The sequence below is a fragment of the Suncus etruscus genome, chromosome 1 (assembly GCF_024139225.1).
Source record: "Suncus etruscus isolate mSunEtr1 chromosome 1, mSunEtr1.pri.cur, whole genome shotgun sequence".
NCBI lineage: Eukaryota > Metazoa > Chordata > Mammalia > Eulipotyphla > Soricidae > Suncus > Suncus etruscus.
Window position 1 is genome coordinate 132363465 of NC_064848.1, and position 144179 is coordinate 132507643.

The 144179-nt window shown below is 36.5% G+C and overlaps 2 protein-coding genes across 2 annotated transcripts in view; one reads left to right on the top strand and one right to left on the bottom strand.

Moving 5' to 3' along the window:
• LMOD2 (leiomodin 2) overlaps positions 1 to 2908 on the top strand; it is an 8211-nt gene extending 5303 nt beyond the window's left edge. The window contains exons 2-3 of the mRNA XM_049771065.1: positions 988 to 2315; positions 2882 to 2908. Of these exons, the coding sequence (XP_049627022.1) occupies positions 988 to 2315; positions 2882 to 2908 (1355 nt within the window). The remainder of the gene's footprint in view (positions 1 to 987; positions 2316 to 2881) is intronic.
• Positions 2909 to 18635: 15727 nt separating this feature from the next.
• On the bottom strand, positions 18636 to 87267 carry WASL (WASP like actin nucleation promoting factor). Its single transcript, XM_049771066.1, has 11 exons — positions 87086 to 87267; positions 56369 to 56503; positions 54335 to 54421; positions 52244 to 52340; positions 50109 to 50132; positions 39857 to 40025; positions 36775 to 36817; positions 35199 to 35352; positions 26503 to 27005; positions 24535 to 24643; positions 18636 to 21223 (listed from the first exon to the last, which is right to left on the bottom strand). The coding sequence occupies exons 1-11, from the start codon at positions 87212 to 87214 to the stop codon at positions 21162 to 21164; spliced, it is 1512 nt and encodes a 503-aa protein (XP_049627023.1). The 5' UTR covers positions 87215 to 87267; the 3' UTR covers positions 18636 to 21161.
• Between the last annotated feature and the right edge of the window lie 56912 nt (positions 87268 to 144179).

Sequence of the window (144179 nt, forward strand, 5' to 3'; positions counted from 1 at the left end):
TGGGAGGAGGAAATAAGAAAGAACATAGTACTGATTATAAGAGAGGTTTTGATTTACTAAATTACAGGTAGTCTAGGAGTCAAGGAATTCAAAACAGAGAATGATAATATAGTAAAGTTTCCATAAAGCTGAAGTTCTTCCCTGCTCAAATAGACAAAATGATAGTATATAATTTATTCAGTGATATTTATTCAATGAACTCAATTTTAGTTATTCTGCCAAAAACAAAAGAAATGCATGTGGAGTTTCTGAAATGTAAAGGTAAACCTTGGCCATCTACAATAGAGATTAGAAACAGAAAATTAACTTTCTTTCTTTTTAAATTTAAACACCATGGTTTACAAGTTTTTTTTTTTTTTTTTTTTTTGGTTTTTGGGCCACACCTGTTTGATGCTCAGGGGTTACTCCTGGCTATGTGCTCAGAAATCGCTCCTGGCTTGGGGGGGGGGGGCATGTGGGACACCGGGGGATCGAATCGTGGTCCATTCCTTGGCTAGCGCTTGCAAGGAAGACACCTTACCTCTAGCGTCACCTTCCCGGCCGGTTTACAAGTTTAATAATAGTTTTGTTTTTCTTTTTCAAAGTTATTCATGACTGAGTTTCAGTCGCCCCAGCTATATTTATTTTGTATTCCTGTTTTGATTCTGTGTTTGGAGGGCCGCACCCAGAAGTGTTTAGGGCTTACTCCCATCTCTGTGCTCAGGATCCTGGCGTGGAATCATAAGGGGTTCCTGGTAGCAAACCCTAGTCAGGCTTGTGTAAGGCAAAATTCTACCTCTGTACTATCTGTACTATTGCACCAGGCTTCTTATATTTCTTTTCGTATGTTACTTTTTCATTTATTAAGATGTAATGGACAAACCACAGGGAGCTAGTTTCAGATTGATTGCGATTTTCATATACCTACTGGGAAATCATCAGTTTTGCACGATTGAAAACTGAGCTTATAAATGATTTGATGGTGGTATGTTCCCTTTTAGGTTGCAGAAGAAGACAAAGAGGAAAGCGAGGAAGAGCTTATCTTTACAGAAAGCAACAGTGAGGTTTCTGAAGAGGTGTACACAGAGGAGGAACAGGAGGAAGAAGAGGAAGAGGAGGAAGAAGAGGAAGAGGAAGAAGAGGACAGTGATGAAGAGGAAAGCGACACCGAAAACAAGATAACCGTGAATGGAACTGCAGTCAACCACTCTGGGCCAAAGACTTTTAAGAGTCAAATTGAGAACATCAATTTAACCAATGGCCACAGCGGAAGGTCCACAGAGGGGTCGGGGGCAGCCATCCACCCGTGCGGAAATCCTACTGTCATCGAAGATGCGTTGGAAAGGGTTCGAAACAACGACCCGAACACCACCGAAGTGAACCTGAACAACATCGAGAACATCACCTCGCAGACCCTTACCCGCTTTGCAGAGGCCCTCAAGGACAACACGGTGGTGAAAACTCTCAGCCTGGCCAACACTCACGCAGACGATAGTGTGGCCTTGGCCATCGCCGACCTGCTGCAGGTCAACCAGCACATCACCAATGTCAACGTGGAGTCCAACTTCATCACCGGCAAAGGCATCCTGGCCATCATGAGGGCGCTGCAGCACAACACCGTGCTCACCGAGCTGCGCTTCCACAACCAAAGGCACATCATGGGCAGCCAGGTGGAGATGGAGATTGTCAAGCTGTTGCGGGACAACACCACGCTGCTGCGGCTGGGCTACCACTTCGAGCTCCCTGGACCAAGGATGAGCATGACCAGCCTCCTGACCCGAAATATGGATAAGCAGAGGCAGAAGCGCATGCAGGAGCAAAAGCAGCAAGAGGGACATGAAGGCGGAGCCCAGCTGAGGACCAAAGTCTGGCAAAGAGGCACCCCGGGCTCTTCGCCCTGTGCATCTCCCAAGCATTCGCCCTGGTCATCCCCCAAAGTCTCCAAAAAAGTGCTCACCGTGAAGAGCCGACCCCTTTCTCCCGTGGTCCCGCCGCCACCACCACCTCCTCCTCCTCCCCCTCCCCAGAAATTGCCACCACCCCCTCCCCCGCCACCCCCCCCACTGCCAGAGAAAAAACTTATTACCAGGAACATTGCAGAAGTCATCAAACAGCAGGAAACGGCCCAACGGGCCTTGCAAAACGGACAGAAAAAGAAAAAGGGCAAAAAGGTTAAGAAACAGCCCAACACAGTCCTAAAGGAGATAAAGAATTCCCTGAGGTCAGTGCAAGAGAAGAAAGGGGAAGACAGCTCTCGACCTTCCACGCCCCAGAGATCAGTTCATGAGAATCTCATGGAAGCCATTCGGGGAAGCAGCCTGAGACAGCTGAGGAGGGTGAGTAACCCAAGAAAACACAGTGGGGTGCAAGAGTGGTAAAGCAAGAGGGCATCCAAGTTAGTCTCCAACTAAGTACTCAGGCAAGCCAAAGCAAACAAGCCCAGGGCTTCAAGCAATAAAACTGGGTGTGTACCTCAGTGGGTAGAGTACCTGCCTTGAAAGTATGAGGCCATGAGAAGGTCCTCCCTCATCCCAGGCAGCAAAAATCCGTTTTGAAACATTAAAGAAGCCATTTTTCTTGAGAATGTATGAATTTTACTTGAGAAGTATGCTCAGTTTATCTTAGTCTTGTATGGGCCAGATCCTTTATAAGATCCTCCAGTTCATAAAAGTGCAAATTTTGCATAAGTAAATCAGAGTATAAACTACATAAAAAATGCATTATTTCAAAATCTTGCCAGCGTTGCAGTGATTTGAAACCTAACTTACAATATAAAACTTGAATGCCAATAATCCATCTAAATATGAATTCTCCAAGAATCCTGCTGGGACACCCCCTGCAGATATTTTTCACTTTACTATTTGTACTGTTTTATTGAAAAAAAAAATCCTTATTTTTGTAGGTGGAAGTTCCAGAAGCCCTGCGATAGGAACAGGATCGTTAGAAGAGGATGCAAAATGATTCAGTGGTAGTACATAGAATGCATTGTGAGAGGTTTCTAAAATGCCTCCAATTTAAAATGTTCCATAACTTTTCATATAGCCTCATTTATCAGTTCCAAAGAGAATTTTAAACAATCGGCATGTTTCATTTGTAAATATGAAAATAAATGTTTTTTTTTTTAAATGTCATGAGCTTTGTATTGGCAGAAAGCAACTTATTTAAATATAATCTTCATAGTTCTGGATATGATGGTAAATCTGAGCTGTAATGAGTTCATCAACAGGCTGTTATTTTTGTAATCCTAATAAATTTGCATTGAATTTTTTTTGATTTTTAAAACAAACTAATTTTTTGTATGTGTGTGAGTTGATACATCTGTGAGGTGTGTCTGTTAACATTACTTAATATTAAAATATTACATTCTTGCCCCAAAAGGGCCTAGGTTCTTAGCATTTGCCTTTTTTTTTTGTTTGTTTCCTTATGTCCAGAAAAATCTGAATTGAGCTCTTTCTAAAGTTCTGATATCAAGATTGTTCTTTATAGACTTTTGGGTAGTGAAACAAAGGGTTTGAAAGAGAATCCATGTGGCTAAACCTGAATGTGTTGAGGTGAAAGCCAGAATATCTGCTGGGAGAAAACATTTCTGTATATCTGATAGGTCTCCAAAAGTCAAATATTTATATTTCATATCAATTATTTCAAGATAAAAAAGAAAGTTTCTTGATAAAGAAAAAATACATGTAAAGAGAACACATGGAAGATGAATCCCCTTAATCCAGGACTGTTTTAAGATTGGTGTAAAGATTCATGGTTCTAATCTAACTTTGAAATTCTCCTTGGAAAAACTTGGCCATGTGGGTCTCAGCCTTTCTGCCCTTAAAAGCTAGTTATGATGTAAAAAGCCATAGCAAAGCCCTCTGCACTCATATGTTCATTGTGTGCTATTTACAACAGTCAGAATCTGGAAACAACCTAGATGCCTGACAACAGATGACTGACTAAAGAACAGTGGTACTAAGCAGCTATCATGAAAAATGAAGACATGAAATTTGCCTATACATGGATGAACATGCTGAGTGAAATGAGTCAAAGGGAGAGAAATAGACATAGATTTTTACCTGCAGGATTTAAGAAAAATAAAATTATGTTAATAATACTCAAAAAGAATAGAAATGCAGGCTGGAAGGACCAGCTCACAAACAGTGGTGTGCATAGTTAGAAAAATAACTGCACTAACAACTACATAACAACGATAGTGAGAGTAATAGAATGCCTGTCCTGAAGACAGGCAGGATGTGGGGGAGGAGGGAAAAGAGGGACATTGATGGCAGGAAAAAGTTACACGGTGGTGTTCCTTCAATGACTGAAACCCAACTACGAACATTTTTGTAAGCAGGTGATTAAATTATTATTATAAACAAGAAAATGATTAGAATGAGAACATAATATCCATAGCAAGGAGTCCATATTCAGGGACAAGGGCCCATGAAATAACAAACTCTAAGGGTTATTCTGCTCCATCTTCTTTCACTCAAGAAATACCTATGATATTTTACCTTCAAGCTATTGTATATCCTCTCCCATGTAGAAAATCTATTTATCTCTCCAAATTCCTTTGTATTATCTACAATTAGCAATGCTTTCTTTGTGTCCTTCCTGGAACACAGTAACTTTGGCAAGCTCGGGGCCACCCATTTAATAATAGTGTGCTTCATATCCAAAGTTTAGGATTGTCTCTTATCAAAAGGACTGTGTTTCATTAAAGTTCTTTTGTACTTTAGGGGATTTCTTTTCCCCCCCTTTTTTTTTCTCTATGGTTCAGCCACTCTCATATTTAATAAGAATTAGGATTTCTAAGGCTCATTTGGTGAGTTAGTGTCTTGAATCTTTGTGGGGAACAGCAATATATTCTGAACTCTGCTATATCATGTTGGATTAGAGACAGGATGTTTGTATACAGTTGATCAGGATTCTATGCCTGGCCCTACACAGAGCCTCATGAGCATTGTCAAGAAAGATAGTGCTTCAAACTTCAACCCATGAACACAGATCCAGGAGGAAGTCCTGAGTATGGCATAGTAAGATCCAAAAAAATACAAAGTTATCTCGGGTATTTTCACAAAAGCATTGACAGGTGCTCTACCCATTTTATAGATGAAGAAATCATCAGAGAAGTTGCCAGTGAAACTTCTTAGAAAGTCCTCGTCTTCTTTCTTATTGCAGCTCTCTGCTTCCCTCTGGACTCAATCCTTCCAAAGGTTGTTTTTTGTTTTGTTTTGTTTTAAATTCCCTTTTCTTAGAATTAAGTGAAGATTTGTTTCCTTTGGGTAACTACTATTTTCAGTTTTTTTTTCCATAATGTTTGCAAACATATTCATTATTGTTCAAATAAAAAAGGCTAAATGTTAGAATGTTAGACTTTTGGAAATAATGGTGTGTTTCTGTGTGTGTGTTTCTGTGTGTATGAGGACTCTAGTGTGTGTGTGTGTGTGTATGTGTGTGTGTTGTGATGGCAGATTTACTGTCAGGACCATATTCTTCTACATTGGTATGGCTAGCAATACCATTAGGTAAAAAGAGCTTTCTGATAACTAGGTTGTTTATAAAGTCATACACAAATTCCAGAAAGGTGGTGTGTAGAAGCTCTCCCCAGTGAGGAATTGCCACTACCTGAATTTTAAAGTACCTTTACATTGTTGAAAGGCTGTCTTATTTGGGACTTCAAGAGAAAATGACATAGGCTTCTCAAAATGTATATAAAGAACCTTAAAGTCAAGCCACATGATCGCATAAAGCCCACCAAAAACAAATCTAAAATGACTGAACTGCAAAGGATCTGCTTTTCCCTCAGTTTATCATTCAGGAAAAACATTTCTAGAGTGTTATTTTATAACTCAATCTGAACATACAAAGTTATGGTTCTTTGTTCAGCACAAAGCAATGATTCTTAGTTCATCCTGCCAACTCATAGAGCTGGTATGAAAACTAACTAGTTCATCAACTATAAAGAGCTTTCAGCTCAGTGAGTCAGAGACTGTCTAAGACCCAATGAAGTGTTTAGGCTATGATTTATATTGGCATGATAATCTCTTAAAGTACACATCATCCAGATTTGAAGTTGGGCGAGGGTGCCAAGTCTCACTCTGCTGCCACAGGTATTTAATAACTCAGCATCAGCAGAATCTTGATTTAATGCTTTTCTGTGATAGTTGCTGTGTGCAGAAGAGTAATAACAAGCTGCAATGCCTCTATTGAGACACACTGGAATTGGTTCAATCGATATGACCTTGAAAAGTTCTCATCGCCACTAAGTTTCAGGACAAAGTTAACTCTGTTCTCTGTTTCCCTGGCACTCAGAAGGTCATGTTTAATTACTGCTAATCACCAAACAGCATGAAAGAAGAGACCAATAATCGACCTAAAAAGTTTGTAATTACAAAACTATAAACTTGATAACATGACATCAACTTTTTTTCTGAGTGCCTACCAACTATATTCCATATATTCTTACAGAAGCTAGAAATACCCAGAAAACAATGAAGATTAAAAAAGTCCTTGTCCATATGTAATTTATGGTTTAAAAGGGCAAGCTTACACATTCCTTCAAGCATTTAGTACTGATTTATTTAAGTGCCTCCTATCTCTGCTCAGACTAGGAAGACAAACTTGAATTAGCAAGCGTTCTCTTCCTTAGAGCAGAAACAAAACAAAACACCAAACACCCTTTTGGAATATGCTAATAACAGAATGACAGTCTCTGGAAAGAAGCCTATGTGGACAATGAGAAGCGTAGTCACCCAGACTGGTGCTAACAAACTTTTCTTGTGGGGTAGTAGTTTGAGTCACATACAACTAGGCTTATCCTGGATTTATCCTGCTCTGTGCTGAGGAATCACTCTTGGCAGTATTTCAGGGGATCATATGCCATGCTGAGGATCAAACCAGTATCCATTACTGTCTTAACCTCAGAGTTCTATCTCTCCAACCCCCAAATGTTTCTTTTTCTATAAGCTAAGAATTAATAGCTTTTGTGGGCCACTTGGTCTCAACAGCTGTTCAACTGTCATCATAGGGTGAAAACAACCAGACAATATGTATGCAAATGAGCATCGCTAAGTTCTAATTCTACTTTACTTTTTTGACATTAAAATTTAAATTACATGTAATTTTTCACATGCTGTCAATTCTTTACTTTTTCAATCATTTAAATCATAAATGATTTAAAATCATTTCAATCATCAATCATTAAAAATATGAAATTTATTCTAAGTTCATAGGTTTAACACAGATTTGAATTCTGAGTTAGAATTTACTGTAGACCTTTCTCCAAAGGCAAAAAAGGCAGCAAGAAAAGTTTGTGAATTTTAAAGAATAGAAAATAGAATGGGCTAAAAAGCAAAGCGAAATGAGACATATGGAGAATAAAGAATTTCAGTTTGAGTAAATACTATTAGAGAAAATAATTTTTAAAAAAATCACAGCTTGGGGCTGGAGCGGTGGTGCTAGAGATAAGGCACCTGCCTTGCAAGCGTTAGGCTAGAACGGACCATGGTTCAATCCCCTGGCATCCCATATAGTCCCCCAAGGCAGGAGCGATTTCTGAGCCCATACTCAGGAGTTACCCCTAAGTGTCAACAGGTGTGGCCCAAAACAAAAAAATCACAGCTTTACATACATAAGTTTGCAAAAACAACAATTTGGTAAAAATTTAGTATTTTGTATTGTTTTCTAGTGTTGATCATTTTGGTGGGTTAATAATACGATTTATTTATAATAAGGGATCATTTTGGTGGACTACTATATAATTTCTCTATGATCTTCTCTTTTTACCAGAGTAGACACAATTATTAAGAAAATGGTTTGATTCCCCGGAGTCCCATATGGTGCCCCAAGCCAGGAGCGATTTCTGAGTGCATAGCCAAGAGCAACCTCTGAGCATCACCGGGTATGGCCCAACACCCCCCCCCCCCCACAGAAAGATTACACAAATAAGCTAAAATAATTCCTAAAACTCATGCCACACAATACTAATAACCCTTTCTAGAAGGAATTTTCCATCCAGTGTTTTAATTGTTATGTTTTGGGGCCAACTCAGGATATACTCCTGGTTCTTTGCTAAGGATGGTTTCTGACAATGCTTAGGAAATTATGTGATTCTGGGATTCTATCTAGGCCTCTAATATGCCAAGCATATGCTCAGTTCAATGAGCTATCCTTTATTTAAATTTATTTTTTGATCTTTGAACCACACCAATGGAACTCAGAGGTTACTTCCTAGCTCTGTGCTAGGAATAAACTCCTGGCATACTTTCAGGATATGGGATATGGGACGCTGGGGCTCAAAGCCAGGTCAGCTGTGTGCAAGGCAATCACCTTACCTGCTATACCTCCTGCCCGAGATACCAACCTTTTGACCTTTGAAACAAGACTAACCCAACACCATTTTGTGGGATAGCAGTTTTAAAAAAAATGCTGCTTTAGGGGCCGGTGTGGTGGCACTAGAGGTAAGGTGTCTGCCTTGCCAGCGCTAGCCAAGGATGGACCGCGGTTCGATACCCCGGCGTCCCATGTGGTCCCCCAAGCCAGGGGCGACTTCTGAGCACATAGCCAGGAGTAACCCCTGAGCGTCACCGGGTGTGGCCCAAAAATCAAAGAAAAATAATTAAATAAAATGCTGCTTTAGTGTATATCCTTCCTTTCTATCATTCTTCATGATTAAACACATAAAGTTTATACAATAATTAGAACGTAGCATCAATACTATAACACACAGCATATTTAAAGCATTTTCAACAACCTGAATATTTAGCATACTTTCTTCTGATGTTGGTTGTTTGTTCCACCTAATCTTTGACTATATGTTATTGTAACTTAACTTTCTCAAAACTGTAAAAAAGAAATAATTGAAAAGAATGACTAAAAAGCCATATTTCAAAAAACTAGAGTTCTGAAGCTCCTTGTGGTATATCCAAATTGGAAATTAGGTCTCAACTAGATTGTTTGCCAACATTCAGCCAAATTACATGCCCATCTGGACCTCCGAGAAATGCATTAGCAAGATGCATTTCCTAAAATACATGCATTTTCTGTCCGTATAGAAAGGTTGGGATGGACTAAGAGGCACAGAGCTTATCCCAGCCCACTTAGTGTAAGCTAAGGAATATGAACTTAATAATAAAAAACATGGGAAGCATCAAAAAATTTTTAAAGGAATGTCATTCTGTTTATCCAGTGCAAACTCTGGATAGGGAAACTAAGACAGTTCGCTACGTAGTATTGGTTAGAAGACCTAAAATAATCTAAGAATCTGTGATACAGACTTGAACTATGAATGCTACATAAAGAAGTCAAAATAGAAGAGACAAAGGGCAATTTAAATGAGGAATCTATGTTAATATTTAAAATCCTAGGATTATTTGAGTGGAAGCAAAAAAATGGGCTATAGAATACAAAAAGAGTAGGATTGGGTGGAAGAAAATAAGCTATTTTAAATATGTGTTCGAGGTAACTGTTTATTTGAATGTATCACGGAGCTGGGTCTGGTGCAAGAAGGATTTGCAGGGTGGGAAATATTTTAGTGTGAGTGTGAATTGCTACTTAAAATTAGGATAATGTTATCCAGGGAGAGTAGAGAGGAGCAGAGACTGAAAATAAGCAGAACACATACAGGAAAAAAAAAAAAAAAGAACCATGCAGCAAAGGGGAGTGTTACCCTAAAGAGCAGTCAGCAAATTCAAATGCCTCCAATTTCTCTAGCTTAAATATATTCACCATGTGATCTGGATGAGAGCAGAACAGGGATACAGGAATCAGACTGTAATTGTGGAATGACATGAGTCATCAAAATCAAGGAGGTAGCCCAAGGTTCATCTATCACTTGCCTCATCCTAATATGTATATTAAAATATGATTTAATAGTTCTATTTTCAAACTAAATTGACCTGATGTGGAGGCCATCACTCTGTTTCTTTAATTCCAGATCCCACAATACATGAAAATTTGGGAGATAGGGTTGAGATTTTAGCAACACAAATGACTTCACAACAAAATCTAACTCAACATTAGAGACTATTTCCCCACTTATTACTTAGTACCGTGTAATAGAAGGTATTTTCTTCATACTTTATCAATTCTATATTCTCACTATTCTTGCCTCATTGCTATCTGTCTAGACTTTGAATCTTTACACTGTTACAAAGAACAAATTCAACTTTCTCTAGACCTATTTCTAAGGGGCAGATCCAAGTTACATTTGACTATCTAAACTGGTGAGTGGTATAAATCAAGAGAAATTTTTTTAATCACCGTGTTTACAAAAATGTTCATATCGGGGTTTCAGTCACTGAATGTATACCACCCTGCACTCATGCAATCTTCCCATCACTAATGTTCCCCCACTACAGCCCCTGCCTCTCTCAGACAGGCATTCTGCCTTTCTCCCTATCATTAACCTGGTAGTTGTCAGTGTGGTTAGTGCTCTGGTTTGAATTCATTGCTCTTTGTGGCAAGCTTCATGACATGAGCTGAGCCTCCTGGTGTACAGCTCTATTGTCTCTGGATATTTGCCATACTGTCTTTTATTTTTCTAATATCCCACAGATCAGTGATACTATTCTGTCTATCCCTCTCCCTCTGGTTTATTTCACTCATAAGTCTTCACGGAAATTATGTATAAGCAAATTCTATGACTTCATTTTTCCTAATAGCTGCATAGTATTCCACTGTGCAAATGTATGTTGCTTTAACCACTCACCTATTGTTGGACATCTGGGTTGTTTCCAGACTTTAGCTATTGTAAATAGTGCTGCAATGAACATAGGAATGCAGAGGCATTTTTGTATTGTGTGTGTGTGTGTTCCTAGAGTATATTCCTAGGAGTGGTATTGCTGGAGTACATGGGAGCTGAATTTCCAGCTTTTATGAGGAATATTCATATTGTTTTCCAAAAATGTTGAACTAGTCAATATTCTCATCAGCAGCGAATCAAAGTCTCCACATCCCCATCAACACTGGTTGGTTGTTCTTGTTCTTCATGATATATTCCAGTCTCTGTGTTCTGACTCTGAAGCACTGTTTTGTAGTTTTCTTTATATAGTTTTTAGTTGATACCAATGTGTGGTACTATTGAGAATAGGAATTTTAATGTCTATTTCTTCTCTATCATTATTTATAGATAATGGATTTTGGTGTTAATTTTGAAGTCTGCCATTCTGCTATACAAATCTATTATTTTTAGAAGCATTTTTTGTAGTCTTTAGGGTTTTCTAAATATAGTATGTCATCTGCAAATAGTGAGGTATCGTTGATATCTTTCTCTTACCTAGTTACTATGGCAAGTACTTCTAGTACTGTTGAATAGGAGTGGCTAGAGGGAGGCAATCTTATCTTGTGCCGGATTTTAGAGGAAAGGCATTGATTATATTTGCCATGGGTTTGAGATAAATGACCTTGCTATATTGAGAAAAGTTCCTTCTATTCCTATCTTGTTGAGTTTCTATTATGGACGAGTGTTGGATCTTATCAAATGCTTTCCCTGCATCTATTATGATTATATGATTTTTATTTTTCCTTTTGTTGATCTGGTGCATTACATTGATTGACTCGCATAGGTTAAACCACCCTTGCATCTTTCGAATGAGTCCTACTTGGCCATACTATAGTAAGTCATCTTCCTGATTAATTGCATAAACTCTTGTTATTAAACTCATAAATATATTTTCTTGAGAGGAAGCACATGCAACAGTGCTCTGGGTTTACTCTTGGCTCTGTGCTTATAATTTCATGGTGCTTAGGGACCATATGCAAAGTTAGGGATTGAACATGGGTCAACAGCTTGTAAGGCAAATGCTTTACTTTCTGTACTATCTCTCTAGCTCCAATAACTCATCTTTCAAGGTGCACTTCTCTTATGTGACTAATCTATTCTTCCCAGTTCTCACTATAATTTAGTTATATTTATTTCTATTTTGATACCCAATACATTTTCCTTGTACTATTCTGTTTGTGTCCATTTTCACCTTCTTACTTACTGTCCTAAAGAATTGTATGTATTGGAAGCAGGTATTGTATATTATTTTTGTGCCAAAAAAATTAGCCACTATTAAAAAAATCTAAATAAATGTAGAGAATTTTTGACAGTGGGGTTGTTTTGGGTTTTTAGGCCACAATGGCAGAGCTTAAGCTCACAAATCATGCCTGGGTATTATAAAGGATATCAGAAATCAAACTTGGGTCAGTTGCATGCAAAGTGACTTACCTACAGTACTATCACTCTGGCTCCATATTTAGATAATTCCTTATTAGCCAACAATTAAAGCTATTCTGACAATACCCTTTCATCTCTCCCATTGAAATGAGCAATAGTGATATGGGATCTTTTTCATTTGTGTAGAAAGAAATCTGTCACTCATTTGCTTTGCACATGGCAGACTGGGTTTGATGTCCAGCACCCCAAATCCTGAGCACCACCAAGAGTAATTCCTGAGTACAGAACCAGGAGTAACCCCTGAGGCTGGGTTATGGCTCCAAACTAAAAAAATAAAAACTAAATAAAATTTAACTTGTTTCATTTGCCTTGGTTTAAATTTAATTTAGCTCCTGTGATTCACAGTACTGTAATGTTACGGTATCATCGTGCATACAGCACCCTACCCTTCACAGGTGTCTGTTTCTTCCCACCAGTCTGAGGGTCCTCTCTATAGACATTCTTCCCCTGTTGTATCCCTGACATGTTAAGACTTGTTTTCAGATGCACTGCCTTTGGCTATTTGGTAATAATTTCTTTACTTACAACATCTTACTCAGGGTCAGAGAGATAGTACAGACGGAAGGGCGCTTGTTTTACATGCCTATGCATATAAGGACCCAGGATCTATCCCCAGAATCCCATAAAATTCCCTGAGCCACCAGCAGTGATTAAAGACTGCAAAGCCAGGAGTAACCCCTAAGCATGGCCGAGAGTGGCCCAAAATGAAAAAACAAAACAACAACAAAAAAACACACACACACACCCCCAAACACACACAGAAAAAAACACATTAAGTAACCAACATATACTGCATGATTCTTATTTGAGCCTGACTTTTCTCAAACAATAAAATCAGCAATAATGTTCTGCAATTCCAGTGAGCAATGGACACTGAATTTTAAGAAGTCAATAACTTCATCATTATCAATGTTACTTCATCTGAAATTACATGACTGCCTACACTCCATACCCTCTACAGAAAGATAGAGCCACAGATGTCACCTCCTCACCCTCAGGAAGTCAGGCAGTTTACAATGTTAATTGCAAAATTAGTAAGAAATGCAATGGCTGGGGAAATTGCTTATTATTAAAATTTTCTTAATGTCTATATACATCTTATAAATATGAAGCAGGAAAGTAATTGATGGTGCTTTTCCTTTTACAGGAAGTCTATGCAGTTTTCAGTGGGATTCTTATGCCCCAGTAACAACTTACGTTTCAAGAACTTACCCATGAAATAATATCCTCTTCCATATATTTTTATACCCACTAGGCCTCTTAATTACCTGGCAATTACTTAGTCTCTATGACAGGAAAAGCAGAAATTGGTAGACACTAAAGGAAAAATGGTATTTAGTTCGAGTACACTGAGAAAGAATGAAAATATAGAAATATGACTTAGGGGCAGTCCTTTCAAGACAAATAGAAAAATGACAAGTAACTAGCAAGATCTTAATAAAATAGGTGGTTTCTTCTGATTTCTAATTCGGCACTGTGCAGTAAGTTCTATATTTTGGGGAGATTAAAAAAAAAAAGCCAAGGGAATTTGTCTGGAATCAAACATTTAGAATTTCTTTTTCTACCAGAAGACTTAGTTCTGGTAAATTAAGACCACTTGCCATAAAAGGGCACATTACAGGCCAAGTTTCTATGAGAAATATATAATCGTATCAATGTCGCATCTACATTTCACTAACAAGAGTATTGAATACTAAGATTTGTGCATGTTTAAAAATCCTGTACGTAATCTTTCTTTTTCCAAACTATATCAGATAACCAGCCATGGAGAGAAAGTATTTGACAAAATCTTATGCTTTTCTTATGTCAGTGATTTAAACTCTCATATTTATGCAAGTATCATACCACAATTTATTATTAAATAAATTCTGCATTGAAGTCAGTAATCTCCAAATCTTAGTAAACTTAAAAATCATGACCTGAAGTTAAGCACATTATTTCTCAATCTAAATGAAACTGGCCTTAAATTTGTCACCAATTTCTCCTTATTGCACCTGGACAAGTTGTATTTAATTTCCACAAATAAGGTGATTCCATAAATATACTATATATATATATATCTCAACACTCCACACCTCCTTGCCCCCACCCAACCCACAGGGATTTAACCTAGGCACAGAGATAACACCTTAACACCAAGCAGCTACAGGCTGGCATATCCAGTGACTTCCAGGAGCCAATCTGTTTTTACACAGGTTTGGTGTAGTTCATTTGGCTTCAAACACTGGGACCCACACTCATTTTTTTCAGTCCTTTTCTTTGTCACCAATGCCTTCCTTCAGCCATTCTTTAATAATTATAGTACACACCTTTTATTTCTTTCTATTAAGTATAAAATTTGTTCAAACACTAGGGATAGATGAAGGAGGCTGACTTCTTACAGGGTCTTGACAATATGTGGTCACATGCATTCCACAAATATTCTGATCTCACAGATGTATTAGTTATGGAATGAGAAATGATCTATCTTGAGGTTAACAGAAATAATTTTAAAAAGTTTGGTTTAGGAAAGTATGGTAGGACAGCACTAACATGCCAGTGCATTAACCTAGTAACTGAAAACATAGCTGGGGGTTTCAAAGACTTGAGAAAAAAGTGAGAAAATTTTCTCATATTTGTTTCATCTTCTTTTAGCAATCCCTATCATACTTAAGGAAATCTATGCATGTGAAAGCCTTTTTGGCAAGACTTTCTAAGGAATTCTACGATAGTTTTTTATAATGGCTAGCACAAGTGGGAAATATTAGCAACAAGATACAACAATGATTTGCACATACCTTTTGGATAATACATGTACAATCATCAACACAACTTTAACAGAAAATTCCACAAACCAAGCATAAAGGTTATGCTCCAAGAGTTAACCAGTCAGGGAGTGAAAAATAATCATACATGTCCCCCTACAAATTATCTTTTAACAATCCAAAAAATCGCATCTATATATAACAGCTAGAGCAGGTTTACAGAATTGAACTGAACTCAAATGCAGAATGTATTTCTTTCTCAAACAGACTAACATAAAATTTAGATAACTGAAAATACTGTTTAATTAAAAATAATCAAAAGTGTGAATTTAAAATATCATGCAAGGATTCATATGATACACAGAATTTGTCTTGTCATGAGTTCTGATCAGATCAATCTACATTTGAAGGCTATAACATGTAAAATCTCAAGATGTTCCCATAAGATCTTTAGCAGAGTGAAGATAGGAAGCAGCAGATGAAATGAAATTTGCTAGTTGTTTATTTAGCAAGGAAGTAAATGTGAAAAGTCAACATATTTTTAGCCATATCAGTTAACACAGTATATAGTGGTCCATTCAAGTGGAAATGACTTCTACGTTAGCTGAACATCAGTATGAATAATTGTCAAACAATTTGAGTTATTATTGAAGAGTCTAATATGGTCCTAGAATTGAAAGCACTTTTTCCAAACAGGCACCTAAAGATTCCAGTGGCCTTACTTTGTCTCACTCTTCTTCCAAAGTGAAAATTCCAATACATCTCATTTTACTTATTTTCCAAGTCACAAATCTTAAGATCACTTTTTATTCCTGCCTTAGATCTCTCACTGTAGAGGGAAAACGGCAGAGCTGTCCTAAATGTCTAGACCTGAGGTTTGAACAGCTTTGTTTTCCCATGGTTAACTGAACATAATGCCTTTTCCTCTCAACACCACAAATACTAAATTCAAATTTGATTTTCATGCCTCTTGTCAACTGTGTGAAATACATGGAGTCAAATTAGAATCTCCCTGCACTCCAACAGGAAAACCAGGAAATTGAGTTAATCGCGGTTTGTTCTTATGCTCCCTAAAAGAATTTCTGGTCTTTAAACTGACAGTGCAGCTGCTGACTGTAAGTTATTAAAAAAGAATGATCATTTCAAGCTACTTTTTTGTCAGAAAAACTGATAACGGGTTTACAGATTATGTATGTTTGAAGGCAATGCCAGTTTATACAAATAATAAACTGAAATAAAGTAAAAACATTTACTTTCAACCCAGTACTAATGATGAGTGTCTTGTGATGACTGGATGATGGACAATGCAGATGACTGTCAAAATATGATCACATGCTTCTGTCAGAAATCAGTTCCTTAAGCAGGCCAGCTTTGCTGGATATAGAAGGGCAGAAGATGCTGATGGCTTCAGCCAACAGTTTGAAAAAAGGTATAATCTGTAGTCACAAATCAAAGTAAATCTGCAATTTATTCCTGATGTAAGAAAAATAGAGAATACAGGAATAGGCCAGTATTATGGTACATGAAAATTAACTTCTTCAGCTCTTTCAAGGAAGGAACTGAAATTCTGAAATGCAAGCACACTTGCAAGTTAGAGAAAGCCAGATGGACCTAATAGTCTGACATTTTAGATTTAAAAATGGAGGAGACCTACCTATCTTACCTTAATATTTCAAATATTTTAATGCCTATCAAACTTTCCTTTACTTTTTTTTTTTTTTGTTTTTAGGCCACACCCAGCAGTCAGCAGTGCTCAAGGTTCTTTTTGGCTCTGCACTCAGAAATTGCTCATGTGCTATTATTTCTCCTACCCCTTATCACACATTTCAGTAACAGCTTAAATTAGATGATGCTTAAAAATTCTTAGATATAGGTCCTTAAGAAAATTCCCACACATTTGGCAAGAAGATAAAACAGAATTTAGGTCAATAGGACAACAAATTCATACAGAAAATAATGTCAATATGAAACTTAAGAATTGAAGCTCCGTAGTACAATCTGATACTACTCACATTCCTCTGAAATGTTTTGACTGTTAAAAAACTGAGACTTCAAAATTACTAGAAAAATTTTCCAAACAAATATCCAACTAGATTAATAGCTACTTATAAGGTACTGTTGTATTTTCCTAAGTTCTGTGTGCTAGTACACAAGAACAGTGTTAATCTACAGTAATTATGAGAGATTATCATATCATAGATGATGTATTGTAATGATATATGCTGAACTCAAGATTGAAAAAAAAATTCAAGCAATGTCAGATTTATCTGGATATCTTGTTATCAAGTAGTATTTGTAACAGGATTACTTACTTGCTCATGACAAAGATATTAAATATATGTAAGAAGTTAAGACAGGCGGGGGAAATAATACTGTGAATAAGGTATTTGACTTGCAAGTGGCTGACCTGGTTCAAACCCCATCATCCATTTTGGTCCCCCATGCCTGCCAGGAGTGATACCTGAGTAGACAGGAGTAAGTCCTGAGCACCACTCTGTGCATATCCCCAAAACAGAACAAAAAAAATGAAGACAATCTTCATTATCTGCAAAGTATGTTTCCCATTATCGTCTTAATGGCCAGCTTATTAATAAACTTTCCCCCATAATTTCCCTAGAAAGCAAAAAGTTTTAATCTATTACTACAGACATGAGATTGCATATTTGATCCCCAGTATCACTTCACATACCAAGTAAGTATTGATTCACAGTGCCAAAATAAGTGTTCAATCTCAGGCCAAAATAACCAAGTGTGTGAGCACATAATTGGTGTGCAATCCCCAGACATTTCAAAAGGAAAGAAAAGGGAAAATTCATCAATATAAACCAAGACCTATTAGTTCATGCCGTGTTTTAGAGGTAAGATGTGATAATTTCACTAACTATGTAAGGTAAAATTTCTCGGGTTTATTATGAAAAATTTTCATCATATTACACAATGCAATATTTCTATATTTGTCCTTTAAAGAACTACATTCTGAAAACAAAGCAAACCAAAACAACGATTCTTGAAATGCTGGTAGAATATTGCTAAAGTTCATAGAAAACAAAAAACTGGACTTTATAGGTCAGTCTTCAGATACCCACTGAAGCATAGGACAGAACAAAAACTTTTCATCAAAAATAAGAGTTTTCTACTTAAATAAGAACAATCTTTAATAATGTTTACCAAGAGCTATTTAAGTTCCCCAGGAACTGCTAATATCTGGCTTTTACTGAAGCTACCAATAAACTTCAATACTATTCTTATTCAAGCAAATTCAACATGCTTGATCTGTGAAAGAGTTCCAATTTGACCTTGCAGTGAGATATACTCTACTCAACAGCAATGTCTTCCAGGGGAGCTGCTGAGCAGCTGATTTAATTTCCTGCAGAACAGAGTGTGACATTCTTCTTCTTCTTCTTCTTTTTTTTTTTTTTTTTTGGTTTTTGGGTCACACACAGCAGCGCTCAGGAATCCCTCCTGGCAGGCTTGGGGGACCATATGAGATGCTGGGTTTCAAACCGCTGTCCTTCTGCATGCAAGGCAAACTCACTACCTCTATGCTATCTCTCCGGCCCCAACATTCTGTTGCTTATATTTATTTAATAGTGAACTCTCAGGGCAGTAGTATGCAGAAACCTTCAACCTATGAAACTCTTGCTTACAAGTTACAGCTTTTTAAATTCATTTTAATTTTAATCTAACAACAAATGAAACCGCAATTTTTTTGCTATTTGGGTCAAATTAATTTTATTATGCTTCATGATGAATTGCCACCAGTGCAACATCCTATTCACTATACATTTCAAAAAAATTTCACATACTAAACAAAATTTCAGTTGATAAATGAAAATGAATGATTGAAAGTCTTTATGAATCTCATACATACAATATGTGGCTAGCTGAAATTGTCTATCACGTAGCATTTAAAGATATAAAAAGCCTCATGCTAGTTTGTTAAAAGCGAAGGCTATCAGACAATCATTTAGCTGTAGCATACATGGGAGGCTTTCAGACAATGTACAATTACAGTGCTGCCCATGGAGCAAGGTGGTGGTGTGGGCCAAAACATGCAACCTTTACATTTAAAATGGATTTTCATCTTCATGCCTGGACTCAACTCCATAGCTGCTTGTAAACCAATAGTAATTATTAGACTTCGTGCAGCAACAATAAAGTTTTTTTGTTTCCCTTTAAGGCTTATTTCTTTAAGAAAATAAAGTCAATTACCTTTGGCAAATTTTATTATCCAACTTATGTGTTTAAAACTTTTATTTCTCATGGAAAAAAATGGATATTCCTTTTTATAGCAGTTTCTGTTATATCGTACCAAAGTTAGCAAAAAACCCTGAATTCCTTAGCCAACAATTAATAGCTCTTAAATTGACATTACCTCAAAGAGATACTTAGAATATTTTTATAATGTCTAGAAAATGAAAAAATGTTTAACATTACATGAAATTACAATGTTCTATTTTACCAAACTGCACAAATTTCTAATTTTACTGATAACTAGTTGTCCAGCCTCATCCATACCCAACTCACTGAGCTCAAAAGTCTCAATAAAAATGGTACTAAGAAGAAAATTTCCAGCAGCAAAGGGCACTTTTAAGAAACAAAGTCTAAATTCTTTCCCATGTATTTAAATTACTCTCCCACAGAAGGTAACATCTTTGAATAACTTAACCATTTTACTGCACCAGTTACTGCTTCCTGCAAAAAACCTTTTAAATTATTTCTTATGATAGCTACATGCATGATCACTACGGATTATAATAAATGGTTAAAATTCAAGTTACATCTTGCAGGTCCAGCCTGTCAAGATCATGCCAATACTAGATTTTGGTTGGTAAAATTCTAGAGCTTAATTTTAAGTTGGATATGGTAACTACAATAATGAAATACGCTTTATAACTACATTCTGCATATGACTCAATGTAAGAAAAAAGTATTTAAATCAGATAATCTTTTTCTACCCCAAATTTAAAGTAGGCAGATTTAATAATTAGCGCTATAAATATGACCACCTTTAAGGAGATTAGTATATTGTAGAGAGGCAAGGAAACCCTAATTTTAACTTTTTTTATATTATCCATAACAAATGTGCAGATTGTAAAGTTTCATTGTTTTTCATCTGTAATTCAGTTATGAATTTATAATTTTTTGACACAGGATCACAAATGTTTACAATTTTTTTTACCTTTCATCTACATTGACAAGAACTTGAGAAATTATCAAAAATTAAAAAGTAAAGCATAATAAGCTTAGAACCCAACTAGATCAACTTTTATTTGTATATCTGAATACCTCAATTCATACAAACTGAAAATTCCATATCACTGTTATTTTGTGAATTTAATTAGAATTTAACTAAATATTGAAGTAACTATAATGTATAGCCCTCCTTCAGTTAATGCACATAAATAAAACAGTTTCTGTAAATGCTCCTCCCAACCAACAACTTAAATGACTTTTCTTTTTCATTATACCACCAAAGTGGCTTTTTTAAATATTTCCAAAAAGCATCTGTCACATTTGCTATACAGCATAAAAGTAATGCAGAAAAACCACAGGTATTTTAAGGGCTCCTTATGCTTTCAGCCTCCGAATAACACTGCTGTAGTAACAGGCAACGTTGCTATAGGAGATGTGATACTGGTTTTCCAGACTAGCATTTCTGTGTACAATATGTGTAGCATATTGTTAAAATTGGAGAAACCGCATCAGTGTAGTGATGTCTCAAGAACTGTGCAATGTGTCAGCTTCAACATTCATTTAGCACTGTGTTCAAAATGAAGGGGCTAGGTAAACTAAAGTTTCTATCACTTAAAAAAGAATGTAGCCCTATACTAGATTTTAATAAGAAAATTTAGGTACAGAAAAGTAGGATATGAAAATAGTGTTTTCCTTCTGGCATTGTAACTAAATTACATTAAGGTTTTTGTCTGACTCACATAAAATACTTCAACTCCCATGTTGATGGAATGAAAAATATTCACAAAGTAAGTGAGCATTCTGGTGTAAACTTGCACACAGTAAGTAACAGGGAGTAGCTTTGAGAGGATTATGACAAACCTTTACAGATTAAATGAGGTATTGCACAGATTAATAAAAAAAAAAGCAAAAAAGGCAAAAAAATATACAGCAAATTGGTAGAACATTTACATGATAATTACAGAATCCATAGACAGAAAGTAGTGTTTAGTATTTCACCTTAAAAATATATATATGTATATATAATATAAAGATCAGTCTTCCCATTCATCATCATCCTCAAAATCTTCCTCCTCATCTTCATCCTCATCTTCATCTAGAACAAAATCATTAAGAAAAAAACTCACGTAAATAAAATTGTTATTTCTAAGGTAATTTTTCTAATAAACTTAAGAAATAAAAAATCATTTGATTCTTTTTTTGAGGGAGACTGGGTCTTAAAGGAATCTAGTTACTAAGGTCATTTTACATAAATCTAATAAAATACATTTAGAAAGTATGTAACTACTTCCCATCTGTGTTACCATATGTGTAAATTTACATTTATATTGGTGTTCTTGAAATTTAGAGTTTCACAGAATAAATCAGGCACTGTTGTAATCTTAACCTTTATTTTCAAACTCCACATTTTGTTGCTTTATCTCCTTAACTAATTCAATTCTCCCCTAACACTGCAGTCTGCCTTCACATAATTAAACACCATTTTCAGGTGTTAAAATTAATAGTGATTCTTAACCTATTCACTCTCCCAACTACATCAAATCCATCCTGTTTCTTTTCAGCACTGTCTTGCTACTCCTAACCCTCAACATCTCCTTGGATTACCATGACTTAAATGACTTTATGGTGCTATTTAAGTTCTAAGTTTAAAAAATGTTATGAAAATCTTCCAGAGGCTGTCCATCATTATTTCATTTGTTGGGGGGTTGTTTTGTTTTTGTGCTTGTTTTGTTTTGTGCTTATTTGGGACACGCCTGGGGGTGTCCAGGACTTACTACTGTCTCTGCTCTCAGGGCTCACTGCTGGCAGAGCTATGGGGTGCTGAGGGATTGAGAACCTGGGTTGGCTGAGTGCAAGACGAGCACCCTACCTGCTATCTCTCTGTCCCTGCTACTTGAAAATAGCATTAGCTTACTTTACAACATTCCCACTCACTAAAACTTTGGTCATGTCTTCTTTCAGATTACTGTATCCAGTAGTATGGGCCTATCTATTCCTCAGACATAAAAAGCTTATTCTTGCTTTTGGATTCCTTTAGTAGTTAAATCAATTTGGTAGCTTTCGCATTATTTAGGATCACTCAAAAGCCACTTCCACAGAGGCCTTTCCTGATCATTCTATGTAAAATATGTACTACAAAACTCACAAAATCTATGAAGAGCAAATATGAAGCTAGACATCAGCCTAATAAATGTACTAACAGGTTGCCTGAGAACAATAAGATTCCACCTCACACCAGTGACAATGGCACTCATCAAAAAATAGCAGAAACAATGAGTACAAGTATGGATGTGGGAAGAGGGGGGAAAACTCTTAATTCACTGTTATTGATGAGTACGCCCTCTCGTTCAGAGTATGGAAAGCAGTATAGAGATTTCTCAAAGATTTAGGAACTGAGCTCTCATATCAATCAGTAATTCCACTACCTGGCATCCATTCTTTTTTTTTTTTTTTTTTGATTTTCGGGCCATGCCCCTGGCTTGGGGGGACCATATGGGACACCAGGGGATTGAACCGTGGTCCTTCCTTGGCTAGTGCTTGCAAGGAGCCACCTCGCCAACCCCCCTGGCATCTATTCTAAGAGACCCAAAATGATATTTCAAAAAGTTATTTGCATGTCCTTGGTTCATATAAGTGCTATTCACAGTAGCCAAGATTTGAAAACAAACCAAGTGGCTAAGGTTAAATGTGAAGATAAGGAAACTAAGATAGCTATACACAATGGAATACTACTCAGTTCTAAGAAAAGGTGAAATCATGCAATCTGTGGCTATGTGGATAAAACTAAGACGGTATCATGCAGGTGAAGGAAGTGAGGGAGAGAAAGAGTACCATATATACTATATATGGTACTGAACTTGGCTTATACTCGGGTCATACAGGCTGGAAGGGGGCATGGGGGTGCTTCAGCTCAGTCTACAAGTCTTGGCTGAGCTGAAGAGGTAGGCGGCTAAACTGAACTGGATGTCACTGAACTATTTAACCACAATAGTCTGCACTTTGTATGAGTCCGACACCAATGATGATGATATCTGCAAACTCAGTGATGATGACAATGTCTATGCTGATACCATCACATCAGATACAGCTGAAGCTCTATTTGATGAGGAAAGGAATCCAGTTTTGAAGGATTTTAACCTTTGTGATTTAGCTTGATTACCTATTAAGCTATGGTTTTTCTGCACTTTATTTAAAGTTTTAAAGTTATTGTTGCTAGTTTACAGTTTTTCTTTAGCAATAAATATTGAAAAACATTTAACCTACTGATTCCTCAATTATTGTAATTGTTTGGGGTACGGTATGTATTTTTATTTTTGAAGTTTACCAGTGGCTGCTGCATTTTCCACCTCAATTTATACTCGAGTCACTAAATTTTCCCAGTTTTTAGGGTAAAATTATGGGGAGGAAGTTAACTTTTACTGGAGTATATACTGTAATAGGAAATGGTTATCTTTCATATTAGGATATAATGAAACACAGTAAGAAATGATCAACAGTAATAAGATCCTGAGAGTTGATATTTAGAACTAAGTCTGCCAAGGGCCTGGGTAGGAAGGTGGGAGAGAAGAGGACTCAAGACTTTGGGGGAGGAGTGATGGCACTCTGGCAGAGGTGTGGTACTCAATCTTTGAATGACAGGAACATTATTAATGGTATTGTATCAAATGTCAATATTAAAATGGAAGAATATTAAAATAGGTTGTTTGAAAATTACTTCTTAAAGGTTTTTGAGGTGTGATGGTAGTATAATTTGGAAATTAACCAAAGCCAGAGGCACAATGACATCTCTTGGCCTCAAAGGGGTTTTACCTTTAGAAAAGGAATAAAAAAGAATTTGTACTAATTAAAGTATTTTAGTTCCTCTAATTTATTTTTGTTTGTTTGTTTTTAGGCCAGACCTAGGGGTGCTGAGGGGTTATTTATTGCTCAGATATCAGAAATCATTCTGGCAGGCTCAGGGGACTATATGGAATGCTGGGGGATCGAACCTGGGTCAGCTGAATGCAAGGCAAATCTACCGGCTATGCTATCACTCCAGCCAACAAGTTCCTCTAATTTCTTATAGAATTTATTTGGAAAGTAGTTCAATTAATTTCAAATTAAAATCTGCTTTTCTAAAAAGACCATTTGCTATGAAAACTTTCATTTAATGACCAGCTTTCGAGAATTCACCTGTAGGAATAGCATTAGCATACTCAGCTATGCTGGCAATTACAGAATGACAAAGATAGAAGAGATTTCTTAGCATCTATGATGAGGGAAAAACAACTAAAAAGTGTCTTATCACATACGAATTTTTAAAATATGCCCTAAAATTCACACCAAATTATTCAGTAGGAGGGAGGAAGCTAAAAAAAAAAAATTAAATTCTACCATTCAAAATCAGAGATATAAATGCAACTATACCTGAAGAATGAATGGCTTTGCTCCTTTTCTGCATCACTTCCATTAATGCACCTACAATTCCTGAAGTGGGTGCTGGTGTCGGTGGTGCAGACTCTTGGCCATCAGACACCTAGGGGAAAAAAAGCAAAATTTAGAAAAAAATCATTAGCAAATTTTCGTGAATAAGTCTTACTTCTTAACTTAAAACAAAAAGAAAAACTCTCCCACCCCAGGCAAACAAAACCAAACCCTGAAGAAAATAAAGTGCCAACTTAAACAAATAATATTTGTTTGAATATTCTTTTTTTTTTTTTTTTTTGGTTTTTGGGCCACACCCGGTGACGCTCAGGGGTTACTCCTGGCTATGCGCTCAGAAGTCGCTCCTGGCTTGGGGGACCATATGGGACGCCGGGGGATCGAACCGCGGTCCGTCCTAGGCTAGCGCAAGTAAGGCAGGCACCTTACCTCCAGCGCCACCGCCCGGCCCCTGTTTGAATATTCTTGTTGAATATTCTTCTGCTTATTTAACATTCTTCTTTTTTTTTTTTTTTTGTTTTTTCGCCCACAACAGTGACGTTCAAGGCTTACTCCTGGCTATGTGCTCAGAAATTGCTCCTGGCTTGGGGGACAATATGGGACATGGGAATTGAACTGAGGTCCATTCTCGGCTAGCGCGTGCAAGGCAGGTGCCTGACTACTTGCACCACCACTCTGACTCCTGCTTACTTAACATTATTACATCACTAAAAAAATGTGGGTTTTGGTGACAAGTAAAAATTAATAAAATTTAAATTTCCCTGCCTACAGATAAAGTTTTATAAAATATACTACTCATTTATTTATATATTATCTGTAGTCCTGCAGATTTGTGATACAATATAAGTACTGAATAACGTATTTGCCGGCGCATAAGATGACCATTCAACCCATGAAAAACTTCCTAAAAGTCTTAAAAGTAAGTTACTTCTTAAAAGTAAGAGGGGTGCAGATCACTTGTCCCTGAAGCTGGAACAAGTTTCAGCATGCCGTATACCAGCATATAATATGACTCCCGACTTTTAGGAAGTTTTTCATGGGTTGAAGGGTCGTCTTATACGCCGGCAAATACGGTAGTTATGACCAAGATATGAACAAGTCTAAAATATTTACTACTTGGTTTCTTATACAGAAAACAGTCTTGGGGCTGAAGCGATAGCACAGTGAAAAGGTGTTTGCCTTGCATGCAGTCAACAAAGAACGGATGGTGGTTTGAATTCTGGCATCCCATATGGTCCCCGGAGCCTGCCAGGAATAATTTCTGTGCAGAGCCAGGAGTAACCCCTGAGTACTGCCAGGTGTGACCCAAAAACCAAAGACCAAAAAAAAAGTCTAGCAGGTTTTTCTTTAGAGAACTAAATGATGACCACAACCAATTCAGAAAAAAAAAATTATCATCATTAACAAAATTCCTATTAGACTATTTCAATTTTCTGAGATACATTTTTTCCTATTAATCTGAATTTTACATAGTAGCTTTAGAATAAAGTTTTTAAAATATACAAAAAAAATTTACCAGTTTAAATTTATCAAGGTGCCTGCAATTCAAGTATGGCTATTTTCAATTTTCTGTAAATAAATAGTTTCTTCAAAATACCTCTAATTTAAAGGTAAAGTGTGGAATAATAAAGAACAAACCTTACTCCTAGCTTTGCGCTCAGGGATTATTCCTGAAGAGGTCGTGGAATGAACCTAGTCAGCTGCATACAAGGCAAGCACCTTACCCAATAGACTACATCTCTGGACCACCATGGTGATATTTCGGAAATAAATATGGGTTACATGGGTAGGGATGTAAAGCTGTACATTTTATGGCATGCAAAACCGTCAAACTTTCAAAGGATTAAAATATAAATACCAAAGAGAAAAAGTAAAACAAATAAAATCCCTTAAAGACATTGAAATGTCATCTTACAAATTCCACCAGGAGAATCTGAAATGTGTATTACTTACAGATTTCAGCTGTATACCCTGTCGTATCTGGTCTAAAAGTGCATCCCTTCCAGAGCAGGATACTGGTCGACTGTTCTGTTCCACTTTTTTGAGCTGAGCACCCTCTCTAATTTGATCTAAAAGAGCTGCTTTGTTTCCTGTAGGAGTTGGAATGTGATGTTCATCATCAGGAGGAGGCGGTGGTCCCGGGGGAGGTGGCGGCGGAGGCGGAGGGGGTGGTGCCACTACTCCTGGCATCGTCACAAGTGGAGGAGGTGGTGGAGGCCCCGAAGGTGCGGAGGAGGGAAGGGCTGGAGGTGGAGGGTACATTCTATTTGGTGGAGGAGGTGGAATTACTACACCAGGCCTCAATGGAGGTGGCGGTGGAGGTGCAACTATGGGAGCTCTTGAAGGTGGAGGAGGAGGAGCACCTCTTCCTCTAGCAGGAGGAGGAGGAGGACCTGAGCTATGTGGAGGAGGGGGGGGAGGTATCCCTCCCCTCGATGGTGGTGGAGGAGGTGGTGCTGAAAAACACAAAGGGGAAAAAAAGTATGTTCTTTTTTTTTTTTTTTAATTTAAACACCTTGATTACATACATGATTGTGTTTGGGTTTCAGTCATGCAAAGAACACCACCCATCACCAGTGTATGTTCTTTTCCTTACAAACATACTGAAACCTAAAAGGCCTCATCCTTTATAAAGATAGCTGAGCAAGCATGCTATCTTCCAGTATTATGTGAAAATACTCAGTATAAAAATCATCTTCTTGTTACTTATTACCTAAAACAACATAATTTTTAAGGAATCAAACAAGACCACTTTCAAATGAAAGAAATACTTCCCCATAGCATTAAATATTCTGTTCCCTTCCCATTCCCTGCAAATCATTTTTACTTTGTGGTCACACCCGGCAATGCTCAGGGTTAATTCCTGGTGGGCTTGGGGATTCCTATGGGATGCCAGTAATTGAACCTAGGTCCATTCCATGAAAAGCAAGCACCCTATCCACAGTACTCTCTCCAGCACCACACCTTAGAATTCACATGACCTATTCTAATTAATTTGAGCTTAATAACATACAGCACTGCATATGCTCCCCTGCCTATTGCCAGAGAACATATCTGAGCACAGAATCAAAGAGCCCCTGCCTGTGTACTGCTGGATATTTTCCAAACCCCAAACCCTCAACATAAAATGTGAACCTCTGTTGCCTAATTATATTTTATAATACCTTTACAATATTTATTATATAACAATAAAATTTTATTATGACTTTATGATGTGCTATTTAACGTGCTATTATCATACTGCACAGGCAATATACTATAATATCACATAGCATTATATGCATTGTGTAATTTGTTTTTTAAATCAACAATTGTGGCATGAATATTAAAAAAGAATGGCTAGTCAGCTGAAATATTCACTACTGTTTTCTAAAATATGGACTATTAAAAAATCAACAGAATTTCAACACATTATAAAAGTTATCAATTAAATACTAATATCTCTTTTGATAGTATTATATTTTTGTTCTTAAGTAACCTGTAAAAGCTAATAGGGAAACAACTTTTTTTGTTTGTTTGTTTTTGGGCCACACCTGGTGACGCTCAGGGGTTACTCCTGGCTATGCTCTCAGAAGTCACTCCTGGCTTGGGGGACCATATGGGATGCCGGGGGATCAAATTGAGGTCCGTCCTAGGCTAGCAGCGCAGGCAAGGCAGGCACCTTACCTCTAGCGCCACCGCCCGGCCCCAGGGAAACAACTTTAAAGTTCAAATTTATCACATTTCTGAAAGCATTTTTACTAATAACACATGTGCTGATATACTGAAAATGATGAAGGGCTCTTTTTTTTTTTGTTTTTTGTTTGTTTGTTTGTTTGTTTTGCCTTTTTGGTATTTTAGTGATGCTCAAGGATTACTCTTGGCTCTGTGCTCAGAATTACTACTACTGGCAGTGCTCAACAGACCTATGGGATGTCAGAAATCAAAAGCAGATGATTCATGTGCAAGGCAAGCACCCTACCCATTGTACTACCTCGTCAGCTTCTCTTTAAAGACAAAATGACACTATTTTTAGGAGTACAGAAATATGTATTTACTGACAAAAATGATTATATTTATGGATGCTTCTTTAAAGAGCTACCTTATTTCCAAATAACAATGGGTTAAGAAACTAAAGCATAGTAGCACTATACCACTGAAGAAAAACAAAATCCTCTTGGAACAATCATGAAAAACATGCTATAAATATATCAAATATACTGATAACTATGATGAAATATGCAGAAAGGTAAATATACAAAGTTATCTTCTCCTCCTAGTATATACAATTTAAAACCCAAGAAATGATATATAGCTACAAACAGGAACATTTCTTTTTAATATAGGCCAGCAGAAATATAATGGAATTCTTCTATTTCCACTCAAAGCATAATGCAGGTTTGGATGAAAAAGGCTGATGCCAGTTTTCACCATATTAAAAGCAAGGAGACTCAAACTTGCTAAAATATGCCTATTTTTTCTATTATGTATTAAAATAAAAGGGGGAAACCAAGAGACCAGTATATTTTTAAAAATCTGAAAGACAGTACTGAGTTAGACATTCTTGAATATAACAAATTGCATAATAAACATTTTATCATTTAATCTGCAGCTACGTGAATGGACCTGGAGTGAAGCTTGTCAAAAGGAGAGATATATATAAAGATTGATCTCTGTTTTGTGGTATATAAAGTAACATTAAGGAAACAAATGTTCAAAATCAAGAAAAGCTGACAAGTGAATTTTTAGTAGGAAGTATATTACTACAGGAATGATAGGGGACAAAATGAAACATGATGGAGAGAAGTTGGCGCATTGTTGGAAGGTTTGGTGCTGGTACCTTTTTGCACAAAACCCTACTAATAAATAGTAAATCATGGTGCCTAAACTAAAATAAACAAACCCACTTCATTTTAATCAGTTTAAGGGTTATATTTCAAATTACACATTTTTTATATCAGTAGTTTATTGAATGGATCCTAGATCCATAATCTTCAGCATACAAAATAGTTTATTTTTCTAGAAATTAAAGTGCATTGAACCTGGAATAAGAGCTATTGGAATCACTTGGGGTTCAGTCAATAGGTATTGTTATTAAATTTTGTATTAAGATACAAACTCATTGTTCAGGGAATGGGAGAACAGTAATTTAGAGTGAATAAGTTATCAGCTAAATCTCATGCTGTCCAAATATCTTCATGCAGGTCAAACCATAGTACAGTGGATAAGGCACTTGTTTCCCCATGTGCCCAATCTCAGTGTGACCTCTGGCACTATACATGGCTCCCAGAGTCTCACCAGGAAACAGAGTCAGGACTATGCTCTGAGCAACCACCCCGATGTGGACAGAAAACAAAAAACAAAATAACTGACTTCATGCTGTCAGATTGCTACCTGTTAAGTCCCTCTACAGTACTTTCCTCCAATGGTAACTGCCATATTTTCAGTCTAAAACTTAGTTTTTGCAAACTCTGTTCTTTGTAGTTTATATTTATATCTACACAGAAAGAAAATCATGCAAAAGACATGCATATTCCAAGGTAAAAATGTGAAGGAATTAAAAAGAGTGAAAAAGATAAGCACATAGGTTTTAACATGCAAAGATTCTGCTAAACACACACCCAAAAGCCATAATAAGAAAGTCTCATAATCCATATTTTTAAATCTCTGAAGTTACTACATAGCTACTGAATTGATGCCAAGTCAAAAGTTATAACTAAAAGTAGTACATTACAGAAAAAAAAAAAAAAAACAACAACCACTTGGTGGAAGTGTTATCTTTTTTATAACCACAAAACAAATTATCTAAATTACAGCTAAACTATGAGTTCTGACTCAAATATAAATAGTTTCTATGCTTTAGAATCATTATACCCAAAGCACTGATTTGAATATAGGACAAAACCACATCACTCTGGTTAGAGTTGGAGGCAGGGTAAGTAAGCTCTAGTTTCTTTGAAAATAAATATCATCACAACATGCACTGTTTAGGGCACTGGGCCAAGTTACAGCCCACATACATACCACTCCATTGTGGTGGACCTACAGAACAGATTATTATGAGATAGTGAATTTAAAACTATTATAAAATAGTGGAAATCAAAAGCCTAAAAATTTTTTATAAACCTAATTTTATGACTTTCATAATAAGTTCAAAAGCCTTGATTCACATGTTTTATAATACATATTTTTAAAACTTCATAATCTGCTTCCTTTATATCATACATATTAATCTACAAAACATTTCTTTAATTAAAAGATTGTTTTCTATCCTTTCTTTAAGTGTTACTTCAATAAAATCATTCTTCATTATCTTAAAAGGGTCTGTATTGTGAGTTTAGGTTCTTATATATGAGAATATAATTGACTCCCTGGAGTTGCTCAGGAACCTCCATAGGCCACCCTGGCTGTACTTAAGACTCTCTGGGGACTACACCTACAGGTGCTAAGGATGGGAAAGAGGATGTGTAGAGCCCAAGTTTGAATTCTGGTTCCAAAGCATTTTGCCATTGTGGCTCTGACTGTGGAATTTTTGCTTGTTCTCCAGTGTGAATTTAATGTTCATGCCTCCTGTTTCAACAGAAGAAAGACACCAGCATGCTTTGATCAAGTTAGTAAAATCAACTCTAGGAAACAAATAATCAAGGCTGCAGACAGCTCGCACATACTTTATTTGAGAGGACTGTCTGATAATAGACACCTTGTAGTTCTCTGGGAATTCCAAGAACAAATCCAGAGCACTTTTTTTTTGGGGGGGGGGGTCATACCCGGTAGCGCTCAGGGGTTACTCCTGGCTCTATGCTCAGAAATCGCTCCTGGCAGGCTCAGGGGACCATATGGGATGCCGGGATTCGAAACAACATCCTTCTGGATGCAAGGCAAATGCCTTACCTCCATGCTATCTTGCCAGCCCCCAAGTCCAGAGTTTAATATTCCCCTAGCTTCATTCCCCCTCAATTCAGGCAAAGAAAAGTATGGATGGTGTAATAAATGCCAAGGGTAACTTATAAATTTATTGAGTGCTCAGGCAAATCTTGAAAATCATTTAATAGTACTGCATGAAGATGGGTAATAACAGCAGAGAAAAAGAGTCAAAGAACAGGCTAGGGTTGGCAAGGTCTCCCATGATTCAGAAATTAACCTTTAAGTTAACTGTGAGCTTAAAACAAAACAAAACAAAACAATGGGGCTGGAGCAGTGCCACAAGTGGTAGGGCGTTTGCCTCGCAAGTGCTCACCCTAGGATGGACCTCCGTTCAATCCCCCAGTGTCCCATGTGGTCCCCCAAGCCAGGAGCAATTTCTGAGGTCAAAGCCAGGAGTAACCCCTGAGCTTCACCGGATGTGGCCCCAAAACAAAACAAAGAAATAATAAAACAAAACAAAATCCAGTACTATGCCCCAGATGTGTCAAAAGTTCTACAGAAGTTATAAATGCTTTTTGTATTAAAAAAAATGAGAAAAATAAGTATCATAATTTTAGTGGAATTAGCATGTGTTTCCACAATATAAAGTATGATAGAGTATCTGTTTCCATGCTATTCTGTACGATTTCTCAAGGCAGAAACCAACTCTCTTTATACCTGAATATACTGAATATAGGAGTGATGGCATAATGTTTATTAAATAAAAAGTAAATGAGTAAAAGATTAAGTAAATATCTACAATAAGATATAGGTAATTCAAAACATTTAATTTTAAAAGGCAGTTAAAAGCTCTCCAGAATAAATTACTGATTAATTGTGAGTCTCTGTTCTGCTCCATTGTTGATTCTGAATATGCAACTACAAAGAAAAACAATGTCAAATAAAGTAGCTAAGAAATGATCATATTAGAAAATTAATTTCCATTTATATTCTATGATAATAAAGTCAACCATAATTAACTTTAAATAAATGATCGGAACACATACAAATATTTTTTATGAAGCTAACATCACCTTGATACCAAAACCAGAGAGAGCTGCTGCCAAAAAAGAAAAATAACAGACCAATATCTTTGATGAACAAAGATGCAAAGATCCTCAACAAAATTCTGGCAAATAGGATTCAATGCATCATCAAGAAGGTCATTCAGCATGAGCAAGTAGGTTTCATCCCAGGAATGCAGAATGGGTTAATATCCGTAAATCAATCAACATAATACACCATATCAACAAAAATAAAAATAAAATCATGATCATATCAAAAGATGATGAAAAGTATTTGATAAGGTCCAACACTCATTCTTGATTAAAAATTCTCATCAAGATGGGAATGAAAGGAACTTTTCTCAATATAGTCAAGACCATCTACCTCAAGCCAATGGCAAATATTATCCTCAATGAAGACAAAATTAAAAAGCCTTTCCTCTAAAATCTGGTATAAATTAAGGCTGCCCTCTCATTACTCCTATAAACAGAGTACTAGAAGTACTTGCTATAGCGATTAGGCATGAAAAAGTTATCAAGGACATCTAGAGAGGAAAATAAGAAGTCAGGCTCTCACAGTTTACAGATGATATGATGCTATATTTAGAAAACCCTAAAGACTCAGCCAAAAAGCTTCTAGAAACTATAGATTCATATAGTAAAGTGGCAGGCTACAAAATTAACAAGCAAAAATCAATGGCCTTCTTATACACTAATAATGATAGAGAAGAAATGGACACTGTACAGATTTAATGCAATCACTCTAAAGATATCCATGACATTCATCAAAGAAGTGGATCAAATACTCCTGAAATTCATTTGGAACAGCAACCCCCCACAATTAGCTAAAGCAGTCCTTGGGAAAAGGAATATGGGAGGCATTACTTTCCCTAAATTTAAATTGTATTACAAGGCAATAGTTATTAAAACAGCATGGTATTGGAATAGAGATCCTCAGATCAGTGGAATAGATTTGAGTATTTATAGGATGTTCCCCAGGCAAAAAATTAACTAATCTTTGATAAAGGAGCAAGAAATCCAAAATGGAACAAGGAAAGCCTCTTCAACAAGTGGTTTTGGCACAACTGGTTAGCCACTTGCAAAAAAAGTGAACTCAGATCCCCATCTAACACCACGCACAAAGGTCAAATCCAAATGGATTAAAGACACTGATATCAGGCCTGCAACCATAAAGTATATAGAACAACACGTAGGTAAAATACACCATGACAATGAGGCTAAAGGCATTTTCAAGGAGGAAACAGCACTCTCCAAACAAGTGGAAGAAGAGATAAACAGATGGGACTATATTAAGCTAAGAAGCTTCTGTAACTCAAAGGAAGTAGTGCCTAGGATACAAAAGCCACCCACAGAATGAGAGAAACTATTCACCCAATATCCATCAGATAAGGGGCCAATATCCAAAATATACAAGTTACTGACAGAACTTAACAAGACAAAAACAGATAAATTCATCAAAAAATAGAAAAAACGAACACACACTTCCTCAAAGAAAAAATACAAATGGCCAAAAGACACATGAAAAATTGTTCCACATCACTAATCATCAGAGAGATGAAAATTAAAATCAACAATGAGGTACTATCTCACACCACAGAGACTGACACACATCACAAAAAACAAGAACTATCAGTACTGGTGGGGATGTGGAGGGAAAGGGACTCTAATTCATTGCAGGTGGAAATGCTGTCTAGTCCAGCCTTTATGGAAAACAATATGGAGATTCTTCACAAAACTGGAAATTGAGCTCCCATATGATCCAGCTATTCCACTCTCAGGGATATGCCCTAGGAACATAAAAATACAATTCAAAAATCCCTTCCTCACACCTATATTCATTGCAGCACTATTTACAATAGCCAGACCCTGGAAAAAAACCACCAAGATGCCCTTCAACAGATGAATGGCTAAAGAAACTATGGTATATTTATATATATGTATATATATACACACTAGAATATTATGCAGCCGTCAGGAGAGATGAAGTCATAAAATTTTCCTATATATGGATGTACATGGAATTTATTAGTCTGAGTGAAATAAGTCAGAGGGACAGAGATAGACACAGAATAGTCCCACTCATCTATAGATTTAAAAAAAAAAAAATTGGGCCTGGAGAGATAGCACAGCGGTGTTTGCCTTGCAAGCAGCCAATCCAGGACCAAAGGTGGTTGGTTCGAATCCCGGTGTCCCATATGATCCCCCATGCCTGCCAGGAGCTATTTCTGAGCAGACAGCCAGGAGTAACCCCTGAGCACCGCCGGGTGTGGCCCAAAAACCAAAAACCAAAAAAAAAAAAAAAAATTAATGTTATTGTTGTAATAATCCTCCGAGACAACAGAGATGAGGGCTGAAAGGACCATCTCACAATATGATGCCTTCCATAAAGAGTAGTGGTGCAGTTAGGGAAATAACTACACTAAGAACTATCATGACAATCTAAGATTCACTAAGTAAATATTAGACAACTATAATTTTTACCTCTAAGATAAAATAGCCAGGAAATTTTCTATTTTCATTAAGACTTCTTTTTGTACCCCAAACTCAGGACTTCTATTTTGAAATCCATCTTTTCATGTTTTACCAAAGTAACATAAAACATAGTATACTAGATTAATTCAGTTATCTATAAAAATTGAATATCCTTAAAGAAGGTTCACATGAGCATAATGTGTGCAGTTTCCTTCCATGATAAAAACTAGAAGGAGAAAGTAAATTAAAAAGGTTTAAACAGAAAGTTACCTTGTCTTCGGAGTTCATTTTTAACAGCTTCAACACCTCCAGTTTTTTCAATGAAGTCATATATAGCTTTTGAGGTTTCTCTGTCTTTAAGTTGTGCCTCTGATATTCCACACATATCAAAAAGTTTTTTCAATTCTGGATCCAGATTATTCACCTACAACAGATAAAATACATTCTACTATAAAGCCAGCCCTAGTTTTTAAAAAGCACATAAATTTATTTCCTTTTTAACATAAAATAATTTTGAGTTTATAAACATCATAACCTTTCTATACAAAACTAAAACAACAAAAAACAGAACTGAAATTTTATCTCATATACCTTTTGTTCCCCAACTTTAAAAAAGAGAGCATTGTCTTATTTAGATTTTAAAGCATTATCGTTTAGATTTTAAGAGCATTATCTCATTTAGATTGGGGGGGGGGGTGTTCACATAGAATCATGCTCAGGATCAATTTTTCAGTACTCGTGGGCCATATAGAGTGGAGGGAATCAAATCTAAATGAACTCAGTTGCATGCAAGGCAAGCAAGCACATTAACCCCTGTATTTTCTTTGACTCCCTTACTTAAACTTTTAATAACAAATTAATGATTTAGGCATCTCTGAGGCATTTCTATTTTATCATGTCTAAATAAAATTCAGAACTAAATAATAATTAAAACCAATAAAATGACAATAGATACGACATCCTACAGTGACCAAGAATACAAAAAGGCATACTTTGTGGAACACTGCTATAGTAACAAAAATTAGCCATGAAATGGGGCCAGATCAGTAATACAGTGGGCTGAGCCTTGCATGCAGCTGACACAAGTTCAATCCCTGTCATCAAGTCCACCAGGAATGATTTCTGAGTGCAGAGCCAAGAATAAACTTTGAGCACCACTGGGTGTGACCCCAAAACAAAACAATACAAACAAAAAGTAAGCGAGGAATTGATACCAACCACAAGTAGTTATTTCTCTGAAAATAATTTTCCCAAATTCTGATTCAATCTGTTAAATGCTTAATGTGAAATTAAAGAATACAGACATCTTATCAATACTTATTTTGGCACCATACACTGCCAGGAGCAAATCCTGAGCATCCCCAAGCATAACCTCAAAACCAAACCAAGCCAAATCATACGTGCACGCGCACGTGACATACACACACACACACACACACACACTTACACACACACACACACTTTTACCAATTTGCTCAGTGTTAAAAATAAAACTGGCATAAAAAGTCAGAATGCAAAGAATGAAAATATTTAGATTCTGACTACAGTATTTTCCAATTATTTGTCTTGTATTTCACTTCAGCAGAAAAGATTTTTCTTCTAAATATTTCAAATGCAAGGTTTTATTTATACTGTTTATAAAGAAAAGGCATAAAAATATTTTGTCCTTAGTAAAAACAGTCAATTTAAATAAATTACAGTTTCAAGACTCAGTGGTCAATGTATATAGATATAAATATATTGAAATGAACATTAACATTCCCAAGAATAAATTACAAAAATAAGTTAGCCCGAAATAGTCCATATAATTAATAGAACAATGTTTATGGGATGAAAAGGCACTTACATCAAAGCCAGTGTTCGGATCCCAACCAACATGTCCAATGTGTCTAAGGCAGAAGATCAAGACAAAAGAAAACAAAAAGAAGCATTACAGTGGGTAGGGAAGGACTTAAGTCATATCCAACAGTGTTCAACGATTACTCTTGGTACTGTGCTCAAGGATCACTCTTGGTGTTCCTTGGGGAACCATATGAAGGGCTGAGATTAACCTAAAGAGCCAGCTGCACACAACACAAGCACGTTAACCTCTGTACTATTATTTCTCTGGGACAGAAAAAATATATATATGAAATTCAATCTGTCCATTGAATTTCTAGCCTGAACACAAAAGCACAGTCTGAAAAACACTTATACAAATAGAAGAACAAGATTTTTTAGCCCTCATTCCGTGACTCATATATTTTTAGATGATCTACCTAAGCATCCATATTTCCTTAAAAACTGTATAACATAAGTATTAAATACACGACGATAATTTGCTAGGGAAATGTCCCAAAGGACTGGATCATTTATTTTTGAATGTAGAAGTGTGGTGGAGCCAGGGCACTGCCTGGTTACCCCAAGCATCTTGCAAACACTGAACCCAGTGCAGACCTTAGCATTGCTGGATGTTGTGCAAAAAACAAAACATGGGAAAAGGAGTTTAATAATAAACTAATGAATCAATACATGTAATAAGTTTACAATGTGTTAAGTGTTAAGATTTGATGTATGAAAATGTTTTCAGAATACAGTGTTCCTTGCCAAAATCCTATGTTAAAATAGAATCTCTAATGTAGTCCTCAGAGGCTATAGAACACTGAGAGATGAGTAGATCATAAGGGTAGATCCTTCATAAAAAGAATCAGAATCAAAATAAGCTCAACTATAGTACAGAGAGCAGACTGGTGGATTCCAGAGTCGATTCCATAATTGGAGAAAATAGGTGAAGGGGTTCTACAGCTACAAATGTCTAGTTATTAAGTAAACAGTTATGAGGGTGCAATGTATATTAGTGATTATAGTTAATAATTCTGTATGCATATTTCAAAGTTGTTAAAACTAAATCTTAATGTATTTATCACATAAAACAAGACAAAAAAATGTGACTTTCTCTGATGACAAATGGTAGGACTCAGGGGCACATGCCGTGCTGGGACTCAAAGTCAAGGCAACAGACCATCCAGGTGCTCTTATACTTGAGCTGTCTCCATGATTCATCTTTTTAAATTAAAAGATAAAATAAGAATAATCATTTAAAAAAAAAAGAATCAGACTCCAGAGAATTCCTTACTCTCCTCAAAACGTGAGAACATTGAGAAAATGACAATCTAGGAATAAAAACGGAAACTTCTCTGCAGATATAAATATCTCTCATGCTGTATCTTTGACTTGTCCTATCACCTTCAGAAAAAAAAACAACTTTCCTTCTAAGACAAGTTTAAGATATTCTGTAACAGCAGATCAAGGCAATCAGGACAAGGTCTCTAGGTAATTGACAAAGTCAATTTCTAGATAGAGTCTCTAGAGAAAATAAGAAATAATTTCCCTTTCCTTTTTGATTTTGGGATTGAATCCAGGGCTTCATATATAAATAGTCTGCATTCTACCCTGGATTATATCCCTGAGAAATAATTATTTTGTATTCAATTTAATGAACAGCTTAATCTCATTTTTGTTTTTGCTGGGAGTTAAAAAAAACAACAAAGATTCTCAGGAATATGCTAAAAACAAAACAAAAACAACAATCAAAAAGAAAAAACTCATCTGGAAAAGAAAGAGTATAACAGGGGAAACACTTGCCTTAAATGCAGCCAATTCAAATTCAATCCAGGTACCCCATATGCTCACTTAAGCACCACTAAAAGTAAACCCAGGCATAAAAAAGGATATCAAAAAACAAAGTCTGCTGTCTTCCCATTTGTTAATTTTTGGTTCTAAAAGTAGGTCTATAATTCACTCTGAATTAACTACTGTGAATGACGTGAGGTATGGTTTTAGTTGTATTTTTATCCTAACACCAATTGTTGTCCAGTCCTATCTACCTTGCACCTTTGTCATACATATGTTAACTTCCCATAAAACTAAGGGTTTATTTCAGGACTCTCACTTCTGTTCAAGATCTGACTATCTTCAGTGCCATGCAGTTTTGATTACTTTAGCAATAGCAAATTAAAAGGCTTTTGCATAGTAAAAGAAAATCAAGTTAAAATAAAAGCACCGTACTGGAGAAATTATTTCCATACAAGACACCAGATAATGGTCAACATAAAGATTAACAACAAAAAATTCCAACAACCCCACCCAAAACTGAGGAAAAGAGATGAAGACTTCCCTAACAAAAATACTCAGGTGGCAAGCAGGTATCTGAAACAAAGTTCACCATTATTTATTATAAAGGAAATGAAAATCAAAACATTTTACACCAGTGAGAATGGCATTTATTAAAAAGACTAGAAATAACCAATGGTGGTGGGGATATGATGAAATGAATCTTTATTCACTTCTGGTAGCAATGTTATCTGGTTCAATCTCATTGGAAATATAGAAACTTCTCAAAAAAGTAAATTAATCACTTATGTGATTTCACTAGATTTTATCTTCAAAACATAAAAATATTAATATGAAATAATATATGCATAACTCTTTACTGTGGTGCCTGCGTATTATAGGCAGTGTATAGAATCATCTGCAATGTTCAATAACATATGAATGAAATAACAGTGGTATATACATACAATAAAATTTGATGCAGTTTTAAGATGAAATCATTTAATTTGTCACTAGGTGGATGGAACTAGAGAGTGTCATGCTCAGAGGAAAGGCCTAGATACAGAACAATTTCTTTCATGTGCAAAATATAAAGGTATCAACAGATGGCCAAAGGATATAGAACTGGAGTTGGTGTGTACAAAAATGAATTTACCTGGGAAAGGGGAGGAGAGGCACTTGGGAAAATGGTGGAAGAAAATGGGCATTCTGGTGATGTTGGAACAATGTAGTCACACAACTATTACTGTGTGACTATAGTATTATAAATTGCTATTCCTCAATACAGAGACCACCCCCCCCCCCACAACAAATCTGTAGCAAAAAAAATATCTCACTGGAAATTGCTTGGTGTTCCAATATCTGCCTTAGTCAACCTCTTCTTTTTAGCTTTTCCTTTTTTCTTTTCTTTGGTATGAGAGATATTATTGACTTGTGAACCATAAAATCTATTTGTGGTGATTTCTGGATTTTTTATGTCAACTGTTGCCATGGGAAGATTAGGACCTGAAAATGAAAGTGAGGTAATAAAGAGAAAAATTACTATTCAAAATTTATAATAATTTTCCTGAAATGGCTATCTTATCATTGTAAATTACCAAAAACTTTAATTGGGAGAATACTTCTTTATAAAGCACTGTCTATATTTCAAAAATGTAATTTCTAAATATAGTAGCATAGATACATTTCAATGCAGAGCTTAATCATTAAATCTCATAGAGTAAGAAATTTTCATAAGAATTTAAATGGATAAGAATAAGAGCCCTTGGGGCTGGAGCGATAGCACAGGGGTAGGGCATTTGCCTTGCACACAGAAAGACGGTGGTTTGAATCCCAGCATCCCATATGTTCCCCCGAGCCTGCCAGGGGTGATTTCTGAGCATAGAGCCAGGAGTAGCCCCTGTGTGCTGTCAGCTGTGACCCCCTCCCAAAAAAAGAGTAAGAGCCCTTACATTTTGGTTATATAGCCTCAAAAAGTGAATACAACCTACCCTACAACCTACTATTAATCAGACAGACTAGAAAATTAGTTACCACTGCCTCTGTTCTTTGGGGAACATGAAGTTGTTTTTTGTTTGACCACACCCAATGATGCTCAGGGGTTACTCCTGGCTATTGACTTAGAAATCACTCCTGGCTTGGGACGATGGGGATCAAACCGCTGTCTGTCCTAGGTTAGTGCAGGCAAGGCCGCCTGCGCCACCGCTCTGCCCTGGGAACATGGACTTCCATGTTCTTCCATCATTCCTGATAAGTGGGTGCATGATGTGTAACTGTGCTAAAAACAAGGAGATTTTATATAAAGGGCTGCCTTCTTTCTGGCATTTACATCCTTCAGTTGAGCCAAGTGAATGCCTATATGACTGGTCCACAACAAACTCTGGGTACTCAGTTCCTAATGATTTGCTCCTTAGAAAACATTGCACAAGTACTCTCACAATTCCTTACAAGAGAAAATTAAGCACATCTCTGTCACTCCTATGAAAAGACTCTTGGAAACTTTCATGTGGTTTCTCCCACACTTACTTATATGATACTTTCCCTTTGTTACTTTTGTTTCAGATTTTTTTATCATAACAAATCCTTGCCATTGGGGCCTGAGAGATAGCACAGCTGTAAGGCGTTTGCTTGTATGTAGATAGGATGGTGGTTTGAATCCTGGCGGTGGTTTGAATCCTGGCGTCTCATATGGGACTCAAGCCTACCGGGGGTGATTTCTGAGCATAGAGCCAGGAGTAGCCTCTGAGTGCTGCTGGGTGTGACTCAAAAACAAAACACACACACACACACACACACACACACACAAACCAACAACAAATCCTTGCCATTAGCACTAGTCGATGCAAGATTCTGAGTCATACGCATAGAAAGGCAAATAGAAAGCTCCCCAAAATTAAGCTAGTGTATATAAAATGATTTCTAAATGTCAATATGACAATTCCTCAATTGTGCAAAAAATAAAAAATGATTTGTTAAAGCTATCTAAAAGAAAACATCTTCGTAATACAAATAAATTATATACAAGCCATTTCTCTTCTATTATCAAAGATAAAATAGTTAAAATTTATGAAGTAGTTGGCTTATTGAACATATAATTTGGAATGCTTATAGTCAATGCTTCATAAATTTAGCACATAAAAAACCCACCAAAGTAGGGGCCGGAGTGATAGCACAACAGTAGGGCGTTTGCCTTGCATGCTACAGACACCTGACAGAGGTGGGTTCGATCCCCAGCATCCTATATGGTCACCGGAGCCTGCCAGGAGCGATTTCTGAGCAGAGAGCCAGGAGTAACCCCTGAGAATCACTGAATGTAGCCCCAAAACAAACATACAACAACAAAAAAATCAAAATAAACTTAAAAAGTTAGTCTATGTCTAAAAGCCCTAACTTCACATAAAATTCCAAAGTAAGTTGCTCACACTGACAAAAATAACCTTCCTTAGATAAACTGAAACATAAAAAGAGATCAAGTTATTTGGGCAACATGGAATGCTTACTGACTTGGATCTGGAGCCTGGGGAAGAGCTCAGGGTTGAGCATAGACCCTGAATTAAATCTCTATTATCACATGTCTAATCCTATACCACTCACCCCCTCCCACCTCTCCAATATAGCCTCAGTAGCCCAGAGCACTGTTGGACCCAATTATTGAACTGTCTTGTCCAACTGATTGTGTATCTCTAGGAATGGCCTTTAAGATCCCAGAGCATTGCTTTGAGAGTACCACTATTCCTCTAACATATACACACCAAAAAAAGACTTAATATTTTTAAATTTGTTTGGCAAACAAATTTTAGCACTTACTAAATTAAAAAAATAAAAACAGAGCAATTACTGAGAATTAGGAGACTGTAAGTATTAGATGAAATAGGTCTTCCTCATAGACTTCTAGACTCTTCGATTTCTCTTGTAATGCTTCTTACCTTCACTTTTTTTTTTTTTTTGGCTTTTGGGTCACACCCGGCTGTGCTCAGGGGTTACTCCTAGCTGTCTGCTCAGAAATAGCTCCTGGTAGGCACGGGGGACCTTATGGGACACCAGGATTCGAACTAACCACCTTTGGTCCTGGATTGGCTGCTTGCAAGGCAAACGCCGCTGTGCTATGTCTCCAGGCCCACCTTCACTTTTTTTGGTCTTTCCTTTCCTAATTTATCTTTATCAATTAGCATTAGCAATAACATCTACACTAAGCTGCAAATCACTCTATACTTATACTTATATAGTCTTATAATTAAAAATTTAAGAATTAACTTAAGATAGGACTAGGAGTTAAATTAAGCACTCCCTAAACATACATGATTCCTAAAATAACTATAAAGGAGCAAACAGTCACCATTAAAACAAAATTAACATCTATATAAAGTTTTCAAAAAATGTTATGCTGCTAGAACTAATATAAAAGTAATGTATTATACTCTGGGTGCTCTAAATCACAAAAGAATTGTTAAGTTTACCAGTTTAAATGATCTAAGCAAGTAAATTCTTTTCTAGAAAAAAATTAAAATCAGTTATAACTTATATAAGCTATGAGTTATAAGATAAATTATAAATCATTAGCAAAAATGAATTAGCTATCTCTGAAGAAGATGCAAGGATGAAGACTGGAACAAAATAAAGACAGAAGAATGAATAAGAAAACTGAAGTCACAGTTCACCCTCTATCTCTTTCCACAAGCCAGGGTGAGTATCTTTGTTTTATAAGTAGTTGTTCATAACTACTGGCAATAACTATTTAGCATCTTTACATGTGAATTTCACTAGCTATTTTACTAAATAGTTACAACATCTTTAATTATAGCTATTTAGGAAGAAGTTACAGATTTGCAAATATACAGAAAAATCAAAACTGGATATACAATTAAGAATTTTTGAAATCTTTAAATTTATAAATAAAAATGAAAGGCAACTGATGATACTACGCTTATGTCACTGAGCAAACTCATCAATTCTGTTTATAATTCAACAATTCAATGGCCATTGAATATGAAAAAATAACTTTAAAATTCAGAGAAAAACATTTTTTTTTTTAAAAGAGGATTGAGCCAGTGCTTTGGTATTGAAGGGTTTTCCTCTTTCTTTTTTTGTTTTTTTTGTTTTTTTTGGGGGGCCACACCCAGCGCTGCTCAGGGGTTACTCCTGGCTGGCACGGGGGACCATATGGGACACTGGGATTTGAACCAACCACTTTTGGTCTTGGATCGGCTGCTTGCAAGGCAAATGCCACTGTGCTATCTCTCCGGGCCAGAGAAAAACATTTTTTAAATGTATTTAAGAGATTAACTAGGTACTTGTTATTTATTTTTAGGTTTTGGGTCACACCGGTGGCACTCAGGAGTTACTACTGGCTCTGCACTCAGAAATCACTCCTGTCAGGTTGGGGGGATCATATGGGTTACCGGAATTCTAACTACCATCCGTCCAGGGTCGGCTGCAGGGAAAGCAAATGCCCTACCATTGTGCTATCTCTCCAGCCCCAGTACTTGGTTATTCTTATCAAATTCCTATTAACAGACAGGGTACATTTTTTTTGTTCTTTAAACTAATTATTTTGTTTAAACACTAATTACAAGGTTGTTCATAATACAGTTGGGTATCTCACCACCCAATTGCAAAGCTGTTCATGACTGAGTTTCAGTCATATAGTATATAATACCCTTCACCAATGTACATTTTCCACCAATAACCTCAAGTTTTCCTACCCCTGCCGGTATCTGGGGCAGACATTTTTCTTCTCTTTCTCCTTCCCTTTAGACACTGTGGTTTGCACTACTCTTAAAGGAGTATCATGCCTATTACTTAATTTCCTTTCAGCAATCAGTTCTTTTCCAGAGTGATGATTTCAACTATCATTGTCATAGTGGTCCTTTCTCTGCCCTATCTGTACTCCACCACTATTTATGGCAAACTTCCTATTATGGATTGGTCCTCCTGACCCTCATCTCTATTGTCTTGAGATATTATCTACTATCTTTTTTATTTTTTATGTACCTCACAAATGTGTTCATTCGATGTCTGTCCCTCTCCCTCTGACTCATTTTGCTCAACATAATAATCTCCATATCCATACATGTATAAGCAAATTTCATTATTTTTCCCAACAGCTATGTAGTATTCCACTGTGCAGATTACCAGTTTCTTTATCCATTCCTCTGTTCTCAGATACTTGGGTTATATCCAGATTCTGGCTATTGTGAACGGATGGCACTTTTCTTGCATGTATCTGACCCAAGTCCAATACCTGGCACCCTATATGTTTCCCTAAATTCCCACTAGGAATGACCTCCATACCAAACCATGAGTACAGTCAAGTATGGCTGCAAAATACAACCTCCCCCAAATAAAAAGAATAGCAATTCATATTTTGAAAGAAACAGGCATAAGTTTAAAGTGGTATCCTAAAGCCCAATGAAGTTTTTAAAGTGAAACTTAAAAAAGTATTAATTTGTGAATAAAAATGACTTTTTAGTAAAGTTTATGGAAGATTTGTTAATAGGGAAACACTTAATTTCTATGAAAGGGCTGGAACGATAGCACAGTGATAGGGTGTTTGCCTTGCACGGGGCCGAACTGGGTGAGACCTGGGTTTGAACCCAGGTATCCCAGATGGTCCTCTGAGCCTGCCTGCAGCAATTCTGATTTCTGAGCTAGGAGCATCTCTGAGCACACCCCTGAGCATCTCTGGGTGTGGACCCAAAAGAAAAAAAAATAAAAAACCAAAACCACACAAAACAAACACCACTCCCTCAAAAAAATTTTATGAAGTTTAGTTATTTCATTTAGGCAATTATGTTTATTCTAAGAACGCATAGCATATAGATAGAAGTTGTTGCTGTGCAAAACTTAGGAGATCTGGTCTCTGGGTCCAGATCACTGGTGCTTTCTCAGAAGGAAGGAGATGCAGTGCCAACTGTTACAGGGCTCAGAGCTCCACCCACCCACACCCTCTTCTGTTCACATTTAATCGACCCAGCCCCATGATTAATGTCTGAGAGAAGCCACTGCTGTACTGAACCTGGTAGACCCAAGATGCCAATGGTGCTTACTCATTCCAGATACAGATGTGGGCGTATAGTAGCAAATCTCCAAAGTTCACAGTACTGACAGTCTATTTGGAATACAGAAAATGAGATGCAAGAGATGTACAGAAGCCCACTAAATTAGCAAGAAACTATGGCACAGAAGGCCCAACCAACATCTAAATTCTTGGACATTAACTTTTGTCTCACCAATATGAGAAAAATTTTGTAACCAGCAATATAAAGCAAATTATTCTGTACCTACTGAGGGGGCAGGGTAGGGATGGTGGGTAACTGGGACATTGGTAAAGAGGTCACACTGGTGCCTTTGTTATTAACTGTTATTAATGACTGTTATTAACAACTCTGAAAACCATAGCATTTGAAATTTCAAACAGGTGGGGAGCGGAAGAATACATACTATGCAAATATACAATAGAGGAAGCCTAACTACCTTCTTTCCAGTAAAGCAGTCAATGAATTATCTTCCTCTAAGAACGACTATCACATAAAGGCTTTTGAAAATATTCTCACTGAATAATATTTCTAGTTAACTGTAAAGCAGAAGAACCAATTAAAAGTCTTCCTCTTCATCATATAAAAACAGAGAACTCTCACTGAGGAAAAAACAGTTGAAACACAAGGCCTAGAGGCTTCTGATGGCAAGTAGACATGAAGCTGAGAACAAATCACTACAAAGCATCTAAACTAAATGGTGACCCTGACCAACAAAGAGAAAAAAAGATACAGTGACTGGGAGCTACTGAGGAAGACTTGCATTTGAAGAGTGCTATTTTTTAACAAGTAGAATTGGAGAACAGGTGAACTAACAATCTAAATGAGTAACTGAGATAAAACCTCTACTTGGGAAATTAACAGGTGGCTTAATTGTCCACTGCCACCTAGTGGTAATACGCAAAAAGCTGGAAAGTAGTAATGTCTCCAGAAAAGTGGTGTCACATACCAAGACTCTTCAGTGGAAATGAAGTTTCTATTAATTAATTTCATTATTTACTGTGCATTATTTATAAATAAAAGTGAGCAAATTAAATAAGACTATAAACATTGACAATACACCTCTTTAGAATACTATTTTAACTCTATTATTTTAGTGAAAAACAATTTGAAGTGAAAGCACTAAATGGTTACAAATACTGTATATACTAGAAAAAAAGCCGGGATTTTGGGGCACAAAATTTGTGCCGAAAAACTCGAAATAGGCTTATACTCGGGTCATACAGGTCATTAGACTTGGTGCCCCTGCACCAAATCAAATGCATGTAATCTTCAGCCTTCTTTTGCTGTCTGCTGGAGGGGGCAGTGCTTCAGCTCAGTCCACAGCCTCCACTGAGCTGAAGAGGGAGGCGGCTCAACTGAACTGGATGCCACTGAACTATTTAACCCACAATAGTCTGCTCTTTGTATGAGACCAGCAGTAGTAATGATATCTGCGAACTCAGTGATGATGACAATGTCCATGCTGATACCCTCACATCAGATACAGCTGAAGCTGTTTGGACATACAGATGAGGCGAAGGAAGAATCCAGTTTTGAAGGATTTTAACCTTTGTGATTTAGCTTGATTACCTGTTTAGCTATGGTTTTCTATCTTTGAGGGGGAGGGCACACCCGGTGACACTCAGGGGTTACTACTTGCTATGCTCTCAGAAATTGGTCCTGGCTTGGGGGACCATATGGGACACTGGGGGATTGAACCGCGGTCCATCCTAGGCTAGCGGGGACAAGGCAGACACACCTTGCCGCTTCCGCCATTGCTCCGGCCCCTAAGCTACGGTTTTATGCACTTTATTAAGTTTTAAAGTTATTGTTGCTAGTTTATGGTTTTTCTTTAACAATAAATATTGAAAAACATTTAATCTACTGATTCCTCAATTACTGTAATTGTTTTGGGTATATATTTTTATGTTTGAAATTTACCAGTGGCTGCTGCATTTTCCACCTCAGCTTATATTCGAGTCACTAAGTTTTCCCAGTTTTTAGGGTAAAATTGGGCGGGGGTTTGACTTTTACTCGAATATATACGGTAGCTATAGTTTAAAATTTTAAGCCAAGAGCAATCACAGAGAATTGAAATTACATCCAGAGTATCTTTAATAGGGATAAGAAAACTGTGAGACACACTAATGCAAAATAAATTCTATTCACTTATGAAAATATGATTAAGTATTTTAAGCAAAGTATTACACTAATTTTCAATCTACATCTATAATTATTTCTTTAGATATGCTACTTCTGGATGCCTTCCCCAGAGATACTAAATGATAGTGCTAAATAGTAATTTTAGAAAAATATTAAGCAACAAGTTGAAACTTGTACTTTAGTAGAATTTCACAGATGAATACCTTCCAGCTCAGCAGTTCTGCTTCCTTTACCTCCACAATATACTAACTCTGTTAATGAGACAAGCTAATATATCTAAGTCTCAGTTTCTCTTTCAAACTTACCACTGTATACCATAAAGATTAGGAACCTCTGTGCTAGTTTATACAGCTCACAAATATCATATATATGCCCTAGTTTGCTTATATTTAAAATGGGAATAACAGCTACTTCACATGCTGGACAGTACTTGGCATAAGTGATCACAAAACAGCTTTGCTATCACAGCTATTTTATTTTTCATAAAAGAGTATCACCATGCTAATAAGTACTTACTAGTTTCCACAGAAGCCCAATAAAATAGTACTTATCAGTGTAATATTTGGTACATGTTTTATATTAAAAAATAAATTCATTAAGGAAAAAACAGATGATGTATGTTTTAATGTATCTGTTTCTTTTTTATTTACAAGAAACACCTATTCACCAACAGCTATCATACATGAAAAACTGTATGTATTATTTTGTATTTTCCTGAATAAGCATTCTATTTCTGATGAGATCAAAATACTTTTAAAAAGCAGTGGGTTGGGGGCCAGAGAGATAGCATAGTGGTAAGGCATATGCCTTAGACACAGAAGGACAGTGGTTCGAATCCCGGCATCCCATATGCCCCGAGCCTGCCAGAAGCGATTCCTTAGCATAGAGCCAGGAATAAGTGCTGCCGGGTGTGAAACCCCCCCCCCCCCACACACACACACAAATCAGTGGATCTATTTTCCATTATAACAAAAATGCCTGGAGCAATGGTTCTTGTCACTCACTAAAACAGTCATACCATTTAAATGATGTTCATTCTCCAATGAAAAGAAATATACACATAAAATACCATATACAATATTTAGGGATGACTTAACGAAGTTCAGAATGATAACCTATTCTAGAATTATGGGGATTTGTCCTTTATATCTTAGTATATATTTTATATTTTAACAATTCAGTATGCTTATACATTGTAAATTAAACTCAAATTTCCACTGCTAAGTATCAAAATAAGGACATGTACAATTATTACTGATTCTAAAACTAACATCATAGTAAGCACACTTTTTTTTTTTTTTTTTGCTTTTTTGGTAGGCCACAACCAACAATGCTCAAGGCTACTCCTGGCTCTGCACTAGTCATTCCCAGAGGTGCTTGAGGAACCATATGAGATGCTAGAGATCAAACCATAGTTGGTAATGTGCAAGGCAAACACCCTACCCACCGTGCTATCTCTTAGTTCCTAAGTATAATTTTGAAATTGGTAATTTCATGAACAGTAGCAAATATTCTTAAATTAAAAATATTCGAGTTGAAAATGAACAAATATGCTAAACCATATTTACATCTTTTAATAGCTGATTACTCAATTTCTAAACTTAATCATACATACAGAATTTATAGTGATACTTAAGTTCATTCTAGAAAATGTCAATAAAGACCAATTTCTAAGTCTCATCTGCCATTTATTTTAAAGTAAGAACATAGGAGAGATGCAGCAGCAGTAGCACAGGACCAGGTAGGCTTAGTCTCTGGTCCTGGATCACTGGAATCTTTTTATGATGGGGAAGACCCAGTGGCTGCCTTGTTGGTGGGCTCAGAGCTACACTCACCTCGACCTGCTTCTGCTCATATTTAAATGGCTGGCACCACACCATGACAAAGTCAGATGCCACTGTAGCATCAAAGCTGATAGACCTGTGATGCTATGGTGCTTAATCATCCTAGTGATTCACAACACTTCCAAAGTTAACACTATTGACAGTCCAGTAGAAATAAAGAAAATTAGATATGTATAGAATTCCATTAAGCTAAATTAGCAAAAATGATAGCACAGAAGGCACAACGAGAACCTAACAGCTCAGCAAACCCTTGAACACTATTATGAGACATGCACTGTAACAAGCAACAAATTATTTTGTGACTGCTAAGGGGACACCTTGGTCAACACCACTGGAGACATTGGTGGAAGGAAGGTCACAGTGGTGGTGAGACTGGTACTGGAAGACTAAATATATGAAATAACTATTATAAACAAATGTGTAAATCATGGTGTTAAATAAATGCCTGGAAAAAAATAAGAACACAATAACAAAAGTATTTATTTGGTCAGGTATTAAAATACTATATATAAATGTATATGATAAATATAAGACAATTTTTAATACATAATTATGAAAGATCTTACCATTTGGGGGATCTCGTCTTTTCTCTGTTAGAAAGCAAATTAAAAGAATATTAGGCCAACATAGTATGAATAAAGTATAAAACTGAATTCACCTAAACATAGTATAAAGCTGAATTCTTAATGCTAAATTGACATACCTACAGTCAAGAAAGAATTTTTTAAGGGTCTCACATACACACAAGGCATGTTTTTATTGCTAGATCACAATTTTGGCTCTATTACTTCCTTTTAAAAGGAGAAAAAAATAGATTTCTCTGAAGAACTGACATTTGAGTAGATATCTAAAAAAATAAAAAATTAAAAAATGAGAGCAACTATAGAAACTGGAAAGAGCTAAAGAATGGAAGAATTATAAGAAGGAAAACCAGGTTCTGGATTATGTAGGGTTCCAAACAGCATTAAAGACTACAAAGAGTATTCCACATACTAGCTTTATAAACTATGGGCTGCAATTCCATCAAGATTAAAATAAACCAAATAGAAACTATCAAAAAATTGGCAACAGTTCACTCAACAATAAAATTTTAATTCAAAATCAATGATAGAGTGATTCTGAGGATTTCTGGTAATGTTTGCTCATGCTGAATTTCTTGGGTGAAAAGGGATCACAAGAGGAAAATATTTAATAAGTCTGTTTTATGTATGATAACTCTAAAAGAGCTCTGAATAGTGCAAATTACATGGTCTAAACTATTTCTAGAAGCTTACTTTGGCTACCATGGAAAGAGAATAGTAGAGAACAAAAGAAAAGAAGAAAAAGTTCCAATCAATGACATAAAAATTGAAAAACTAGAAAAATTAAACATGTTAACCCAAAAGTAAATTAGATGAGAAATTAAAAATCAGAGAAATCAGTAACACAGAAATCAAGAAAATAAGGACTGTAGAGATAGTACAGAGGGAAAGGCACTTGCTTGCCTTGCATGCAGTCAAGCTGGGTTCGATCACCAGCACCGCATTTGGTACTACTGAGGCAGAATTGTGTGATTCTAGGAGTAAGCTCTAAGCATCAGTGGGCGAGGCTCAAGCCTCCCCCTCAAAAATATACAACAACAACAACAACAACAACAAAAAGCAAGAAAAAAAATCAAAACAATGAATGGTCAATAAAATCAATAGTGGGTTTTTGGACATAAAATTTACAAATTCTTTGCTTGATTCAATTTTTTTAAAAAAATATAAAAACCCAAGCAAACTGTATTAAGAGAGAATAGGGAAAAAATTACAATGGACATTTTAGATATTAAAAAAAAAACCTCAAGAAATTTCTATAAACCTGCTATGCTATGTGATGGGTAATTTAAAAAGAAAATCATGAATTCATATATTCATACTATCTATCTCCCAAGACTGACCCAGGAGGCAGCATAAACCCAGAAATTTAAAATCTTCCAAAAGACAAAAGCCTTGGTCCAGAAAGGTTCTCTAGAAATCTACCAAACCTTCAAAGAAGAATTGCTGCCTATATTCCTTAAGCTTTTCCACAAGATCAGAACAGGAGTCCTTCTGAAAAACTTTCAATATAAGCCTTTATAGCTATGAATATCTCCCTTGGTACTGCTTTGGCTGTGTTCCCTAGGTTCTGACAGTTTCTCCATGATTTTTTTATTTTGAAATCTTTTCAAGTCTTCTTTAATTTCCTCTTTGATGCAGTAGCTTTTTACCAGTATGTTTTTAGTTTCTAAATGTTAAAATTTTTCCCAACTTTCTTTTAATGATTTCTCCTTTATGGCATTACAATAGTCTAAAAAGATACTTATTATCATTTCTATTTTCATGACTTTAACTTGTGTGCCCTCTTTGTTATGATTGGCAAGAAAGAGCTATGAACAATATGTAAATCAATGAGTTAAGGTGCATTTCAATAAAACTTTATTATAAAAGTAGGCAGCAGGCAAGATTTGTCACATGAACTGTAGTTTTTTCAGAACTATCATTTAAAAGAATTGAAAGTGGGAAGGAAGGGAGGGCAATGTGGAAGGAAGGGTAGGAAATGTGAACTGGCAAAGGGTGTTGTACATTGTATGGCAAACTCAATCATAAACAACTTTGTAATTGTGTATCTCATGGTGATTCAATTAATTTATTTATATTAAAAACTAAAAAAATTAAAAAAATTAAAAATAAAAGTTTACCAGATTTCCTTTGTCGTCGACCCAATAAATCTGTAACTGCTTTTCGAAATTTTTTTGCTTCTTCTTCATTGGCAAAATTAAGAGCAACTTGACAAGTCTGAAACATTTCCACCAAAAGATAAACCCCTTAAAATTTAACTTTATAAAAAGAGAACTTATTTTTTATAAACTGAATGACTCAGGAAGACTTAGAAATGAATAAATTCAAGGAAAATACTTAGAAAAGATTCCTACAACATTAAATATTAAATAAGTATTTCATCTTTCACAAAAACAGTGAACTAAATTTGATCCTCAAGCACCACTAGGAGTAAGTCATGACAGCAAGGCGATGTGGTCCAAAAACCAAAGGAAAAAAAAAGAAAGAAAGAAAGAAAGAAAGAAAGAAAGAAAGAAAGAAAGAAAGAAAGAAAGAAAGAAAGAAAGAAAGAAAGAAAGAAAGAAAGAAAGAAAGAAAGAAAGAAGAGAGAGAGAGAGAGAGAGAGAGAGAGAGAGAGAGAGAGAGAAAGAAAGAAAGAAAGAAAGAAAGAAAGAAAGAAAGAAAGAAAGAAAGAAAGAAAGAAAGAAAGAAAGAAAGAGAGAAAGAAAGAGAGAAATAAATAAAGAAAGAAAGAAAGAAAGAAAGAAAGAAAGAAAGAAAGAAAGAAAGAAAGAGAGAAAGAAAGAGAGAAAGAAAGAGAGAAAGAAAGAGAGAAAGAAAGAGAGAAAGAAAGAAAGAGAGAGAAAGAAAGAAAGAAAGAAAGAAAGAAAGAAAGAAAGAAAGAAAGAAAGAAAGAAAGAAAGAAAGAAAGAAAGAAAGAAAGAAAGAAAGAAAGAAAGAAAGAAAGAAAGAAAGAAAGAAAGAAAGAAAGAAAGAAAGAAAGAAAAGGTTAAATTGTAGGTCTATTCTGTCTTTATTAGTTTGATGATATTTTACAATATAATTACAGGTCCCTTCAAAGTTTAACTTTAATTTGGTTAAATTATTGAAAATAAAATGTATATTAGTTAACATTGTAACTACATACTTTCTTTTGTTTTGTTTTGTTTTTGGGCCACACCCGGTGATGCTCAGGGGTTTCTCCTGGCTATGCGGTCAGAAATTGCTCCTGGCGTGGGGGACCATATAGGACACCAGGGATCAAAACAAGGTCCGTCCTGGGTCAGCCGCGTGCAAGGCTAACTCCCCTACCACTGCACTATTGCTCTAGTCCCAGCAACTACATACATATTTATAATAAAGGCTTCCCTAAAGTAACAGCTAAAAAATAATTCCTAAAAAGATGTTGTATCATTTAATCCAACCTTCATTTCTTTTCTACTGGAAAAAATGTAAAAATATAAAAGCACAAAAAATTTAAAATTAACCATAACCCATTACTTCAGACAAGATTCCTATAAAGTAATGATGCCAAAGTCACATTTTCTGCAAGCATATAAAACATTTAAAATACTCGATTTCCTCCAGCTATTGATTTAGAACTCTTTTAGAACACAAATTGCTCTTTCACAAAATAATATGAATAATTAATATTTAATGACCTAACAATATATGCTTAAATATTTAAATTTGTAATATTAAAAAATTAAGTTAAACAAACTAAGATTTCATTTTTATAAACAAAAGTTCAGAAAGTAAACTATTTGCCCAAAGTCACACATGAATAAAAAAAAAAAACACTTTTAGAAAGCAAATTAAATCAAGAGTTTGTTTTTTTTTTAAAGTTCTTGGCCCTTAATATTTTCCTTGGCTAAAATTTATAACCACTCAAGACAGTTTTGCTTATAATGGTTATTCAGTGTATCATTTATTTGAAAGTAAATATTAAGAATAAAATTTCTAATTTTAAAAATATTCATTACTATTAATACCAACATTATATACATAAATTTTAGTTAACAGTATCAAACTTTGTCAGTAACTGTGACGTATACATAAATGACTAAAAACTTATTGTGCCCTTAAAATTCCAGCAATTTTATCATTTGTTGTAAAATCTGCAACAGAGTTAATTTATATCTTACACAATATGTACACACAGGACCCATAAAATGCTTACACAAATGTACAAGCATAAATTAAACAGGGTAATATTGAAAAATAGGACTTACATCTCCAGCGAAGGTATGAAAATATCCTCTAGGACTATTATATACAAAGTTATTGTATAGTTCTTGTTCCCACAATAATCTTCCATCCTAGATAAAAGTTGAAAATAAGAGTTACCCAAAAATAAAATAAAATTGCTAGGAATAAAAGTAGATGGTCTATATTAAGGAAATTGCTTATAATGTCTTTTTGCTTTTATATATGAATAATAGAATGAAATTTAATCAGTAAATTCCTAATTACAAAACAGTATGCTGGTAATGTTTCCTTCCTAAAAACTCTCATGCAAGTGTATTAATTCGGTATGACCACTTACAAATTCTTACCAAGGAATTCCCAACTAGGATTACTTGGTCATACACACAACTAAAACCCTTTCTCACCAGGTTATCAAATAAAGGCTACTTTTGTAAATGTACTGATTATCAATAGATAGTTCTATAAACATTTTCAATTGTGTACAAAACACTTCTTTTCCTCAATTTTCTGAATGCCAGGAAGGTCAGAAATACATTTACTGTACTGCTTATTAATAATCTTTGAACTCCTAACTTTTGCAAAGTGGTTTTCTAATTAACACTGTGATGAATAGCATCAATCATTGCAGAGACTGATTACTAAAGTGACCAAGAGTAAATTCTGGCTAAGTGAGCCATAGATGATTATCATATCTGTGACTGTCATAAAGAAATTACTATTAACTTCAGCATTAAAGGTGACTAAGTCCATATAAACAATGGCTACCACAACTGAAAATTAAGTGAATAGTAAAATATAAACACTGCCTTTTTCTGAAATATGAAGTTTTATCTAAATCACAATTTTAAAGTATTTGAAATAGACTATATACGCACATCATCATGACTCCTATGACAGAATTAACTTTCTCTACTCTCAAGGTGTGTATATATACAAATACATTATATATTCCTTACCTAAGAAGTGTTTCTTACTGGTGATGTTAATAGTCTTAGGAGCTTCTTTCAAACTGTACTTGTTCTTTATTACTCAGAATCAATGACTTTTCATTTCAGCAAAAAGATATCTTACTTATACAGTAACTCATGAATACCTGACAAAGGACATCCAATCTAGATTGGCATTTATAATATGAAAAGTTGAAACTATGAATACGTTCCGAAACCAAAGAAGGAAAAAAATGGGTGTAAATACATTACTAAAAAACTGTATAATGCAGGAGTTGGAGCAACAGGACAGTAGGTAGGGTGTTTGCTTGCAAAAAGCTGACTGGGTTCAATCCCTGGCATCTTATCCCCCCGCCCCCAAAGACTGCCAGGAGTAATTTCTGAGTGCAGTGCCAGAAATCAGCCATGAGGGTTACTAGGTGTGGTCCCAAAACAAAACAAAACAAATTGTATAATGTTAACTAGCCAGAACTGAAGTAAATAACCTACAGTCCAATCCAAAATGTACCCTCACAGTTTCCTGACAGGACAAAGCATTAGAGTCTATAATGAGCAGGATAGAATGAAACTATATGAAAAAAGAATGTGAGGAAAGCCTGAGATCCAATGACATGAAAAATAAGAACAAAAGAATCCCAGCCACCCACCATAATGTGTGGTGAAGAAAGCAGAAAAATAAAATAGGAAGTATTCAAATTCTGGATCAGGGCCTATTTCCTTCTGATCACAATGTCTGTGTTCCAATAGCCAAAAGCAATCTTCACTATTGCAATATTAAGTGCAATTTATTTATTTATTTATTTATTTATTTATTTATTTATTTATTTATTTATTTATTTATTTATTTATTGTGTTTTTTGGGTCACACCCAGCAGTGCTCAGGGAATCCAGGCTCAGAAATTGTTCCTGGCAGGCACAGGGGACCATATGAGATGCCGGGATTCGAACCGATGACCTCCTGCATGAAAGGCAAACGCCTTACCTCCGTGCTATCTCTCCGGCCCCTATTAAGTGCAATTTAAATATCAGAGGATGAACAGTTAAATTGATGTACACTAAATGTGTACAAAATTACAAATGATGGTGTAAAATAGGCAAAACAAAACTCACCTTAATATCAAATATTCTTAAAAAATAAGATCTCTGTGGATTGTCCTTAACAAGACAAGCAACACCACTGCATTTCTTTGACCACATACAGTTCCGATCTGCTGCATATAACTGTACCACTGCTGAAGACATAGTCTGTAAAACAAATATTTATACCCATTAAACTATTGCTGAAGTTCTGACTGCACAGCAATAAGATGACAAACTAGTGTTTGAAATTCTTTTATGTAAATAACTAAAACAATAAACACATTACATATTGAAAGCTAACATCTACTCATTCATGTATCAGAATATGCTAAGCCCTTTAAAAGATAGCCCTATTGAAACTTTTATTTCTATTGTAACCTAATTTTATGCTGGAGAAACCAAAGGTTAGAGGACAAATAATAACACCAAATAGCAGAATTGAATTTCTAATCCAGTAAATATTTAAGAAATATAGTAAGAATAATAGTGTTGGGGCCAGAGAGATAGCATGGAGGTAAGGCGTTTTGCTTTCCATGCAGAAGGACAGCGGTTCGAATCCTGGCATCCCATATGGTCCCCCAAGCCTGCCAGGAGTGATTTCTGAGCATAGAGCCAGAAGTAACCCCTGAGCGCTGCTTGGTGACCCAAAAACCAAAAAAAGAAAAAAAAAATCAAAGTCAAATAAAGGGAGATTGTTTATATATATATTAGGGTTATATGATTTCTTTTCCTTTTTCTTTTTTTGGTTTTTAGGTCACACCTGGTGCTCTGGGGTTACTCTGTCTCTGTGTTCAAAGTTGCTTCTGGCAGGCTCAGGGGACCATGTGGGATGCCGGGATTCGAACCACAGTCTGTCTTGTGCTGGCTGCGTGCAAGGCAAATGCCTTACCAATGTGCTATTGCTCCAGCCCCATTAGTGTTATATGATTTCTATACAGCAGTTGACCACTTTATTATAGGCACTAAATCAAAAACAACTAAAAGAAAGATTTGTGGTTACTAATTAATTCTAGGGCTGGACATTGAACATAGGTTCTGAAATACAAAGCCTGTGAGATAATTCTTGTTTTTCTTTTATTTGGGGGGGGGGGGGCACACTCGGTGATGCTAAGGATTTATCCTGGCTATGAGCTCAGAAGTTGCTCCAGGCTTGAGGGACCATATGAGATGGTGGGGGATGGAACCATGGTCAGTCCTAGGTTAACGCACGTAAGGCAAGTCCCCTACCACTTGCACCACTGCTGTGAGGTAATTCTAGCATCGCCTTCATTAAAGACAGAACAATTTTAAGCTATATCCTTAAAGCTAAAATTCTGGAAGGTAAAGATAAAGAGTACAGGGTATGCCTTTGCCTTGTGCCCTGTTGTCCCATTTCAATCCTCAGTAACACATAATTGGTCTCCTGAACATAGCCAGTTGGTAATCTATGAGTCCAGAGTAAGGACTGAATAGAGTTTGTTACGGTGACCCCCACATATCAATTTTAAATTGATGTAACTGAAAGAAAAACGATAGCAATTTACATGTTGACACAGTATAAAAGTTATACCGATAATACTAAAGAGGATTAGATACAATTTTCACAAGGATCTGAGCTAGATTGGTTCCAATTTCTCCAAGAATATGCTTAACTAGTAGATTCTGAAATATGAGAAGCTAATTCATTTACACACAATAGACTCCTTAGAGCATTACAGTTTTCCAGTATGCTGCTACATTCCCTGATGACTATACAGTAATTTTTTTAAATCCTAAATTGTTTCATGTTTAAGTTATTCTTTACTCAGTCTATAAAAAAGGATGAAAACAAATACTGTGTATTAAAAAAATCCTTCAAAAACAAACCAATAACTTGTTGAAATAGTAAAATATATTATAGTACTGTGATAATTATTCATATACATCAGTTTAACAAAAAATAATTCGGTAAAAATAAGTAAATGTGATTAAGTTAAAAAAAAGGCATATCAGCTCAATGAATGATTGGGCACCAAATTAAGAAAGACCACATTACAATTTTAATTTTTTATTTAAACTACGACTGTAGAATGATAAGACTGCAAAGAACTATTAACAATAAAGTCAGAAATGTCAAACAAGAGCCTTGAGTTTAAAATTTCTAATTTTCCAGCTAATAGTACAAGTTACACTCTACTTTTGCAGACCAAACTTATCTTTGCATTTCAGCATCATAAAGTATCAGGGACATTTTCACAAGACCCTACCACCAACACACATACCACACACAAACACACACACAAAATCCCAGTTTGACTTTTAGTCACTCCAAATAAACCTTTGCTCTACTCCATTCGATAATCTCAATTCCAGACACCCTGACCCCAAACCTACAATGCTGACAGCTTCAGAAAAATAGATTTTTGCATATATTATCTAAAGGTATTGAAAACTAAATTAATTTTAAAAATTATGAGAAAACGTTTTCTAAAAATTGCATATAAATTAGGGCTCATTCTGTATTTATAAAAAAAAGGCAATGAGTACTCTAACATCAAAAAAAAAAAAACCTTGAAAGTCCCCTTATTTTACTTTTTTAAACAGAAATCAAGAATGACTTGTAAAAGAGTATTAAACAGGTTTGATATTTCACTATGAACATCCCTTAGCAAAGAACCAAACTGTTACCTGGATGTATATATAACGTGTCCATAAAACAAAATACTCATTTGCTTGAGAAATAAAGACAAGACTCTGAAATAATTCTATGATTTTTCATATGAAAATGATTGGCAGTATAAAGCTTATTCTAAAATAAATAACTTATAAAAATTGTAATTGTAATGAACCTTGCTAATTCTAAGAAATTTTAGTAACTGAATTTTCAAAATTTTTACAATCCTATTTTAGCCTGAGTGTGCCTATTTCATTTTATAGTCTTATAGTAAAGTTTAAATTATATGTCATAGCACTTTATGAAGCCTTTTCTGATTAAGAATCATAGTGTGGGGCCGATGAGATAGCATGGAGGTAAAGCCTTTGCCTTTCATGCAGGAGGTCATCGGTTCGAATCCCGGCATCCATATGGTCCCCTGTGCCTGCAAGGAGCAATATCTGAGCCTGGAGCCAGGAATAACCCCTGAGCACTGCCGGGTGTGACCCAAAAACCACCAAAAAAAAAAAAAAAAGAATCATAGTGAATAGCAAAGTAGCTTACATATTAGCATTTCATATGCAAAAGTTAGAAATATAGAAAGTTACTATCTCTTACTTTAGATTGACAGTGCCTAATTAGGTTTTCTGAAAACATTCCTTCCATTCCCTTAAAGTAATTACAGCTACCAACTTCATTATTCCCGGTATTTCATAATCAAGAAGATAATATTGAAAAAACATCCAAAGGACAAGTACTTAGGAAATTTATTTCTTATCAGCGCAAAAGGAAGAAATCCTGCAGAAATTGAGCTACTTTATGCAATTTGATATTTCAGTACTGTTATTGGAGTAACACATTCACATTTAGAACTTTCACTATCAAGAGCAAAAATTAAATATAAGATAAATTCCAGGATTAGTCGGGCACTTTCTACTGGGCTGAATCAACAACAAAATATTACCACCAACTACCAATCTCTTTTTCTCTGTAATTCGTAGGAATCTATGAAAATTTTGTTACATCAAAAGATCTTCTATCAAAGAGTGTTGGAGTAACTAATCAGGATATTTCTTCTTTGTTTGTGCTAGTTTCATGTGGGCGGGAAGAACCTCTGGATTGGCCCCCTAACCCCACCTGTTCTCCACCTATGGGGGTGGTCCTTCTCTTCCAAAAAAAGACCTTAGGTCAGTGACTTCCAACTGTTTAGGTTCAACAGCTAGCCTGTCTGCTTAATGATGCCCTTTTGCCAGATTACAGCTAGCTTGTGGTGGAAGTTCTGAACCTGTTTCATCTATCTAACCTGGTGTGGATTATTTCCTAGTATAGGCACTGCTTCCAGACCCATGTCCCCCCAACCCCACTGGGACTTCCTCTAAAAAAGAGCACATTTTTTGGGATTGGTTTATTACCCATTATACAGATTAATTCTCTTAAGCTATTAGAGCTTTACAAACCCTATGCTCCATCTCACCTACACTACATTTATGTAAACAGATTTTTTAAACTAAAAATGACATGCTATCACTTCAATACCATGCTGTAATAGAATAATCTTTAAATTCAAGGCATTTGGTATATAAAGGAACAACTATTAACTTATACAATGATTAAAATTTTTAATATCCATGTATGGAGAATAAGAGGGTAAAGTCTGTTAAAAATGTATAAACCTAAATGATGAACATATAGAAATCTTGTAAATATCAAGTTTTCTATAGGTATGAGATTATTTCTGAAAAACAAAAACAAAACAAGCAAAACTTCTTAGATTAGGACTGGAGACATGGCTCAATGGCGGTAAAATATGTGTGGTACAGGTGTGGCACAGCCCAAAGTTTAAACCCAGAAACAAAATCAGAGATCAGGAAAAAAGGTACTTCATTTTCCTTGGTAGAATGAGCAAAAAGAATGGGAGAGGATTCTGAATTCTTGTTGACAATAAAGTGTTTATAATAAACACTGAGGTTATTTAATGCTGAATAATCACATATTATAATTATTATTGTAATAACCCAAATATGCCAAGGGAAATAAAATTTTAATATTTTCAATAACTAGTTGAATATATTATATAAACTAATACTTAAATATGTAAATGTTTATAATTTTATAAATATAAAATATAATAAAAGTAAACAAGGAAAATTAATAAAACAAGTCTTTTATTATTATTATTATTATTATTATCATGACCTACATTAATAAACAAAACATCCCAGAGTTTTGAGTCTGTGTTTCTCTTTCCAAGTTTCTTTTTTTGTTTATTTTTGGGCCACACCCATGATGCTCAGGAGTTACTCCTGGCTGTGGCTCAGAAATCCCTGTCCCGGGGGACCATATGGGAGACTGGCGATTGAACCCAGGTCGGTCCTGGTTCAGCTGAGTGCCAGGCAAACATCCTACTGCTGTCCTATCACTCTTGCCCCATCTTTCCAAGTTTCTAAAGTCTGAACTACAAAAATCTGTCTCACGTTCTCTAATTCCTAAAACCTAAGCTTTCAATGTTTCAAAATACTATTTAAAGTATTCACATAAAATGTCTTATTTTTATCTTGAATATATAATGCCAATATAAAACATCATAAAAAGAAAAATATGGCTGAGTTTTCATTATTATGCAGTAATCTCAAAGAGTAAACTATGATGGGATGGGGCAGAGTTTAGGACCACACCTGGCAAAGTCTGGGGGCTACTTTACTATAATTAGGGGTTACTCATGGTGGACTTCAGTGGTTAACGTAGTACCAGGATGCATGTAAAACAAATTTGTTGAGCTATCTTTCAAAAGCACACAGAGGATGAAATGATAACACAATCAGTAGGGTATTTGCCTTGCATCTGATCAACTAGGGTTTAATCCCTGGCATCCCATATGGTCCCCAAGTCTGCCAGGAGTAAGTGGAGTGGCACTAGCTGTAGCCAAAAAAAAAAGGAGGAACACAAATACCTTAATCTAAAAAGAAATTTATCTTATATATAGTTACCCCAGTTTTCACAGTACCATTAGTTGAAGAGACTATCTTTACTCCATTTCATGTTCTCAGTTCCTTTATCAAAAGATACAAAAAAAAAAAAAAAAAAACCCACCAAAAAACTAGTTTTGTCATTGGGCATTTGAATCTACCACATTAATTGGAGAGCCTATATTTATCTTTATTCCAGACCCAGGCAGTTTTAATCATTACAGCTTTACAGTACAATTCCAAAATAGGAATACCTCTGAAAGAAATACTTAAATTTTTATTTTATTTTATTTTTGGTTTTTTGGGCCACACTCATTTGATGCTCAGGGGTTACTCCTGGCTAAGCGCTCAGAAATTGCCCCTGGCTTGGGGGGACCATATGGGACGCCGGGGGATCGAACCACGGTCCTCCTTGCTAGCGCTTGCAAGGCAGACACCTTACCTCTAGTGCCACCTCTCTGGCCCCATACTTAAAATTTTAAACAACAACATTAAAGACTGGAAGGAGGTCACCAGGGACTGGGGATGGGGTTGGGGCAAAACAAAGCAACTCTGAATCAGTTAACAAGCAGAATTCCAATAGTAAAGAAAAAAGGGATAAAAACACCTTCAGTCTTACTCTAGCACAAACAAGTCTGGGGTCTTGATAGGTATTTAAGAAGACTCATGTGTCAAGCATATTCATCATTTGTCAAATATTTAAATACCTACTATGTACAAAGACTGTAAAAGAGGGGTGGAGTGGGAGTGGAAAGCAATATTAAATAAAAAAACTAATTAGATATTGCTTCCATGAAATGTATCCTAATAGATATTAGCCATAATTACAAATGCCACAAAAAAATTTTGCAAGAAAAATATGTAACCCAATTTGAGTGGAAAGACTTCACTTTAGGAAAATCACATGCACCCACAAAATGAAAAAAGCTCTAGAAAGGTGATAAAGACTATGGAAAGGCAAGCACATTCTAGGAAGACATGTCAACAAGGTCCTACAATGGCAAATGGTTGGCAAGTTAGGGAGCTTTAAAGTGTAGAGACAAAACAAAATGGGGTAGTATAAAATGAAGCTACAACTATAATATCAGAGTATCACCAAACATGGCTCGACTGCGAGAGAATCGTACACAGGTTAGAAGACTTAGAGAAGTGATTATCATTCCTGTAATGGTTCTTAATTGCTCTTAGTACCCCAATTATTATGCACTATCCTCCTCCACTAACCCCAGATTCATCCAAATTATTTTCTTAACCCCAAAAACCTCAATAAATATAACCGGAAGCTTGAAAAGTAATTGTGGCCTTCCCTTTAGTAACTACTTCTCTAAAACACTGGTTTAAAAAAGCCACATGATGGGGCCAGAGAGATAACACAGTGTTAGGGCATTTGCCTTGCAGGCAGCCAATCCAGAACTGATGGTGGTTGGAATCCCAGCATCCCCTAAAGTCCCCGTGCCTGCTATGAGTGATTCTTAAGCACAGAGCAACCATGGGGTGTGACCCAAAAAACAAAAAACAAACAAAAACAAAAACAAAACAAACCAGAAACATGAAAAGCAAGGTGCCAACTTTCCATCAGATATTCAACATTAGCAAGCCTATGCAATAGAATAAGACTAACTACCCCAATTGAGAAATAAATTGGTTTTACTTTAAATCATGAAGCTTTGTGGTGATTTGTTTGATGTCTCTTACTTTCCTAAGTAAACTTCCTTTATCATGGAGCCAAGAAAATAGTTCAATGGACTAAAGTCTATGTCTACTCGGTTTGATTCCTAGAAATACATGGCCTCAGACCACTGCTAGGTATAACCCTTGTGCCCAGCCCCCAGTGCTGCTCAACAAGCAGCAGTGCATCATTACCAGCCTGGTCCAAGAGTACTGAACTATCTATGACTGCACAATCAAGGAAAGTATAAATGGAAATAGCACCAGGCCAATTAAATACTGCTCTAGAGATTCTGCCCAAACTACTGAGTTTTTATCTTTCATCTATTATTTCCATCCCTACTCCTTGTCTATTTATTCCTCTTGCAACATCAACTGGATCATATAAAAGGTGAAGTGTGGGTTTGGATTTCCAGGGAATGAAAGTGGCAAGGAGATCCACTATTGAACATACCAAAAAAAGTTCATCCAGTTTTATATTTTCTGTACAAAGGCTTGCTTATTTAACAAAGTGGACTACAGACCTTGTACCCACAAGCTTGTCCTATAAATAAGTTTTAGAACACAGGAGACTTAGACATCTCTAAATTATTTATAATTGATATAGCACTAATAAGTGGCAGAGTTGAGAAACCAAATGATCCATGCAGCCTAAAATATTGACTTAATAAGTAAAGTTCAGGAGAATCAAAAAAAATGAACTAGAGTAAAGTTTTAGAAATGAAAAATGAAGAGATTATTGGGAAATTTATCCTAAATCCACCAGTCTTTGACATCTGACAAATAAGTTGAAATCCGCACTTAATTTCTTTCTGAGGACTGCTTTAAAAGTTTGACAAAAATATGGTAAAAATACATCACATGGTACCTGGCTCTGGCTTACAGGAATATCCAATTCTCTTCTCCCCTCCTCTCCCCCCTTCCCCCCGCCCCCACCCCCCCAACCACCCCCCTACCGCTGTGCTATCGCTCCGGCCCCCAGAATCTTTTTTAAAGCTAAGATTTATTTCTATTATTCCTCATTTGACTTAATTTATATTAGTATAAACCTGGATATTAATCACACTAATGAGTCCTAAGTTGCTGTAACTTTCATTTCTATCCCAATCAGCCCTACTCAAAATCTCTTTTTCTTTGTTAGTAATTTATCTAATTAAAGAACCATGATTAAAAGTTATTGACAAGGGCCCAGAGAGATAGCACAGCGGTGTTTGCCTTGCAAGCAGCCAATCCAGGACCAAAGGTGGTTGGTTCGAACCCCGGTGTCCCATATGGTCCCCCGTGCCTGCCAGGAGCTATTTCTGAGCAGACAGCCAGGAGTAACCCCTGACCCAAAAACCAAAAAAAAAAGAAAAAAAGAAAAAAAAAAGTTATTGACAATTTAGATTTATCACTACTGTTCCCAGACTCCATCATCCCCCATACAAAGTTTGGTGGTAATAGCTTTCATCTCATGTTTTCAGTGTGGTCGAATCTGTATGCATTGGATATATACCATATCTACTCGAGTACACCCAAACTTGGCTTATACTCAGATCATAAAGGTTATTTGATTTGATGCATATGCACCGAATCCAGTCCTCTTTCTGTCTTCTGCTGGAGGGGGCGGTGCTTCAGCTCAGTCTACAAGTCTCCACTGAGCTGAAGAGGTAGGCGGCTGAACTGAACTGGTTGACACTGAACTATTTAACCCACAATAGTCTGCGCTTTGCATGAGATTGACAGCAGTGATGATATCTGCGAACTCAGTGATGATGACAATGTATATGCTGATACCCTCACATCAGATACAGCTGATGCTCTGTTTGGACATAGAGACAGTTTTTCTTTAGCAATAAATATTGAAAAACATGTAACCTATTGATTCCTCAATTATTGTAATTGTTTTGGGGTACATATTTTTATTCTTGAAATTCACCATTTTCCACCTTGGCTTATACTTAAGTCACTAAGTTTTCCCAGTTTTTACGGCAAAATTAAGGGGGTCACCTTATACTCAAGTATACACTGTAGTTACACTGCTTTCCCAAATCACTGGTATTATAGAAGCCCAGACTCCTGTTCCCCCATTACTTCCCTTTTCCATCTTCCTTCCTGCCTTAATTTCTTTCCTTCTCTATCCTCCTCTTTCCTAAACTCTGAGGTAAAGGGTGATCAAGGCATCCCTCTAGCTGAATCATAGTAGCTAATCATGGGTCAAATAACTCAACATTGTTGAGGTCTTCTCAGGTCTCTAGTCACTATTCAGGTGTCAGTTGTAAAATTACTCCTCATGATGTGAAATCATCCCACACATCTTATTTTCAACCCCAGATGAATGGGTCTGAAGTGCATAGCCGCAAAGAATAAATAAACCTACCCAGGCAGGAAAGAATCATGGAGTCAGTTTGCATCTCATCTCATGGTCTCTCTGCCTGCCCAGACTGACCTTTATTAAACCAGTACAAATTCACCAGGAAAAAGTACCTATACAGGTGGACATTTACAAGTCTAAGGGTTAGGTGAAAAGGAGAGAGGAAATTGGGGAAATGCCTATGCTTTGGGTAAAGGCAAGGTGTAACCTAACAGATAATATCCTATATGCCCTGTCATTGCAGATTATGAAAATTCTGATGGAAATAATTTGATCCCATATCAAGAGAAATGCATATGCAGCTTTTCTCACACCTGTCAGTCTACACATAAAACAGGAATTAGCTTTCTCTAATTCTTACTTTATGTTCTTGTTTGATATTTCAATTCCATGTTCTGAAAGCTGAAAAATACTTTTGCCCTCCTCCTCTTATTATTTTACTTTTATTTTTAAAATTTTGGGAGCTTCTGGGCCACATCCAGCAATGATCAAGGCTTATTCTTTACTTGGCACTCTGAGTTACTACTGGTCGAATTACTACTGGTGGTGATTGGTAAAACCCTATGGAATGCTGAATTTGGGCCAGCTACATGCCAAACTCCCTACCTGTTGTACTATCCAGCCCTCCTCCTTTTACTTAACTTTCTCACCTTTTAAACTGCAGAGATCACCTATAGGACCCCTTCCCCAACTCCCACACAGCCACAAGTGATAATATGCTGTTAAATTCTACTATTTTCTTGTTTGTTTTGAGGCCATAACCAGCAGTACTCAGGGGTTACTCCTGGCAGGCTCAGGAGACTATATGGGGCGCAGGGGATCAAACCCAGGTTCTTCCTGGGTTAGCTGCATGCAAGGCGAACGGCCTACCACTGTGCTATCGCTCTGGAGGGTCCAAATTCTTACTACTTTTAAGAAAAAAAAAACATGAGTTTGCATAGCAAGAAACGCACATCAACTTCTCTTATCAAAAATCAGAGTGAAGGGACCGGAGAGATAGCATGGAGGTAAAGCGTTTGCCTTGCATGCAGAAGGTCAGTGGTTCGAATCCCGGCATCCCATATGGTCCTCTGAGCCTGCCAGGAACGACTTCTGAGCATAGAGCCAGAAGTAACCCCGAGCATCCAAAAACCAAAAACCAAAAACCAAAAAAAAAAAAAAAAAAAAAAAAATCAGAGTGAAGTAGCAGCTTCTTGAGTCTTGCCAAGAAGATTCTGTTCAAAAACATTGGTTTAATTAATTAGGTCCTCCCTACTACACAAATGGTTAACACTTTTAGTTGACAGAGAATGCTCAAGAGTAATATGAAGTAGATAATTAAAGGTTAAGAGGTGACATACCAACAAATTTAATTCTTATCTGGGAAAAAAATAAATCACTTGGAGCAGGAAATTATCTGATCTCTGATGTAGCAGTGAGGGATTGCCCATTAGAAGGGGCAGATACTAGTAACAATGCTTTAGGAAGGAAGCCCGATTGAATACTACTTCAACAGCAAAGTGTCAGTAAATCCTCTACAGTTTAATTTATGTGCTTATCACAAAAATAATCATTACTCAAACAATCTTGGTTATAGGAAATAGTAAACATATATACAAACCACTACGATAAAATTATCTCTTTTTTTTTGGTTTTTGGGTCACACCCAGCGGCCACTCAGGGATTACTCCTGGTTCTATGCTCAGAAATCACTCCTGGCAGGCTCAGGGGACCATATGGGATGCCAGGGTTCGAACCACCGACCTTCTGCATGCAAGCAAATGCCTTACACCTCTATGCTATCTCTCCGGCTTCTAAGATAAAATTTTCTGATAATTAAAAGAAACTAAAATGCTACATAACCAAAGATAATGTACAGTATGACAATTATTCAAAAAATTCAGTCTCATGAAAATCAAAAAGAATAACTTCACAGGATGCATTATAAAGCAAATTTCATCTTAACAATAGTAAGATTTTGGAGCAAGGAGGCAAATCATAGTAAATTATCACGGGTTAAGTAAAGCTGAGCAATGTATTCTTCACGGTAAAGGAATAACACATCTCAGAAATGTTTCCAGGTAGCAGCAGACTTGGGTTCTGTCCTGGGCACTTCATATAGTCCACCAAGCTTGTCAAGAGTAATCTCTGAGCAGAGCTGGGTTTGACCCAAAAACAAAATAGCAGAAACAGTACCATAAAATTTATTAAATTCTCAAACTTATTACTTAAAATATTAATTAATATTATAAATGCAAATATATAATCAGATTAATTCAAATATATGATCAGAACCTTAATGATTTGATCAATAATTTAAAAAAATGATTTATGAAATGTCTAGATTTATACAGTCTCAGAAAGTTCAATGTAGTCAGTTTCAGAGGTTTACAAAACTTTTTTGGTTATTGTGCCACCCAGCAATGCTCAAGGGTTACTCCTGACTTTGCTTGTAAGGGTTGCTCTAAAGGGGCACATGAGACTATACAGCTACTGGGGATCAAAGTGAGTTGACTTCATCTACAAGCCCCAAACCCTATGCTACCTGTCTGACCATCAAAAATCAATTTTTATTCAAAATACATGAAGCAGAATATATCTAACTCTAGTTCCCAGTAAGGCTTAGTTAACAGACACTAAACAATATTCAACTTCAAATTTTATTTTAAGTCCTATCTCTAAGTGACTAGTGGAAGGGTGCTACAGGATTCTGGACACCATTTCTTCCTGCACTTTGAAGCTGTAGTGAGGCAGCCATTAACCACACATAGCTATTAAATTCTAAGTTGAAAATGTAATTCCTTGAACACAATACTAGTTACATTTCAAATGCTCAACACCTATTTTAAGTAACAACATTATCTGACAATAGATGTAGAATATGTTCCCATGAGAAGGTCAGGTAACACTACTCTGGAATTTTCCATGGAAGAGATTTAATACAAATACTTTCTTCGATGTTCTAAGTAACATGAAAGTAGGATCAAGAATAGGACAGAACAAGATCACTAGGCAAAGGAATATTCATCATAATAAGAATTAAAATATTATTTACTCACAAAATGATGAAATTAAAATTTAAATATTACAAAATTTGATCTAGCAAGTACTTATAATGTACCAAAAACAGGAGAATTAAGGTATACACTCCTTGTTCAAAGAGTTAATAATAACCTAATAAGAGGTCTATTTTTAAGTAATTTTATTAAAGCATGCCACAGCACCAAAATCAAGGCAGAAATATAAATGATCTGAAAAAGTATAAGCTCTTTCTTCTCACTGCAAAGAGAGAGCAGAAAACCAGTAAAATCACACTGGGAAAAAGTCTGAAAACTGGGACAGACTCCATCACTTATTGGTTATATGATTTTATGATTCCCTGATCACTTTCTGATCTGTAAAATGAGATACGGTATTATTTACTTCACTATGGTTATAAAAGTTAAATATGCATAAAATACTACAGATCATTTCTTTATCATAGAAAATTAGAATGACATAATATATAGAAAGTGCTTATTAGAAAATGCTTGGAATTGTTAGTCTCATAATAATGATTATTATATTTAAATGATTAATTTATCAGTTACCATATTCTATTTCCAGTTAGGTAATTTTAAAATTTTACTACTTACTAGTAACTAGCAGAGGACTATTCTTTTCTTTTTCAAAAAGTTGGACAATTAAAGAAACCTAGAAAAACACCAAACTTCTTAAACATAAAAGACATCTTTTGGAGCTGGAGCTATAGCACAGTGACTAAGGTGTTTGTCTTGAGCATGGTCGACCCAGGTTCTATCCCTGGCCCATATGTGGCCCATCTACCCCTGGCCCATATCCATATCCCTATCCATATCCATATCCCACATCAGGAATGACTCTGGAGCAGAGTCAGGAGTAACCTCTAGCACTGCCGGGTGTGACCCAACCACACCACACGCCCAAAAAAAGTATCTCTCACCTTTACTACCTGCAAAAATTGTTAAAAGAATAAATGAAAAGAAATTACAATACAGGCTTTAGCTGAGTATTTACACAAGACATCTGAAGTGTAAGGGTATCTAAAGACATCTAAAGAAAAGAGACCAAATCCTTTACCACACCTTAGCAGAATTTTCACAAGGTCTTGTATCTAAAACTAATTTGCAGGTTGTGTCTACTCCTCTCCGGCATTCTATTCCAATTTTTACAATGTTAGAGACCAGGGGCCTCTCTCCAGGGATCAAGTAACTATGCTTGACTCAATTAAAATTGTAACTCAGGGGCTGGAGTAATAGCACAGTGGTAGGACATTTGTCTTGCATGCAGCCAACCCAGGATGGACCCAGGTTCAATCCCCAGCATCTCATAGGGTCCCCGAAGCTGCCAGGAGCAATTTCTGAGCACAAAAGCCAGGAGTAACCAGAGCGCAGCCAGGTGTGGCCCCAAAACCACCCCCCCCCAAAAAAAAAAACCCACCAAAAATCAACACCTGTAACTCAATTAAAACTGGCTCCCTAAGTATTATGCTGAGTGAAATGAATCAGAAGGAGACAGACATAAAATAATCTAATTCATTTGTGGAGTATAAAGGAAAAAAGAACCAAAGAAATAGAGATGATGACCATGAGGACCAGTCCATCAAGGTAGGGAGCTTGCCACAAACAGTGAAGCAGTGCAGTTAGGGTAGAGAAGACATGTGTTGCATGTCTTAATGCAGGGGTCTCAAACTCAATTTACCTGGGCGCAAAGTCAGGGTGAGGCAGGGCCGCATAAGGGATTTCACACACACACAAAAAAGTCCTCAAACATCGTTATTAACAATCGTGAATACTGTGATATTTGAAGGCCGGCCGCGGGCCACAAAATGTTGTACGGAGGGCTGCAAACAGCCCGCGGGCCGCGAGTTTGAGACCCCTGTCTTAATGGGACTGGAAGGTGATGGGATGGAGGATGAGGTCTTTCTCCTCCAGCTCAGACCACTCCTCTGCCACCCAGTTCAGCTGTGGGTCTGAAAGAAATCAGGTACCGAAGCCTAATACCAAATAAGGAATAATCCAATATACTATCACCAGGTCACACGGTAGGGCAGGGGTCTTAAATTCAATTTACATGGGGGCCACAGGAGTGCAAAGTCAGTAGTAAGCCTTGAACATTGGAGGGTGTGACCCAAACAACTACCGTAAAACAAAACAAAACAAAGATTCCTCTAGGCAGGTTTGAGACCCAAGTCCTAATGTGCACAATTATTGATTAGGGTAGGATCATTAAGACAACACCTCCCCCCCCCCCAGAATATAAATAAAGGGTAATAAGCTTTTGTATTCCTGACTCTGCATTTAGCCGAAGGCGAAAACCTTAATATTCCCATAGCAATGAAGTTTAAAGTGTAAAATTAACAGACAGGTATGACAGTATGACAACGCTAGTTAAAACTGATGACTGGACAAAAACTCCATACTGAAAGGAGATAAAATAATATACATAGTACCCTTTCATTAAAAATAATGCAAAACAGTGTCTAAAAAAAGGGTGGGAGAGGGAGGGGGGCTGGGTAGGAGGGAAAAAACTCAAGACATTGGTTGCAGGAAATTTGCAATGGTCAAGGACTGACACTCAATCATGAGCCATTTTTTAACTATGATGTTTAAATTAAAAACAAGCAAACAAAAAAACTTGACTCCCAGAAACTTAGAAATACAAACCTAGTTATAGAACTGAAGGATTTATGTAAGCAGATGGACTAGAGAAATTCTACTGACTCCTATTTTCAGAGCATCACAGGCAAGTCCCCTCCTGTTCTTGAAGTTTCAACTGTTTCAACTGTTCAATTATTTCAGATTATATGGAATGCTCTGGCAGTCCATAAATTCCTTTTTACTTAAACCAGCCAGAGATGATATTTACAAAAGAAACTTTATCACCAATACCCGTTACAAATATTTATATTAGGCATAGTTTCATTCCTCTGAGGTCTTAATATAAATCAACAAGAACACTTTTACTATATACTTTTTATACAAATCCAAAAATGAAACTAAAATTTACAATGTTCCTTTGGTAAGACTTATTCTAAAAGCTTGTAATACTCTACTTCTATTTTACACTCAAATTCTCCTTGATTAAAATCAAGGTACAAGGGCCTAAGAGGTAGTAGTAGTAGATAAGGTGTAAGCAACTTGCCTTGCACATGACAGACTCTGGTCTAATCCCTGAGACAGCAACCACTGCCAGGAATTATTTCTGAGCACCGAAAGCCCTAAGTACAGTTGTGTGGGGTTCAAATACAAACAAAAAGATAAGATTCAAGGGCTCTTGGTAAGGACTCAAGCTATTTCTTAACCTAATGCAATGATAACATTAATTTTCATATCCTGCTATTCACACTATCTCATATATGTCAAAGATAGCAGTCAAATAATCTGCAGATGCTTAAACATTCCATTCTTCCAAGTATAAAAATGAAAGTTTCATACTATATTTGAAAATTCTGGGACACCATCTACATAATCCAAGTATCATTCTCTTGACCATCTTACCCTATTTTCTCAAAAACACCTTCCTCTCCATATACCCCTTAACATTTCATTTATAAAAAATTGTTATTCTTCACTTAACTAATAAACAATGTTTACTTTCTTAAACATATTCTTTAAATATGAACTACTAGGAACAGTACCACATTTTACATGCATGTTAAATTTGTGCTTTTCTTAGAATCATACTAGGTATTGTCACTTTATCAAGACTATTCTTAAATTCTTTTTCAAAAAGAAAATTGCTAGTCTGTGGTATTTAAAATATTTTTAGAAGAATAACAGTTCTCTTCCTGGCACTAAATTGATCATAAATATCTACATAACATCATTAAAAAACCTCAGTAAATTCATTCCCATTCCTGGTATTTTAAACGCCACAAACCACAGGAACTTACTTCTACCACAAGATCCATTCACTGAGGAGAACAAGAGCCTGGAGACAAAAAGAATAAACCAGAGTCTAAAATACATTTTCAAAGGAATGTACTTGTACCACTTAATCTTCAAGTATACCAAGACTAACAGGAAAGATGAAATAATTTCTAGTGAATTCAGCTAACTAAACAAATAATTTTGTGATTTTCAAGTCATCATAAAAAGTTGTTTTTTTAAATTACTGTATACATTATATAAAAATGTAATTCATTAGTTTATCACTAAGCCAGCATTAGATGTTCCCATCACTACTGTGCTAAGAAAACACATGACCTGGCTTTAAACTCTAGCTGCTAACTGTAGAGCCTAGAGCAAAAGGAACTTCATTTTGTTGATTTAAGACTAGCAAAGCTAAGTTTCCATTTGTAAAAATCTCAAGGCTCTCACAGCTCTCCTCAGGGCTCTTAAGCAGGGTCTTAAACTCCCAAAAGGCCCTCCTACAACATTTTGTGGCCCTGCCCTAGAGGAATCTTTTTTTGTTTTGTTTTGTTTTAGTTGTTTGGGTCACACCCCCCAATGTTCAAGGCTTACTACTGACTTTGCACTCAAGGATCACCCCGACTTTGCCTCCTGCGGCCCCCAGATAAATTGAGTTTGAGACCCATGCTAAAGCTTGTAGAAATCATAAACTCCATCCCAGGATAACTTGCCTCAGGAGATACCTTGTTAGAGTTAAGATAGGAATTGTGAAAAGTCCCCTAGACATTGGCCAATCAGTTTCAAGGATAAGAGCATGAAGTAGCCTTTGTGCAAAACCCTAAAATTGCTTTTAGCCCACAGGGCTTAGGGAGGTGATCGCCTCTCAGGGAGGAGACCTTGGCCGGTCAGCTTGGAACATGCTGGTAGATGCTTTGGTTTGTTTCAATTGTGTGGTCTTGTGCTTTGACTCAGGACTCTAACACTAACCTTAAATTTAGTTAAAAATTATTTGAAAATTATCAATTAGAATACAAGTAATGTTGCAAAGAACATACAACTCCAAAACATCTTAATTTACAGTAATATTTTATTTGAAAAGACTAAGCCATCTTTTTGAAATAATGCCTTTTGTCTCATCAGAACTCCAAATGACATTAATATCATTTTTTTAATTTTTAAAATTTTTTAAATTTTAAAATTAAAGAATTTACTCATACTTTCAAGTAGGAAAGTGAAACAATACAGGCTGAGTAAGTTGCTCATCGTTACAGGGGTAATAACTATTGGCGCTAGGGTATAAATTAAAATGTGCCTTACTATACTGTACTATCTTAGCCCAGAAAACACTTAAGTCATGTGACCACTGATTTCTAAATGGAGAGACAGCATAAAAACTGAAATGAAAAACAAAGCCTACAATCAGAAATGACAAAAATGAAGAACGTAGCAGGAGATAATAAAAAACAAAACTCAATAGAGGCTCTGAATAGCAGAAAAACAAAAGCAGCTGAGCAAAAGATCAAGAATATTCACAATTAGGAGAAAATAACTAGGAAATAGCATAAGGTGAAAAATAATCTGGGAAGAAAAAAATAGCACACCAGAGAACTATGGGACAAGTTAAAGAGAAACAACGTAGGGATCACTGAAGTCCCTGACATACAGGAAGGAAAATGTGATGAAGAAACAATATTTAAAAGAAATTGTAAAAATTTCCAAGTTGAGAATTACAAGCACCGAGATCCAAGTAGAAAGTGTTTTTGGAGTTTTTCTAATTGAAACTAGTTTCCTGCTGGGGCCAAAGCACTCACTCATAAGAGTGATAGAGGTTGGGAAATTCTAACATAGTCCCCACATAATACTGGTGAATCAAACCAAGAACCCTGAATCCTAACCAAGAACCCGGAATCCTGAGCTGTATCTCTAGCCCTGTCAACAATTTTAAGATAGATTCATGATTTCTTAGAATCAGATAGAAGACTATTTAGAAAGGGCACAAAGAAATGTATATTTAAAAATTCAATGTAACACTGTTTCTAAAGGCAAAAGGATGTAAATGAAAATACAGCAAGTTATGGTCTTTCTGAAAGGAACTCCTATGACTTTAGCAAGGAAAAATTTTCTTTGCAGATACAAACAAGTTAAAATGAAATCAATAAATTGATAGTAATCTAAGAGCTGGTGATCTTGTAAGAATAAAAACAGAGAAGTAGCAAATACCTTAGGATTATCATAGGCAGAGATCAGAATGATCAGACAAGCCAAGGAATACTAAGGTCTGTCAGATATCTAAGTTAGTAGGAGGTGAGACAAATAATCCTTGTACTTGCATGAGGAACCAGTTTTGCCAATAACCTCGTTTTGGACTTCTAGTCCCTGAAAATGTTTTTTTTTTCCTAACATATTTGAGTGCATGTGTATGTATGTGTGTTTATTTTTCATTTTGGGGGGTTTGGGGCCACACCTGGTGGTGCTCCTGGCTCTGTACTAAGATATCGCGCCCGACAAGCTCAGGGGACCATATGGGATGCCAGGAATCAAACACAGGTCCATTCTGGGTCAGCCACGGGCAAAGCAAAAGCCCTAAAACTGTGCTTATCCCTTCCTGAATTATTTATTTTAAGGTCCTCCTCCCTCTCCCAAGCAATGTTCAGAGGGTACAAGGGCCACTCTTGTCAATACCAGGACTATTGTGGTCTTGATCCATTGGTACTGGGAGCTCCTGGATCACACCCTATGGTACTTGAGGGAGCCATGCAATGCTAGGGGTGGGGGCTTAGGGGTCACTTGCTTGTACAGTTTCCAACCCTCTGTGCAATTTTCCACCCTATAAATCTTATCAACAAGCAAGTTTCTGTAACTTGCTATGGCAAAAGGAAAAAATATGAATGTTAGTTCAAACTAAAGTTACAAGAAACACAGAATAAAGGAGGTAGAAAATATGGTGCAAGACATACAAATATGATGCAAAACTTTTGAGTTAGAAGTTGATTTTTTGGGGAAGGACTGAAAAAAGTTGAATTGTTGAATTTTTCTTGACTACACCCTACTTATTGCCCCTACAACTACTTTTTGTCAAAATCCAAATTGTTCCCACCAAGGAGAAAGCTCAAAAGAATGGAGTTCAGAGGCCCTATGCGTGAGGCCCACATGCTCATTTCTCATACTGAAATCACCAATCCTGAGTCCCCCAATTTTCAAACCCATACCAGAGTACAGCAATTATAAGTCCCCAGTTCCTGAACACCAATGGGGAGGTCCATCCCCAAATGGAAGTTTTAGAAGTCCACATTTCTCATGAGCAGGCCATTAAAATATGGTCTATTCTGCCTTTTGTTATTTTCAGCCTTACTGATAACATGAGAGTCCTAGTTTCACTCCCAATGTCTCAATAATTAACAATTTAAAGGATTCCAAAAGTGTTATTTCTACCTTCTAACAATGTCCTTTAGGATAGTCTCGTTTGTTTGTTTTTTAGTTTGTACAACCAAAATTACACTGCCAATTTTTTCCTTCATGTTTCTAGAATAGTCTTGAAACAATATTTCATCTAATATACATTTGAACAGATTCCCTGCCTGCAGGAATTTGTTTATTCAGAGATCACATCTGAACAGAGGACAGAAATGGGATTGCCAAGAAGATAGGTGGGATAAAGAGAAGTCTGCTATGAGCCCAAACACCGAAGATTATGGCAAGGCATAACTTTTATTTTTAATTCTTGACTGCTACAAGTCAGGTTTCTTTGTCAGGTTAGGACTCCTGAGATAATGGCTAAGAAAGTGTTAGTAAACCCTAATGTGCAACTAAGTATTTCCCATCATGAAAAATAATTTCCATTTTCTCCAGCTAGGCACTTTTCTTTGTGACCCCTTACTTCTTAGAGACTAAATTTAAACTATAAAAGTTGTATTGCAAAATCTGGTCTTAAATCACCCTTCAAGCTATATGTTCTTCATCTCCTCAAACGAGTATTCTCAATCCTAGGTAAATTAGTCTGTGCAGTATTTGCAAATAGCAAATGCAATGGGATAGAGTGCACTGTGCTTACTGGAAGCCTGGATTCAATCCCTGGCACAACCTGATTCCCCAAGCACAGCAGACCTAGCAATAGCCTCTCCCCTAGCAGCCAAGTGTGTCCAAAAATATTATTTTTAGTTTGAAATTAACATAATTGTGCAATTAACACAATTAACATAATGAAGCTAAAAAGGGGGCTGAAGAGATAGCACAGCAGTAAAGTGTTTGCCTTAGATGCAGAAGGACAGTGGCTCGAATCCCGGCCTCCCATATGGTCCCCCGTGCCTGCCAGGAGTGATTTCTGAGCATAGAGCCAGGAGTAACCCCTGAGCGCTGCCGGGGGTGTGACCCAAAAACAAACAAACAAAAAATGAAGCTAAAAAAATGATTGAACTTTCAGAATTTTACAGTGAAGGTGAATTCTCTTAATATTGCCAGGTTCTTATTTCTTGGATCCAAGTGATGACTCGTAGACATAATAATTTATAATTAAGTTATCTCATCTGCATTTTTAAGAATCAACTTAAGAGTAAGTCTAAATATATCCAAGCCAGTTCATTATAAATCCTGAATTAAATGTTTTAATTTTAAGGGCACTGGGGGAAGGGAACCTTACAATTAAAGACAAACTTTTTTTTTCTTAGAAAATTTGTAATGAAAACTAATTCTCAAAAATAAAATAAAGCCTAATACTTGAAGGCCAGAAAGATAGTACAGCAGGTAGTAAGCATACATGCCTTGCACTTCACTTGGCAGACCTGATTTGATCCCCAATCTCTTCTCTGAAGTGATCCTTGAGCACAGAGCAAGGACTAAGTTGATCCCAAGCACTAATAAGTGTGGCCAAACTTCAGATCAAATAAAAAGACATTTTTCGTTTTCAAAACACTTCAAAACATTTTTTTCAAAAGAGACAGTAGTTCTATGACAGAGTATTCATTACCACTTATTATCAGGAAAATACATATAAAATTGATAGTATGACAGCATCTCACATTGGCAAGAACAGTATATATCAAAAAGGCTGGTGGCTGGAGATGTGTTGAAAATGGAACTCTCATTCACTTTTGGTAAAGATGTTGTCTCATTCAGCCTCAATTAAAAGCAGTGGTGATTTCTCAAAACCAGTAAGATTAGAGTTTTCGTGTCTTCTAATATATCCTCAAAATACACAAGAACACCTGCACACCTATCTATGTACATATGCAGCACTTAGTAAAGGAGCCATACTGTAGAAACCGAAATGTACAACAGATGAATGGATAAAGAAATTGTGGTGTATACACATGTGTGTATGTATTATCTGTGTTGAAATGAAATATTATGCAGCTATAAGAAAAAACAAACGCTTAGCAGGTCTCTGCAACTTTGATGGAACTATAGAGTTTCATATTAAGTGAAACAAATCAAAAGACAAAAGACAAATACAGGATGATCTCACTCATCTGTGGCATACAGAGAAACAAAATAAAGGAGACTGTATCCAAAGATGACACACCCTTAGCCTTGGGATTACAAAACTGAAATTACAGGGGGCCAGAGAGATAATATGAAGTAAGGCATTTGCCTTCCATGCAGAAGGACGGTGATTCAAATCCCGGCATCCCACATGGTCCCTTGTGCCTGCCAGGGGCGATTTCTGAGCATAGAGCCAGGAGTATCCTGAGTGCTGCTGGGTGTGACACAAAAACAAACAAACAAAAAAAATGAAATTACAAAGCAGGGCAGGAGTGACATGGGGAAAGAGGTGAACTAGAGTAATTTAAGAAATGTGATCCTGAGTAGTTCAGTGATACTGGTACATCAAAACCATTCAATGCTAACAATGTTGTAATCATGTTACCAAAACTGCAGATATTTTTAAAAAAGAAAACTGAAAGCAGTAACAAAAAACCAACACCAACAAAAAAACCCATAAAGGACTTCTTGGCCCTTTCTTCGTAAATACAAAACTGTAATAAAGCACAGCACATTAAAGCTGGTAACACTGACATTATTTTGTCCAATCACTCATGTTCTGATTAGGAAAGTGAGGTTATAAGAAAGAAGAGATACTTGTTCACATTCACGACTCCTGGCAGAGGAGGGGCTAAAATGCAGAATAAACTCCTAACTCATACCTATATCCCTTTTATGCCTCTTCAGTCAGAGGTCATAGGTTAAAGCTGCCCAAAAGTTTCAAAGAAAATTATTCAACTCAATTACATTTTAGACATAAGAATTTGCTTATGTCAAAAGAAATATAATAAACAAAAGTTCAAAACTTGACACATTGCCATTTACAGGAAATCTTAACTAAGTAGAAAGTAGTACTGACAACTTTTTCAAATATTCCACCAAACCTCCAGAAGGCAAAAGATTTATATATGTTAACTGTGTTATTCTTTCAAATCCATGAGTAAATCCTTTTGCAAATCTAAACATTAAGGCTCATACAGTTAAGAAACCTGCCTACTTTAAATCTAAGAATAAGAAAGAGGACATTTAACTCAGATATGCTGGAATCTTCTCAACCTCTTCTTTAGCTCCTATCTGCATGGCATGACACATTTTTACAGCAAACCTTTCATTAACATTTCCTTATGTGACCCAAAAACATGCTAAGGCCTCACTCTTGTTACATATCTCTTAACTTAAAAGTTCCAGTTTCCAACAACTCATTTATAAGTGGAGATTTACTTAATCAACTCACATTCCAGATCCAGTGAATTTTAATTCCAGCATTAACTTTCCGTCAATTTTAGCTTAACTCAGATCTTCAAGACAATGATCCTTCTAAGCCTCTCTCTAACTCTACATAAAAATTTAGTACAAAAAGTAGCTGTTGGACAGCAACAGAATAAAATCACTTTATTCTTTTAAATTCAAAGCCCATCTGCTTCAGAAGCTCAGTTTTTGTTTTTTAGCAATTTGATGAAGTAATGAAAAATACTGAATAAACAAGATGAACAATCATGTAATTAAACATAATCTAAACACTTGGTAACCTTTGCTAGGTGTTATACAAACATCTATATTCTATGGCAGGCACAAACTTAATATCCCCAAATTGTATATAGGATGATAAAGAAAAAATTAAAAAATATATACGCAAGTTAAAACAAGTACTCAGGAATTAAAGAAAGTAAGATTAAAGTTGGTAAATAAAAATTATTTCCTGTAGTATTTAATATTAAAATAAGTAATTATGGCAGGAAAAATAGGTGTCAACAATACTAACTCCAATCCCTTTGAACCAAGAAACTAAAAAGGGTTATAGTTTTATTTTTCCCAATCTTTTTTTAATTCCACACAATCATTTAAATATATATACTCCTATTTGGAAAGATAACAATCACACTACATAAAACAAGGCGAAACTACCAAAAATGTTATGATCAATTTTTAATTCTTTTAAGTTTTTCTAAACTATTATATAGATTCAGTGCAATCCCCATCCAAATTCAGACATTTCTCAAGGACCTAGAAAAGTCAATAAAGTTTGTATGAATTAAAAGAGACCATGAATAGCTGAAGCTCTATTAAAAATTAAATGTGGAGGTATCTCATTATCTAATCTGGAACTGTTATAAAACTATAGTGATCAAAACTGCATGATATTAGAATAAAGATAGTCTCTTAGATCAATGGGTCAGAAACAAATATCTAAAGACAAACCACAAAAATATGGACAGTTAATTTTTGATAAAGCAGAGAAATGGTGCTGGAAAACCATTTACATGTAAGAAATTCATATAAGATATTCATGTTGTCTGTGTAACATAGTTATCAACAAATGGTGCTGGAAAAACTGGATAACTACGTGTAAGAAATTAAAGCTCTAATCATATCTCACATCTCACACAAAAGCTAATTCAAAGTGGATCAAAGAATTTGAGATTCAACCAAAAACTATAAAGTACACTAAGGAAAATATAGGCAGAATGCTCCAGGATTTGGACCTTTATTTAAGGTGTTCTTCAATGACATGATATCACTTGAAAAGGTAACATAATAAAAACTGAACAAATGAGACTTTATCAAATTAAAGAGTTTCTGTAAGGCAAAAGAAACATGGTCTGAAACTAAAAGCTTCTTAATGGTAAAAAATATTCACATCCAACACATCAGATAATATAAACTGAACAGAATATATAAAGTACTCACAAAGATCAAAAAATTATTTTGAAAACCCCTATCAAAAAATGGGAAGAGGAAATGTCTTTCTCAGAGAAAGACAAGCAAATTACCAACAGGCACATGAAAAACTGTTCTGCATCACTTTATTATTAGGGAAATCCAAATCAAAGACAATAATGAGAAAACACCTCACACATCAGTGAGAATTGTACATATCAAAAATAGTAGGAACAATCTGTTTGAAAGGAATATGGTAAAAAAAAAAGGAACTCTCCTCCCTTGCTGGTGGGAATACTCTCTGGTTCAACCCCTAGGAAAATGAAATGGAGAGTCCTCAGTAATCTTAGAATTGAGCTGCCATAAGATCCAGCAATTCCACATTTGGACATCTACTCTCAGAACTTGAAAACATTCGTTCAAAAGGATGTGTGCATAACATTATTCATTAATACCCTAGTACAATAGCTAAGATAAAAAATTAACCTAGGTTAATGACAGATGAATGGATTATGAAGACATGGTATATAAACACAATGGCAAGGAACGATGAAATTACTCAATTTGCTATAACCTACTGTACTTGGAACTGGAAGATGCTATATTGAGTGAAGTAAGTCAAAACGAAGACAAACAAAGGATGATCTCATTAATCTGTGGTATGTAGAATAATAATAATGTGGGAACGCCTGGATTACCCTTGATCCCAGATCTTAGGGAGAAGGATACAGCATGAAAGAAATCAATGCAATAAGGAAGATGAAAGGGAATAATTGAGGAAGAGGATTTGGGCCTTCTGTTATATTGGTAATGTGGAAGAGTGGTATAGTATAGCTATATATTCAAAGCACAGGCTTAACAGCAGTAACAACATGAGATCTAAGCTGCAACTACCGAATTTTATAAAGTGCCTATCAAGGTGGCAGGCAGGAGGTGGGAAGTGGGGATGACTGTGTATGGAAAACACTGTGGGATTGGTGTTAAAATATTATATGCTAAAACTTAGTGATTAATAACTTTGTAAATCAGTTAATTAAAAATTATTTTAAAATAAATGTATTCTAATACTACCATCTAATGAATTGCATCAAACCTATTAATTAAACCTGGTCATCTGTCTGTAAGGCAAGTACCTATCCACTGTATTATTTTCCCAGTCCTACCAAAATTATTCTTAAACAAGTACATAATATAGATCTACATAGTAAAAGCAAATCTCACAAAATCAGTTTTTAAAGAAAGTGGAATAGATTCACCTCCAACATAAAACCAATCATTAACCTTAGGTCTTATAAACATCTAGGTATGTCCCATACAGTGGAACATATATGTTTCTATATACTTGCTTTCTCTACAATTTTTGTTTTTGTTTTGTTTTTTTTTTTTGTTTTTTTTTTTTGGTTTTTCGGGCCACACCCGGTAATGCTCAGGGGTTACTCCTGGCTATGCGCTCAGAAGTCGCTCCTGGCTTGGGGACCAGATGGGACACCCGGGGGATTGAACCGTGGTCCGTCCAAGGCTAGCACAGGCAAGGCAGGCACCTTACTTCTAGCGCCACCGCCCGGCCCCCAGCTTTCTCTACAGTTTATAAATACCTTTATTCCAGGTCACTGTCCTTGCTTAAAACAGGACATACATGTTATGTGGGCTTCTATAAACTCATTTTGTCTACATTCTAACTATTCTCATTCATACTTCTATATCTTAGCTTACCTTAGCTTTCTCCCAAACTTTTTTAAAATTTATTTTTTTTTTTTTAATTTTTGGGTCACACCCGGCAGCACTCAGGGGTTACTCCTGGTTCTACACTCAGAAATCGCTCCTGGTAGGCTCGGGGGACCATATGAGATGTCTGGGATTCGAACAATCGTCCTTCTGCATGCAAGGCAAACGTACTACCTCCATGCTATCTCTCGGCCCCTATCCCAAACTTTTTAAAAGTCAGCTCTGATCATCCCATTACCCCTAATGAATTAATGTAAATCTTCTCAATTTTAACTTTCTGGTATGTATGAAACATTACTAATTTAAGAAGAAAAACGCTGCATTTAAAAAATTGTCTTATTGGCTGGATATATATTTTGCAAGTAGAGAGCTTGACTTGAATGAAGCTGACTTAGCCTCAATCCCCAGCACCATAAAAGACTTCCTAAGGGGCCAGAGAGATAGCACAGCGGCATTTGCCTTGCAAGCAGCCGACCCAGGACCTAAGGTGGTTGGTTCAAATCCCGGCGTCCCATATGGTCCCCCGTGCCTGCTAGGAGCTATTTCTGAGCAGATAGCCAGAAGTAAGCCCTGAGCACCGCCGGGTGTGGCCCAAAAACCAAAAAAAAAAAAAAAAAAAAAAAAAGGCTTCCTAAATATGACAAAGAATGAGCCCTAAACACAGAGCTAGGAGTAAAACCCCAAGCACAAACTGTTTTAACTAGCAAACTGTAGACCAAAGAAAATCTACTGACACTCCCAGTAACCTTAAAATTTAAGCTGTCCAGAGTCAAGAGAAAGTGTAGTGGTTAGGACACATGCTATCAGACATCTGACCTGGGCTGGATTTCTTTAGCCACATATAATCTCTTAAACTAGATGTAATGTTGGAGGCTCCCAGGCATTCCTGGGGGTAGCCCCAGAAAGCCCCCCTGCCTGCAAACCAACAAGCAACATATCCTTCAACTCTAGCCCTGAATCACCTCAGGAGCTCTAGCATCCAATCACCCAGGTTGGCGGAGTATCACCAGGAGTGGGCCCAGTACCTGAGAATACAGTGGAAGTCCTGTCTCCCACTGCACACCATATTAATTATTCTATCAGAAATCAGTAGGCTTCTGGGGCTGGAGTGACAGCACAACAGGTAGAGCATTTGCCTTGCACACGGCTGACCCAGGTCTGACCACCGGCCTCCCTTATGGTTCCTTGAACCTGCCAGGAGTGATTTCTGAGCACAAAACCAGGAGTAACCAGAGCACTGCTGAATGTGACCCAAAAACAAAAGAAAAAAAAGAGGAAAAAAGAAACCAGAGGCTTCTGTAGTGGTTCTTAAACTGTATATACTTCAAAGTTGGATTCTTCAACCTTTGAAGCATATACAGTCCAGTCCTTGTACTACATGAAGTGGTAAACTGGTGGTTTTAAACTTTTCTACATCTTCAGACTGGTTTCAGTAAGTAGACTTGTCAGTTGAATAACACTGCTCAAATTCACCCTAGAAACCATGGTGTGATTATTACATTTAAAGGAATCTGACATGGCTTATTTGCATTTGAAAAAATCTCCAGTGATTCCAATGTTTTGAAAAAACATACAGAAAATCTTCTTGCTCTACAGTTAATTGGTAGGCTCCATAATTTTTTAAACTGTTTCAAATCAAACAAAACTCATATCCACAGTTATCACCCATTCTGTTTTACTCATCCTCACCCATCATCCTCTCCTCATCCTCTCCTTTGATCCACTCAACCTTTACTAAAGACCTCCTAATATGTGCAGCCACCTATATCTTTTATAGAAATGAGAAAACAAATTCTAGGACAGGGACCTTAAGAGCCATCTTCAAAGTGACCATATATTTTTCTATTGTGACGTCAACTTCTTACACATCAACCTGTCCTACACATTACTCATCGGTTTACACATTTGTTTCCCTTTCCAGACACACCAACCTACCTGAGGGCTATTGTCAATCCCGAATTTGACCTCAGTATTGTTACTCATTACGTATTTGTCTAGTGAAAGAAGGAATGAAGCTTCTCAGAGGTGGCACTATAACTATTGGTTTCATATCTTGGATTCTTAGATATAACTCTATGCATTTCCTCCCTGAGGAGTTTAGTATATATAAATCTTACTATAAATCTTACTACTAGATATTCTGCAAGACAGTGTATGTCAGCACTGGAAGTCACAAAACTATAGCCAGCAAAGGTAAGAAATTTCCAAAGTATTAAAACATACTTCTTAGCTTATGCCATTAGTAGCAGAGACTTCAATTATTAAAGCTGATCTTCACAACAACCCCATATCTCAAGAGTAGATAACTTTAACAGTATGGTGTTAAGTGACGAAAATGAAAAGGTAAAGCTACTCAAGAATAGATGATACAAAGAAGTTGAACATCAAATACTAGCAGCTTATTTGACAAACTGCTAATGCTGATCAGTTAGCTATATTATTTTTCCTATTTATCACAGTATCATTGCATATTTGTCACTTTTTGAAACTAGTAATTACAGGTAAGCAAAGAATACTTAGTATACTTGCATATAAATACAATATCCTTCCTGCCGGAACCTAATGTGTCTGGTATGTAAAACATAGGACAAGCACTTCCTTTTTAATACAAATTATTACACAGCAAAAACAAAATCAACTATTTTTTCACTTGCAGATAATTTAACATTCAAGTTTATTTTCCCAAAATAAAAATAAAAATAAAAATTGTGCTCTTTCAAGAATCTGACATTTTATAGAGTTGCCTTGCATGCAGATGATCTGTTAATCCAAGGCACAACAAGGGCCAAGCACAGCTAGGAGTGACACATGAGCACAGAAGCAGGAGTAAGCCTGAGCCCCATTGGGTAAGGTCCAAAGTTCACAACAGGCCCCAAAATAAAAACTATTTTAATTTACACTTTGTTTTAAAAAATAAGTAACTATTCCTTAAAAAACCACGTTTATAAATAAATCAGTAAGGAAAAAACCTAAAACACTGATGTAGAGGAAAGTATTATATTTAAGACATCAGGGGACTTGGGTTTCTAGCTTCAATTACAGTACTAAATTGCTTAGTTTCCCCATTTGTTTAAACAAGTGGGGGGTGGGGTGGGGACTGATCATTTCTTTTACCCTGTTCCTCCAAATTCTGTCGCTAAACTACTCCTCTTATCTCTTCATATCAGTAAACCCAGGAAGTTATTCCAAGCCTAACTTCTGAAATATGAAACACAACTGCCTTGAACATGACAAGCCAGTTTAGGTCGGAATGGTTCAGGATACAAATGGAGACAGACGCCTGTAAGTTAACAATTAAGCCGGTAACTTTTCAGAAACCCTCTCATTTGCTTGGACAGTTTGGACAGTCGGAGCAGACAGACTCGGTTGTTAAAAACAGGGCTTTTAGGTCCGTGGCTGTTTCAGGGGGTTGTCCAGAGACACCGACTCCGCAGGTGCTCCCTAGAAAGCCTAAAGGGCAAAGAAAGGTTTCTCCCGGGGCGGGTTTACAGAAACTCCCAACTGCAGCCCGACCACGACCAGGCCTGCGCTGGGAGCTGAACCTCCCCACCCCCAGAAGTGCAGGCAGCCAAAGGCAGGATCGCTTCCGTCAACAACACACATTCCCCCTTCCAACAGCAGAACTGCTCCAGCTAACGAACTGGCCAGCTGGGGTTGGAACAGGCCGCGCCGGCCCAGCCGCAGAGGCATCCTGAAGGCCCCCGAAGCCCAAAGCCCTTGAGACTGAAGGGGGCGGGGGGTTACTCCCAGACAGGGTTATGGGGCGAGCAGATTTCCTTCCAGCGATGCTGGAATAGATGCTGCAATAGAGGGTGGGGAGGAAAAGGGGAAAAGTAAGGGGGTACTTCAGGGAGCCGGACCAGAAGCGGGCCTGGGACCCTAATGTTCCCGACCCCGGAGCAGCAGGAGCGAGTCTCCTGCACCCGGGTCTGAAGCGCTGCATTCGACTTCGTTCCCTCCGGAGAGCCCAGACGGTGCGATCTCAACACCAGCTGGCTGCCCAGACCCGCCTCATTCATTATCTCGGGGCTCCGACCTCCCGGCTCCGGAAACCTCTGGCATTTGTAGAGGAAGGGATCCTCCATTCCCAGACTCAGGGGTGAGGAAGAGAAAAGCAAAGCTAGGGAGCCCGTTTCTAAAGCCCCTCAGGCACTCGGAGCCAGAAGCAAATCAATCCCGTGTGGCCTGGAAAAGTTTGGAGCCCGCAGGAGCTGAGCGCAGCGCAGCGCCGCGCAGAGCCGGGCCCGGCCCGGAGGCCGGAGCCGGGTTGGCGGCGGTGACACTTCCTGGCTGCCCCGACGCAGCTGGGGGGTTGAATGACTGACTTCGGGGGGGGAAGCGGGTCCTGGCCTGGCCCCCCGCGACCCCTCCGGCTCCAGATCCGACTCCCCGCCCCACGCAGTCCCCCCAGGGCCCGTCGGTCCCGGGGCCACTGACCACGCATTTCTTGCCCAGGAAGCCGAAGAGCGACTCGTTCTCCTGCGGGGTGAGCAGCAGGGAGCCCACGTTGGTGACCCTCCGGGGCGGCGGCGGCTGCTGCTGCGGCGGCGGCTGGCCCGAGCTCATGGTGGGGCCGCGCGGGTGGACGGACGTCCAGGGCTCTGGGCTCTAGCGCTCGCCGGACGAGGCCGCGAGGGCGTCAGGGGCGCCGCATCGCGCAGCCGGCCCCTCCGGCGCCGGCGAGTGGAGGCCCGGGGGAAGCCTGCGGCGCCGGGCAACGCGAGGAAGGCGAGCGCCCGGCTCCCGAGGCCCGCCGGAGATGCAGCCGGAAGATGCTTTCCGTGTGGCCAGGGCCGCGACTGCGCTACACTCTCAACTCCTCCTTCAGACCCGCTCCTTCTTCGGCGGCGGCGGCCGTACAATCCAACATGGCAGCGCGCACGGGCGAGACCACTGGACGCACGACGCAGGGGAGAGAGAGAGAGAGACAGGGAGACGGACAGGGAGCGAGAGCGCACCGGAAGCGCACGGCCCCGGGAGTTAACACTCCTGACCTAAGCGCTCGGCCGGGCCGGGCTGGGCTGGGCTGGGCTGCGCCGCGCCGCGCCGGCCGTGGGCACGCCCACTTCCGGCCCGCGCGCTCTCGTTCGGGATGGGATGTCGCCGTCTCGATCTCGCGCGCGCGTTCTCGAGAGATTTGGACTTGTGGCACTTTGGGCCCTGGCTCCCTCCGGGAACTTCGAAGTGAAGAGCTGCCAAGCCTTGTTCCTCTCACCACCATCCCCTGCCATCCTGGAAGTCCCTGCCTTCCTTGGAATCGCTCTGTGTGGCGTCTTGGCCTTCGAAGCCGGAGACTAAGAGGTCTGGAATTTGAAGGCGGAATTTGGGCTGTGATGACGCACTCCTCTGTGTCCCTCTTCTGGCTGTGTCAGAATCGCAGGTGCCTAGGGTGACTCCAGCTTTGTCTGTCCGGACGTTACCAGGAGGACTAGAGGAACCGGCAAACGCGTCCTAGTATTGTGAAATGGACCGTGGTCGATGACAGTGAAGGGAAACAAGAACCAATCTATTCTGCGCCCACCTGGTGTGCTACGTGGTCTAAGTGGGGAGTTAAGGCTTTTAAGGGTCGCGAAGGCTTTGTCCCCTACCTTAGTTTCCTTGTCAGTATGGTGGAAGGGAGACAGTTTAGTTTAGTGAGTTACAAATCAGTCCCTCCTGTCTCCCTTCCTACCCCCCACTCATCATCCTGACAGAAAACTAAGGCCGCCCTGTCTGTAAATCATAGAACACTGAGCCATTGGTCAAAATGAAAATCTGGGGTCTGGAAATCATCATTCTTCCCATTGCAATGTATACCAAAGAGAGCATTTGACAGCCACATTCAACAATTAGTATTTATTGCCTGAGCATTCTCATGTTTGCTCATGACTCCATTTCAGCCAATTACTGTATTCAAAGAGGCATCCGAAAGAAGATGAGTAAAACTAGAATCGATGATAGCTGCCAATACAAATCTCAGAGACAGTAAGCACCTTGAGCAATCGTTAAAAAATGCATTTTGAAAAGACGAGAGTTCAAGTTCAGGTTGTCCTTGTTGAATTGGTTAAGACAAATAAATCTGCAAATGGAACGAGATCAGATGGTCCCTGGAAGAAGTCAAATAAAGATATTTTATGATTAAACGTGATTCATAATATTTGGGGATTAAGGTAATTAAAAAGAAAGCAGATGGATGTCTTAAAAATAAGTTCAGAAAAGCAATAGAAATGTAAATCTGGAGTTGCAAGTACAAGAATTATAAAAGCTAAAAAAATAAACCTATAAGCTACAATAGTTTGCATTCTATCAAAAAAAAATAAGATTTCTAGGTCCAGTTATATACGAACACATGGTACATGGAACTTGACTTGAGCCAGGGCGCAGCCGCTGCCCCCTCCCTTCATTTCCCCAGTACCACCAGGAGTGATCTCTGAGAACAAATACACCTTTAACAAATACACCTTTAAACCTCCAACAATAAGTTTTCTACAAGTTTAACCAAAGTAACCATGGAAAACACTCAAATTCTTGAGAAATGATAAAAATTAAACACCTAATATTGTCAAACCCATGTATTAGAATAGTTAGAAAAGTAGAATCTAAATAGTCCTAAAATGTAATTCTATCCTTATGGACTTTGGGAAAGTTGCTTTTTTTTCTCCGTGTAATGAAAATAATTTCTATTTAGTAAAGGTGTAGCATAAACAGAGATAATTACATCTGCATCAAAGTGTCAAAACTTGCTAATGAGTATGTGTCAAGTACCTGGTACTTGGTATCAAGTACCTTGACACCATGTGTCAAGTGCTCAGTCAGCTATTACTTGTGCATCATTGCCTGCTCTGACTTCGCTTAGGGAACCAGCAATTGAGTTGAAATACACGTTTTGCTCTTGCCCTGTTTAAGCCAAATATTTTAAAAACTGCCCTGCCTATTTATAGCTTTTTGTACTCTTCAGATTTGTAATGGTGAATTTGAGGAATACTCATTAACCAAATTTTACTTAAGCTTTATATTATGACAATGGGCATGTTTTCTCACGGTATATTATATATGTATATATACACACATATATAATATTCTCAAGTAGAAAAACTGAAACTGTAAATATAAATACATCATTAAGAAAAAATAAGGTAGTTTTTGCTAAATTACTAGCTATTAAAATCCTTAGACCAGCATTGATTTAAAAGGTAGGTGACAAGGAAGTAAAAATAAAGGAAAAAAAGTTAATAAAAAAAGCAAATAAAAAATTTTAAAAAAAAGGGGCCGGCGAGGTGGCGCTAGAGGTAAGGTGTCTGCCTTGCAAGGGCTAGCCAAGGAAGGACCAAGGTTTGATCCCCACCCCCCATGGTCCCCCCAAGCCAGGGGCAATTTCTGAGCGTTTAGCCAGAAGTAACCCCTGAGCATCAATCGGGTGTGGCCAAAAAATAAAAAAAAAAAGAAAGAAATTAAAAAAAAAAAAGAAGAAAATAGGTGAATAGTTAGTAAAGAGTTGAATTTATTTTGTGCAGAGAATTATAAGGGATTTTTTTTTACAGCTTATTAACATAAACTACCTAGCATTGAGTTTTTGTTTTTCATTCAGGAAATTTAAAATGTTACCTGTTTCTACACGCATTTTTCTATTTTTCTTTAGAGAGATGGAAAAATAGTGTCACCATAGACTATTTTCTTCAAACTCAAATCATCTCTTTATCTTTCTCAAAGTTTCAAATAAAGTACTTTGTACACAAATTATTTTCTAAGTCTTCATTACTGCCTTTGCATTTCTCAGCTCCTTGAACTCACAATTTAGAAAATATAAATCTAAATATTGTATTGAAAACATTACTATTGCTCTTCTGAGCATGTGGACAGCAATATTTAAGGTTTACCATGCATATGATTCTGTTTGTCCATGCTCATCCTAAAACCAAGCTGTACTGGCTGTATTTGTACCACATTAAATGTTTTAGCATGCCCCTTCTTTTTATTCTTGATAGCATATCCTTTATTTGGCAGAACACATCTTTCTGTTTTCTTTGGCAAAATAATTTCTTATCTCAAATTCTTTTTGCCCAGCTTGAGAGATTGGATTTAATCCAGGAAATATGAAGAATTCTATTTCCCTTTAATTATCTTGAAGTTCTACCTTAGTTAGAAAGACTGTCCTTACACTCTTTTCCATACAATTTCTTTTTAATTATCATATAAATTAAAAGTGCATATTCTGTATCAAGATGATTGCAAAAAAAAAAAAAACTAAAGTCAAACATTTCTTCCACTTTACTTTAATTCAATTTGGAATTCTACATTTATTTTCAGCTGTGCTCTAAACTTTTGAGGTAAACAAAAAAGCATAAGGGTAGCTTATAGCTTATAAGGGCATATTTCAGAGCACTCCTTGCTGTTATCATATTTTACAAATTCCTCATCTTAGTCCTTTATAAATACTGCTTTTCTTCTTTCTAAGTATCATTGTTTATGTATTGTTTCAAGTCCTCTGAACACTATGTTCCCCTGGCTAATATCAATAATTTAAACTGTAGTGACACCCTTCACTGCAGGGGTAATGTAGAGGTAGCTGTGCAGGGATCTCTGGCTTTCAGCAGCATTGTAACCAGAATTACTAACACTGGCATGCTTGTTGCTCCAGCAGAACTGAGTTACAGATAAAAGAACACATACTGTAATGGAGATGATTGTCCCTTCTCCCATGCAACATTGAAGTGTCATGAGTTTTAAAATGACTATAAAACTAATGAAATATAAAATAGCTTTATATTTAAAATGAGCTATACAATACCTCTGCACATAAATGTTCCATATTGTATTGTTTACAAGAATTTATCTTATTACTTGGACACCCAAATAAATTTCACCTTTTTATTTTTATTAACTACAATCTTGAAATGTAACTAGCAAACCATATTTTTATCTATCTCCCATTTCATTTCCAGTACAAACTTCTTCGAAGCCTTTGTTGCTAGGAATAGATAGCTGGTTTTCTATCTATTCTGAAATGTGATGTTAGTCAAAATAATCTTTTCTGCTTTTACCTCTGAGTCTCCTCAATAGATGCAAATACTTTCTTAGAAAACTTTAAATAGTACCATAGTGATATTCTATAGCAGATTTTTTTTTCTTTTACCCTCTCTCCCTTGCCTCCTTTCTCCTACACTCTTCTCTGGAAACCAATTATTAATGCACACTGATTTGTCTTTTCACATAATGTTTGTTAGGTTTCATATCAATATATTGTATACATGCTAAAACTTTAATACTTTAATGACTTTTTAAACTTTAATGTCTTTTTCTTATTTATTTTTGTTTTACATAGTTTTCTTAAGCAACTATATTAAACACTGTGTTTCCAATCTCTTTCCAACTAAATTAATCAGATGCTTAGCGCCTATGAATATACTCTGGCTAAGGATTGCTGGTATATATGAAATCAGAAATTCTTAAAGTTAAATCTTAAATGCTCTCTTGCATAAAATTTCTAATGTTAAGTGTAACTTTCTTAATCACACAAATCTATGGACAAACATGATTTCAAATCACATGATGGAAGGGATTGTATAAGGAATATGTACTGGGTTCTCTATAATACAACTATTATCCCTCTTGATATATGGCCATAGGACTATAATACTGTGTTCACATTTTTAGCACTTTTAATTTGGTCTAGCTGCCATCCTTTAAGTTTATTATTGCTCTAATTGTTTCTTCAATTGTTTCCTTCTCTTTTGGTTTGTGAACCATACTTGGTTGTACTCAGGGATTACTCCTGACTCTGTCCTCAGAGGACTTCTGGTATAGATTCCTGCCAGGACATTCTTAGGCAGATCATATATGGTGCTGGGGAATGAGCTGGGGTCAGCAGCATGCAAGGCAAGTGCCTTACCCTGGTACCATCTTCCTGTCTTTGAATTTTTTCAAAGTTTTTCTGTCTTTGTCAGAAAGCTCATTATGTTTCCTCACTGGTTTTCTTATTTTATTTGGCATTGTTTAGTATTTTAAACTCTTCTTTAAGCAAACTGCTCTTTCCCTTAGATTTTCATTTTATTCCTCATTTCTGCCATATTCCTGTTTTCTCTTTCTGCTTCTTAACTACCATATATTCTGTTAGCAGCTATTTCTTTGTAACATACTGCAAATACCTTCTTTCAAAATTGTAGGTGACAGAATGCAATTGTAGATTGCAGGGTTGTTAGTGAAACACAGGATTATGTAATATGGTACCTTATATACTGACACTTCTGTGACTGCTTAGATGATTAGAGGACTGGTACCAAAGACAAAAGCCAAGATAGAAGGAGGAGTACTATTGGAGTATACCACAAATTGAGAGAATAGGCTCCTAAGATTTAAACCAAATAGGACCAACATTTTTAACCTCCTTCTCCTTAGGCTGATTCTTCAGTCCAGGATTCTTCAAGTGCTTTAGGTTAACAGATATCCTTAATGGTCTATAGGTTCTGTACTCCAAATCTTTTATAGCAGTGCAGACAGAAGGCACTTGAATTAATGGCTGCAGATTTGGACATTCTCACAAATAGTAATAAAAGAATAAGATGAGAATCATTCCCAAGATGGATATGTTGTTAATAGAATATTACCTCCCTTATGGAAGGGATGAGAAGGTTCAGACAATATAGATCTCCAATTGGTTCCTTATTTACATACATGATCTGATTGGTAGGTCTCATAAACCCTTATTTATATAGTATATACAATTCAATTGATTAGTTTCTAAAACGCTCATAAGGCTGACAGATAGGGAAACAGTTGAGAGGTGGGAGGATACAGCATAGACAGATACTCAGGTCACTGTGTAAGGCTGTTTGTTGTAATTATTAGGATGATCATTGTTGATGGTGCTTACTTACAGCAGTACTTACTACTGCTGCTGATCCCATTAAAGAGTCTGCCAGCAGAGGTGTTCCTATGCACTCTAAAGAGCCATAACACTGAAGATATCTAGTGGACCCTGTACTTTTCTTTCTCATCTTCTTTAGGTCCACAAAAACCTAGTCAGGTCTGCTGCAACATTTTTGGTGAACCAGCCAGGAGGTACAACAGTTCAAAAGTAAAACAGAATATATGGTCCATTCCCAAAGTTTTACCAATTGTCCTCAACACATTGTGGCTATTGATTTCTTAACCATGATTTTAATCCCATGTTGTATCTGGATATGATGCTGAGAGTCCCTTTTAAAGTTTTATGTACTTTGAGGTGAGGCCAGGAGAATGGAGGACTTCCTCATATTCATTCTCATTTTTGAGAAACCTTTTAATTTGCTTCCTTTTTATGCATCTGTCACCTCCAAGTATTATTTCTATTTGGTGTAAAGGAAAAATTCTCCTGAAAAGATGACTTCACTTTTACTTCTCAGGAGCAGAGTCTGTCTACCTTAGTTGGTGTTAGTTCCTATACATGTTAATTCCTGTGAATGTCATAATTATGAAATGGAATGTTTTCTGGATAAGTTGAATTCTTTTCTTCTATTGCATCATTTCTGGTCAAAAGTTAAGTACTGATACCTTTGGCTACTACTCAATTTATTAATTGCTCTGTAATATAGACTTTTCCTTATAGTCCCTCATGAAATCTTCTAGACTGTCTTGTCAGATTTCTCACTCAGAGCATTCTAGTAACCTGTTGATTCCCTTCTTTCTCTCCAACTGGTCTTGATTGGCCCATAATCATATTTTAAGGTTGTTTCTTAGCTTTGTAGGACATAGTACGTAATATTGTTGTGAGTTAGAAAAACTACTTGCCCCACTTTTCCCAGATCAGGGTTCATCATAAAGTTATATTTTTCCATTGGACTGAGGAATCATATCTGCAACTAGTTCTAGTTCTCATGCATTCTCACTTAATCTAAAGAGACAGTCACCTTGTGTCCTATACTTCAACTTTCACAATAAATACTGAATATTAAGTTTGCTTATTTCATGAATTCTTTCCAGGGATTCACAAGAGCCAGTTCTCCAACTGTGAAATTTACATATACTGCTCTCAATTTATATGTACTCAACCAGAGTTATCAGTATTTTTGCATGCATAGACAGAACATGCTGAGCTTCTTATAAAGAGACCATAGATAGAGTTTCTTTACTTCAGTTGTAACTTGATCAGTCCCTGTCTTGCACATCATTCAGAGCCCCAATGCAAACAAACTTCTGTTTCCTATACCTAGGTGTCAAAGGCTGAGTTGCTTTTCTTCTACACTGTATTGGGGCTGTGCTGAAATCCACAGGTAGCTTTAGTAGGCTACTATTGTAGCAACTATAGTAGAAAGGCTATGGGTTATCTCCTCCTTTAGTCATTTCTTCTAACTTCTTTCTTGGATGTTTGCTGACATCTGCTATTGCTTCCATCTCTGCTTCCCCAAAACTCAGCTGAGTAACTCTGGTCCCCAAATTCTGGCTTTTCTTTGGAATAATATCTCCATTCATATTTAGAATAGTATTTAGAATCATGCTTAGATTAAAAACTCCTCCCTCTAAAACAGCATTTTTCAACCACTGTGCCGCGACACACTAGTGTGCTGTGGGAAAATTTCCAATTTCATCCGTAACATACGGCTTTGGGCTCACAAATAGACCTGAGTAAGTAAACAGAAATATGAACAATTATAAAATATGTTATTATTTCATAGTAAAGTAATTATAAAATAATGTATTTGTGTTTATTTGATTCCTATTCAAGAGAAATACTTTATATAGTCAATATAGGCACAGAGTTAATTTTTTTTTTTTTTTTTTTTTGGTTTTTGGGCCACACCCGGTGGTGCTCAGGGGTTACTCCTGGCTGTCTGCTCAGAAATAGCTCCTGGCTATGAGTGCATGAGGGACCATATGGGACACCGGGATTCGAACCAACCACCTTTGGTCCTGGATCGGCTGCTTGCAAGGCAAAAGCCGCTGTGCTATCTCTCCGGGCCCCAGAGTTAATTTTTTTTAACATGTTCTAATGGTAGTGTGCCTCGTGATTTTTTTTTTTTTTGTGAAAAAAGTATGTATTTGCACAAAAAGGTTGAAAACACTGCTCTATAACCATAGGAAGGTACTTACAAACTAAAGGAATAAGGCTACATGATTATAGTCACAAACTATACTGGCCTAGAAAAAAATAAAAAACAGCTCTTTCACATTCTATTTTGTCATAGCTGTTCTGTAGAAATGGTAAATTAGTTACAACTGAACTTGAAAAAAAAAAAGAACAAGCAGAAATTCTCATGCTACCCACCTCCTTCTTTTCTTCTGTCTTTTGTTTTTTAGGGCAGATGACACAGTTAATGAAGTGTTAAAGCAAGAAATGTACAGAGAATGCTTTATCTGGAAGGCCAGAAAAGATAGATAACCTCATGGCCCTATTATATTTATTCTGAAATTCATCTTCTACTTCACAAGAAGCTAGAAATATCAAGTCCTTCCTCTTTCCTCTCCACTTAAATAAGTATTCTATGAAAAAAAAAGAGCCAAGCAGGTCGATTTGAGTTTTGTTTCTTTTTATTGTATTCTGGACTCTAATGAAAGCTTTTTTCTTAAAAGAACCAGTGTGACAGTGCTTACCTTTCTGGGGCACTGGGCAAAGGTCCCATATTTGGCTTCATCTCTCACAAATCACAGGGACCCAAGAGACATACTCTCTGATCTAATTATTATTCTTACTCTCTCAGATGTCCTCTGCCACTTCTCCCAGTGAAGACATTGTTGCTCCTTCAGATTTATGGTATTTAGGAGGTGGGGGTGTTTTGTTATCACCTGTATCATTTAGTTGGAAATTCAGAGAGAAGAGTTTAGCTTCTTTACTCCTCTGCATTTTGCCAAGAAAATTAAATTCTTAATCAAGCTAGAGTTAATGATACAATGTACCTTAACCACCAGGTAATAAATACATTCCATAATTTAAGAAGTGCTTTGAAGAATTGCAGCATGTTGTTGTTCAAAGAATGCTGCTTGCTGTGTTTCTTGTCCTTTCTTGACTTTTAATTGTAATGAGCATTCAGAGTAAGAGAAAGAACACACATGGGAAAGAAAATACCTAGCATGTATTAGGCCCTATGTTTGCTCCATGACTCCATATGATCCCCCAAGCACTGCTGGGTATTGCTCTGCTGGCACTTCAGTGCATTTGTAGGTAGTCCTTAAAAATCTTTGGTGAATATTTTGTGACTTTGACAAAAATTAGTTTAATTTGGGCCAGAGAGATAACACAGCAGTAGGGCATTTGCTTTGCATACAGCCAATCCAGGACAGAGGATGGTTCGAATTCCAGCATCCCATATGCTGCCAGTGCTCCCCATGCCTGCCAGAAGAAATTTCTGAGTGCAGAGTCAGGAATAAGCAATCCCTGAGCGCCACGGGGTGTGACCCAAAAACAAACAAACACAAATTAGTTCAATTGTTCTAGATGATTAATTATAATGTTGCTCACTATTATAATGGGTTCTAGATATCCATATTGTGAGTAGGCAGATTTGATATGTATGTTGATTTGGAGATTTTATATACTCCATAACTTCACTGAAAATTTGTGGTGAAAGATATTTTAATCAGTCTTCAGTTTTATAAAATAAACCAATTTTTCAATTCACATAATCAAAAGTAAAATATTACAAATATATAATAATTATAAATAATAGAAGACCATAATTCTCTATTCCCATCTGATTTTCCTAATGGAGCTACTTTACACTACTTATTCTGGAATTTACACATATATTTCTAAATAATATGCAAAACTACCGTATATTGATAGTTCATTTAAAAACATTTTAAACTTAATATTATTAAGTGATAAAGAATTTCACTTAAACTACTATTCTCCCTTTACTTTATAACAGGTTATAGAATATGACCCATATTCTATGTGGTAACAGAATAATTTTCTTCAAATAATTATGGCACATAATACTGCATGTAACAAAAGCACCTTCCTCCTATAATGGCATAGAAACAACTACGGCCAGACAGGATTTTTACTGTAAAAGGATTTAATTGGACAAAACAGTAGGAAGGAGGCAAGGGTCTTACAGCAAAACCGTTTGGAAAATCCAGCAATCACCCTTAACACAACCACCAAAATCAAGCACTACCACATCAACCCACCAATAGCATTCCAGCTTGGGTTCTTATGCCCCCATTGCAATTGCTTCTCAATTTGATAATGGAGTCTCTAATTAAAAGGATTTTCTGCTCTTCATTTAACAGACCCCTTTTGAGGATCAATCTCCAAGACTGCATATAAGTCTCTAATTAGGTAAATATTGCACTATGATCATGTTTATATTTATAAGCATTGTTGAGTATCTTTTTCCTCTCAGTGATTCCTTCAATTGTCTTCTTGGTTAAAAAAATTTTGACTATATTCTAGAGCAATTATAAGATCGTTCTCAACCTTATATTCCATACAAATATATTATGAATCTATTATAGGCATTTATTTTGTTTATTTAATCAGATACCATTCTCCCATGACCCTTTTACGTTTTATTAATTTATATTATTGACTTCTTGGATACATGAACAAGTGTTTGAGATTTTCTTTCTTTTGTAATCTTTTGGAGCCTCTGTTTTTTGTATCTTACACAATCTATATTGGCTTACATTTTTAGTTTGATAGTGCACATGCTTTTGTAACTTTCTTAGAAAATGAAAAGGTCCAGATGTTATATATCTAATACTGTATGAGAATAATATTTTCTTTTAGGGCCAGAGTGATAGTTCAGTGGTAGGGCATTTCTTTTGGACGTGGCTGATCCAGGACCGACCTTGGTTCGATCTCTGGCATGCCATATGATCCCACGAGCCAGGAGCAATTTCTTAGTGCATGGCCAGGAGTAATCCCTGAGCGTCACCGGGTGTGCCCCCCCCCAAAACCAAAGAAACAAATAAACAAAAAAGAATATCTTCTTTTAATCTTAATACTGATAATTTAAAAAAATTGAGAATTTTAAATAAAATAGTTTATAATTTTAACATAATTTTAATGCAGCATTGTTATTGAAATGTGATGTTATTTTAACTTAATCCTATGTGTAGATATCTTGTCTCTCAAATATTTTATAATATTATCTTTACTGATGGAATTCTGAAGTTTGAAAATACACCCTTGAGAAATCTTTTTACATTTTGTGCTGGGTATTTCAAAGGACATTTTATTTTCCTGCCAGAATTCTTTATATATTTTCACATTGTTTTTCTTCTAAGTTTTCATCCTCTTTCTTCCATTTATAATTTAAACTTTGTATATGGGAAACTAGAATGTAAATAACCAGAATAGGTCAGTAGACCGACCATACTTAGGGATAGGATGAGATAGACTAGTAGTTTATGGATTACCAAATGCTAGAAATGTGGCTTAAATGACATGACACATTCCTTGCTTGGCAAATCCCTGGGTTTGATCCCCTATACTAGATCAATGAATTTGTTATCAATGCATACAACAAAAAAGTAGTTCCACAAACTAGTGGTAATAATAGCAGTTGCAAATTTAGAAATGAAATTTCTCAGGAGACAGCATTACCATCGCTGAGTGAAACCACACCTTTATGACTATGATGGAAGGTCACGCTCCTGTGACGTAAACAGTGCAGCAGATATCCAGCAACGCAGATTCTCATTGCTGGATGAACCAGAATTGCAGAATGTACCCTGAGATGACACTGTCATTGCCTAGCTCAGCCACACCCCCGCAAAAGAAAGCAAAAAGGTAGAGATCCAGCCAGGATGAGATCCTCTTCTTGGGTGAACCATGGGTGTAGCCTGTGTCCAGATCCTTGGTTCCACTCTGCTCTGTGGCCGTGCATTTCTTCTAGCCAGTGAACCCAAGAACAACCTAAAAAACACCAAAGATGACAATAGGGAAACAATGCAGAACTCGTCCATGCATAGAGAATTAATATGGTATCTCTAAAGATCTGACAAGTACCAACTACCTATATTGTCCAACAGATAAGGACTTAGAGAAGAAATGTGGGGGTGTTCAAATAACTCAAAGAAAGCATGGAGTGAACCGAATGAACCACAACTAAGACTCAAGAAGATATGAAAGTAGAAATGATAAAACTTCAAACTGAAATAAAAGTACTGAAAATTTGGTAGGCAAAATGAAAAACTTATTAGGTTTCACTAGCAAAGTAACAGCTGCTAAGGACAGAATCAGTGAGCTAGAAGATGAGGTGCACATAACACTTCCATACAATCAAAAAGGCTATAGAAAAGCATTAAATTATCAGAAGATGGAAAAAAAATCCTAAAAAACAACAACAACAAAAAACAGCAACAAAAATCAGATAATAGAGCTCTAGGAAAAATTCAGTAGAAATAACATAAGTGCCACTGAGGTTCCAGAGGCCCAGGAAGAAAACCCCATGAAGAATCAACAGTCAAGGGAATTACTGCTAAAAAACTAATAGAGCTAAAGAGTTCATGCAACCAAATCCTGCTTGCTCAAAGAGTACCAGCTAAAAGATATCCAAAGAAAAGTACCCAAAGGCACATCCTAGACACAATGATGAAAACCACAAATATGGATAGAATACCAAAGGCATCATGATCAAAAAGGTAAATTACAAAAAGAATCATCCTTACACTTTTCAGTAGATTTCTCAAAAGCAACTCTCAAGGCCTGGAGGCAATGGTGGGATATAGTGACAAAACTCAAATAAATGAATGTTTTGCCAAACATACTTCACCAGTCAGACTTACTTGCAGACTTGAAGGAAGAAAACAGTGTCAGTGATAAACAGCCCAGAAACTTTACAACACAAAACCAACCTTAAAATAAAATCTGGAGGGTCTTCTTTATGGCAAGGCAGATCAACCAACACATCAAACTCCTAAAAGAGATGACACTTAATTCCATGACAATCATCTCTCTCTACATGAATGGATAAATGCACTAGTTAAGAGACACAGAGTAGAAAAATGGATAAAGAAATTGAATGCAGGGGCAAGAGAAGTCGCACAACTGTAAGGCATTTATCTTGCACGTGGTTGACCTAGGACAAACCATGGTTCGATCCTCCGGTATCCCATATCCTCCCGAGTCAGGAGTGATTTCTGAGCTCAGAGCCAGGAGTGGCCCCTGAGCATCACCGAGTGTGGCCCCAAAAACAAAACAAAAAAAGAAAAGAAAAAGAGGGCCTGGAGAGATAGCACAGTGGCGTTTGACTTGCAAGCAGCCGATCCAGAACCAAAGGTGGTTGGTTCGAATCCCGGTGTCCCATATGGTCCCCCGTGCCTACCAGGAGCTATTTCTGAGCAGACAGCCAGGAGTAACCCCTGAGCACCGCCGGGTGTGACCCAAAAACCAAAAAAATGAAAAAAGAAAATTGCAACATTTTTCTGCCTGCAAGAAAATACATCTGAATTGTCAGAGCAAAACTAGACTCAAAGTCAGAGGTGGAGGGCAATCAATGAAGTTAACAACTCCTTTAAAATTCTGGGATGACCATACTAATATCAGGTGACACAGAATTTAGGCTTCAAACAGTTATAAGAGACAGAGTTGGGCATTTTTAAATGATCAACGAATATATACACCAGGAATAAAATATAATCCTAAACATATATGCATCTAATAAGGGGCCAGCAAAATATTTAAAACAGTTGCTTATAGATTTGAAGAAAGGCATCAGTAAGAATAATAGTGGGAGACTTCAACACTACCCTGTCATGCCTTGATAGGTTAAAAGGGCTAAAACATTTTTTTTTGGTGGGGGGTCACACCCAGCAGTGCTCAGGGGCTACTCCTGGCTCTATGCTCAGAAATCGCCCCTGGCAGGTTCAGGGGACCATATGGGATGCCGGGATTCGAACCACCGTCCTGCATGAAGGCAAATACCTTACCACTGTGCTATCTCTCCGGACCCATGAAAATTTAACAAGTTTCTTTTGGCTCAGAAAGAAGAAATGGAAGAGAGTGGTTTAGTAGATACATATCGAGCTTTTCATCTCCAGAAAAGAAGATACACATTCTTCTTCAATGCATCTGGGACATTTTTCAAGATAGATCACATTCTGGGACATAAAGCATACATATATAAAATCAAGAGGATAGAAATTGTATCAACTGTCTTCTCAGATCATGATGCTCTGAAAATATAAGTGAATTACAAACAGACAATGAAAAAAAATTTAAGACCTGGGAATTAAACAGCATACTACCAAACATCCAAAGAGAAAATAAAAAGATTCCTGGAAACAAATAAGAATGAAGACATAAATGATCAGAATTTTAGGGGCACAGAAAAACCAGTATTAAGATGAAAGTTTATAGCTTTGCAAGTATTTATCAGGAAGTTAAACCTACATAAGTAAGTTAATGGCACAGCTAAAACATTGGGAAATTAACCAAAAATATGCAGATAGAAGGAAATAATAAAGCTTAGAGCAGAAGCTAATGAACTGGAAAACCTAAAACAATCCAAAAACTCAATAAAAGCAAGAGTTAGTTCTATGAAAAAAATAAAAAATGATCAAGAGGCCAGAGTGATAGCACATGGATAGGCATCACCAGCATCTGATATGAATCCTCAAGCCAGCGAGGAGTCATTTCTGAATACAGAGCCAGGAGTAACCCCTGAGTGATTCTGGGTGTGGCCACCCCTCCAAAAAAAAAAAAGATAAAAGAAAGAGAAACAAGATCAATAAGCCATTAGCAGACTCACACACACACACATAAAAAATAGAGACATGTAATTAACTGAATTAGAAATGAAAAGGGGGAGGTTACTACAGATACTACTGAAATTCAAAGGGTAATCAGAGTTGACTTTGAAAAACTTTATGCCTGAAGACAAGAGAACTTGAAAAAAATGGATAAATTTTTGGACTCCTATACCTTACCAAGGTTGAACCAAGATAATCTGGAATATCAAAGCAAACTTATCACTACTGAGGAAATCGAAATGGTAATCAAAAGGCTTACACACACACACACACACACACACACACACACACACACACACACACACGCCCAAGCCCAGTTGGATTTATTACTGTATTCTTTCAAACCTTTAAAGAGGACTTATTGCCAATTAAAGAAACAAAAACACTCCCAAATAGTTTTTATGAAGCTAACATCACCTTGATACCAAAAGCAGACATGTGCCACAAAGAAAGAGAACTGTAGGACAATATCCTTCATGATCAAAGATGTAATGATCCTCACACAATTCTAGTGAGTAGGACCCATCTTATGGTTCATCAAGAAGGTCAGACACCATGACCAAGTAGGATTCATTCCAGAGATGCAAGGATGGTTTAACATGCTCAAGTCAATGTAAAACACCATATGAACAAAAAGTAAAAATCATATGATAATATCAATAGATGCCGAGTAAGCATTTAACAAAATCTGCACCTGTTCATGATTAAAAACTTTCAACAAGATGGAAATTGAATGAACTTTCCTCAATATTGTCAAAGCCATTTATCACAAACTCATTGCAAACATTATAATCAATAGGGAAAAACTAAAAGATTTTCCTCTAAGATCTGGCACAGGAAAAGGTTGCCTTCTTTTACCACTCCTATTTAATATATATATATATATATATATATATATATATATATATATATATATATATATATATATATATATATATATGTACTTGTTGTAGCAATTAGGCAAGAAAAAGATATCAAGGACATCCAGATAGGAAAGGCAGAAGTAAAGTTCTCACTGTTTGCAGTTTACCTGATATTATATTTAGAAAATCCTAAAGTACCAAAAAACTTCTAGAAACAATAAAATTATATAGTAAAGTGGCAGACTACAACATTAACATACAAAAATCCATGTCTTTTTTATATACAATAATGAAAGAAAAGAAAGCAACATTAAAAAACCAATCCTATTCACAATTGATCCACAGAGAATCAAGTACCTTGGAGTCAATTAAAGAGAGGAAAAACCTATACAAAGAAAACTACAAAATAGTGCTTCAATACCAAAAGTAAATGGAGAAGATACCCTGTTAATGGATCAGAATGTTTAACATCTTTAAAATGGCAATATTTCCCGAAGCACTATACAACTTTAGTGCAATTCCTATATAAATATATTTTTTAAAGAAATGCCTCAAACTCTCATACATTTATTTGAAACAATAAGCTCCCAGGAATAAATAAAGCAATCCTTAGGAAAAATAAAATGGGAGGCATCACTTCTCCCAAATTAAATTGTACAATAAAACAACAGTGATTAAAACACTGTTTGGAATAAAGAGAGACCCTCAGATCAATGGGTTAGACTTGAGTATTCAGAGACTGAACCCAGACATACAAACAATTAATCTTTGATAAAGGGGCAGGAAATATAAACGGGATCATGGAAAGCCTGTTCGATAAGTCGAGTTGGGATAACTGCATGCAAACAAAGTGAACTCAGACCTCTAACACCTTGCCTGAAAGTCCAATCAAAATGGATTAAACACCTTGAAACTATAAGGTATATGGAAGAAAACATAGGCAAAACACCCCATGACATTGCGACTCAAAGCATCTTTACGAAGGAAATACCAATGTTCAAGAAAGTGGAAGCAAAGATAAACAAATGGGAGTACATAAAACTGAGAAGTTTTTGCACTTCAAAGGAAATGGTGACTAGCATACAAAACCTATCCATGGAATGGGAGAATCTATTTACTTAATACCCATCTGAAAAGGGGTTAATATCTAAGATATTCAAGGCACTGATAGAACTTAACGATTAAAAAAATCAAACCTCATCCAAAAAATGGGGAGATCAAATACAGATATTTTTTCAAATAAGAAAAGACACATGAAAAAATGATCCATATCCCTAATCATCAGGGAGATGCAAATAAAAACAACAATAAGGTATCATCTCACAACACAGAGAATGGCACATATCACAAAGAACAAGAATAACCAGTGCTGATATGGATGTGGGAAGGAAGGGACTCTTAATTCATAGCTGGTGTGGATGCCATCTAGTCCAGCCTTTTTGGAAAAAAATTAGATATTCTTCAAAAACCTAGAAATTGAGCTCCCAGATGATCCAGCAATATCACTCCTAGGAATATACCCTAGGAACAAAAAAAACACAATACAAAAATGGCCTTTGCACTCCTATATTCATTGCAGCACCATTTGCAATAGCCAGAAACTGGAAACAACCTAGGTGCCCAACATCTGACAGATCAGTGGTGAAAGAAACAGTGGTATATCTACGCAATGAAATATTATGCATCCATTAGGAAAAATGAAGTCATAAAGTTTTCTTATACATAAATGGTCATGGAGATTATTATGCTGAGTGAAATGAGTCAGAGGGAGAATAGACAGAATAATCTCACTCATCTGTGGAATATAAGAAAAATAAAAGATAGTATGTTAATAATATCCAGACAAAATAGAGATGAGAATTAGGAGGACCAGCCAGTCCATGGTAGAAATCTTGCTACAAAGATAGGTAAGTACAGTTAGAGTATAGCAGGGTCTACTATGTCAATGAATGTTGGAACTGGTCACTCTGGACAAGAACTGGGTGCTTAAAGGGGATAAATTACATATAATGGCGCCCCCTCATTAACAATAGTGCAAACCACAGTGTCAAAAAGGAAAGGAGACAGAGTGTGAGATGTACAAGCAAAATGCCTAGCATGCAGGAGTGGAGAGTAGGAGACTTAACAAGGGACATTGGTAGAAAGAATGTTGCACTAGCAAAAGGTGGTGTACATTCTATTACTGAAACCCAACTATGAACATTTCTGTAACCACGGTGCTTAAATAAAGCAATAAAAGTGATAAAATGATAACAAAAATGTTTATCCGAAATGGAAATAAAAATGAAAATAATGTTCGTTTGATGTTTTAATTTATAATATATTATAGTAAAAAGTCACCAAGGAAAAATAAATGAATTTTTCAAGTTGTCCTCCCAAATTAGAAACAAAAAATTAAAAGCAAAATTAAACATTCTATAGGTATAATTCTTCAAATTTATTTTAAAAGATGATTGTGGTTGTAATAGGCTGATTTCAAGAGAAAATATAGATGATTAATTTGATTCTGTAAACTACCTTCTTCCCCTTCACTCAGCATAAAAAACATATGCTAGCACAGAGGCTGTCTCTAAGTCCCATTGCTATTTTTAGGGATGGCACTTGTAAAAATACCTGGGAATTATTCTTATAAATTCAAGTCCTAGATAAGAAAAAATCTGTAGGTAAAATATCTTCATGTTCACATATGGCAAATAGGCAAGGATAAGCTATTCCAAATTCTTATATAAAATGAACATAAACTAGTCTCCCAACTTCAATTTCCAAATAATTTTAGTAAAGACATTTATCTTGTATACTCTACTGATTTGTGAAGTATGAGCAATGAATTAATACTTGCTAAGATTTTTTTTCAGATCAGTATTATATAATCAACATCATGTGAGCATCTTAAAATAATTTTCTTTTTATTATTTTTTTTTGGGGGAAAAGCACCTGACTTTAAACAGTGTTTACTCCTGATTCTATTAAAGAATTACTGCTAACAGTGTATGGGAGACTCTCTGGGATGCTAGGGATTGAACCCTGATTGGGTGTGTGCAAGACAAGTGTTCTAACCTCTGTACAATCTCTACAGATCCAAGAATTTCCTTTTTAAATAGTAATTGGTAAAATGCAAAGCATAAGTAAATAAAAACAATGCCATTTAAGATTTACTAAAAATAAATTTATGTGGTATAAAGTATACTAACTTAATTATAAGCTGGCTTCTATTGGAGCAGGAATTGGTAATAAAAACCACTGAACATAAAATAATATTACTTTGAGTTACCTCAGCACTAAGTAATGGGTAATTGGAAACCATGACTCCAGATAAAATATTGATGTAAGATTTATCTTGCACATTAACATCTAGATTGCATATTTGATAGCAGTTAGCTAAGTCATGTCTTTCAAGTTCCCATGGCTGAAAGTCAATATTACTTTAGTTGAACAAAATTTTGTTATTGTTTGAGTTATTGTTATTATTGTTAGGTTGTTACTTTAATGCTAAAGTATATGGTACTAATGCTCAAAGTTACTGTACCCGACCACTACTACATGACCCTTCACCACTGTTTCTATAGCACTTCCACTCAGTCATTATTCCTTCCCATTTCCCCTCTTTAGTTTGTTTGTGTTCACTTTTTAATAAATAAGGAAAAACACTGAACACTCAAATACTTTAGCCAGAGTGAATGGTCACATTTGAATAAGTTCCTCATTCCTTGTTTGGGAGTCAGTCAGCTTAATATCTCGACTTAGAATCAGAGTGTTAAAGGTGAGAAGGCTGGTAGCAGTTTTTCATATATGCCTAAAAATGGAGAAAGGAAAACAAATGTATATAGCAGGAACAATAGCACAAGGAGTAGGGTGTTTGCTTTGCACATGGCCAATTCGCATTTGATCCCCAGCGTCCCATATGGTTCCCTGAAACTGCCAGAAGTGATTTCTGAGCACAAAACCAGGAGTAATGCCTGAACACCACTGAGTGTGCCCTAAAATTACCACCACCACCATAAAAAAAAAAAAAAGAATATGTGTATAACTTTGGTTTGTTCTCTAACAACAGCTGTTGATTAAATTTCTAGCATTTCTTTGAAAGACTGAATAGTATAATGAAAATATGTTTGGTCTTCTCATCTGTAAATTGATGTAATAAGGAATAGTCTTATTTTATTGCTGTAGATGATTAAATTAAACAAGTATAACAATGACTTCTGTAAAGTCTGACACTTAATTTTTGCTTGTAAATGTAATTATTACAAAAATTATACTTCTTAGCAATAACTAACCTTTAACAAGTTTCTCTAAACACACAAGATTTGTTATAATCTTAGATTAGAGTTCCCAGTCACATTATATATTGTATGTATACACTTATACATATGTAAATATCAAAATCTATAAATGCTGTAATGTGCAGAATAAGTTTTAAAACTTATATTTCTGCTTTATTTTCCAATTTTTTTGAGTTTCTGATACTTTCCAAATAACTTATTTTACCATTGCAACAGTGGTACCAATCTGCCAATTATTTTAAAAATCAATTCCAAAATCATAATGCTAAGTTACTGGCTAAAGTCTATTATTCATTTATTTATATTTGATTGGAGGTATCTCACCTAGTTGTGCTCAGGGCTTACTCTTGTGCTCAGGTATCTTCTCAAAACCATATATCAGTCACTTACAAGTTAAACACCTTACCTGCTCTATTCATCCTTACAGCTCCATGAATTTTTGTTTTTGTTGTTCTCCTTTATCTTTTTATTTTTGGAGAGCCACACCCATTGCTATAGGGCTTACTCCTACTTCTATGCTCAGGGATCACATCTGGTGTTGCTCAAGGGGCCCTGTGGGACTCCGAGTTGATCATGTGTAAGGTAGCCTCACATATTGTATTGCCTTTTGACCCTGTATTGTTTAAAATGTTACTGTAATTTTTTTATTTTACTTTCTCTAGAAATTAAAATATTAATTAATACTCCTGTAACACCAGATTACCTTGAAGCAGAACTTGAGTTGAAGATTCAGGCATTCATTTTTTTTTTTTTTTTTTTTTTTTTTGCTTTTTGGGCCACACCGAGGTGTTACTCCTGGCTATGCACTCAGAAATCGCTCCTGGCTTGGGGACCATATGGAAAGCTGGGGTATTGAACCGTGGTCTGCCCTAGGTTAGCACGTGCAAGGCAAATGCCCTACCATTTGTGACACTGCTCCAGCCCCTCATTAGGAAACTTTTATTCAGAAAATATTTATAACAAAATGAGCAAAAACTATGAAAATAGATTGTCTTAGCTTGTTTCGCAGAGGATGGGTATCTAGTGCATTAATTTCTCCACTGAGGGACCAGAACAGTGGCACGGGCGGTAGGGCATTTGCCTTGCAAGCTCTAACCTAGGACGAACTACGGTTCAATCCTCTGGCATCCCATATGGTCCCCCAAGCCAGGGGCGATTTCTGAGTGCATAGCCAGGAGTAACCCCTGAGCATCACCGGGTGTGGCCCCAAAACAAAACAGAACAAAAAATATTCTCCACATATTGTAACCTTGAAATAATGCATTTTTTTTATATTTCTACATTCTCACATACTCATTGACAGGAGATAGAAATTTATGGGTGGTTGTTCCTTTTAGTTAGATAAAATGCTAGATCTCTGGAAAAGAGAGCAATTTTGAGTAATTAGCAGGCAAATGTTTCAATAGTTGGTAGAGAGATTGTATGAATATTTCTCAGCCTCATTCTAACACTGAATCCTTTTTGATCTTTTTTTTCTTTCTGTACCCACCCCTCCCCCCACCTATCCAGTCCCGCCTCATCTTACTGGTTGTCTCCTTTGTCTTGCTCTGTAAATACCTACTGTAAAATACAATTTTCACCTGCAGCATTCTTGGGATATTTTAGCAGCCCCCATTGAGTGCTATATGAACACTACTGGTAGTTGAAAAATGTTGAATTATATTTTCTGCCAAGGTGATGGAAACAGGGTGATTGATAACATAGTTCCTTATACTAAAAAAGGTTTTAAATTGGTGATTTTTTTCATTGTTTTAATAACATGCCAAGTGATCATTTCAAAACATGTATCAATTGAAGCTAGTTTACACTAGGTTTGCCAAAACACTGGCCCTACGAGTCATAAAAGCTGTTTCTTGCTACTTACTGGAAAGCAATAGAAAAAAAAAGTAATAGCACCGGAGGTAATTTTGTTTGATCAAAATTTAATAACTTTTTCTTTGTTTGGTTCTCACTTATTTTTAATCTGATTTGTTATGCCAGGTATAAGGGGGGGGGGGGGAAAGAGCCTTTACAAAATCTCTCAAGCACTTGGAGATTTATATATTCAATATAGGTTGGATTTTTACCATCGTATCTTACTCTGAGACTTCAAAGAAAGTTAAGAAATAAAAAAATTATCAAAAATCATGACCCTACTAGAAAGTCATAAATACTTAAGACAGTATAGATATAGATAGAAAGTTACTTTCACAGATAACAGAATTTATAAAAAAAACAAACAGGAAACTTAGAACCAGTGATTAACAATAGTAGAAACATAGTACAACTTTGAAACTAGAGAGCTATAAGGGAATAGGAAAAACCTGGTTGACTTACTTAGTAGAAGTTGGAATCATACAGAGGAAATCAAAAGGGTACTTGTAGGAAAGAGGGGAAGAACTTCCTTACTTCTCTTTCTCTTGTCCTTCCGGATTTCTCTAGTGCCTATTATTGGCTGAACCCATTGGAAAATCAGCTCATTTAGAAAACCAGATCTTTTTTCTTTTTTTTATGTTTTTTGTTTTTTGGGTCACACCTGGCAGCGCTCAAGGGTTATTCCTGGCTCTATGCTCAGAAATTGCCCCTGGAAGGCACAGAGGACCATATGGGATGCTGGGATTCGAACCACCATCCTTCTGCATGAAAGGTAAACACCTTACCTCCATGCTATCTCACCAGTCCCCAAAAATTGTATCTTAAAGAGATTTCTCCCCTATAATACAGAAAAGAGAAGAGGAAGAATAAGAAATTAGTTTGATAGTAAAATGCAAGGACATTATTTATTAATATATTTGGCCTAGTGATTTTCCATTCTGCTTCAGAAATAGCAGAATATGTATATTTTCTTTTGATTGTGTTTTTATAATTTAGAGTGCCTGCTTGTTACTAGCTTTCAAAATTGTACTGATAACTGGATTTCACACATTAACTTTACTCTCTTACATTTTCCAGTCTTAGGTACTGATTTTTTTTTTTTTTTTACAAAAAACTGAGATTAAAGGTCTTAAATAAGTGTTGCCACATTTCTATATTGTGACTTTGCCCTTCTGAACATAGGCTATTGTATCAGGGCTAAATGCTTAGTCTTAGTTGGGTTAATTGAGTTTGTTTCCTGAGAACCACAAATCATATGCTCTTGATGTTATTCTGCTCTAAATGCATAAACAAACGATATATAAATGGAATTATTGTGAAATGGATATTTTCTATTGTGTTCATAAAATAAGAAAGAAGGATTCTCAGAAAGAAATCATCATGATGCAGATTTACAGAAAGCACCAGTGATGTTCGATCATAAGACTACTCAATAATATAAGGAGTAATATAAGGAGAGGCATATTTCTCTACTTCCTTTCCATTTCTTGGTTTCAGTATTTCAGGAGGATCAGCTTTATTTCCTGCTCTTGGATTCTGAGAAAAATTCCAATATCCTTGGACTTTCTTTTCTTTTTCTTTTTTGGACCATTCCCCGGGTGTTTAGGGTTTACTCCTGGCTCTGCACTCAGAAATATTTCCTGACAAGCTTCAGGGATTATATAGGATGCCAGGGATGGAAACTGGCTCAGCTACGTGCAAGACAAATGCCATACCCTCTGTGCTATTCCTCTGGCCCCTAAACTTTCATTTTGAGATACCTTATTTCAGATTGTTTCTAATCCTTGTGATTGAAAGATCATTGACTAAGATAACATTCTAAATGAATTAATTTTATCTAAAAGTGAACTATTAGGATGAATGTTTATGTACAAAGGCAAAGTGAAAGAACATATCAGGGGCTGGATCAATAGCACAGTGGGTAGAGCGTTTACCTTGAATGTGACAAACCTGGGTTTGATCCTCAGCATCCCATCTGGTTCCCCCAACCTGCCAGGAGTGATATCTGAGTACAGAATCAGGAGTAACCCCTGAACACCACTGGGTGTGATCCCCAAACAAACAAACAAAAACAAAAAATAAAAGGATTTATCAGTGGAAATTAGGGATAGAACTAGTTACCTAGAACTAAGGGTGGGTTACAGAGGTAAGATGGGGGGAGGAAATAATAAAAAAACTAATTTTAGAAATTCAATAAAGTAGGAGATGGAGAATTTTAGTAGATAATTAGAAAAAATTAGATTCAAACTCTATACTAAAAATAAAGATACTCAAAAAAAAAACTAAATTCAAAAGCAGAAAGGTTAATGTTAATCAGAGAGACAGAGAGAAGATAGAAAAATGGAAAAGAGAAAACAATGATTAAAAAATGGGATACACAGATGAAGTATAATATACAGTAAATAGAATTTGTAACAGAAGCAGAGGTAAGAACATGACAAAGGAATTCTTAAAGAAATAAGTGCTTTCCAAAAGTAAAGTAAAATATCAAGTCTTAGATTTAAGAAAGATTCTGCACTTCACACATTAAAAAGATACAAAAAAAGAACGAGTTGTAATTATTCTCCATGCCTAATGTCAGACATTAGAGAAAATATAAGTTAGGGACTTGGAATATAATACAATGATTGGAGGAGGGGAGAAATCCTTATGTGTAGCCAACCCCCATTTAGTTACCACCACAATGGGATTCCCAGAGCATAGCCAGGTGCAAATCTGAGTCTGCTGGGGTGTTCAAAATAATTGCCAGTTCTGAGGGGCCAGAGCATCATATGCCTCTGGTTAAGATCTAGAATCTATTGAGATAAAGAAAGTATTAGGAAAGAGGTCAGCAAAATATGAAAAGGGCTCAATCTGGCTTATTTAAAAAAAAAAAACTTTTTAGACGACAGCCAGTTTGCCACAAATTGTTGGGAAGAACCTGCTGACCTCCTGAACACCACTTGGAAGCCAACCCAATCAGTGAACACATTGTAGATTTGACTGAAAAAATTCAGTAAATGTGGGCCCGGAGAGATAGCACAGCGGCATTTGCTTTGCAAGCAGCCGATACAGGACCAAAGGTGGTTGGTTCGAATCCCGGTGTCCCATATGGTCCCCCGTGCCTGCCAGGAGCTATTTCTGAGCAGACAGCCAGGAGTAACCCCTGAGCACTGCCGGGTGTGACCCAAAAACTAAAAAAAAAAAAAAAATTCAGTAAATGTGACTTATTTTGCATATGTACTACATTGTAGAATTTTCAACAGTTAAAATGAACAATATTTGCTTTCTAATATTTGTAGTTCTCTAAGATAGAAAAATAGAATCAATATTTGTACTGTATTTTTCAACTAGGGTGCTTTCCATACTGATTATTGTGTCTTATGGTGTGCTCAGTCAGACTGAAACTTTGAATGTGAAAAACTGTAATAAGCATCAGAACTGACATGGCCTATTTGACTCAGTTCCTACATAGTGATACTATCTTTAGGCATTGACATAGGAATGTTTTGACATACATATAGGAGAATGCATCATCTTATCACAACTTCCTGCTTCTGTGAAACTGTGTATAACATCCCAATCATCCTTCAGACTCTTCAAGCACTATTTAATTTATTATGTCTTAAGGGACAATTGGCAAACCACTTCACATCAGCCTGAATTTACTAGAAATCTGGCTTTCTTTTGGCTCTGCTTCAAGAGTTTTGCAAATATTGGCTATCTCTCTAGCTAGTTAGCTAACATCATTAGTATCCAAAAGTTTCCCTTGGATCTTACTGTATAAAACTTGCTTTTATAGAAAGAATAAAAACAAGTTTTCATCTTGAAGGAGATATTTTTAAGATTTGTCACTTACATATGTTTCTGATATATTAGACTTTCATGTTTTAAGGTATTTATGTGCTCCAAACAACGGTTTATTTGGCCAGATATCTAGAGTGCTAGCAAGTGTCTGTTTTACATATAATTATAGTGTGATATTATTTTATGCATTTACTTGTAGTAAGTAGACTGGGAAAGATTGTCTAGGAGATATTACCTATGCTTGAGAAGTGAACTGACCTGCGAACTTGACAGAATTCTTACATTAATATTTTTTGTTTTGCTTTATCTATCTAGAGTCAATGTCTGTAGTTTGTGCTATGAAGGTGGTTGCAGACAAGTTCTCCAGAGAAGCTACATTATTTAGAATTGGTTGACTGTGCTGAGTCAACAATAGTAGTAAAGTCTATTTGTATTCTAAAATGACAAAATAGAAGTAAAATAGCCTCTATGGTTAAAATCTATTATCTAAAGAAAATAATTATCTAAGGAATATTTTCTAAAGAAAATAATAAGAGAGGAGAAAGCTGAGAGAAAAAGTATTAGGAAAGGGGTCAGCAAAATATGACTAGGGCTCAGTCTGGCATATTACTTTATAAAAGTACTTTTTTTAAATTTAGTTACTGTGAAATGACAAAGATATTCATGATTGGGTATCACTTTTTTGTTTTTAACTTTTTTGGGCCACAGACGAGTAATCTTTTAAGTATTGTGTTTGACTTCTCATGTTAGAAGAAATGATAAATTGCAACAAAACTATAAATTTTTTTTAGATTTGAGGACAACAAAGCTTCAAATATCTATTATGCAATCCCAAACTTGCTTATCCTTTCTCTAAGTAAGTGAATTGTTTTTTCCTATCATGCAATAATAAATGTATATGAATTAAACAAATACTACATATTATTGAATAAATTAACCAGTATGAATGACAATAATTGGGAAGCTAGTACAGCAGGTTGGTAGGGAGTTCGCCTTGCATGTGGCTAACCCTTGACATTCATATGATTCACTAAACATCACCAGGAGTGATCCCTGAGTACAGAGCCAGGAGTAAACACAGAGCTTTGCCAACTCAGGAACCCAAAAAAACACAAACAATAAGAATGTCTACAATCTCTAATCTCTACATTTCTGCCTTAAAGCAAGCCTGAGGATTAGGGACATTCTGCAAGACTAACATAATTAAAATATATTATTTTTATTACTATTATTTTTACAAAAATATGTAGTATTTAGAGAGTCTGCAAACATGAATATTTGTGATACTTGGCCTGCTGGCCCAGGCAGTTCAAAACTAGAGTCTAAGGATATGGAGTTGCTCTAGCCTTGTGGTATTAGTTTACCAATGCCACCCTAAAAATACTTGGGAGCCTATAGAAGGACAATGTGGTGCCCTGGTTCAAACAGAGGACCCAGTGCAGAAAAATGTCTCTGACTATGTCCTCAGGTCCCAGAAGTGAAATTTATCTAGGGTTGCTAAATTAATTGAGGGACACATATAGAGACACTTAAGGCTTACTTCTGGCTCTGTGCTCAGGAATCATTCCTGGCAGTGTTCAGGAGACATATGTGCTGCTGGGGGATTCAAACTGAGGTTGACCTAATGCTAGGCAAGTGCCTTAATAACCCCTGTACTATATCTATGACTGCATAATTTATTTTGTACTATTGCATCAAATACTTGGTCATGGGATAAGACATTAAATGACCTATAATATAATTTCATAGCTATTTAAATGATCTGTAATAAATTCAATGTTTTTGTTGCTGTATATTTCTTGTAAGTTTCTTTAAATTTAGGATATTACTCATTTGGAGTGTGGAACAAAACAGACAATTTGTTCAATGTGTTACTCTTTCTAATGATCACATAGGGTTTTTCCCCCTAGTGCTAGTGATTGGACCTAACACCTTAGGCATAGGAGGCATCTGCTCTAGCACTGAAAAATATCAACAGTCCTTCAGCAGATATCTTTGAAGAAAAATAAATAATAGGCACATATTTAATATATCTCTTCAAGATTTTAACCATTAATGAGGAAGTACCTACTTTTACATTATCCAAAGATGAATTTGAAAGATTTCATTTAGAATAATGTCCAATGTAATGTGATTTGAGGTTCAAAATGATAATGATGAATGATAATGTTTAGCCTTATATGAAACATGTTTTTAAGATTCTTCTAATTTATTTAATTTTTTTCAAAATAAATTATGTCTAGCATATTTTACATTTGGGGAAAAAAAGAAAAGAGAAAAGACAAAAACAACAAAAATATATTTGAAAAATGATATGAAAATTAAATACTTCCTAGTTAGCTTGCAAGAAATTTTCTATCAAAATTTTTATCTAATTCATAATAGGTGTAGGCAACTAGAAAACACAAGTACCATAACCCTGATCAGTAAGCAAAACTGATGGTTCACTTTTATTTGTATTTTTTGGATAAAGTTTATTTCAGGTATACCTATTAAAATATGGTACCCTATAAACAAAAATAAATATTTGGATTACAATATCAAAAAGCACTAAATTTAGAGATTATGGAGGGGTTAAGAAGCTAGCCTATGTCCACACTATTCAATTCAACCTGGAGCCTGACATGGTCCTCCAAGCACAGGTGGGAGCTACTCTTAAACAGAGTTGGTAGTATGCCAAACCTTTAACATAACAGGAATCTCTAGATTTCTAAAAGAAATATTACCAGCAGGCCCATCAAGAAGTTTTCTCCCTCAAGTATGAATGGCTGGACAAAGATCTTACCCATAGGCCTGCTGAGTTTTCTTCCTCAGTGTGGCTAATCAAACGAGACATCTGCTAATGAAACTGACAGTCTTTATAACAAATATTTAATTGGCCTATATATGATTCCTAACATGATTTTACTTCCTAATGTAATGATTTTTTATAGGCAAATATAGCCTTGATTAAATTTCTCTTTACATGAAAAAAATCAGCACCAAAAAAGACATTTAAAAGCAATTTTTTCCCCCTCTGTCTTTAAAATGCCCTTGCAGTTTCTGCTTCTTGAGACATCTCTAAAGGATCTTGAGTACTTGTTAACTAACTTTTACCTTAGAATTAATATCCAAAAGGTTTGGCCAGTATGTAGCTTTGGGCTGTTGAACTTTTACCAGAAAAAGAATTGCATCTTTTTTTTAGACATAGTTTGTCTCCTTTATTTTCCCCTTAAACAATGAAACTTCTCTCCTTAGAAATAGGAACTTGATAGAGAAACTCAATTCTTTGCTAATCTACCCTATTTTACATCTCAGGCTAGCTGGACCATAAATGCTTTGAGATGTTAAAATTTACCTTCTTTTTAACTCAGGACTTTTACTTAATATTAGATCTATTCAGTTCTACGTACCACCATAGCTAGGGTAATTGTTTTATTGTTAATGTTTCTGTTTACTAGAAGATATCTGTGCTTTGCAAATGTGAGCATTCTTTTTATACCTGTGACCGGCAATTTATATCTCTGGTTCTGACATTAATGTAGAACACTGTTCTCTCACATAGATTTGTGTGGTCTCTCATCTCTTCATATTTTGCCACCCATGCATCCACTCTCCTCGAGGGGAATCAAAGAAGTTCCCTAATGTGACTGGATGCCAAAAGCTAGCCCACAACATCATAGTAGTCCTTGAAAAACCCTTTCCTATTGCTCAGGATATCATCCAACACCCCATTCTTAATAAAGTATTGAATCAAAAATTTACAACATATGGTGTATACTTTGAATGTAGGAAAATTATTTTCTAAGATTTTAGAAAAATAAACTTTCCTCATTTATTTTTTATTTATGTGTAGGCATCATTGTTTTCTTTATTAATTTTCTATTATCTATTTTGGGGGCTTTTGGGGCCACATCTAGTGACACTTAGTGGTTACTCCTTCCTCTGCATTTTGAAATTATTCTTGGGATTGTATGAGATGCTGGGAATCAAACCTGGGTTGGCAGCATGCAAGCCAAATATCCTACCCACTGTGCTATCCCTCTGGCCATACTTTTTAATTTTTGATCTCTTATCATTCTGTTTGATGGGCTTCACTGAGTTGAAGAAATTCTTAAATTTGCTAAGTTTTCTTCATGAATGAACTATAAATTTTGTCCTTAAGTGTGCTTCCTCTATTTTTAAGGATATTTTTTTCTTTTAGTCTGTTTACACTGGCTGATGTGTAATGATTAAACAAACTTTCCTTTTTAAAAACTAATTAAAACATCATAATTTGGGCCCGGAGAGATAGCACAGTGGCGTTTGCCTTGCAAGCAGCCGATCCAGGACCAAAGGTGGTTGGTTCGAATCCCACTGTCCCATATGGTCCCCTTTGCCTGCCAGGAGCTATTTCTGAGCAGACAGCCAGGAGTAACCCCTGAGCTCCGCCGGGTTTGGCTCCCCAAAAAAACAAAAAAAATCATAATTTACCAAGTTGTTCATAATATAGTCATTTTAGGCATAAATGTTCAAACACCAATCCAGGACCTTTTTCTTCACCAGTGTCACCAATTTCCCAAACACTAACTTACCTGCCTCCATGCAGGAACAAAAACTTTACTTCATATTACTTATTATAGTACAATGAAATTGGAATTATCAAAATTTAGGTCAACAAGGATCAAATTGAAATTATTGTTATATGACATTTTTTTCTATGAAATTATTGATCTATTTAGTAACTATGGTATTACTAAAGTCAGTGTCTAAGGACTTACTGGGCTTTGGTTGGCCATAGTTGAGTCTTCTCCTTTAGGCTAACTGAGCTTAGAAGATTACTATGCAAATTTTTTATCAGATTTCCTGTGACACTACTATAAAACTTACAGGATTTATAGATCTGAAACAGATTTGGTAGCTTGGCAGTTTAATAAGGTTAAACTGTAGCTGGGTCATTTCTGTTGGAGAATGTAATGTATGACACTGGGCTGCTGTAGTTCATGCATGTTGTTTTAATATATAAATTAAAGAGTGCTAGTGTTGGTGTGGGGATGGTGAGGCCTTTCTCGACTCAGCCTGGCGCCTGCAGCCAATTAAGACCATGGGTCTGAAAGCTGCAGGGTAATAATGGTGGAGAAATGATCGCACAGGCAGTCAGATGAAGTTCCAGGCAACAGCCAGCTTTTTTCACGGTACTAATTGCCATGTATATTTCCTAACATGGATTCTATGCTAAGCCTTTTCCTAGCATCTAATGCTCTGCTCCTTCTCTGGCTCTTTCTGCCTCTGTCTTCCTTTCAGCAGCTCTACAGTTTGTTGCTGACTGACTCCTCTTTGATGCTTCTTTACTGATAATCTTTGCTGATTCTTTCTGCTGATTCTGATTCTCCCTTCTCTCTCTAACTCTCCTCTCTCCCCCCAAGCAGATTCCTCTTCCGGACCATTCCAGGTGTGGGCAGCTCTGATCATTCAGGTGAGATTAAAAAAAGAAATTGGAGGAGGGGATCCCACACATGCAGGAAGGGGAATATGCCTCATATGCTATCTTCCCCTATCTGAGAATGTTGCAGAGGTATCAGCCAGGACCTGATTACCTGGAAAGTATCAGCTGCCATTATTTTCTTATCAAGCTTGGTAGGGGTACTGGACCACTTTTCTGCTGAGAAAATGATGGCTGTGTGTGGAGGCTGCTGGACTTTCTGGTGGCAGAGTGGAGGTGTAATCTTTGTAATGTGCTTTCTCAAGGAGAGATTCATCCAAGGGAAAAGCAGAACTAAAGCTGTTATAGTACCGTACCAGAGCATTATTCTGCCTTAGACTTAAAGATTCCTTAAACTACCTGTTCTGTCCTTTTTCTTTTTCTATCTTAATCCCAACAATTACTTAGTAACTACAAAATTCCAGGTGGAGCTCCAGGTGGATCTATACTTACAAAAAGCAACACTTGTAGAAATAGGATAATTATATAATTACAAGAGACAGATACTATACTGATCTGTGTCAGAGAATTTACAAAAGAAAACATATCAGATTATACCTATATGCCAAATAACTAGAGTTTCAAAGAAGGTTTGGCATTTTGTAAATCGTTTTGTAAATCAATTTTGTAAATCATTCCAGACCTATTCCAAGAATAGTTCCTGCCTTTCTGAAAATGCCACAGGAGTATCAATCAGTTCAGATCAGGTGTCCTGAAAGTAATCAGTGAACATTATTTTCTTTTTCTGGTTAAGCAAATTTTCATTCTTTAGGTAAACTCCACTTGATAATGTTGTATTATACTTTTATGTAGACTCATTTCTATTAAATAATATTATGTTAAGGATTTTTGTTTTTGTTTGCTTGTTTGTTTTGGTGGCTACAACCAACACAACTCAGAGCTTCTGATTGATTCTGTGTTCAGGGATCACTGCTGACAAGCCCAGGTTACAATCCCCTTGCAAAGTGAACATCCTACCTCTATACTATCTCTTTGGCCCTGTTGAGGATTTTTTATTTGTAAAAAATATTGATCTAAAATCACTGCTACAAGTTGTATTAGCTGAAAGATATAACTGATGCTATTTGTATAGTTCTAAGGAGTCCAATTATTCTATATTTAGACACTAAACATTCTGTTACTTCAAGTACACTCTCTAACGTGACTGCTATATTAGTCACTTATTATCTCTCCATTAGCTTTAAATACTAACATATTTTATAGTACTTGAAGCTATGAACATTTACTTTGAATTATTTCCTATAGTAAGTTTCCTGTTAGCTCTCAGACACTAACACTCATTTCCATCTACTGTATTTAGTGCCTTCCCAGGACTTTAACTGTCTTAATAACACCTTTGAGTCCTGAGAATTCTTTAGACAGCTATAAAAGTAGCTCAAGCATCAACTGGGCCAGATATTTCTATACTCATTGAGGCATAGCATTCTCCTATCTAAATATTTTGCTTTGCTGTAATCTGCTCTTTTTTATAACCTTGCTTCATTAATCATTTACCTTTGTTCTCATATTTTAAATATTTTCTTCTCTTTTAGCCTTTTACAATTACTATATAAATAAGCTTGAATATCTCTCAAAATAAAACAGTCATGCTTTGTTTACTAACCATATTTCCCTGATTTAGTCAACCTTTAGAAAAGAAATGAACATTTAGTATTCTTAGTTTCTTCTTTCTCTTCAATCCATGTGAGCTTCTTACCACTCTTAGTATTTTGACAACTGTCCTGACTGTCCTTCACACACAATACTTATTGCTAGAACCAGTAATCATCAGAAGGAAAAAAATGACACTCTTTGATCAAATGCCAAAATATCTTAATATATCTGGGCTAGACATTTCAAATTGTCTTACAATATTGGATAAATATCTTTGTAATGTGCTTTCTCAAGGAAAGATTCATCCAGGAGAGGAAGCAGCACTAAAGCTGTTCTAGGACCTCACCAGAGCATTATTCTGCCTTAGTCGCCAACATTCTGTCTGGGCTTAAAGATTCCTTAAACTACCTATTCTGTCCTTTTCCTTTATCTATCTTAATGCCAACAATTACTTAGTGACTACAGAATTCCAAACATTCTTTGAAATTCTAGTTATTTGGCATATAGGTATAATCTGATATTTTTTCTTTTGTAAATTCTCTGATACAGATCAGTATAGTATCTGTCTCTTGTAATTATATAATCACCCTATTTCTACAAGTGTTGCTCTCTGTAAATATAGATCCACCTGGAGTTTTATTATTTTGCCTCTTTTATTTGGATTCAATATAATAATGCAATTATATGATAGATAAAATAACATTATTTAGTCAGTAGAATGATTCTGATTAGTTAATTCGATTAATCAGTAGACAAGTTAGTGTTTATTGAGAACTATCACATGGTGGGAATTTTTTGAGTGATCTACATATTTTCTAATTTAATTAATTTCTTTTCTGTAGAAGATACCGATGCTATTTTTCTTCAGATGCATACTCCTTTCACAAAAATCTATGAGAACTAATTCAAAAATTGACAACAGAGTTTGTGCTCTTAATTGTGACATCTATTATTCATTATTTTTCTGTCATTTTTAACTATTCTCAAGTATCTAACTAGACTCATTTTCTGAGACTTTGATTTATTACTCTAATTGATAAATATTCAAAATTTATCAGCTCTAAATATAAACTCCTGATCTTTGCTAGAGATATTTCCTAAGCTAGCATTGTCTTTTTTTCTTTTGTAAAATCTTTATTTAAGCACCATAATTACAAGCATGATTGTAGTTAGGTTTCAGTCATAAACAAAACACCATCCTTTACCAGTGCAACCAATGCACTACCAATGACACCTCCATCCTCCCTGACCCTGTATTTGAGACAGGCATTTTACTTCTCTCATTTATTAACATTGTCATGCTAATTGTTAGTGTAGTTATTTCCCTAATAACATTCACCACTCTTTGTGGTGAGCTTTATATTGTGAGTTGGTCCTTCCATCCCTTAACTCTGTTGTCTCTGGGCCTTATTATAATAATGCCTTTATTTTTTCTTAAACCCCATTGATGAGTGAGACTATTCTGTGTCTATCTTTCTCACTCTGACATACTTCACTCAGCATAATAGATTCAATGTACATCCACATACAGGAAAATTTCATGACTTCATCTCTCCTGATGGCTGCATAATATTCCATTGTGTATATATATCACTATTTCCTTAGCCATTCATCTGTTAAAGGGCATCTTGATTGTTTCCAGTTTTGCTATTGTAAATACTGTTACAATGAATATAGGTGTGAGGATATAGATCATATGGGAGTTCAGTTTCCAGTTTTTTGAGGAATCTCCATATCACTTTCCATAAAGGCTGAACCAGATGGCACTCCCATCAGCAGTGAATGAAAGTTCCTTTCTCTCCACAAACTCACCAGCACTGCTTGTTCTCATTTTTTGTGATGTGTGCCAGTCTCTGTGGTATGAGATGGTACCTCATAGTTGTTTTGATTTGCATCTCCCTGATGATTAGTGATGTGGAGCATTTTTTCATGTGTCTTCTGGCCATTTGTATTTTTTCTTTGAGGAAGTGAATGTTAATTTCGTCTCCCCATTTTCTGATGGGGTAGATATTTTTTTCTTGTAAAGTTCTGTCAGTGCCTTGTATGTTTTGAATATTAGCCCTTTATCTGATGGGTATTGGGTGAATAATTTCTCCCATTTTGTGGGTGGCTTTTGTATCTTAGGCAGAAGCTTCTCAGCTTAATATAGTCCCATTTATTTATTTCTGCTTCCACTTATTTGGAAAGTGCTGTTTCCTCCTTGAAGATGCCTTTAGTCTCAATGTCACGAAATGTGTGACCTACATGTTATTGTATATACCTTATGGTTTCAGGCCTGATATTAAGGTTTTAATACATTTGGATTTTACCTTTTTGCATGGTGTTATCTGGGGGTCTAAGTTTGTTTTTTCGCAAGTGGCTAACTAGTTGTGCCAGCACAACTTGTTGAAGAGGCTTTCCTTGCTCCACTTTGGATTTCTTGCCCTTTTATGAAAAATTAATTGAATGTATGTCTGAAAACATTCTCTGAATACTCAAATCTATTCCACTGATCTGAGGATAGGTCTTTATCCCAATACCATACTGTTTTAATAACTATTGCCTTGTAACACTATTTAAAATTGGGGAAAATAATGCCTCCCATATTCCCTTTTCCATGTATTGCTTTAGCTATTCGTTTCAAATGAATTTAAGGAGTGTTTGATCCACTTCTATGAAGAATGTCATGGGTATCTTTAGAGGGATTGCATTAAATCTATACAATGCTTTGGGGAGTTTTGCCATTTTAATGATGTTAATCCTCCAAATCCATGAGCAGGGTATATGTCTCCATTTTCTTATGTGCTCTTTTATTTCTTGAAGCAGTGTTTTGTAGTTTTCTTTCTATAACTTTCTATATCTATATACCTCTGCCTTCTGGACTTGAGGGCTTCTTTTGACAGATCAAATTAAGGATGCTCCTTTGAATATAATTTCCTTTTTATCTTGCTGCTTTCACTATTCTATCCCTAACTTTAGAATTCATTATTGTGTCTATAATTTGTGTTTGGGTGCTTTTCTTCGGGTTTCTTCTAGCTGGTACTCTTTGGGTATGCAGGATTTGGTTGCATGCAGTCCTTGTCTCTAGGAGTTTCTCTTCCATGGTGTTCTTGACTGTTGATTATTTCTAGGGATTTTCTTCCTGAGTCTCTGGGAAGCCAGTGATTCTTATGCTGTTTATGTTGAGTTTATCAAAGACTTCTATTTTTATCTGTTCATATTCTTTGAATAATTTTTCATGTCTGATTTTTTGCTGTAAGGCTCTTTTCCAATCTCTTCTGTTGTATGGAATTTTTATGCATCTCATCTTCCAGCTCACTGATTCTATCCTCAGATCCTATTAGTCTGTTGGAGAGGCTTTCCATAGAAATTTTCATTTCATCTACCGAGTTTTTCAGACCTGTTATTTTAGTTTGGATTTTTCTGAATTCTCTCTTCATATCCTTCAGATTCTTATCTATGTTCTATTCAACTCGATCTATGCTTTCTTTGAGTTTTATAAATATTCTCTATATTTCTTCTCTAAACTCCTTATCTGAAAGACCAACTAGGTGGTTTGCCATTTTCGGGTCATCAGAGCTGCCATCTTCGTTCTTTATGCCTTATGTTGGCCTGTATTGCTTCTCCATTGTCATGCTTGTAGTCTGGATTTTTCTACGTGTTATGGTGGTGTTCATTGGCTAGACGTTGCATGCAACTGTGAAAGCACCTCTGGTTCCACTGTTTATGTGCAGGACAGCTCACCTCTGAAGAAGAACCCTCAGAGAAAGATGGGTAAACAGCATACAATCCCAGGCCACAGGACAGTTGTGGTCTTGGTCTTGGTCTTGAGGAGGGGGCAGGGCATTACTGCACCTGGCCAGAGGAAGCAAGGTCATCCATAGGGTCTGAACTGTTGGTGGGAGGTTGGGAGTTGCCGCAACTGAATGGGGTCTCATGGTTGTCTTAGAGGCGGTTCATGGAGGTTGTGGGGCATTGCCAAACCTGGCTGGAGGTCTCACATTATTTATACCTATTTATTTCTTGATCTTATTCTAAAATTATGTTTCTATATATATTCCTTTATGTGTGTATTTTTATGTGTATGACCTTCCATTGGCTAGCAAAGATTCCTAGGATTTGTTGACTAATGATTGAGCAAACTTAAAAGGGAAGAAAGGAAAAAGAAAGTGAATGAGAACCAAAGTGATTCATCATAGTTCTAAGGAACTATTTTATATTCTTTGTAGTTCCTTTTACTCCATATCTTCTAAACAATCATAATTTCCTCATGATAAAGATTTGATTCATGACAGAGAATCCTATTTTCAACCATTTTAATAAAATGCTGAATTTGCCCTCTTCAGCAAGTATTCTTTCAAAAATTTCCCAATTTCATTAGATCTTTTGCAATACTTAATTTCACTCAAGCTTTATTGTCTTTTTATAGGAACTCCTGATACTTATCTATTTCATAAGAAAATAAAGCAAATTTTCATTTGAAAATGACTGACTTTAAGTGATAGATATGGATTCAATAACATTATTGGGTTCTTAAGAACAAAATATTTTAAAAGTTTGTATTACAGTAGAACATATTTCCATTGCAAAAATACAACAGCGATGATTTAGAAACTGATCATTTGAACATTTATTCACTAGTGAGAATATATTATTTGAAAATCTTGTTGTTTTCTCATAGACAAATTTTTAGTGAGAGTTCTTTTTTAATTAGAAAATCTACAAATAAAAATGAATAATGACTAAGATGATATTTTTTGGGGCCATACCCATATTGATGCTCAGGGGTTACTCCTGGCTAAGCGCTCAGAAATTGCCCCTGGCTTGGGGGGACTATATGGGACGCTGGGGGATCAAACCGCAGTCCTTCCTTGGCTAGTGCTTGCAAGGCAGACACCTTAACTCTAACGCCACTTCACCAGCCCCAAGATGACATTGTTTATATAAAATACCAAGAATAATCACTTGTTTTCTAGCCAAATTGAGATGATAATTTGGAATAAGAACTATGTTGTGGGGCTGGAGAGATAGCATGAAGGTAAGGCATTTGCCTTTCATGCAGAAGGTCATTGTTTCAAATCCAGGCATCCCATATGGTCCCGAGCCTGCCAGGAGTGATATCTGAGCATGAAGCCAGGAGTAACCCCTGAGCACTCCTGGGTGTGACCCAAAAAACAAAAAACAAAAAAAAAAAAGAGATAAATTTTGGTAAAGAGAATTTTTACGTACAATTGTCAGGAACATAATTCTACTAATTCTACTAATTCTCTGAAAAATATAGTAAAGGGATGGTTAATGTTTCCTTAACTCTCTTCTTAATTTACTTGGATGTTTCAGAAGTAATATCTTTGTCTTTTAAAAATTAATTTATCAAATGAAAAACATTTATGCAAGTTAAATAAAAATGACTTTTAAGAGTTTAAATGACCAGGAACCGAGGCTTAAAGACACAGCTGCAAAGTCCACATTTTTATAGTTAGCATTTTTAGAATTATTTCTTTTTTTATTTATTTTTAGAATTATTTTAGTATTTAAATTTAGTGTGCTTTATATTAGTCTTCTTATTAGCTTATCAATGATTTTCAACCACTAGCCTGCAGACTATTACTGATCTATAGATATAAAATGTTTTAAGACATTTATTTTAATTAAGTTTATGACTGAAACTTTTTATACTTCCTAAATAGTAAACAATATGTTCTTCTGCTTCCTTAGTATAATAAAGTATTGTTCCAAGGAGATTTTTTATCTGTATATATTTTGTTCTGGTTGGTGTTCTGAAGAAATGGCCATTGGAGAAGCAAGGTGGTGGATGCAGCAGTCATGGCCTTGGCAGGACAGGCACTTGGCCTGTCCTCCATCCTGAAATTGCCAGCTTTCAGCTGCATGACCTTTATACCCACGATTTCTCAAATCTTGTTTACATCATTTTTGAAAACAGATATGGCGACTGCATTTGTGGGTGTCAATATTTCTCTTAATTGCTTACTGCTCTTGTTTTATATTAGTTATTCCTTATTCAACAAATATTCTTGTTTCCCTCTCTATAACATCTGTCCTATAGTTACTCATTGAAAAACCTACTAAATTTGGAGTTCTTTTTTTCATATTTTACCATTTATAGAAGATTTCTATTGCAATCAATCTATAACTTCCAAAGAAAAAGTCTTTTTTCCCCTTGTGACAGCTCTGTTGTAAATCTTACGGATGTTGCTTTGAATGTAATTTACCTTTTTGATCTTGCTGCTTTCAGTATCGTATCCCTATCTGTGGGACTCATTATTGCGACTAGGATAAGTCTTGGGGTGCTTTTCTTTGGGTCTCTTTTAGCTGGTACTCTTCAGGCATGCAGGGTTTGATTGCATTCAATCTTTAGCTCTAGGAGTTTCTCTGTAATGATGTCCTTGACTGTTGATTCTTCCTGGGGTTTTTCTTTCTGGGTCTCTGGGACTCCAATGATTCTTAAGGTATTTCTGTTGAATTTATCAAACAGTTCTATTTCATCTGTTCACATTCTTTGAGTATTTTTCCCAGAAGGCAGTGGTGGGATACAGTGACAAAATTCAATGAAATGAAGGCTTTGCCTAGAATACTGCACCCAACCAGACTCACTTTCAGGTTTGAAGAAAGTATACATAGCTTCATGAATAAGTATCAGCTCAGAAAATTTTCAGAATCAAAATCAGCATTAATAGAAAAACTGAAAGACAAGAGACCAACAGATACACTAAACTTCTACAGAAAGATGATATTAAATCTCATGCAATTTTCTCTCTCAATGTCAATAGATTAAATGCACCTGTTAAGAGACACAGAGTGGAGAAACAGGTTGAAAAGCTGAACCCAACATTTTGTTGCCTACAAGAAACACACCTGAATAGTCAGAACAAACATAGACTCAAAATCAAAGGCTGGAGGAATATCATCCAAGCAAACAACTCCCTTAAAAAAGCTGGCATTTTCATATTAATATAAGATGACACAAACTTTAGACTTAGAAAAGTTATAAAGGACAGAGATGAACATTTAGTACTAATCAAAGGATATGTACAACAAGAAGAAATCACACTTCTAAACATATACTCACCCAATGAGGGGCCAGCGAAATATTTAACATAATTATTAACAATTCTGAAAGAAGATATCAATAGCAACACAGTAATAGTGGGAGACCTCAACATTGCCTTTACACTCCTTGTTAGGTTAACCAGGTTGAAAACCAACAAGAATATACTAACTCTGAAAAGAGACATGGAAGAAAGTGACCTAGTAAATATGTATCAGACACTCCACCCCAAGAAAACTGGATATACATTATTATTCAATTTACTTTGGTCATTCCCCAGGATAGACTAGACGCTGGCCCATAAAAAATATCTTCATAAAGTCAAGAGGATAGAACAAGGTTTTATTCCAGAAAAGCAAGGATAATTTACTGTATGTAGATCAATTAACACAATACACCATATCAACAACAACAACAACAACAAACCATATGATCATATCAAGCAATGCAGAGAAAGCATTTGATAAGTTCCAAAACCCATTCTTAAAAAAAACTCTTTTTTTTTATTTTTTTATTTAAACACCTTGATTACATACATGATTGTTTTTGGGTTTCAGTCATGTAAAGAAAACCACCCATCACCAGTGCAACATTCCCATCACCAATGTCCAAGTCTCCCTCCTACCCACCCAACCCCCACCTGTACTCTAAACAGGCTCTCCATTTCTCTCATACATTCTCATTATAAGGAAAGTTCAAAATGTAGTTATTTCTCTAACTAAACTCATCACTCTTTGTGGTGAGCTTCCTAAGGTGAGCTGGAACATCCAGCTCTTTTCACTTTTGTGTCTGGAAATTATTATTGCAAGAATGTCTTTCATTTTTCTTAAAACCCATAGATGAGTGAGACTATTCTGCGTTTTCTCTCTCTCTCTGACTTATTTCACTCAGCATAATAGATTCCGTATACATCCATGTATAGGAAAATTTCATGACTTCATCTCTCCTGACAGCTGCATAATATTCCATTGTGTATATGTACCACAGTTTCTTTAGCCATTCATCTGTTGAAGGGCATCTTGGTTGTTTCCAGAGTCTTGCTATGGTAAATAGTGCTGCAATGAATATAGGTGTAAGGAAGGGGTTTTTGTACTGTATTTTTGTGTTCTTAGGGTATATTCCTAGGAGTGGTATAGCTGGATCATATGGGAGCTCAATTTCCAGTTTTTGAAGGAATCTCCATATCGCTTTCCATAAAGGTTGAACTAGACGGCATTCCCACCAGCAGTGGATAAGAGTTCCTTTCTCTCCACATCCCCGCCAACACTGTTTGTTCTCATTCTTTGTGATGTGTGCCATTCTCTGTGCTGTGAGGTGGTATCTCATCGTTGTTTTGATTTGCATCTCCCTGATGATTGGTGATGTGGAGCACTTTTTCATGTGTCTTTTGGCCATTTGTATTTCTTCTTTGTCAAAGTGTCTGTTCATTTCTTCTCCCCATTTTTTGATGGGATTAGATGTTTTTTTCTTGTAAAGTTCTGTCAGTGCCTTGTATATTTTGGAGATTAGCCCCTTATCTGATGGGTATTGGGTGAATAGTTTCTCCCACTCAGTGGGTGGCTCTTGTATCCTGGGCACTATTTCCTTTGAGGTGCAGAAACTTCTCAGCTTAATATATTCCCATCTGTTAATCTCTGCTTTCACTTGCTTGGAGAGTGCAGTTTCCTCCTTGAAGATGCCTGTAATGTCCTGGAGTGTCTTGCCTATGTGCTGTTCTATATATCTTATGGTTTTGGGGCTGATATCGAGGTCTTTAATCCATTTGGATTTTACCTTCGTGCATGATGATAGCTGGGGGTCTACGTTCAATTTTTTGCAAGCGGCTATCCAATTGTGCCAACACCACTTGTTGAAGAGGCTTTCCCTGCTCCATTTAGGGTTTCCTGCTCCTTTATCAAAAATTAGTTGATTGTATGTCTGGGGAACATTTTCTGAGTATTCAAGTCTATTCCACTGATCTGAGGGCCTGTCCTTATTCCAATACCATGCTGTTTTGATAACTATTGCTTTTTAGTACAGTTTAAAGTTGGGGAAAGTAATTCCTCCCATATTCTTTTTCCCAATGATTGCTTTAGCTATTCGAGGGTGTTTATTGTTCCAAATGAATTTCAAAAGTGCCTGATCCACTTCTTTGAAGAATGTCATGGGTATCTTTAGAGGGATAGCATTAAATCTGTATAATGCCTTGGGGAGTATTGCCATTTTGATGATGTTAATCCTGCCAATCCACGAGCAGGGTATGCGTTTCCATTTCCGCGTGTCCTCTCTTATTTCTTGGAGCAGAGTTTTATAGTTTTCTTTGTATAGGTCCTTCACATTTTTAGTCAAGTTGATTCCAAGATATTTGAGTTTGTGTGGCACTATTGTGAATGGGATTTTTTTCTTAATGTCCATTTCTTCCTTATTACTATTGGTGTATAGAAAGGCCATTGATTTTTGTGTGTTAATTTTGTAGCCTGCCACCTTGCTATATGAGTCTATTGTTTCTAGAAGCTTTTTGGTAGAGTCTTTAGGGTTTTCTAAGTAGAGTATCATGTCATCTGCAAACAGTGAGAGCTTGACTTCTTCCTTTCCTATCTGAATTCCCTTGATATCTTTTTCTTGCCTAATCGCTATAGCAAGTACTTCCAGTGCTATGTTGAATAGGAGTGGTGAGAGAGGACAGCCTTGTCTTGTACCAGAATTTAGAGGGAAGGCTTTTAGTTTTTCTCCGTTGAGGATAATATTTGCCATTGGCTTTTGGTAGATGGCTTCAACTAGATTGAGAAAGGTTCCTTCCATTCCCATCTTGCTGAGAGTTTTGATCAAGAATGGGTGTTGGACCTTATCAAATGCTTTCTCTGCATCTATTGATATGATCATGTGGTTTTTATTTTTCTTGTTATTGATGTTGTGTATGATGTTGATGGATTTACGGATGTTAAACCAGCCTTGCATTCCTGGGATGAAACCTACTTGATCGTAGTGGATGATCTTCTTAATGAGGATTTGAATCCTATTTGCCAGGATTTTGTTGAAGATCTTTGCATCGGCATTCATCAGCGATATAGGTCTGTAATTTTCTTTTTTTGTAGCATCTCTGTCTGGTTTAGGTATCAAGGTGATGTTGGCTTCATAAAAGCTATTTGTAAGTGTTTCCGTTTGTTCAATTTCATGAAAGAGTCTTGCCAGGATTGGTAGTAGTTCCTCTTGGAAAGTTTGAAAGAATTCATTAGTGAATCCATCTGGGCCTGGGCTTTTGTTTTTCGGCAGACCTTTGATTACCGTTTTGATTTCATCAATGGTGATGGGGGTGTTTAGATATGCTACATCCTCTTACTTCAACCGTGGAAGATTATAAGAGTCCAAGAATTTATCCATTTCTTCCAGGTTCTCATTTTTAGTGGCGTAGAGTTTCTCAAAGTAGTTTCTGATTACCCTTTGAATCTCTGTCATATCAGTAGTGATCTCTCCTTTTTCATTCCTGATACGAGTTATCAAGTTTCTCTCTCTCTCTTTCTTTGTTAGGTTTGCCAGTGGTCTATCAATCTTGTTTATTTTTTCAAAGAACCAAGTTCTGCTTTCGTTGATCTTTCGGATTTTTTTTTGGGTTTCCACTTCATTGATTTCTGCTCTCAGCTTTGTTATTTCCTTCTGTCTTCCTATTTTTGGGTCCTTTTGTTGAGCACTTTCTAGTTCTATTAGCTGTGTCATTAAGCTACTCAGGTAAGCTCCTTCTTCCTTCCTGATGTGTGCTTGCAAAGCTATAAATTTTCCTCTCAGTACTGCTTTTGATGTGTCCCATAAGTTCTGATAGTTTGTGTCTTTATTGTCATTTGTTTCCAGGAACCTTTTGATTTCCTCCTTGATTTCATCTCGGACCCACTGGTTATTGAGTATGAGGCTGTTTAACTTCCAGGTGTTAATGTTTTTCTTCTGAGTCCCTTTGGAATTCACAAATAGTTTCAGAGACTTGTGGTCAGCAAAGGTAGTCTGCAAAATTTCTATCCTCTTGATATTATGGAGATATGTTTTATGTGCCAGCATGTAGTCTATCCTGGAGAATGTCCCATGTACATTGGAGAAGAATGTGTATCCAGGTTTCTGGGGGTGGAGTGTCCTATATATATCCACTAGGCCTCTTTCTTCCATTTCTCTCCTCAGGTCTAGTATATTCTTGTTGGGTTTCAGTCTGGTTGACCTATCCAGTGTTGACAAAGCCGTGTTAAGGTCCCCCACAATTATTGTGTTGTTATTGATATTATTTTTCAGATTTGTCAACAGTTGTATTAAATATTTTGCTGGCCCCTCATTTGGTGCATATATGTTTAGGAGAGTGAATTCTTCCTGCTCTATATACCCCTTGATTAATATATAATGTCCATCTTTGTCCCTTACAACCTTCCTGAGTATAAAGTTTGCATTATCTGATATTAGTATGGCCACTCCAGCTTTTTTATGGGTGTTGTTTGCTTGGATGATTTTTCTCCAGCCTTTTATTTTGAGTCTATGTTTGTTCTGACTATTCAGGTGTGTTTCTTGTAGGCAGCAGAAGGTTGGATTGAGTTTTTTGATCCATTTAGCCACTCTGTGTCTCTTGACTGGTGCATTTAGTCCATTGACGTTGAGAGAAAGAATTGTCCTGGGATTTAATGCCATCTTTATATCGAAATTTGGTGTGTTTTTGGTTAGTCTTGTCTTAAATTAGGTCTTTCAGTTTTTCTCTTAAGACTGGTTTTGTGTCTGTAAAGTTTCTGAGCTGCTTTTTGTCAGTGAAACCATGTATTCTTCCGTCAAACCAGAAAGTGAGTTTTGCTGGGTATAGTATTCTGGGTGAAGCATTCATTTCATTCAGTCTTGTCACAATATCCCACCACTGCTTTCTGGCATTGAGTGTTTCTGGTGACAGGTCTGCTGTAAATCTCAAGGATGCTTGCTTGAATGTAATTTCCCCTTTTGATCTTGCTGTTTTCAGAATTCTGTCTCTATCTGTGGGATTTGTCATTGTGACTAGGATGTGTCTTGGGGTGGTTTTTCTGGGGTCTCTTTTGGTTGGTACTCTTCGAGCATGCAGGATTTGATCACCTATATTCTTTAGCTCTGGAAGTTTCTCTTTAATGATATTCTTGACCATTGATTCTTCCTGGGAATTTTCTTCCTGGGTCTCTGGGACGCCAATGATTCTGTTGATCTTATCATAGACTTCTATTTTCATCTGTTCCCATTCTTTGACTAATTTTTCCGTTGTCTGCTCATTTGCTTTAAGTTTTTTGTCCAATCTCTCCTGCTGTATGGAATTGTTATGTATCTCATCTTCCACAGCACCAAGTCTATTCTCAGCTTCTGATACCCTGTCCCAGAGCTTATCCATTTTGTCATTCACTTAGTTTACTGACTTTTTCAGGCCTGTTAGTTGACATGTTATTTCAGTTTGGAGTTTTGTGATTTCTGTCTTCATATTTTCTTGGTTCTTATTAGTGTTCTGTTCAACTCTGTCCATAGTTTGTTTGAGTTCTTTGAACATGTTCCATATTGCTAGTCTAAAGTCCTTATCTGAGAGGTTGATTAGTTGGTTGGTCATTATCTGGTCCTCAGAATTGTCATCTTCATTCTCTATGTCTGATGCTGGCCTGCGTTGTTTCCCCATTGTCACACTTGTATTGTGGGTTTTTCTACGTGTTGTGGTGGTATTCATTGTGTATATGATGTAGGGTGCACACTCCTCTGGCTCCGCCCTTTCTGGATGGGCTGACATTCCTCTAAGGGAGGGGAGTCCTCTGTGGGTGAAGCCTCACACTGGATCAAATCTTAGGCCCGAGCATGCAACAGAGAAGACAGTCCAGAGAGAAATGCTTGCTTCTCTGATATAGCACAGTTCTTAATGTGATTTTTTCTTATTGTTGCAATGGTGTTCTTTTCTTAGAAGGAGCGCACGGCCGCGTAGCGAAGCGGTGCTCTGCTGGAGCCTCTTTTGCCCCACTCCCAAGAGTTTCACACAAGAGGACAGTATACAGATATTTACAGTTCACACTCACAGTTGGGCCCCTCTGTGCAGGCTTAGATTCGTGTCTTTTCCCCGCCTGATGTCCCAAGCAGGGAATCCAGCTTCTGCAGCAGTCTGCCGGCCGGTTTTTATGTTCTGAAGTCCCGCCCTGGAAATGGCCTCCGGGAGAGCAGATTTCTGGAGCTCTTTTGCCCCACTCCCAAGAGTTTCACACAAGAGGACAGTAGACAGATATTTACAGTTCACACTCACAGTTGGGCCCCTCTGCGCAGGCTTAGATTCGTGTCTTTTTAATAAAAACTCTTATCTCAAGATGGGAATGGAAGGAACTTTTCTTATTATAGTCAAGAGCATTTACCACAAGCCAATGGCAAATATTATTCTCAGTGGAGATAAACTAAAAGCCTTTCCTCTAAAATTTGGTACAATACAAGGCTGCCCTCTCTCACCACTCCTATTCAACATAGTGCTGGAAGTTCTTACCATAGTGATTAGGCAAGAAAAAGATATCAAGGACACACAGAGAGGAAAAAAGTCAAGCTCTCACTGTTTGTAGATGACATGATACCATGTTTAGAAAACCCTAAAGACTCTACCAAAAAGCTTCTAGAAACAATAGATTCTTATAGCAAAGTGGCAGGCTACAACATTAACAAACAAAAATCAATGGCCTTCTTATACACCAATAATGAGAGAAGAAATGGACACTAAAAAAAAAACCAATCCCATTTACATTAGTGTAACACAAACTCAAAAATCTTAGAGTCAACTTAAGAGGTGAAGGACCTATACAAAGAAAACTACAAAATTTTGCTTCAATAAATAAAAGAAAACACAAGAAAATGGAGACACATACTCTGCTCATGGAATGGGAGAATTATCATCAATAAAATGGTAATACTCCCCAAAGATTGTACAGATTCCATACAATCCCTCTAAGGATATCCTTTAAATTTTTTAAAGAAGTGGATCAAACTTTTCTGAAATTCATCTGGAACAATAAGTTCCAATGAATATTTAGAGAAAGTTGGGAAAAGGAATATGGGAGGCATCACTTTCCCTAACTTTAAACTGTATTACAATGCTATAGTCATTAAAACGGCATGGTGTTGAAATAAAGATAGTGGAATAGACTAGAGTATTCAGAGAATGTCCCCCAGACATACAACTGTGGGGAGATAGGCCTGGAAATAAGAGGATTTCTGAAAGCTGGCCTTGAATATAAAAGAAAGTCTCTGGGGACTTGTGCCCCCGCTATTATGAGTGCAGAATGAGCTAAGGAGAAAGTCATTCAGGTCAAACAACCTATCTAGGATAATAGTGCCATAAGCATTTCAACCACTATCTTTATATACTCTGATTTTATGATGCCCATGAGCATTACTATGCTATCTTTTCATATTTCCTGATTTAATGATGCCATGGACCATCATCAGTGCATACCATCTGAATTAATGCCATAGACCATCATCATCAGTGCATACCATCTGAATTAATGATGCCATTTACCTTGTGACTGTTGTCTTCACATACCATCTTGTTGCTGTAATGCCTGAGCTGTATTCCTCACATTGTTTCCTGTGTAAAATTTTTCCTTAATATTCTTGTCTCTACCTTCAATACACGAAGTCCGTTGCTCTAACAATGCTTCCCTGTGAGCAGTATGTGGCTTGTAATCTTCCCTTCCTTTTCCTAGCCTAGTCTCCAAGGCTAAGGGCTGGAAGAGACCCTTACCTAGCCTTTCATCAACCTGGTAGGGAGGCCTGGCACCAGAATCCTACATCTTGTGCCCAACATGGCTTTCTCAGAACCCTTGAATACTTCTGTGATAAGGGGACACTTGAAACTGCAGCTAACTGATTGTGGATCAAGGTAAATAATTTTTTTTCTTTCAGGACTAGGGTAAATGTTTTTTCAGGAGAGGGATAGAACCCTATGACTCATGCAAATTTATAAAATAGTCAAATTTATAGCCATTACATTTCTTTTCTTTCTCTTTGTCATTGCTAATTTTCTTTATTTTCCTTCCTCTCCTTTTCTTCTTTCATTGGTTTCTCTTCTGCTGTGGCTTCAATTCTAAAAACCTCTTGCCTCTCATTCTGTGACATCCTCTTCATTGAAGCAGTCTGAATATCCCCTGGGGCACAGGCCCTCCAAATAAGTCCCTAGGACGTGTGCTGCAACACCTGTAACAGGACAAGAGGGTCAACAACAGGTCTCCCCAGACAAAGACATGGCCTCCACGGAAGAAAATTTATGCACTATAAGCACATATTTGTTAAAGCAAAACACTGTTCTAAAAATACTTGGCAGACTGCATCTACTTTCCTCCTGTGCTTCTGCTGCCACTGGCACCCTTATCTCTCCCTTCTGGCTAAAGAAACTTTTCTCCAAAGTCAAAGAAGGAAAACAAAAAAACTGGCCCTTAGTAAGTTAAGATCAGATAAAGATCCTAAGGACTAGAGCACTCAAGATGTTTTTGAGAGTGGGAATAGCCCCACAACTGTAATTTTAGTTAAGAATGGCCCTCTAGTAGCATCTCCAGGGCCTACAGCCCCCACAAGGCAATCTGTCAACATAGGGGGAAATGGTTTTATTTGCTATTAGATTCTGGGGCAGATAGAATCATTATTAGAATTGCGGAAATCCCAAGTGAATGGAGGACCCAAAGTGCAAGGTGTGGGCAACTTTCTACTAGAGACCTCTGAAACCAAGGATTTTTATTAAATGGGTTAATTCAAATGTAGATTATGGTTTTATTAAGCCTCTAGAAGAAGTCAAATAGTGACAGACTTACTATAAGTCTTATAGTATAGACACATTATCAGTCTGTATTTTAATTCTTCCCTTTTTGATCTCTGAGAAAAAAATGGCACTTTTAAGTATCTTTAAAATGATGTAAATTATCTTTATATGTGAACTGCTCAAAAAGGAATTGGTATTAGTTTATATAGAGTTTTACAATTATTAGTCTTTTTTAAAAAAAATATCTTTATTTAAGCTCCATGATCACAAACATGTTTGTGGTTTGGTTAAAGCAAACCCTTAATGGGCTTGGAGCTCAAAACTACCTTCCAATAATTCTTTCAAGACTTGCAGGGGTCAGAGAGATAGTATGGAGGTAAGGTATTTGCCTTGCATGCAGAAGGACAGTAGTTTGAATCCCGGCATCCCATATGGTCCCCCGAGCCTGCCATCAGCAATTTCTGAGCATAGAGCCAGGAGTAATCCCTGAACACAGCCAGGTGTGACCCAAAAACAAAAACCAAAACCAAAATAAAACAAAACAACAACAACAACAAATAGTTTCAGTAACAAATTAACCTAAAAAGAGGATCTGGGTATTGAGGTGTCTACTATCATTAAACATCTTGTGCAAGAAATAATGTGCAACACCCTTTTTACATAGGCACACCACAAATGGGAAAAGTTAACAGATGCAAACGAGTTCTTATCTAATAGAGATGGGAACACAAACTTTTTTATACTGCAGTGGGACTTTACACCATAAACACTTGGCATAATGATTTGGCTTAGACTCCAGTTGATTTGGATATTGACTATTCATCCCGGAACAATGGATACCACTGACAGAAACAAACATGGTTTCCTACACCAGCACCAAAAATATAAATTATACCAAGATGCGGGGTCCTGAAGCCCCCCAGGGGGGCCCGGCCAGCAGGAATTAGCTGGAAAGGCTTCTCAGACGACCGCACTCCTATTTTGCTGGGTAGAAGCACAACCACACTGTAAAAAATCTGAGAGAGGTTAATAATAAAGGCCCAAGGCAATGTCTCACTGCTCAAAGGCGTTTATTGAGGTCCAGCACCTCTTTAAATAGGGAAGGTGAAGGAGGCAGGCAAAAGGCAATGTCAATCATTCTTTTGGCATGAAAATTACTTCATTATTCCAAATAAGGCAAGTGGGCAATACTTCTTGCAGTATCCATGGAAACATCTTGTGACCTTCTAGCTGCATTTCTAAACTTTTTAACAGATATAAGGTGGGGGCAATGTTCTTACAGAAATAATTTTGTACAGACAATGTAACATATACACATAATAACTGCCTTGTTGACTCCGGAATGTAGTTGAGGGAGTAAGACCTCATTTCTGGGAATGGTACTGGGCCGTGTTGCTCTCCTCCGGGCTACAAGATTAATTATCTCCTGCAGCTGCACATTCCTTTCTCTTTGGCCCAAGAATTTACAGCAAGACTGCATGTAGCCTTTAGGTGAAAGGCTGGATTATGGCAGAAAGAACAGCAAAATGGCCTCAAACAAGTCACAGTCCCCAACACCAAGAAGGCCCCACTACCGCCATGGCACTGACTTACTCCAAAGACTTACTCCCTGACAACCAGGCAAAAACAATAGTCTGCTTTTAGGGCAGGATTCTCTGCAATGCTAATTAATGGTGAGACAGAATTAGAAGATACTACACACCACCTGGTCTTCAACATAGAACCTGCACAGAAACCAGACTCTATAACTATAGAAACCTGACAGTAACAACTGTGAGGCTGAAGAGCTGACCACTGAGAATGACTGGGGGTTGGACAACTGAATATGCCTGGAGCCTTGAGTTGGTCTTATACCAAAATATTTGGGGGGTAAGATCTCCCTGTTTTTTAGGTCAAAGGTCTTTCCAATTTCTTCCATATTTTGATGTGCCTACGCAAATGACAACTGCCACACACACATTTTTTTTAGTGTATCTGCCATCTCTGAAAATAAAAAGAGGGGGGAGCATACTAAATCTTTGGCTATTATATTAACGACTTTATTGGTGATAAAATAATTTTCACAAACATAACTGTTAATGAACTCTCTCCCCTTTTATCCATTTTTATAAAATTCTCTATTTTCTTTCTATTTCTTAATAACTTCACTTTCTGTATTCTGAAACAACTGTATTATGATTAGTTATGTCAACTATGTGACATATTTTCTTTAAATATATTAAAAACATTACATGTAAAAAACAAAGAAATTATGTGCAACAAACATCTATCAGAAGCTTATGTGTCTTTTATAAAGAATCTCATAAAGTAATAGTAATTACTCCATATTCATAGGATGAAAGAAAAGTATTCATTTAACAATTTATGGAAAAATGTGATAAACTTTCAGATGTCATAAATGAATAAAACTTTTAAAACAAAAATGTGATTTACAGCTTTTGTTTTTAACAAGTAAGACTTTTTCAATGGTAACTATTAAAGTATTGGTAATTTATATATTTATTTGGTTTATGGGACACACTTGGTGGTGCACAGGGGTTACTCCTTGCTCTGTGCTCAGTAACACTCCTGACAAGCTCTGTGGACCATATGGGATTCTGGGGATATAATCTGGTTTGGTCTAATGCTAGGAATGATGCCTTCTATTATTTTGGCTTCTGCAATATAAAATATTTTAATGATGTTTTGTTTATTGCATGTAAAATTAAATTTAAATTAGCCTCATTATTTTTTCACTTTTTAATGTAACTACTAAATTATTAAAAATAACCTATGCACTGAACAGAAAAGAACTGATGCCTAACATTTAAGTCTTATGACATTTTTTTTTGTGTGTGATTTTTGGGTCACAACCAGCAGTGCTCAGGGGTTACTTCTGGCTCCATGCTCAGAAATTACTCCTGGCAGGCACGGGGGACCATATGGGATGCCAGGATCCAAACCAGTGACCTTCTGCATGAAAGACAAATGCCTTACCTCCATGCTATCTCTCCGGCCCCAAGTCTCATGACAATTATTTAACTTTTTACTTCATGTCTGAAAAAGGTTTGAGCTTGACAAACTTGTAAACTCCTTGAAGTTAGAATCTATGTTTCTAAGAGGAAAGTTTTCTGTCACCATAAAAAGACCTTGGGGTGTGAAAATGAGCATGTACAGAGCCTGTAGTTGTTCCCATGACAGTATGCTTCAAGGGCGTAGAAACCCTGTATCTCTTACACCAAGTGAATTCCCTTTCTAATTTCCTCAATACTTACTGTATTGTTTTTTTTTTCATTGTTGTTGTGCTTTATTGTAGTTGTTGGATTTGTTTTTTGTTTTTTATTTCTTGTTTTGTTTGTTTTTTTTTTGTTATGCTTTAATTCTTTTTTTCCTTTCTTCTTTTGAATTGATATTTATAACCTCTAGATGAACTCCTCTCAAGTTTTTTTCTTTTTTCTTTTTCAAACAGAACCACATAATTTGAATCATCTTGTTCTGCCTCATAAATTGAGGGAGGAAAAATGGATGGTACCAGGACCAAACAGACATATGAACATTGAGTTGAAATAAAAAGCGACCAGTCTTAAACACCAAACCCAAAGTCAATGACAACAGAATCTATACTCAATCTACAACAAGCTATACACAGAGGGGAGCAGTTACACTAGCAGTATGGGGCAAATGAGAGAGATATGGGATGCATGCTGGGAGCAGGGGTGGAGGGAGGACAACACTGGTGGCGGAAATGCCCCTGATTCATTGTCACTATGTACTTCAAATATTACGGTGAAAGACTGGTAATTCACTTTGTTCACAATAAAAAAATTTAAAAAATGAATGTTTCTAGTTTTTATTTTATGAGGTATATAAATGCTGATGCTTGTGATAGGTTTCACAAAATACCTGGGGATTTAAAGAAAAAATACTTTCTAGAAAAGTCTGAGTCACTTTTAGATTATAACCTTATAACCTGGTGAAGTGTATTTTATTCTAAATAGCTTAATATTGTTATCCAATATTATTTCAGAAAGTGTACACTAGTAAATAGGTTTATTTTAATCTTAATATGGCTAATTTTTATCTTTTTTGTTTTATTAAATTTAAAAATTAGGCACTATAATTTATAATACTGTACTTAATAGAGTGTCATAAATAACACATTTTTATACCACATCCTTCACCAGTGTCTGCTTCCCTCCACCATTGTCCCAGTATTTCCCCTTCTTTTCCTCTTTTTTTTTTTTTTGGTGTTTGGGCCACACCCAGTGACACTCAGGGGTTACTTCTGGCTATGCACTCAGAAGTTACTTCTGGCTTAGGGGATAGAACCACTGTTTGTCCTAGGCTAATACACACAGGCAGACGCCTTATTGCTTGTGCCACTGTTCTGACCCACTTTTCCTTTTTTTTTTGGCAAACTTCTTACTAAAGACTAGTTCTCAGCTTCTCTTGCTTTTGGGTATTTGTTATACCCATGCATTATTACTTTATATTCGAAGATACTATTTTTTATTTATTTGAAAATAAATATATTTTATTATCTGTATATTTCTGTATATTTCTCTCCTAACTTCACTCAATATGATGCTGTATGTATTCATCCAAATAGAGTACATTATGTGATTTGTTTTATAAAAGCTAAGTAATATTCTATTGTATATATGTACCAGTTTTTTTATTTATTTATTTTTTTAGTGAAGAATTTAATTTAATGAAACTTGTTTAGAAAAATGTGAGAAGAGAGAAAGAGGGTCAAGGTGTTCAAGAGAACACAAAATTTTCTAGAGTGGAAATGGGCAAGCAATGAATTATAGAGACAAATAAGTGATAACACATTCAGGAGCGAACATAGAACTGAATATAAAACCTTAAATTTTATTTTAGTCATTGTGGTACACAATGCAGTTACTGTTAAAGTTTTATACATTCAAAATCCTGCCCCACACCATCCACCATTGTCTCAGATCCCATTTGTAATTTATCCCTACCCCCACCATCTCCTTTCCATATTCAATTCACTTTTGTAGTCTGAGATTGTATTCTAAGTTTGTAGTCTGAGTTCTATTGCTTTTAGATATTTGTTTTTTCCCTTATTTCTTAATATCCTACACATAAAGGAGCTCTTTCTGTTTCTATCCTTCTCCTTCTGACTGACTTTTAGTAAGCACAATGCTCTCCACTTTAATCATGTGACCATAAATTGTATGCTTTTGTTTTTTCTTGTTACCAAGTAGTATTCCACTATTATATGCACCTCTGTTTTGTTTTTATTTTTTGTCACCTTTTCTTTTTTTTAATTTTTATTGTGGCCAAACTAAATTACAAATTTTTCACAGTGATATCTAAGATACATAGTGGCAATAACTAAGGGGTAATCCCACCCCCAGAGTTGTTCTCCTCCACCCCTGTTCCCAGTATGCATCCCATATCTCACTTTTCACCCCCCAGAATACTAGTGTAACTCATTCCCACTTATACAGCTTGTTGTAGATTGGGTATTGGTTCTGTTGTTGTTGACTTTGGGTTTGGTGTTCAAGTCTGATCTTTTTTTTTTCTCTAAAAGTTCGTACAACTGTCTGGTCTTGGTACTATCTATTTTCCCCCTCAATGTGAAGCTGAATAAGATAATTCAAGTTATGTTGTTCTGTTGGAGATAAAAAGGAAAAGATAAAAAAGAAAGAAAAAACTGGGAGGAGTCCATCTAGGTGTTATAAGTATCTATTTAGAAGAGAGAAGAGGAAAAAGAAGAAAGGTAACAAAACAAAACAGAACAAAAAAACCCAAAGCAACACCAATAACAACAAAAAATACAAAAAAGGAACAAATAGAATACCAAAAACAAAAAAAAAAACAAATAAGCAACAAACAAAAACATAAAGCAAAACAAAAAAAAACCAAAAATAACAATAAAAAATTCCAAACCAGCAACTACATACAAAAGTTTTTTTGCAAAAGCACAGTAAGTATTGGGGAAATTAGAATGGGAATTCCTTTGGTCTAAGAGGTACCAGGTTTCTCCACCTTTGAAGCATACTGTCATGGGACCAACTACAGGCTCCTTACACACTCACTTTCATACTCCAAGGTCTTTTTATGGTGCCAGGAAACTTTCCACTTAGATGTGGGTGATGACATCCCGTTCATGTAGCTGGAGATCTTGGTATTTCCATAGGTCATAGGATGGAGCCTAAGTAGAGTCTTTCTTTACAGTTCTAGAGGTTCTGTTGCGTCACTGTTGTTGTAATGAGTCTATTATAAATGGTGGTCTTGGTTTTTGCACCAATCCTAGGACAAAGCCTGTAATAGTTTTTTTCATCATGTTTCCAGAAGTTCTGTTCCATTGCAGTTGTCAAAGTCAGACCTCTGAATTGGAGATCTTGGTTTTTGTACAGATCCTAGGCAGAGGCCTAGGCTAGGGCCTTTTTTTTTTTTTTTTATTGGTTCTAGTGTAAGTAGTTCCCAGTCTTGGCTGTCAAAGTCAGTCTTCTGTAGTTGGCGATCTTAGTTTTTGGCATGTATCAAATGGGGATGGTACCACAGTTTTCTTATCTGGTCATCTATTCTGAGAAACTTGAATTATTTCCAGATTTTGACTATTGTGAATAGTGCTTAAATGAACATAGAGTACATAATACTTTTCTGATAGTGTTTTATCTTTGTTTTAAATTTTTTAATTGGGGACATTATGAAAGACATTAGGATAGTTGTCTTTTTTTTTTTTTTAACTTGTTTTGGTCACACAAGCTGGTTTACATCTGACTCTGTGTCAGGGATCACTATTGGCAGGACTCAGGAGACTTTTTAGAGTGCTGGAGATCAAACAGATCAGTTGTATACAAAATAGGCACTCAATCTGCTGTACTTTTGGGATGGCCTCTAGATTGGGGGGGGCAAATATGTTTACTATAGATCTTACATTTTATAGAGAAAAACATTACAATTTAGAGGACATAAAATTTAAAATATGTATATTTAAAATTTCTTTAAAAATACAATTGTGATAATGGGGTAGTGGTGAAGTTATAGATAAATTGCTGTTAAGTTATTGAAGCTTCTAACAAGGAGAAAGCATCTAACCACATCAGAACATGGGGAGAAAAAAATGAACAGAAACTCCCTCAAGGAAGAAATACAGATGAGCAAAAGGCACATTAAAAATGCCCCATATCAGGTCTGAAGAGATACCACAGTGGTAGGGTGTTTGCCTTGCATGAAGCCAACCCAGTACAGATGGTGTTTAGAATCCTGATATCCCATATGGTCCCCTAAGCCTGCCAGCAGCGATTTTTGAACACACAGCCAGGACTAACCCCTGAGTGCCGCCAGGTGTGACACCCCTCCCCCCACCCACACAAATGCTCCATATCATTCATCAACAGGGAGATGCAAATCGAAGCATTGAGCTATCTCACACAGAAACAGAAGCACATCAAGAAGAATAAGAACCACCAGTGGATGCTGTCATTCACTACTTGTGGGAAAGTAAATTGGTCCAGCTCTTTTGGAAAACAATATGAACATTCCTCCAAAAACCTAGAAATTAAAATCCCATATAATCCAACAATACTACTCCTGGAAATATACCCTAGGGGCCCAAAAGTGCAATTCAGAAAAGGCATCTATACTCCTATGTTCATTACAGCACAAAAGCCAGTATCTGGAAACAATCCAAGTATCCAAGAACAATGTTTTGTATTAAGAAACCATGGTACTGGTAAAAAGGGGTGCTATTTATTTATTTATTTTGTTTTTTTTGAGGGGGGGCTACACCCAATGTCGCTCAGGGGTTACTCCTGGCTATGTGCTCATAAAATAAAAATATATAAAAATGTTTACATTTTTATAATATAGAGCTCCAAAGAGTGACTTCTTATAGTTATAAAAATAATAGAAAATTTGTGTAAAACACTAGATACAGTGGCCAGCATAGAGGAAGATAAGAAATGCTAGCTACTCTAATTTTGATTGCCTATTTTATTTACTTATTAGTAACTTTTCTTAGAATCACAATCTAATAATATATGAATTCCTATGAACAATCTAACACAAAATATTTGAAAGGTATTAGAACTTACAATAAATGAGAGCTGCTAAGGCACAGAAACTATTTGAAATGTGAGTAGTCAGATTAAAATGGGCTACAATTGTAAAATTGTGTCAAATATTTAATATACAAATGTTTAATACCTCAGTAATATTCTTGTATTAGTCATATAAATGTTATTTATATTTTGAAAATTTTATAGAAATTTTATCTTTATTTTTAATATTTTCTAAGGGATATAACTA

Bases quoted from the DNA above. Each gene is read 5' to 3' on its own strand.
- WASL (XM_049771066.1), bottom strand. From the start codon at position 87,214: ATGAGCTCGGGCCAGCCGCCGCCGCAGCAGCAGCCGCCGCCGCCCCGG. The intron at 52,341-54,334 runs GTAAGTCCTATT...GAAATGTTTCAG, and splicing joins TTCATACCTTCGCTGGAGAT to ACTTGTCAAGTTGCTCTTAA. The intron at 27,006-35,198 runs GTAACTTTCTGT...TGTGTTTTTCAG, and splicing joins AAATGAACTCCGAAGACAAG to CACCACCTCCTCCACCACCA.